The sequence below is a fragment of the Leuresthes tenuis genome, unplaced genomic scaffold (assembly GCF_036924035.1).
Source record: "Leuresthes tenuis unplaced genomic scaffold, fLeuTen1.0.hap1 SCAF_2, whole genome shotgun sequence".
In the NCBI taxonomy this organism is placed as follows: domain Eukaryota; kingdom Metazoa; phylum Chordata; class Actinopteri; order Atheriniformes; family Atherinopsidae; genus Leuresthes; species Leuresthes tenuis.
The window spans coordinates 14,492,648-14,636,218 of record NW_027325356.1 but is presented as its reverse complement, the minus strand read 5'-3'; the positions used below and the strand labels follow the sequence as shown (position 1 = coordinate 14,636,218).

Genomic DNA, 143,571 nt, shown 5'->3' with positions numbered 1-143,571 from the left:
GGTTTCATAAATGCTGAAATGTTAAGTGATGCGCTCACCACATTTCTTTATTATATCATGTGCTTCTTTTTTCAGCTTTAGGAGCTTGTAGAGCAGTCAAATATGGGAAGCCCAATCATGAGGAAGAGGTTTTATGGTTAACGCTATACCCACTTTTTCAGCCTAATAGCTTAAAATATTGTTGATTTGGTTGCAAATGGTCCACAAAAAGAAAAGAATAGTGTGGTGTAGCTTTGCACCATGTCCTGCAAGAGGCAGTCCTCAGACATTCGGGCGCTTGAAATTAGCTATTTCGCAAGGAAGAGCAACAGCCAACCTTTTAATGTTGTGTGGCTTGATTCTATTATTTATATACATATACAAACTTGTCTAAGCTGTCCTAAAATTTGCAACGTCGTGGTTAAATGACCCAATCCTTCATAAGCTCATCAACTGTTAATCAAAATTAAAAGTTGTGAAATAGGACAAGTATTACAGAAAACATTCACAGCTGCTGCAGGCTGGAGGTGACAACCTTCTCAAAGAAATCCTGGATCTGTTCCACGACAGTTGATGGGAGGTTAATTTTTTTGGTCCCTTGTCAGTAAAACTGCAACCATGAATTCACACGACAAAATAAGATGACCCTCAAATAAATGAAAATAATTAGTGAGATCAGTGGTTTGTTTTTGCACTGCTGTGGGAGTCCTGTGTTGTCTGGTTAGGAAACATTACTAAGGTCATCTCACACTTAAAGAAGAACACACAGTACGTGTCTTTGGAAGCTCTTGCTAATTAGAAAATCGTTCCACGTTCTAACGCTAATACAGAACTGATGGAGACAGTGTCTTCCTGTAAAAGCAACACCGTTTCTTCCAAAATCTGCCCCACAATCCTTTGACTTATTTTCTAAATCTTGGTCTCCTGTTTTCATATTTGCTGTTCAAGTCTTAGTCTCCATCATTTTACAGATATGATATCCTCTTTCTTCCTCTCTCCTTATTCGCCATTTCACTCTGATGCACCTTTTGTAAATTCAGTACTCTCACCCTGTGTCAAGTGGAAGGCAGGGACACCCAGGTGTAAATTGCCCAGCTTGCGATGGCTGGAGAAAAGCACAAAGCAATTTCCACACCATTTCTCAGTAGGGTCCATCGCCACTGTTGCCAAGCCCTGCAGGGACCTCAAACGAAAAGTGAAACCACCACTTAACCGGCAGCCAGACAGCATGGAGGAGATTAGGAGGGAAGAGAGCAGCGAGAGGGAAGGAGAAAGACATTATCGCGGCTCACACTTGACTAGCAGTCAGAGCCACCCAGATTACTGCTATTGCCACAGATTTTAAACAGCTGCATCCACACTGTGGCCAACAATAAAGAGTGTAAACCCTGCTGTTTACAGGTGGTTCCATATCTTTGAGCAAATAATATGCATCTGAACATAAGGTTATTGTATCCATCCAGCCTAAATAAGCTGCCTGAGACTGGCTTTGTGTGCTATATACTATATCATTGAGCGTGTACAGCCATACAGTGTATGATTATCTGGTAAAAAAAAATATTGAAAAATGTCTATTTAAGGTCAGGGCAAATATTTTTTTATTAAATTAATTGAAATACATTTAGCTATCCATCACAATCACTCCACTGGATTTTTTGGTAAAATACTCATCAGCCAGCAGAAAGATTTTCTGGATGTAATATGCATAAAAAAAGACTAAAAGAATATCACAGGACTACTTCTAATCCCAGATCATGCCCAATTACACGATATTTTCACCAATGCCATTTGTTTATAGTAACTTAAGGGTGGTAAGATGAGGAACAGACTGTGGTTGCAGCAAATAAAGATCGGTCAAGAATGCTGGTCTTATTTCCATGTACCATGTCAACTCCACATTATGAATATAGGTTTTGCAAAGTCACAACAAGCACAGACTGATTTCAGTGGTCAGGTCACAGAATCTGTCAAAAATAGGCTTTTTTTTTCCTCAGGTAAGACAGAGAGATTTATTCTGTTTATTGTTTACAGTGTGGACCCACAGGCCACATGCTGACCAACAGCATAAAAGAACTGAATTCTCATTCACTTGAATGATGTCTGTCCAACCACAAGGTCAACAAATTTTTTCCACCAAATAATAGTCAGGCCATATATACGAAACTGACATTGATCACTGCTGTTGTCTTTTCTAATTCTGAACCACACAAATCAAATCAATCTAACTTACAAGCAAACAGGATTCAAATCTTACAGCAAACTTCCTCAGGAACCACATGATAGTAGGCCAGTGCTAAAAATGTAGTGTTTCCTACTCAAAAAAACACTTCAAGATGAACCAGACATAAATAGACAGTTTGAGTGGTCTATTTATTGGAAAATAAATTACAGTTACTGACTAACACATCATTTACTCAAACTTCCCACAAAACAAACCAAAGCTTTACATGTAAAGCAGAAAAACATCAAAAATGGTGACAGCTCTTTTTCTTTTCTTGCCTTCAGTTGCAGTGGTTGACATGGAAGGTCTAAGTTGCTGCTCTCTTTCTGCCATAACTGTTCTGTGTGCTAGCTGCTGTCGCTCTCTAACCCCACAGCGGGCTTGTTTGTCTGTAGCAAGCAGTAATGTTCCACAATAATCCACATTAAAAAAAAAAAAACATTTAAAGGGGCAGTTGTTTCCAGCTATATCTACATCCACATGCTTCCTGTCTGTGCTTGTATCCTGATGAACAGTTCTGTCACAACACTGATTATTACTGATGCAAGTATGCAAAAGGCCATCTTTATTGGTGACGCCCAAATTCATCCAAAGTTGCCAGTAAGAGTGCGCAGACAAAAGTCATGTGTACTTGAGAGCTGAATGAGAGACAATAGTGCTCCCAGTAAATACAATAGAATTTTTTAAACAGAACTGCAGGTTGGTTCAGCTGACTAATAACTTCCAGTGGAGATCCAGTTAGTCCATTAGGCTTCTGCACCTACTTAAAAACATCAAGAGAGACTGTTTCTGGCTATAATTCAGTACCATTCAGTATTGAGCTGATCTATCAAGATGTATTACACCCACCACAGACCTACAGAGGGATGGAGAGGTCAGTAAAACGTGAAGGCCTCACCTCAAGCTGATGCCCGACATCCTAATCAGCGTTTCAAAATCACTCAGCCAGATTAAAAAGGCAGGGAATGGAAAGCATGAGTGGGATACAGAGGTAGCCACGATCCTTATAAAAGGAAGCAATCTAGGTGCTCCTACTTCACTGTTGGCATGATTAGATATATCTTGTTCCATTATGCATTTTCTATTTTCTATTTCATTTTCTCCAAGGAGATTTGAAACATTTCTAATAGCTTTTCAAACGACTTGCTGTCTGTATCACTTACTGTAGGGCCACTCATAGTCACAGAGACCGCAGTGCATGAAGAGAAATGCAATGCCTGTTTCCTTCTATTTGTCTTTTATACAGAAGTGTTTCCCTCACTCTCCTTTTTTGTGTATATCACTCTTTTCTCTCCAACTTTTCTCTCCAATTAATTCACATTCTGCCTGAGTAGCTGCCTGTTATATGTAACCAAATATTGTTATTCCAGACTTAAAATGAACAGCACTGAGCAAGTGAGGAAGGATATACTGTACTGCATAAAATAGCAACCTCAGGGACTCACAGTGAGGCGTAGCTCTCTGCACTGCTTTACTTGACATATTATCAAATTGTCTTCTATGCTGAAAACCCCATTGAGCTTTTGCTTTTTCAAATAGGGGTTGAGGGCTGTAAGGTGTTGGTAGTCTAGGAAATAGAGTTCATGAGCAATAGCTCAGGGCAGTGAAAACAAAGGGGACACGTTGTGCAAATGCTGGGTATACTTTTATATTAGGAGTCTGTACACTGACTTGTAAATAACATTTATTAACATCAAGCCACTGCAAAAAAGCAAACTGACCTGTTTGATAGCATCTGTAGTGGTAAAAACATTTGACACATACAATTTTGAATCAAATACAATGATTGTACTTCAATTTTGCAGTGTATCTGAGAGAAAAGAGAAAAGTATCTAACAAGATTTCATTTGCCATTTGCTTCTTCTTATCTACAGTATTTCTCATTGGATAGGTGAGAGCTACAGTACCAGGCAGTACAGGTCATAAGCAATTTGTTTATCAAAACACTGCAAAGTAGAAACTGGTTTATATTGCTGAACAACTGAGCGCAATATTGGAAAGAAACTAGCTGAGACCGGTGGTATCTACAGAGGATCAAGATTAAAGTGCATCTCTCAACCCTCGCAAGGACACAAAAAAAAAACTAAGAAATAAATTATCAATAAATAAAATGTGCCATGAATAAAAAAACTATTATCTAACTATCTGTGGCAGTCTGGCTTCTTGGGTGTTTGTTCTTTGGTGGTGATCATGTTTCTCTTTGACACAGAAGCTGATTTTATTGGCTGATTGCAGCATCCATGATGTGATGTGGAACACCTGGGGCCACTGCTCTGTAAGTTGGCTGCAAGTCTCAGCATCCTGTGTGGCTAGCTCTCTGCATTTCTCCACAGGGCCTGATCTCCCTTGCTTTTGTTTGGTTACATTTTCTTTGGTTTTTCACACGTCATCCACATTTTACCGTGTTCACTCATCAACATTTGCATTACTGACTTTACTGGCAAATATACCCTACAAGTAACTTTGGTTTTATATGATTTTGTTTTGCTGATAATAGTTTTCGTCAGTATTTTGTGTCCTTTTCTGTCTTTTTGTCACAAAATGACAAAAGGGTTCGGATGAAAGCAACAAAGGGTGTGAAATACAGATCCTTTCCCATACTTGTCACCATACGTTGTTACACCTATAGAGCGGTAGTCCAAGGTGTTCCTCATCACATTGTGCATGCTTCAATTAGCCAATCAATATCAGATTCTATGTAAAAGAGAAACTTGATCACTGTCCAAGAACACACAACCGGCAGGGCTGTCACAAGCAGAAGAACAGCATGTGCTTAAGAAATAGGAAAATCTGGCCCTTCAGCCTCATCAGAAATGGTCTCCATCGAAGGTTGGCTGTCATGTGCACTAGATGATTATACATATCCATGGAATGCATAGAAATATTAGAATGGAAGTAATCACACACTAGTAAAAATGCCCAACTGCAACAATATGCTAGACAGAAGGTGACTTAATACATCCAAGTCTCGTCCTGCAGTGATGGATGAGTCCAGGCCTCCCAAAGCAAGTCGAGGCGTTCCACAACATTGACAGAGGGGGACAGAAAAGAGCTTTTTTGTGTGTTTGAAGGGAGAGTGACTGCAGGAGAAGGAGAAGAACGATTTTCGTGCATGCGTGTGAATAAGAGAAAATAGTGTGCGTGCTCATGCATGTGTGTTCAGATATGTGGGTGTATGTTTGTGTGTGTGTGCGGATGGCTGTTGTCCAGTGAAGTAGAGCGCACGCTGACACTGATGGAGAGGTTCTGGGGAGGCAGGGAGATGAGTGGCGAGAGAAGAGTGGTGAGGAGGACAACTTAGTGCGGTCGGTGGTTGATGACTTGAGGAAAAAAGATGGAAGAGAGAGACATCACCAGACAGCAGGGAGAGAGAGCGCATGAGACAGGGGTCGTGACTGGCAGGAGAGGGAGAGAGAGAGATTCCATTATTGGGGAGAAGGAGTCAGTTGTCTTCAGCATTCTTGTGGAACGCTTCAGAGCAGAAGTGCAGTCACAAGCTCACAGCCTGGAAAATGTGATTCCTGATAGAAATAAATCAGATTTCAAAAAAAGAGGATGATCCAATATATCAACAGGCACGGACAACATGTGGAGGCATTGAAGAAGACGCTGTTTGGCCATCATGCCTATCTATCTAATTGACATTCATCTAGTCTATTTTTTTTAGAATAAATAGAGATACTTTTTTAGATTTACACTTTTACTCTGCTCCTTTTTTTCAGCAACAGTGAGTTTTCAAAGACTTTAGATGAGTGATGCGTCAAACAATGCAATCGTGGCATAATGCAAAATAAAGATCTAAAAGAGAAATTATGTTTATGTAGTCAGTGGTTCAAGGAAACACAGCCAAGTCACCACAGTACAATATTTCCATTTCTAGAAACAACAACTGCTTATGATCTCAGCATATTTGAGCCAAAACAGACAGATATTACTCCAACACAGCGAAGAACAGACAAGGTTTTTAAAGGCTGTATTTTACACCAAATTATTCTTTTTTATATAACCTTACCTAAGTCATTCAGTTGCCATTATCCCGACAAACAGAGCAAAAAAGAAAATAGTAAAAAACTGTAATGGAACCACATTATGAAGGTGAAATTAAGTGAAATATATATACTGGAATGTCACTCTGGTCTGCAAGTTCATGCAGGATGCACATGTTTGTGCGTGGCGTTGGACCATTTTCTTACAAACACTGAGAGTTTACGTTGTCGTCATTTCTTGATAAGTGAAACTGCATAAAATAGCTTTAACCATTGAACTAATAAATAAGATCCGTACTGGAAATGGCAGTAGATGACCCTACTAGGGATTTTATGCTTTTAAAACTTTGAAAAAATATTTCCAGGCAAAACATTAATACTGGAAATGATTTATAATCCTAATTAATATTTTATCAATTGTTTGTTTCAATCATCTAATTCCACTGTCTTTAACATTACAAGGTTTTTTTTTCATCCTGAAACAACTACAGGTCAGTTGTTATGCTCAAAAGTGGTTTGAAAAGTGCATTTCTGTGGTTTGTACATTACCATTCACTTTTAGGTTTGTATCATTTGTACTTTACTTCTTATTTTGCATTAAGGAGTTCCTAACATGTGGTCACAGTTGAAATGAAATAAACAATTAATAATTAAAAAACTCAAGAGTGAGAGTGTGAGGTTCAGCATCTTCACTCTCAATGGGACAACAATGGTCTGATGTTGCTGATGTGAGGTTAAGAAAACACAAAGTATTCCCTGCCAGTTAAAAACAATGTTGTCTTTGTAGATTTTCAGTCATCTAGATTATAAATCATGTATAACCTAAAGTCTGGACTGGACTTATTTTTGGGTCCTGAGGACATTTCATGTTTATGCATCATGCATCACTCCCTGACCCCACATAACCCTACATAACATTATAATTAACTATTGGTTTAAAAAGAGGGGTTGAGTCCAAGTCTTATTTTCATTTTGTTTTTTATAAAAAAAAATTTTAAAAATCTACGGGAAAGTTTTCTTGCACAGAAGGTAGTACAAACAGGAGGGTGTTGGGTTTGCCTTTTTTATTGCCTGTCCCTGTTTTTCGCTGGAACCCAGAAAGATTTAAAATTTAAATTGTGGCCTCTCTGGCAAGGTTTGCAAACCAGATTTAATGAAGAGGCTATTTCCATTGTATTGGACCATGTAAGTGTGCCTAATAAACTAGTAACTCAGAATATATCTTAATGCAGATCAGATGTACCAAATCTTGTCCCTGATTCACTTCACTCAAGCCTATTGCTATCAGCACAAAAAACAACTCATGTCTTTATGAAACATCAGTGTAACACAGAATGATGAATAAACAGAATCCCTTAGCTTCTCTCTGTCTCTCATAAACTGAGCAATTAACAGTGCATTACATGTGTTAAGGATTTATTTATGACTAATGAGCAGTTACCAAATCATGATCTATGTAATGTCGGGTCTCAGTGGAAATTTTGCTGAGTTACAGCAACTTGACAGCTGTATTTCATAACAACCCGTCCACACAAGGCTCAATAACGCTGATTTAAGTCCCTGTCTGAACAAGCCAGCACACACACGGCAACGATGTATCACTTTATCACACCTAGTATCCATCTCCCACAACAAAATAAGCTGCAGAATAAGCACAATACGAGTTAAGTGGTGCTAAAGTTAAAGAGATGTTGATTTGTTGCCTGGCTGGCAGTTTGTGTCAAGGGAAGTACTGGGCTAATGAAAGAAAACAACAGGATTGAGAATGTTAGCGTGGAGACAGGGAGAGTCCGAGAGAAAGAGAAAGAGAGTGGTAGGGATGGGAAGTTTGATAAAGAAAAAAAATCTTAAAGTACAACAGAACACAAAGAGAACATAGTAGAGAAAATGTTAAAGAGCAAAAAGATAAGGCAGTCAAGAAGGGAGGAAGCAAGCCGAGAATGCAAATGAGACGGGAGAGTATCACAGAATTGATTGCTGCTATTACAATTATCATTAGCATGTGTTCTTGGCACTGAGTTGTCTCATTATTGTGGATCCTATCATCATGCTAATTGTGGAGGATGCCGTGTTTTTGCATGTAGGGGGCTTTCTTGTTTTGAGCATCATAACTTTGCAAATGGCAGTGTTGGTGTGTTCCTCCACAACTTGGGTCTAAACTGAAATATCTCAATAACTATTGGATGAACTGCTACTACAACCCCAATTAAAAAAGAAATGCTGTCCTGTGTGAAATATGTATATTGAAAACTGAATGCAATTGTTTGCATTATTCCTGTTTGCATTATTCCTGAACCAATATTTTTTTCACAAGAGAAGATACTAAACTTTTCAAATGTTGCAAGTGAGACCTTGAACTGTTTCATAAAAAATATTTGCTCATGTTGAATTTGATGGCCCTCAACACATCTCAGAAAGTTGGGACACAGCAGTAAAAGGCTGGAAAAGTAGGTGGTACTAAAAAAAAAAACAGTTGAGGGAACATAATTAGGTTAACTGACAACAGATTAGTAATGTGACTGGTTATAAACGTGTGACGAAAAGATGTGAAGGAGTTCAGCAGTCTGCCAAAAACTGCATCTATGATTTGTGGAGCAAGTTCCTTATCAGAAAATGGTGAAGAATTTTAATACTCCATCCTTGACGGTACAACCTATCATTAAAAGATTCAGAGAAATCTGATGACATAACCAAGCCCTATAAGCAGTGATTCAATCATGGAAATCACTGAATGGGCTCAGGAACACCTCGAGAAATCGTTGTTCGTGAAAGGAGTTTATTGTCCCATCCACAAATACAGAATGAAGCTCTCTTGTGCAAGGGTGTGCAGTATTGTCCATCATGTTCAGCAACTTGTGCAGTATTCTTCTTTGCACATGTTCCCAGCAAGAAAGTCACAGCCAAATGTAGCACAACTTCTCATGTATGATTTGAAACAAAACTATCCTATGGTGTTCAGGCACTACACACCTAAGTGCATACATGGAAGTGTCCTAGAGGAATTTAGACCATATGCCGACATACGTCTGGTCTGACAGAATAGAGTTGCTGTGATGAGATTAATCTGTCTGTATAAATTGAAACTGAACACATAAGAAAGGATTATTTAAACTAATGAGTCCAATAGTCATTTAAAACCATGTAAAGATAAGTTGTAATTTCTGTTTACTGAGTATACTTTGATACAATCACATGGGATCTGAATTTTTTCAATGAGCCTATTAAACCTAGACAAATATCTTACATTCAGTTACATTAAGTGATTTGACTCCAAATTGCTGGCGCAAAAACATCGATGAAGACAAAAAGTTGAATGTGGTAGTTAAATAATATGCACCATATTTGTCTTTAGTGTAAGTAGGTCACAGCTACTAGACTTAAACTTAATATTGTAATATATTAATGTACTTTATTTTCTTGCTAAGGGTGTTTTTTTAACACCATATTTCTAAAACTCATTTATTCTCTTTTATTCATGCCTGAAAACTGTCAAAGGCATAGGGTTCAGTGAGAAGAGTACCTGGCCTCAAGTTGACATCTAACACACACTGTTAGGCATGCATGGGGTAGGATTTAGTTGCTCTCCTCTGGGGCAGCAGGCAAGAGTTGTTTGGAAACTTACTAATTTAAGCATTCTTGTTAAGGGTTCAGAGAGTAATTTGCCAAATGAAGTTTCCCCAAGGGAGAAGCAGAGCATACCTTAAATGTTGAATTTCCAGTAGAAGATACAGTAAATGTTGAAGCAATTCTCACCAAGGGAGCAGTAAATTTTGCATCTTGATGAGAATTGGTTCATTAGCCCCTGCCTTTGGCTGAAAATTTCTCATGTTTATTAATATTAATTGGACAAATGCAGACCAAAGGAATAACACAAACAAATTTTACATGTGATCATACTCAACTCGAATTACTGAAACTTAGTAGTAAAATATCATACTGTGCTTTTTCACATCTCTCTACGAGTAAGACAGGAGTTTAAAAAAAACTAGAAACTTACTCTGGGGAAAGAGAGATTGATCCAACGATGTCAAGATGTGTTTGCTTTGCAACAAACGTGGCACTGGATATTGTGGTAAAAAATTGTCTATTTCGTCTCGTCTGTCCAAAGGACATTATTCCAGATGCCTTGTTGTTTGTTCAGATTAACTTTGAAAATCCAAGCTATGCTCCCATCATATTTTTTAGAGAAAAGAGGCTTACTCTTTGTAACCCCTCCAAATAGGCCATACTTGTTGAGTGTTTTTTTTTTTTTTTAAATTGTACGGTCATGATCTTGCTAATTTAGGCATATGGAAAATTGACTTTTTTTTTCATAATTTCTCTGAGACTTCACCTTGAGGGGAATTTGCTGGTGCATCCACAGAAGATTGTAAACTATGTTGGCTGTTTCTCACTTTTGAATAATCTTTCTCACTGTAAAATGATAAGACTCCAATTTTTTTTTATTTGAAATATAACTTTCTTAAATCGATTAACAGCAGCAATTGCTTTTCTAAGATCACAGCTGATGTCTGTCCTTGTTGGCATTGAGTTACACACACCTGTACGCTCCAGATCAGAAAACTACCAAAACTTCTGCTTTTACGGAGGTGCTCACACTTGCTTATGATCATTTAATCGAGTGCAACTTTCTGCTACCTACTCTTAATTCCAATTAAATCAGTACGGTTTGGCTTAGTTGTTAAAATAATTATATATTCAATATACACCGTTTTTACAGTAGAGCCTATATGAAGTCCAAGTGACAACGGCAAGAGATCAGATTAATAAGAAATCAAACTACTTCAGTCTTATTTTCACAAAGAAAATAAGCTTCATTCAAGTTTAAGGTCATTTTGAAAGTTTAGTACATATTAGAATTTAAAACCCTTCTTCTTACATACTTTATACAATCCTTAAAACCCTAAAGGACCTGGCTCCATTGCATCTTAAAGAAGTCATACTTCTATATTTTCCCAAGAGAGCACTTTGCTTTCAAACTGCAGTTTTACTTTACTTTGCGTTTGCAAAAATAGGATGAGGAGTAGAGCCTTTAGCTATCATTCTCCTCTCTTGTGGAACCAGCTCCGAGTAGGGGTACTAAGACACCCTCTCTGCCTTTAAGATTAAGCTTTAAAACATTCCAATTAAGTAAAGCTCATAGTTGAGGCCAATTAGAATAACTCCAAGTCATCACTTTAGTTTAGCTTTAAGCATAGGCTGCTGGGGGAACCTCCTATGATACCCTCCGCATTAGGGGACATCTTCATTCTGATGTCTTAACTCTGTAGAGGTATGTCATTAGTGCTATCCTTATTATTTTGTTTTATTTTTTTCTTTCCCATAGCAGGTATAAACTACTGTTTGCATGTGTGTTTACATTCCAAAAAATTTGATGCAATCCGTTGGTTAGCTAGACAACTTTTTATATATGCTATTGTACTGAACTGGACAGAATTGACTTGAATTGGACTGTAATTGTATGTGATTGGATTCAAATTGGCCTTCTTTACCTTCCTTGTAAAGTGCCCAAACACTTGTGCATATTCAAGTTATCTTTTTTCTTCTTTTTTTCCTGTTTCTTATTTAGAAATGCAAAATATCATTTTCATTATAATTTTTTTTTAAAGTTCTAGGCACGTTGTATTGATCAAATTATACAAAGAGTTTACAAAGACCCAAAAATCTTCCAGGTTGGAAAGTCAACAAGATTAGGGAAATGCCAAAGGGGATGAAAAACTTTCACAAGGTCCACCTTCCAGACAGCACATGTCTTTAATGGTGTTTGCATGTTCCCCCCATAGCTGAGAGAGATTCTTTTGGGTATTTCCTCCCAAATTAACTGTGAAGTCTGACGACCCACCCTCACCGCCACCCCCCACCCCCGGTGGTTGGAGAAAATCTCATTGGCAGTGACTGCTATGGTATGTCATTGGTTTTTGATTTTCTATTACTGAACTACACCCCAGTATGGGTTCAGATGTTAGCATGCCTCAAGCTAGAGTACATCAGCGGAGGGACGGTAGAATGAAAGAGAGTCTGAAATTCAAAGAAATATGGGCCGGTGCTGGTGAAGTGACAGATGAGTATGTTTGCATGCACACTGCATTACAACATTTCAATAATTAGAATGTGGGGGGCAGCTGGTAGGTAACCCCCTTCTTCCTCAGTAAGTAAGTAAATATCAAATTAACAGAAACTCAGCAACTCCACCCTAGAAAAGAGTCATATAGTGCACTCAGACCACTGAAGTCATGCTGATGAGAGAACTACAAAGCAACTGATTGTGAATCTATGCGATCTCCAATAAAATGTGAGACATTTATTTATACAGTCAAACACAGTCCTGCAGGACATGCAGACACACCGTGGACATGCACAGGAACACAGATTTCAATGACACACATGTGCTTATTCAGGATGAATAAGCACAAGTCCATACAGAAATGTAAACTACAACTTATAAATGTACACAAATATTCACACTACAGAGATCATACGTCTGGAATGGAAGCGCAAACTCATTGTGGCCAGCAGCTGAGGTTCAAATAATTTAAGGGCTATTACAGGATTTTTTTTAGTTGTATGAGGTATTTTTGAGTAGTCAGAATCAGAAAAATCAACCTATCTGAATACATTTTCAAAACATATGCATATTTCACAAAGTTTGTTCCAATCAGTGTGCAAATTTCAATTAATTCAACTCGCAGTAGTTCTACTTTAGGGTAGACTGGAGCAAAAAAATGGGAATCGGGAGTGGGGTGGGGATGCAATTAATGCACATAACACATAGATGCCTTCGTCTTGTGGATGTACGGACAGCCACAAGATGCAAATGTGATTTAAATGTTAACAGATCGTTGACATTCTGCTGAACATAACATAAAATGATAGTTGCTGAAAAAATAAAAAACACTTTTCAATGGAACAATGGTCAATTTGGATCATTTCTTGAGGTGTAAATGAAGCTTGGATTCAGTGACCTGGCTGTGGCCTTAATTGAGTTTGGCAGCATGTGCATATTGGTGGTGCGAAAAACCCTATATTTGTTGTGAATTTGTTCTTGTTTCTTTGGTAATGAAACTGATACCAGATTTGTGTGGCCTGTGAAGTGACATCCTAACAACAAAATTGTATTTTACAATTTCCATCATGTGTTCATGTTTCTCCACTTGATGTGCTGTAACTCTACTAATCAGTGAATTCACTCAATTCCACTCAATAAAAGGTGACTGTCAGTGCAAAGTGACGGTGGTCATATCGAGTAACAACAGGATACATTTCTAATGTGACAGTTTGGTCAGCCATTTTAACTACGGGAAGGCTTGGCACTGAAGGCTTGGCAGTAAAACACACAATCCAACACTGTAGTAGACAACAGTTAGAACTCTCTCAGATGGATGAGCTAAGCTAAAAGCTACTCCAAAGGTCACTGTGACCAGAGCAATTTTCATTCCATCTAAAATAGGCCTAACCTAAGAAATTTCATAATGGTTCAAATGTAGGCAACATTGTAGATGTTGACACATAAAGTATTATATAACTTAAAAATACTGTTAAAATACTGCTCTGCGACCTCTCTGTGTTGGGGCTTTGAAAAAACTCTATATGTTACAACATGTTCAAGGGCAGTCTCAAAGATATTTGGAAGAATCTGAGGTATGGGCTGTTTGTGCTTATGTTGGTGATGTTGTTGGTCTTTTAGCTCGGCTGTGGAAAAGATAGAGGTCAACACAGAAGATAAAGATCTGCTTTGGGAGAAAGAAGAATAAAGAGTTAAATGAATGAAGGCTATCCTGTGCAGCTGTTGTTTGAGATTTTCACCTGTACTTGTTTGCTTTTTTTTTTGTTTGTCTGGTGCTTTGTCCTCTTTGTTATCTGTTGTGCTCACCCGCTCCTGGCTCGAGCTAACTTTCAGCCTATTAGCATTTGGTCAACATGTAATGTTATCTCCAAGGGCTACGTGCACATCTGTCTGTCATTCAGTCTTTGGGGGCTCATACAGTACCAGGCAGAGACCTCTGTCCAAGGACAAATGGGCACTTATCCTGTCTGTGTTGTCACACTGTGCTGCAATACAGATGTTTTGTACTCCAGAAAATTTGGTGTCAAAGTAAACAGCTGTGTGCAGATGTGATGCAGTGTAAAACCCACAACATAGCTGTCACTCAACTGTATAGCTCTCACTTGCTTTACAAACTGAAACCAAGCATGTGTCTGTATGTGCCTTGTTGCATGAGTCTATGCATAAATTTGCTTGTTGTCTGTACACACCTATGACACGTGCGTGTGCATCTCCTCATATTATCTAAGATCCCTAAAGGAACCTGTCTCTCTGAGATTTGTCTCATTGTGTGTGTGTACTTTGTCAGCATCTGTCCTATTAGGAATAGTTCTACTTTTCCCTCATGTCTATACTTTTCAAATGATGCAGATGCTTCTGAGATACACCCACATTTCAGATCACTGGTCTGATGCAAGCCAGGAGGTAATTGGGGAGCTAAAACCCTCCCTCCATTTCTCATTTTCTTCTCCAATCTAACTGCAATCAAGTAAATCTCAGGTGGCAGTGAACTAGTGGGCGCCTGTGTATATGGCACCTCTTCTAATTAAGTCTTCAGGTTCCCTTACTTTATTGTGCTGTTCAGACTGCATAGAGCCAATAGAAATAATTAAAGTCAAGCCCTCTTCTATAGATGTGTTTTTTTATGCCATGATTTAATTAAATTTATTAATCATAGAAAATACGCAGAAAAATTCTTTGAGAAGAGTGGATCTGTTGTGCAGATTACATATTTGTTTTTAGCTTACAGTCGCAGCGATACTGCATTGTGCTTTTGTAGCTTCAAAACTGATGTAATGGTAATGAATTATGAACAAATTCCAAAAGATAAAACACTATGTGGGCACTTTCTGCAAGCTGAGGACCACATACTTAACAACAAGAGACGGATAACAGACAATTTACTGGTATTTGAAATGCGGTGGTGGTGATGTTGGTAAGGGAAGTCTCAGAGACATTTCACCATCAATTACTTTTACTCCCTTCAAGAAAAAAAAAAAGCACAACAATAAGAACAAATAAGTCAACAGTACCTGCAGAAGAACAGATAAGCCATAACGGTAGACTGTGTTTGAACTGGGCGAATATAGAGAGTTGAGATGCTTGCTGAGTCCCGGGGAGTGTGTCTTTGAAGTGATTTTGCAGCTTTAAATGTATTCTTTGCTCTTGAAACAAACAGAACCACAAAGCTCACACGCAAGCATCAGACCATTATAGAGTTTAGACCTTAGTGTGTCATCTTTTTACGCCACTCTAATTACCAGCCAATTTAAGGGAATAAGAAGAGTGAAACAAGAAAAAAGACAAAGGCAACACAAGTTTGACCCGACCACTTCACTTGTCAATCAAACATCTCGAGCCAACCCCAAGATGAAACAGCTTGCAAGGTCCTGTTAATTATTCCCTACAGCTCTTCTTCTTTTTCGCCTACTGACAGGCTGACAATTGGCCAGATCCGGAGGAGAAAGAAGGACTGTAAAGAAAATTTGGAGTTGGGTTAAGGTTAGGGTATAAGTATAAATATAATTAACATTATACATACTAACTTATTGCTGAATAGGTTTTTTAGAGTAATTCTGGTCAGAACACTGCTGATTTTAGGCAGTACCAACTAAACTACAAAAATGGTAATAGGGTATCAGATGTGGGGGGAGTATTTTTCTGAAGAGTGGTAGCCTAATTTGAGCATTGAGTTTTAATTGTACAACTAGGCAACACAAGCAATTTGGTGAAAGCATGTGTAAATATGTCCTCTTTACACAAAGAAGCTAATTAGTAAATGAGAAGCAGCTGTGCGGGGAATAGCTGATAACAAGGGCAGTCTACAGAGCCAGTTCTCAGTCCCATCACCTTTGTTGATGAATAAGTGCCCTAAAATGGGCACACACAAGAATTTGTCACACTCTGAACCATCTTATAGACTTATCTATCAACCTCTTCCTCCCTGGAGCCTTTTATACTGGGTCATAACGTGACCCATTTGCTTTAAGAATGCATCTACTATCATTTTTATGTGCGTTCTCAAGCAGTTTCTATTACAAAAATTGACTTTTGTTGTGTTTGTTTCTCTTCCAACTGAGAATTTTTAAAGCAAGTTCAGCTTCATAGTCTTACTGAAGGGATACTAAAATACTGATACTAAAATGATCAACGTCGTGTTATTAACATTGGTGTCGCTGACTGTCACAAGCTGCTATTTACTTTCTGCAGTTTGATTAAGCCAAAGAAAAAAAATACCCATTATGGGGAGTTTTTTCAAATTTCACTCAGGCCTGGAGTTAATGGTGGGGAGAGAGTCGGCTAACTTGTCAATCCCTCCTGTCTCCAGAGAATTTTTAAGGCTAACAAGTATAGGTGGTCACTGTTTGGCTCATGATCTCCAACCAAACAGTGAGCATGACAAAATCATTTCACTGGGCGTAGCTTCTGTAACCTTGGCTCTGGGCTAACATCTGGGGCTCCTCAACTTGGGTCATAGATAAATCCATAAATCCTAACCCTATAAGGTTCCAAAGGTACAAATCTTAACATGTATTTGATGCATAGATGAACTGTCTATTTAGCTTTTTTTACGCAAGCTGCCTCAAGTATTTATAATAATAAGGTGTTTGTTAAGGGGAGTCATCCCAAATACACCACATCATGAAGTCATGATTTCTGACCCAGCCAAAGACTCCAGAATACAAAAATGATGAAAGCCACACAATTCTCAATGTACTGTGCCTATATCGTGCTTTTCTGTTCTAGTTTACCACTCAAAGTGCTTTTACACACAGTACATGCACACTCATACAGCACATCTTGGGCCAGAAATAGACTTACTTTTTAACCACACGTTCATGTAAGCAACTTGTTCCATCATGGGCGTAATTGTTCACATACTTGCCTGATAACTACGCCTGTTACCAGGGGATTCCAAAGGGGGGCACACCAGATGGCTGAGGCTGGAAAATACATGCCAAAGGCACCACCCCACTCTGTTTCTCAAACATCTTTCTCCGTGCATCAACATTTCCAAAATGGTACTGATTTCTTGCCAGCTATTTTCGCAAGCATATTTTTGTCATTATGGAGTTGCATAGATACATCGAAACAATATGGGTAATTGCAGACTTTCTCTACAAGCTTATTTTCATTGGTAGTTAAATTTTGCCCCTCTGTTGTCCCGACTGGTCACTTACATACTGCAGCATTAAATTTCAAGGACGTGCTCAAGCGACACTAAAGTCAGCCACAAGAAACACGTGTATCCATGATTAAAAGCAACATATTTCTGGCCTTAGTCTGTTCAATGTTATAGGCTACATAGTCCTTTTTTCTCTATCACACACATTCATATTCATACTAATGGGTGCATCGGAGGCAAGTGGAATCAAACCACTGGCATTTTGATTGACCAGGAAAACTAGAAAGGTGAAATGGAAGATGAAGACATCCTACAATCTGAGACATCACATTTTTGTTCTTTGAGACTGCCTCTGACCCTTCAGGCCAGATCCTGTGTCCATGCAAAATATATAATATAATACAATTGTGGACAATATAGCACTGGAGAGGATAAGTCATTTTTTTAATGTTTGTAAGAGAAATCATAAATCACAAAAGTGTCAGTTAAAGACAAAAATAATCACCAACTATGTAGCAATACCAAGACAGCTGGTTTCATGTACATATGACCCACAAAAAAATTAAATCAAACCCACTGGGATGTAAAAAAAAAAAAACTGAAAGGAAGAAACAGAAGAAGTCAGACAGTGTTTTTTTTAAGCCAGTGGTCTCATGTCATAACGTAACCCAGAGGGACTTCAAGGACGGATGGCAGAGACTCAGAGAAAAGCAGTATCCCACATAGAGCTTACAGACAGACTCTGCAGGAAATACATCATGTAAGGCATCGCATGATGCAAGACACACCAGTCTGAATAACACAGCCTCCTTGTATATATGAACGATATGTAAGAGTGCAAATTTCTGTCTTTGTGGACGTGTTTAGAGCTAATGTGAGTAGATGTTAGATGTAACCATATGTTTTGTAGATGTATGTCAGTGTGTTTAGATTTGTAAATTAAGAACTATTTGAAACCATAGTACGTTACAATATATGTATATATAAACCCTACTTTCCCATGTTAAATGTGTTAAAAGACAACGATCAAGCCAAATCCAGGGTGAGCTGGGCCTATTAATGCACAGGGACCTTGTATCCAACATCTTCAGATTGCGCATTTAGCTTTTTGCCCCATTATGAGCAGCATTAAGCTGAAGGGTGCAGGGCCCATTTCCAAAGAGCCAGCTTGTAATGAGAGATCAGAGGCAAGGTTTATCAGAGGCAATAAAACATGAGAACTGCGTGTCTGTTAATAAGACCCCAAGAGGATTGAAAAGGGGCGTGAAAGGCGTGGGATCCTTGGATCAAAGAAATGTCTGCAAGGAGAGGAAAGGAGAGAAGAGGAAGAAGGAGAGGAAAGAAAATTAGTGGCAAAGAATAGACTAAATGCAGTGGAATTTTATCAGAAGAGAAACAACACTAAGATGATTGTTAAAGATTGTGAAAATGGCTCTTTTTCATTTACCTGTTTTATTCTGATCAGATTTTTTATTTAAGCAACAATAGTCTTGGTTCAGCTTAATCTTTAGGCTGATCATTACTTGACTGCTTGCAAATATCATTCTTACACATTCCATTTATGGTCATTTTCATGCTGCCGGTGTTTGTTCAAGAATACAATTTAAACTGCAATTCAAAGAATTTAAACCAATGATTTATTTTCACTGCATATGTATTTTGTTCCGTTGCCTTTACACTTGTGTGCCATGATGTAAATACAACAAATCGAATATTAGCATCTATTAACAAAATGCATTTATCTTGGTTGTACAAATGCTTTCAAACTGATCATAAACTCTCACTTGTTCATTCTTAAGATAAATTTTACAAAATTTACTAGATTTTGTAAATGAAAAATCATCTTATTGTCACAATACAAACAAAAATTAGTTTTAGAGGATTGGACGTGAAAAATTGAAACACCCCAAATAGACTCGTGGCAGTACGTTAAACTTTAATGACACGTAATCTCTCTTTTGATGTTTTTTGGCTTGAGGACACATGTCACGCCAGTACTCGTTGAACTTAACCGACTACCAATGGCTCCCCAAATCACATTCAGGTCACTAATGGTCTATTAAGTGACTTTGGGGTCTTTTAGATAGCACCCAGCAATCTAAACTCAGTCACACAGGCTAACTACATTTCCTCAAAACAAGGCTGAGGCCTTTATTTATCTTAATGGTGAGGACCTGTTTTACAACAGACTATGCTAACATATTCAGAAATAAATTGGTATTTTCTTTTAACATATTTTTTTTAATAAAGAGAAGAGTGCTAAATGCATTTCTGCCTTTCACAGAGACAACTGGAATCAAGGATCAGAAATATGAATTTTATGTGTCCATTATGTTAGATTTCCTTATAAAAATCATTATTTTACAATATTATGACAAGTCATATATATACTCAACTCATATCAAACCATAGACACGATGAGCTATTTAGCACCTACATATTAAAGTTGTTGCATTTGATACAAAAAGCAGTTTTAACTGTGTTTTTTTTTATGTATTTGTTTTGTACTTTTGGTTTGCATTTTGGATGAGGGTAAAATGTTCACTAGCTGAGATGAACTCAGGGTAACCATCACAGGTGTATACTGCAAGTGAAATTTATACAGTTTAGGGTTTGTTCCAAATATGTTCAGTTTAGGTTTATTATTGATGTTTTGATGTACGGTTAAATTGCTCCTTTACTGCGTATGTGATCATGACCCCTGGCTCACAAGTTACATATTTTCTCAAAGCTATAAATTGAAGTGGTAATACGAAAGTGCTGATTTGAGACTTGTTGGGCCAGGGATGTACTTGCTTTTTAATCATGCATTCACATAAGCAACTTGCTCTGTCATGAGTGCACTTTTTCACATACTTGCCTGTGTACTACGAATGTTATCAGAAGATTCCACTAGGGGGCAATAAATAAATAAAGCTTTCTCTACAAGCTTGTCTTCAAAACTGCCTCCCATTTTTAATGCTGCCAACCCCATGACCCTATATCCATTCAAATTTGACCCTACACTGTCTGGTTGAAGTACAACCAGTCATCCAGACTTGAAAATGTTTTCAGGCTTTGCTTTGTGAATTTTTTCTGGTGTCTGAATGAGGTACATATGAGGATCGAATAAATCAGATTAGCAGATATAAACATCCAATTTCTAACCAGATGTTAATGTTAGTGACCCATGTATGTATCTTTTTAATATTGATTTTTTTTATATATTCAATTTATTATTTACTACTCCAAATCCCATTAGCAGTAGCCATGTTGAATGTTTTGCCACTGAAGAGCTGACAATGCAAGCACTCCAGTCCTGGCTCGATAAAACGGTGTTATAGGTTCATACCCTCTACAGTAAAAGATGTGAAAGTGTACTTTATGCAAGAGCTGATTTGAGGTGGTTCATAATAAAATCATCGATTCTGAACTGTGACAAATGCTAAATGCTGTACAACAAGATGTTTTAAAGAGCGTGGTCATTTCATTGAAATGATCAGATGAAAGTGGTATAAACTGAAATATTTATTCTTCTTCTCTCCTCCCTCCTCCCCACCAAGCCTGTATTGGGACCAGCCCGTAGTTGTCCTGTCCTCCCTAAAGAAAACTCCCAGTGAAGCACATTACTTTAAATATTGAGCTGAGTGTCACAAAAATGAAAAAAGCACAATTCGAATCTATCAGCTTGAATCAAATTATCCTAATTTCTCCAAGCACTCAGTGTTCCAGCTTTTACATGAAAAGCTTGTTTCATATCATTTGGTGTAAGGCAGATTCATCGTTTGGTGCACGTTGTATTTTATACATGTGTAGGCTTTATAGAAATAATTTCACCTTATGAAGTTCTCTTTTACCCATATTACAAAGTAGTATAAAAGTGAAAAATACTTCATGTATTATCAGTTCAAAATTAAACAATGAGAAATTGTGTCTCATTGCTGTCTATTACAGATTGATGGCACATATGAGATGCTGATATTTATTGATATCATGCTGGACACATGGTTGCACATAATGTGACATGGACACATGTTCCAAAACTATTGCAGTGATGCTTTAGTAAGTGGAAGGCTGATTTAAAGTACTTTTTCATCTTTCTGCAGGGAGGTCAGAAACGAAACATGACTGTGGAGCAGTTGTACTTGATGTGACAGGAGCCTTCCCAATTTATTTTGATTGGCTGTGCTTTATGCAAGCCTCACGTAAATTTCCCATGGGCATCTGTGCATTCTCCCTAAGACTGAAAAATTCAAAACACGAGGTGCCCACAAGTAGAAACTAGAAATGAAGTAGACTGTTAAGTTTGAGCCACAATGTGTTTTAAAAGGCTATCACCTTTTTTTAAGATAGTGATAGTATGTACTTTTAATCACCTTTTCCTTGTAATGTTTTAATATTTACTGTACAAACTCTGTCAGGAAGAAATTGCCATGGCAACCTCAAATGTGCTGTTAAAATGGGTTTCTGCTAATGCTTTTAACAGAACAATGTTAGTGCTTGTTCTAAAAATGGAGAACAGTTTATTTTGCAAGAGCTTTGTTTAAAATTCAGGTTGAATATACAAAAAAAAAACTAAAAAAAACAATCTAATCATACTGAGTTGTACCGCAATGTAGATTCACTGAGATTCAATGAGAAAATGGTGTTTCCCCTGACAACCAAAAACATCTTTAAGTCAGATAAATTGCCATATTTTCTGATTTCTCACTAGTTTCTCTGATCAAATACCAGACTGCAGATGTAAATGAGCAACTGATGTTGAAAATGAAAAGAACATATTGCGGGGGGGGGGCTGTCTCTTTTAGGTATAAAGTTTTGACTTTCTTAAAATGAAGCTTGCTGTATGAGAAGAAGTATTTAAAAGCAACGCTACCAGAGACGGCAGGGTGGCCCAATGATTAAAGAAAAGAGTCTGTCATCACCAGTCACCAGAACAGTGAAAAAAAAATCTGGGACTCAGAGGGGTAGAAACATCATTTCTTTAACAAACAAATGGAAATAAGGCAGGCTTCCACCCACAGTGACCATGAATTATACAAGCAATTATGCTTATAAAGAAAAATCCTGCATACCCACAAGGGCTGTCACTTTTTAAAAAAATTCTTCGAATGTATTCGAATATATCCCCAAGCCTCCTCCCCCCCAAACCCCAAACACACGCACGCGCTCTTAAAATGCTCTGAACTCACATAGTCCTTGGCATCAGCTACAATCACTTCATGGGTGTTGTTAAATTCATCCAGTTGGCCGCCAACATTTGCCTTGCTGAAACCCTTTTCCTGAGACAACTCTGATGGGCCAGATATCTCTGATATAAGTCTTACTATCTTGTATGTGATGGAATTTTCACAAGTCTCTGGCAAGGAACCATTGTAGCACACAGTGCCAGATCTTGATTCATCTGTATATTGTGCCTTTCCTTGCTTCGTAGCATGGCAGATTTAGATTTGTTTTTCTAAAGACAACAAATTACCAACAAATTACCTTTTTTGGCTAAAATATCAGTTAAGGGTCTAAAATCCTACCTAAGAAATGACTCTCAGATTGTTTGATGTTGCGATTGTGTGTTTAGGACAGCAGACATAAAATTAGCAATATTAGCTTACTTTATTAAGAGGTTATCAGGGCATGAATTAGTCCAAGTGGTCACTAGAGTGTGCTCCGCTGGATCTCATGGAACACTACTTCTAATGGTTTAAAGTTTCTGTCTCGACAGCCTGTGGTCTGAAGCAGTTACAGATTTTGAATTTGAACAGGGTACTGACATTCAAAGTTACACCAAATTCAAGCATGTTAAAAAGTAGCAGCCCTAATACCGACATAGCTTACTACCTTGGCTGCATACCGATAAGTACTGGTAAGCACATGAAGGATTGTCAGAGTAAGAATTCATGATACTTGCATGAATAAAGAAGTAAGTTTTTCATCTATATTATTATCATCTATTATTATTATTATCTGTATTTTCTATATATTGGGGTTGTTTATTGAGTCCACTATCAATTCCTCTGTATACTAGAGTATTCTAGGGTCAAATAGGACCAGTTGCTAAAGCTTCGCTGTAATTTAGTGATCCCAAAAGTACCAGCAAATCTACAACAGAAAAAGAAAAGAATCATGGCCTTTTTATTATGTGAATAGGTAAACTAGGTGACATGGGTAAAGTGCTTCGTAAGGCTGAAAAGCCTATAGCTCTATAAGTGTGGTATGGACCATCTCAGCATAAGAACTAGGGGCAGCTGTTGCTCAGGAGGAAGAGCAGTCATCTGCTGAATGTAAGGTCAGTGGTTTGAACCTTGGTTTCCCCAGGCCACATGTTGAAGTATCCTTGGGTAAGACACTGAGCCCCATGTTGCCTCAAACACATTCATTGGAGTCTGTAACACCGTATATAGGCTAAGAAGTGCTATATGAGTGTGTGTATGTGCGTGTGTGTGTGTGTGTGCATGAGAGTGTGTGTGTGAGTGTAGCTTGTAGCTCAAAAAGCGCTTTTAGAGGTTGACTAGAAAAGTCTTTTTCACATGACTCAATTTAAACTTTTAGTGCAAGTTCATGTCCCCATGAAGCTGGCAGCTGACTTTGAGTGACTTTAATGAGATTTGTATGGTCGCAAATGATGTCACAACACAGGCTTTGCCTAGCAACAGATGTAACTAGAGCTCTAACATTCACACAGAGAGCAAGAAAAGACCTCAAAATTAAGCACCATCAATGACAGACTTACAAACGTGAAAGCAATTAGGAAACGTATTGGGATTAAAGTTAATGTGCAGGAGAAATATTACATTACATGATAAGAATTTCTACCACATTTCATCCTGTCTTTTCAGCATACAAAAGCACAATAAAATTGAAATCTGCATATATCATTTGGGTTTTGGTGAGTGTGTAGGTAGTCATTTAACTTGAAATAACCTTTCTCAGTATCTTTATTTTACTCTTAAAAGCCACATGTCAGCAGAGAAAAACAAATCTCTTTTGTATGGTAGCTGTTCTACATGGATTTTCTGTCAGCAGGAATTCAAAATTCATAAGCAGGGCTGACTCCCCTGCCCAAGTCAGTCTGGTAATCTTTGTTCTGTTTTCACTTCCCATCCTGTGCGCTCTTAATGAAGCAGGATTGATAGCTCGCCAGCGGAAACACAGTTCACCTCATCACCGACCAGTCAGGGGAGGGACGCCCTCCAATAAATAGTGCAGTAAACACACAATTAAGGGCCCACATATCCCTGTTCCATTATTACATCCTACCAATTAAGCATCAGGGGCAACCTCCTCATTTGTATCGTGTTACGCCTGTAATCAGTAATTTAGTAATGATGTGCTGAGTCTCTGCTGCAGGCTCCATAACCAGTTAGACGGTGAGAGTGGGTGGTGGCGAAGTGTTAGTCTACTTTAGTTGCAGAAAATTTGTAAGGTTTAATGCTTAGGCTGTCGTGTGTTGAGCCTTTTCGTCTGTCTCTTTCAAGGAAAACAAACAGCATTATACGTACAAAACTAAAGCATGATGTGCACTTTTTTTTCTGAATATCTAGATCCTCACTATTGATTACACACACTGAAGCCAGTTACAGAGTTCCAGAGCCAGACACTTACCATTGTACTCATAATGTTTCACGCTACAGGCCTTTTTCATCAAGCATATCATACAGGCTGGAGGGAGAGTCAAAATAAAAGGTGCACTGCAGTGAATGAGCATGCATCATCATGTTTAACTCTGTGAACTTGCATCAAACAAATGAGCATAATTGCTTATAATGTTTTTCATCTATGGATGTGAACATGTCAAGCATCAGCTGATGTCTTGTCTGTGGTCCATGGCTGTAGAAAGTTTATCACCTACTGCCATCTAGTGGACCAGATTGACAACTGCATAGCTGACGCCCAGACAAGTAAGCTTTCATAGATGATTTGTAAATGGGTGGAAGAATCCTCTGGCATTCACTGGATTCTATTAATCAAAGGACCTCTCAAATATAGATATGTTTGCCAGTAAGGTACCTTTGAGTGAACTCTTGTGAGTAACTTTGAGGCGCACAGTATAAAAAATTTAAATATACATAAATTTACTGTGTAAATATTTACCATGCTTCCCTTTCAAAGCCATATCTACTCCTATGATTACAATGATACATTTAAAGTTTTTCACTTAGTTAACATTTCTATAAGGAGATTTTTGTGTTTAACAAGACATATAATTATCATAATTAAGAACTCTTTCTTCCAGACGCTGCAGTAGAATGTTCACTGTGTTTGTGTTGAAAAATACAGACATTAAACTAAACATTGCTATCACACTTTTACATTTTATAAAGCGGCAGTAAATAAACTGACTGAAATTAATCATTTAGAAAATAACTGACAACCCAAGTAAACAATTATCGAAACAGAAGAATGAATAAGAGATATGAGCCATAATATTATAATAAATATGAGCCATAAATAACATGTGCATTATCATATACGTGTATGTGTTTTACTGTAAGTATACCATTAAAGGATGTAATTAGACTTAATTTAGAGCTTGTATTCCTCATATGCATTTGGCCATAGATGCTATCCATCAAAAATCCCTACAATTACTCCACTGTTTGTCCCCTGTCAATGAGAAAAAAATTAAATTTAAAAAAAATTCCCACACACAATCTACACTGGGGAAATCATCTATTCATAAGATTTATCAAAATCTTGGATTTTAATCAGGTCAAATGTATTGTCCTAGCCACACTAAGTCCCACCAGAGACATCAGTGGTTGCACATTTTAGAGTAGAATTGTGGGATAGAAATGTCTTCTGGATGCACAGGTGTGGGTTTCTGCACACCTAACATGCTAATAAATTTAAGCTGAAAATTTTCTGGGGATAAAAATGATGTATGATGTACTTCTGATGCACAGGAGCATGTCAAAAGTGGGACGCTGGATGTGGTTGTCAGTCTCTCTTAGGCAAGGATATTCTGCTATGTCTGTGTTTGTTAGTTAGAAGATTGTTTGTTAGTCGTTACCATACAGATCCAAACTAAATAATCCTTAGATTTTGGAAATGAAAGCAGATGAAAATGACTACATATCTTTCCAAGAGTAGAAAAAAAATCTGGAAAACTGGTGTTAATATTTCAGATTTGCTACAGCTTTATAGATGTTTTGGGCAGTGTTTCCTTGGTTTAGCACTGTCGCATCACAGCAAGATGGTTCCTGGTTTCGGATCCCAGCTCGGGCCTTTCTGTGTGGAGTTTGCACGTTCTTCCTGTGTATGTGTGGGTTCTCTTCGGGTGCTCCGGTTTCCTCTCATCGTTCCCAATAGGTGACTCTAAATTGAACCTAGGAATAAGGAATAAGTTTATAATAATTTGAAAGCACAGCCGTGTGATCTTTCAAAAGTCTCATACTCTCGCCTCTCTTACCTCAGAGTGTGGATGACTCACATATGACTCATATAAAGTATACTGCCAGTTGGTTAAGTTTTTCTTACTGTCACCAGTTCAATAAGATATGCTAATTATTAAAAAATACTTTTCTTTTGCCATCTAAAGAAACACTGGCTGACTTTCACATACAACAATTTGTGTAATGATTTACATATTTTGTGACGGTTTCATGATGTAATCGTATAGATTCTCTGTTAGTTATTCACAACATATATAAATAATGATAAAATATTCAAATAATTTTTTTCTGTTTTTTGTTTAATGTCTTAGTATTGGCTCATAACTTGTATTTACATCGTTAGGATATTTATATGTCTGCTGATGATCCCATCTGTAAGAGTTTGTATTGTTTTAGAGTCAGATAAGAAAGTTTTATTGCAAGCAACTACAACCTGAAGAGGAAGTTTAAAAGTCACCAGACAAGACACAGCATACTATGCTGAAGCTAGTGTGTGGGGCAGAAACTAAGTGCTCTATAAATTAAAGTTTCTATACTATTTGCATTTTCGTTGATGCAAACACCCGATACTGAAAGTAAAAGTTCACACATTTGTGCCACCCACAGATGTTTATCTGTTTAATTGCATTCCTCCCTAAATAAATGACCAACTACAATATGTCTTATTTGATTAAATGTGTTTGTTTTAGGATGCTTTAAGTCATAAACATGAAATGTTCTTAAGAGCTCACAAACCTTTTGTCATGACATAACATTTCAGAGGGAGAAACAACACTATCTTCAGCATTTGAGGCTTAAATTTGAACATTTGTGTTTCCTTAGTTGTCCAAAATCTTTTCTTCTTTAAGTCTTTTCACAATCTTAAGTCTTTTCCATCTTAAATGAAACCATGTTTTCCTTTTTCTTTGTCACTCCAGCTGCGATTCCCAACATGACTGACCAAATAGTTCTGCGAAAGGAATCTGGCACGGCTGATAATAAAAGCAGCCGTCTTCAGGATTTAAGCGCTACAGGGAAACCACCCCATCGGGACACAGTGGAGTAACTTCATTTTTCAAACACTGATAGTGAATTTGGAATGACAAAATAAAGCTGAGGAAAGTTATGTGTGCATGAAAAACGATTCATTTTGAAGTGCGTGGAACTGACATTCTTCAAAGACTCCTTTGAGGTAAGTACTGGAAGTACAGCTGCAGTGGATGTTTCTGCTCCTGCATCTGATAAGAATGCAGCAAACCTTTAGTTTTACCTTTAGTCTAAACAACCTTTAGTTTAATATTTCCTGCTGACCAACAGTACCTCAAAGCTACAGTGAATTGTTTGCTGGTAAGATCGGATAGTTCTCTGATATGTGAAGAACTCGCCAGCCCTCCCACAGGTAAACAAGAAAAATGACGCTGTGTCGCACAACAGCAAAGAGAAGCCACATCTGAGATGCACCCATCTAAAATTATCCACACTCTCTATCTTATTACTTACTATCTTGTCATCAGTCATGGCTGAACTGATTATTTTGCAATGATAGCTGGTCGAAAAAGATAACGGTAGAAAAACTTGTAAATGCTGGAAAATTGGAAAGAGTTTTGTGGAGGGCAACAGACAAAGTGAGGAAAAATATATGATAAGAAGAAAGAAAATACTAAGTGTAAGACATTCAGTCACGACAGAACACAAGCAAATAACATGACGTGATCTTGATGTAGAAATCCTTGCATCAGCTCAGTCCGTACCTAAGCTACCAAACACAAGGGGCAACATGTACACAGTCCAGCCATCCTCTGCCACAGAGGAGAGTTATAATTATTTATTCACTTTTATTTTTCTGTTCCGATCTTAAATTGAATGACTACATGAATTGAATCACATGTTTGTTTCTTCTTGTCACCAGCACCAGTAAAGAGGAGGGTAGTGAGGCTTGTGCTTGGGACTCCACCCACTCCTGAACGTCACGTTTCAGCTGTTCCTCAGCTTGAAAATTGGAGAAAAGGCAAGGATACAGTCCCATCATCCTCATCCACGTAAGAAAGGTATATAAGAACAGGGTGTTCTTTTACCCCTTTTTAAAACATACGTAATAACTGTGACTAGATGTCATAAAATCTCATCTGTGTTTCTCAAGATCACCTGTGATCACCGATGCCGACACTCAAGTCTTGGTTGTAACAGAGGAGGACCTGGAAAAAGGGAAAGAAGATGGTGCAGAGGACACACTCCAAGCATCCTCTGTCACAGAAGAAATGTATACTTTTCTTTTGTTGTCCATTCCATCCTTTCATTGTTCATTCCTTTTTTTTTTTAGTCCCATATCCCATCTACATTTTCTCTTCTTTCCACCTTCTTTCAAGTCCAAGAGGGCCGGGTAATATGACCATAAACTGTGATACTGTGTATTTCCAGATAGAATGGCAGCATACAGATGTATTTTCTTTACTATTACAAAAGTGAGTATTTGTAGTCTGCCTACCTACTTTTAACCAGTGACTGCAAACATCTGGTTCAATACAAGTGACTCTACAATAAAACCGTTTTGATCTCCTTTTTTTAAATGTTTCCTTTTCAGATATTCAGAAGTGCTCACGGAAAGCTGCTGCCCTGCAGGCCAGAGCAGGATAAAGGAGGAAAAGTGAGTGATCGTTCTCACTGGGCTGTTCTCTCAACACTCATAAAATAAATTTATCTACAGCTTGTCCAACATGACACCACATTTAACAAATGTGCTATTTTTACACCAAAAGTAGTATGTTTAAGTAGGTTTTAGGTGCACCCACTAAAAGCAAGCCTGTTAAATCCTTCTTTTATTGCCACAAATAAACATTTGTTATTCTACTTACCTGCTGTCTCTGCTCCTTCCTGGGTCCAGCCTGTCTCACAGCTCACTCTTAACACCATGGGGTAAGAAATATAGATGCACTTTTGCTTGTCAGCACTCTACAACCCATCCTCCAAAAAGGTTGAGAGAATGTGTAAAAGTGCAATGGTTTGCAAATCTCATAAACCAATATTCTAACCCCAATAGAACATAGAAAAACACACCAAACATTTTAAGTGAGTCATCTTCTTGATAAAAACATTAGCGAAGCTTGATTTGGATGTCGGTTACATAACCTAAAAAAAACATTTTTAAAATAGAACAGGTACAACCAAAAGCTTGAAAAGTTAGCGGAACTGAAAAGAAGCAAGAGAGAAATCCATCCTATCATCCATCGATCAATTTTCTATGCCTGCTTAATCCAATGAGACAAACGAGACAACCATGCACTCTCACACTCACTCATAGAGACAATTTAGAGTCACCAATTAACTTAACATGCATGTCTTCATGCTGTGGGAGGAATCCGGAGAGATCCCACGCATGCATGGGCAGAAGCAAGTGAGATGTGTTTCAACTAATTAGGTTTTTTTGGCAATATATCAAAAACATGATTCCATATGAGAAAAGCATCTCAGGCCCTGACTATACAACTTCAGATATCCTTCAATAGACATTTTTCCATGTATGTGAAAATATCTCCATCCGGATAAGAATGCAGAAATTCCCACAAATGCAGAAATAATGTCAGCCTGCCAGGCTATTAGGTGGCAATAATATATTTTATTAACAACACATCAAATTACAAAAGAACATTCTGAGCACGTCTTGTGAGCTAATTCTCCTTAGCAAAAAACTTCAGAACCAAAACAGTGGTTTGTGCAATGGTGACAACAAAAGACAAATACTATACATTTGTGTGTACAGACAATGAAACACAATTGTTCCTAAACGTACACTACGAGACGATGAAAGCCCAGGAAAACATTGGAAAAGCCTTTATATAGACATCATTGCTATTTTAGTTTCCAGGTTGTGTTTATTACACAAACCAGCGGTGGGGTGGGCATGCGCAAAATAGACTGAGAAGCCTAAAGTTAGCTGTTAGCCATTTACATTTAGTTACACTGAGATAAACTGAGTAATAAACTGACTAAAAGCACCATTTGCATGGAGACAACAGGTGCAAATGTGGAAGAAAAAGTTTGTTAGGTAAAGTGCCTGTGTTTGGTGTAGATAGGGCTTTGAAGAGGCAGAGTCTCAAAAATAAAGACGGGTGACAATTCAGAAATCTGAAAAAAATTTGTTTATAGATCTAGATTGTGGAACAACTTGAGAGTAATGTCCCTCAATATACATTTCCAAATACTTTAAATGGTCCGTCATCTGAAGTACATTCTATCATTAAAAGATTTAGAGGATTTGGAGACATCTCAGTTTCTAATGCAGAGCTGCCTCTGGGACATGGGACATCCTCTGACCCGGAGGCAGCTCTGCATTAAAAACAGCATTAAAAAACCACTACCTGGGCTAAGATACAAGACAATGCTAAACCTTGTGTGTTACCTATTACAACAGTATGCTTTGTTGTAGAAGAGTCAAGAAAATACAACAAAGAAGGTCCGGGGCTGTTGAGGAGCTAGGACTTGTTAGGCAAGAATAGAACAACATTTTTTTCCCCAAAGGTCTAGCAGCTGCTTTCTTAAGTTCCCAGACGTTTACAGATTGTTAAAATGAAAAAAAAAATAAAAGAAGAGGGGACACTACACAGTGGTAGACACGACCATTTTTTAAACTGTTAAAACTTAAATACTTCCACATTTATTATCCAGTTATTCCTCTAAATGTCCTTTTACATATTCTTTTTTTTCTCTGGCACTACTATTTTTCCCAACAAACGTTGTTGTCAAATGAAGCTCGTCTTCGACATAGACGTGCCAGCCTACTGAGATAGCTTAAACTGTTATTGTCAATTTTGATTTGAGATTTGGCACAGAATGGACAAGAAAATAGGTTGTCAAAAAAACAATTTGTTTCACAGCGTGTTGAACTAAAACGCTCTAAACTAAATCACAGAGTGAGACTGCCGTCCACATTCACTCCCAGCACACATTTGTCCCAGTTCACAAGCAAAAGAATGAGCTGCTGTCTTTTACCTTTTCTCATACCCTCATTCCCTTAGTTATGTGAAGTTAAATCAAACCTTGATTAAAAGGTCAAGACTTACATAGAAAGTTTCTCCTTACATTTCAGACAAAGTGGCACAAACTTATCTCACATACGGGGTTTGCTTTTCATTATTCCTATTGTTTTATCATCTTTACAGTTACCTACATTTTTGCACTGCATTCAGCACCTGAGCATCACAGTGCATTGTGCCATTGCTTTTTTTCTCCAAGGACCCTTTTTAAAGAAGGAGAAGGACTGGAAAGAGAGAGATTAGAGAGGAGACTCCAACGCCCTGAACCCTGATACAGTGTCGTGTGAAAGAGAAATAAATGAGTTACGATTTATGCTTATCACTTTTTATAGCAATGCTTGCCTGAAAATACCCCTCAAGGTCAATCACGGCTGTTAATAGACGTACACTACAATGTTGTAATGTCTTTTATGGCTTTATTGTTTGATTAGGGGTCAAGAAACAAGTTCTGATAAGAGTAGGGCATAAACTGCCTTGTACGCCAAATTGACACCAAAGTTAGCTTCGCCCTGAAAAGGCCCCTTGTCTGCCTCTGCATGTTGGAGCATCTGGGGAAAAATATAAGAACATAGACACTTCAAAAACCATGTCCAACTGCCAGCCAGACATCCAATCTTTCCTGCACAAGAGAACACAACTTTACAGGGCAGAGATCAGTTGCTTTTCATACTGGAAGACTGTGACTAAACTTGATTAGTGTAGCAGAGTTTGTACAAAGTCCAATTATTGTTAGTTGATATCCGACATCAACTAACAAGCCCATCAAAGTAATCTCTCTCACTGACGGTTCCAAACCAGATTCAACATGCTCAGTTGGCTAGAAAATTAACAAATTATTTACTAAATCAACTGCAATGGGGGACAAACAGAGCCAGTGGTTCATTAAACACTGAGAAGAAGAGACAGATATTCACTGGTGTTCCCATCGGTTGAAGAGGTGTTTTTTCAGCAATGCCAAGACTAGTTTGTTAGTGGCAAAAAAAAAAAAAAAGTCCAACAGTTGCGTGTCAAATGGGATTACCTGGTCAGCCATTTAAGCACACATTATAAATTGTTACATCAATTATTATTTTTCTTAACAAATCTATGATTAACTTGAGTCCAACAAAGGGAAACAGTTTAGGAAATAGGAAAAAACTAAACAAACTAAAGCAGACGCCATAATTCCTTAACCTACTTATTATCCCAGGAAGCCGGTCAAGGAAATGGCTTTGGAAATAATATAAGGGGTCATTTGTGACTATTGTGTGAACCCATAATCTTGTTTCTGTGTCTGTGTTATAGGTTGTATTGACTGCTGTGGCCGCGAGACGCCGCCATCGCGCTCCTTTCCCCTCCTCACGCCTATTTACCGTTGGCAGCGAGGTCACGTGATACACATGTCAGGGGACAGCATGGCGGACATGCATGTGGAGCCTCAAAACAAATCGCACAGATTGTTCAGCTAACCCCACCGTGAAAAACCATCGTAACCGCGCGTGACGCCGCGCCGGTGGTGCCCGAACAGACAGAAGAATGGACGAAGAAAACAAACTTCAGTTTCCGTCTCTGCCCGTAACCAAGGAGGAGCTTCTGGTGAGAGCAGCACTGTCTACCGACATGTCCACTATGACCAGCTAATCTGAGCTAACCTCCTCTGCCGCCGTATTGTCCGGCAGCGAAAACACGCACTCAGCGGGGGCACTTGGTGTGAAATGGTGTGGGCATAACACACTTATAATGACATGCGAGACGTTTGTACGTCTGTAGATGAGCCACAACTCGTGTTTCTCTTTACTGAGCCGGACCGAGAAGCCTCCTAGCATTAGCCACGTATGCACACAAAGTACACTTGTATTCGCTTCTCCTCAGACACAACAGTCTCTAACCCCGTTGAAATTCTCTTATTCCAGGATTGGGCTTATCCAATGAGACGAGAAATGCAGGTATGTAAGACGAGTCTGTAGTTGGAAGCATAATTGTTTGAACTCACGCCCATAGTTTTGCCTCACTGCATGTCAAAGCTTAAGTTGACTAAACGGTGCTTTTCAGTTGTTTATTGAAGCCCGCAAATGTTGAATTAGTATTAACAGACAGAATTTTACTCTACATGGGAGATCATCATGTAATCGAGTGTTTTAAGGCCTCATATTTTGTGAATAGGTACCTTTGTAGATCTCCATCAAGCCAAACAGATGACATTGAACTGGAAAGCCTCTGTGGGTGATGATGAAATGCCGATTGGTCTGTTGATGTTTTGCTGCTGTATCTTTCTCTTCAGGAAATTTTACCAGGGCTGTTTTTAGGTCCCTACTCTGCTGCAATGAAAAGCAAGGTAATTCTGCCAGGAGTCATCCACTGGTGCTTGACCATAGAGACACAGCTAAAAGAAACGCTTAGGGCTCATTTGTCTTCTTTCGCTTTATCCAGCTGCCAATTCTTGAGAGACACGGCATAACGCATGTTGTGTGTGTCCGCCAAGACATCGAAGCCAATTTCATCAAACCCAACTTTCCTCATACATTTAGGTAAGGATGTGCAGCTCATGTGATCTGTTTTTTTTTTTTTGTGTGTGTGTTTGAAAAGCTGTAAGTCTTATCTTTGGCAGTTCTATCTTGCAGATATCTTGTGTTAGACATTGCTGACAATCCAGTGGAAAATATAATCCGCTTTTTTCCTATGGTATGTTCCAAAATCAAGCTTTTTTTCTTAGATTTTTCTGTGTTGACATTGTGTTGGTGTCGTCATTAAACTCGATGCGCTACATTTCATCTCCTTACAGACTAAAGAATTTATCGATAGCTGCTTAGCAACAGAAGGTAAGGATGCATGCCGTTTCCATTTATCCACCTTATCAATATTGTCGATGCTACTAATGCTGAGGACCTAAACGCCTTTTTTTGTCTCGCTCCTTTAGGAAAGGTACTGGTTCATGGAAATGCAGGGATATCGAGAAGGTGAGTCCTGTTTGTGGTTTCTGATGTTGCAGCATTTCAGATTATTACTTCCTCTCGAGCCACAAAACTTAAAAGCTAGGATGCAGGATGCTTTAGAAATTCTGTGTTAATGAGACCCTTAGTCTGTTTATTTTTATCATTAAGGGCTTCTTCCTAAATGGAGCGTAAAGGTACTGTTTGAGAGCTTAATCCTAAGAGTGGCTACTTAGAGACAATAATGTGAGAGACCTCCCAAAGAGCAGAAGAGTGAGGTTGAACTCTGTTGGTATGGGTGCATTCATGGATGAACTTACTTTTTTCTTTCTTTAAGCTATTTATGTTTTTATTGCTTATATATAAATGTGTAATATGTATTTAACAAACTGCATGAATGAGTCAGGAGTCTGGAAAGAGTAATGGGGCTTGATTTTTGTATCGTTGGCAGAGTTTTGGAAGCCTTTTACTCTGGATTTATTGGATTATTTTGACCATTGATGATGATGATGTGCTTATTGGATTAAGCATTTGCATGAAAAGATGATTTGTCTTCAAGATCTGATTGGCGGAGACTGAGAATTCCACCTGACTGCCTCTAGTTTCTCATGCCTTTACCAGTAACTTCTTTTCATGCTTTGTAAATTTCTCAAACGCCCATTTCTGTGCCAGTTAAATGATGAAGCTTCTGGTCCGCTCACGTGACCACGATGGCGTAAAACAAACTGCAAACAGAATCCGACAGCTGAGCTGTTCGATAAAAGGGCCACGTTGCGTCGATGCACTCCTCGGTCACCTGGTTTGTCTGCTGTGTCTAATTCTTTTGTGCTTTCAGCGCTGCCTTAGTGATTGCATATCTTATGGAAACATTTGGGATGAAATACAGGTGAATAATTCATGTTCTCTTTTTCATTTGAAATGATTAATGCATGACGCGTCCATTCTTTGACGCGTTTTTCATTTCCTTTCACCACTGTGGGACTGCCGTGCTGCAGCAGACGGCACGGGTCTACTTTTTTGGGCAATACAAAGCAAATGTTGTGTTTTGCTGTGGTTCGTCAGTAGTTTCAGAGGCTGTGTTTGCAACTGTGTGCAGGGATGCATTCAGCCATGTCCAGGAGAGGAGGTTTTGCATCAACCCCAACGTCGGCTTCGTTCATCAACTACAGGTACGATGTGGCTTTAGAAAAGAAGTGCTTAGGGTTACTAAACGCTTGAACTGTGACAATCCAATCAGCGAGTGATCCAGTACTGCTGAAGCAACACTGTGTGGCTGCATTCTACACGTTCTCAACGTCCTTGACTTTAAAGTCTGACGCCTGGAAATGCTCTGGAGCATTATAAGGCGGCAACCGCCAGCAGCATGTATGCTCATCTGGCAAAAAGGTTTTTCAGAAATTGGCTATTGCATTTACACGAGATCTCACTCTGTCATACGTTGCAGTTTTTAATCACAGGGCTGGCTGTTTCAGACTGTGGGAAGATTTAAAAAAAAAAAAAAAGTCCTGGCGTGATTTTTGCCTTCGTTTGTGTTCCCTCGTGTAGCCCCCGGCGGAAAATGTCTGGAAAAGAAACGGCTTTAGAAAACCACAGTCCCTGTAAACGGCGAGTCTTTTGAGTCGCGTCAAGCTTGGTTACAGAGACGATTTACTCGTTTAGTGCAGAGCGAGTCATGTACTGCTGTGGACTATCATTGTAGGGTGACTAAGTAAAACCAAAAGCTCGGCCCCTTGCGAACTGGTGAGCCAAATGATCAGACGGTGATGTCATGCTGTGGTCGATCTAATGTAATGAGCTTTGTCTGGGCGGGGATGTACTTTGTTTCCCCAGGAATATGAAGCAATTTATCTTGCCAAATTGACGATTAAGATGATGTCACCGATGCAGTTGGGCAGGTCGTTCTCTCTGCAGGCTGGAATGCCAGGTTTGTACAACGATGCATTCATACCTGTCCCTCATGTCTTTGTAGAGTTGGACCAGTGCAGGTGGAATATTTTTGTGCAAGGCTGCTTCTCAGTAGGAGTGAGAGGAAAATCCGACACAATGTGGAACATTCAGAACAGAGTTGTCTGGCATCACGCCACTTTGGCACTGAACTTGTCCCTTTTCAGTCACACATTTGTAATTTCATTATTTCCAGTGATATTCAGACGCTTTTTAAGCTTGCGTAACCTCCCTTTGACCCCGGATGACTTAACCGAGCGCAGACTTCGAAGTGTTTAGTGCTCTGAGGGTGCCTTCAGTTTTTTGATAATCATATTCAAGAGTTTGAAATGCTGTTTCCAGAAATTTCACAGCAATGAGAACTCCTTTTCTTTCTTGAGATGGTAGATTTCAGTTTGAACCTGTTTTCTGAGTATTCTTTTTGTTTGTTTTTAAAAACCTCCACATTTCGTTTGCAGGGAGCCGCAAGCGCAGCTTGGAGGAAGATGAAGACTTTGGAGCAATGCAGGTCACAGCAGCACAGAATGGATGAGCTTTGCTGATTAATCTGCGTGGCAAAGTGCACTCTCTTTTTACATTTTTAATGGGATTAAAAATGTAAATATCTGAACTTTTTCTAACGGGGGAGGACACGAGCGGGAGGGGGCGACCACTCATGTCTGAGACATGAAGTACTGATGGACTTAGGGCAAATTTGATAACTTTTTTTTTTTTTTTTGTTTGTTTGTTTTGTTTTTCCTTGCGCTGTATGCACTGATGGGACATTTTTTGCCGTTTTATAGTATTTAAAGCATTTTGCTATTGCAGCGGGACAGTATTGCAATAATGCACTTTCAATACTTGAATTAGTGTAGATGACCAGAAAGGGGGACGGACGTTGGCAAAAGGGAACGTAGCCAGAACGTCGCCCAGGTGAAGACATCAAGAAGATTGATAGCCTTTATTTTGGGAGTAATGGGATCATGAACTAACATCAGGCTTAATGTGGGGCAGTCAGAAATGGGGAAAAAAATAACAACTCTGCTTAATAAAGATAAGTCCTGAGTACCATTCAGCTGTCTTAATCATTTATGTTGTGTTGCATTTCTAAATTGTAGTCATTTTCATTTTTATTTTTTTTATTTTGTTCCATCCTGAAATGGACCTACACAAAATTGTACAAATTGATGAAGCAAAATCTTTTAATTGTAGAAAATATGTTATGAAAAGTGGTGTCCTTTCTTTGCCATGAAGCGGCTTAACGCTTTCACCTGATCGCTACCTGGTGGTGGCTGCAACATGCTGGGGGGATGCGATCATCAGGCAGACTGCTGCCTTATGGTCTTGTGAAAGCTACTGTAAATAGTAGATATTTTACAAATGTTTTTGTGTTTAACAATCAACAGGTGGCGTTCACATTGGTTCGCTGTAATCGTATGTCGATGAAACATATGAGTGAATTAGATTTGAAAACTAGCAGACTTTGGAACTGGTAGATTTAGTTGGTTCTTCTATAACCTTCAGCATTGCAGAAGTCACACGTTGCTTCCTTTAGGGCAAGTTGGTCTCATGAAAAAATGTTCCATTCATCAGGATGTTAAGTCTACCCTGAGGCCGAGTACAAATAAACCTCTTATCTCAAGCTACTTCTTAGTCAAAACACCAGATTTCAGGCACATTTTCAGTCGAACAACGAGAAAAGCTGTAGATCATGTGTTTTATTAGATTAACTTTTGAAAATAAGTTACATTAAATATGATTCCTCGCTCTCCCCGAAAAGCTTGATTACAAAAACAAAACTAGAAAGGCTTAAATAAGAAATGAATTTACAAAAATCTCCTGTTACAAAATGTTTGGATTTTCTAATTCCAGCAGTTGACCAAATACAAAACTTTATAAGCCTTAGCTAAATGTAACTGCTACCTTTCAAAAAATGATTTATCCAGCAACATAACCGAGAAATACAAAGAGAGCACTTTGTACTGAGCAGACAGATTAGAGAAGTCCCAGATAAAAGCGCAACTTGTCGAATGAGTTTTTAAAAACAAAAGAAGAAGAAAAAAAACAGCGTTACTCTCTTTGTTGACAGAAACCCACAGGCTAAGTCTGAATTCTTCCAGCGCTTTTGGTTTGTATTGATTTTAAAAAGCAGGCGCCTGCCCTTGATTATTATCTATCGTGTATTTGGTAATTTAACTAGATTTCACACCCTTTTCATTTCATTACAGTAGAGTTGTCACATATTCAGTTTTTTTCTGTGTTTGCAGACAGCAGTTTGCAAAGTAACAAAATAAGACTTTACAGTAACAGACGTGTCGGTCTTAAGATGGATGACGACGGGAAGATGATGGCAGGCGTCCACCCTGGTGAGGTAGCCACAGTTACCAAAGGGGTGGATTCTTACGTCCAACTGAGCGTCACTGCACCAACATGTTTACTCAAATGTCCCGAAATCAGGAGGATTCAGGGAGGATTCGACTGTGTCACAGCAGCAAACATCTTTGAGGAGCTCCCCTGGATGCTTACTATGCTCGTTGTTAAGTGCTGATGTTAGCAGATGTAGAAATGGTCCGTGCCCCACAAAACTGGGGTTAAAAGCTGCCCTCAGTCGAAGAATCTGAGCTGCATGTAGGTGTCGTCTGAGGAGCCGTAGCCAAACTTTTGGTAGAAAGCCACATTTTTCGATGCACATTCCAGGGTGATTTTATAGCAATTCAGTTTTTTGCTGAGAAGAGTGAGGGTTGAGACTAACCTGTTGGGAGATGGAAAGGGGGAGGAGAGGGGAGGGGAGAGTTTAATCAAGGAACAAGCAGAGATCACAACAATTCTTCTTAAATAAGTCTCAAAGGAGTGATTTTCATGTCTCCTGGGACTTGCTGGACGATTAGTAGATAAAACAATGTCAGGCTGACACAGGTCTACTCACAGTTTCCCCAGCTGCTTCCCTCTGCACTCATCACTGACAACTACCTCCTCCACCCGGCCCCTCTACAAACAAAATGAAACAGCAGGTCCATTTTAAACTTAAGTCAACACTTCTGTCCACAATGCAAACTACATGCCTAAAGCAAACAACGTATATATGTAACTTTAATTTACTGCTGCAAACTGGGTTAATAATCATCAACCTTCTAATAATCATTACCTTAATGAGTGAGTTATTAACGGGATTGGTTTTTATGGTGAAATGTAAAGAGCTGATAGCTGCATCTACTGTTAAAGAACAAACCTCGAATTGAGTGTCATATACCTTAGCACAGGAGTGAATGAATTTGTGTTCGGTGATCAGTGTGGCCGTGGCAACAATCTGTCCTAGATTTGTATCCTCCACAACAACAACATAGTAGTCTCCTGTTGTCTTCATGTGCTCAAACTTCTCTGGGGGAAACGGAAAACACGACACGTTTTGAAAAGGTCCGATCGTATGACGGATCCTGTGCTGCCTTAGTGTGGTCTGTGGTGTCGTAATTTCCCAGCATGACCGAACCCGGCCTGCAGGGTCGACTTCGGTACACGGGACTCTTAGTCGTAGGTTGCTCTCTCCTCTGTGACTTCACTTCATGTTATTTCAGAGATTTGTTCCTCTGAATAGTTAGTCTGAGTTCGCCTTGGCCTGATAGAATGTTTCCCTATCATTATCATGTCAGATTGCATTCCTATTCAATTTTTTCTTTTTACACCTCAAAGTCTGGCTACGACAGTTTGTGCAGCTGTGGCAAGATGCACAGATGTAAAAACTTTGGCACATATTGAGATTAAACACAGCACATGGCAGATACTATGAAGAAAAGGAAAAGGAAAATCTACTATTTTCTTATTTAAAGGGAGCATTAAGCGTGGCTTACTTGCAAACTGCTCTGCTGTGACATCCCCTGCCTGAGTGAGTTCGGCCAAAACTTTGAAGAATCCTGAAATTCAAGAAACAACAGAAAAGCAGGTGAAAATGAAAATATTTTATTTTGCATTCATGTTTAGTTGTCGTAAGTTACAAATTTGATCTTTTTTTTTAATTTTTAAATTTTTTTTTAAACAAAACAACTAACATCTATTATGTCAAGAAAATTTTTTTTTTTTTGTAAATACAGGCGTGGAATATGGCATCCAGTCTCACCTCTATTATAATCTGCCATGCACAGCGGCCTGAGCACCAGGCCTTCTCCTGGTCTGGATGGTGAGATGGGGGGAGAGAAAGAGACAATGTTGCTACTCCAGTCTAACTCCTGGAGAAGAGAAGGCTCAAAAAGCGGAGTCTCGTCCAGCAGCATTCCACAATCTCTTACTGGGAAACACGCACATACCCCACCCAGACAGACAGGCCAGTCCCCAGACACACAGAAAGTAAAGTAAATGTGAAAAAAAAGGTGAACAATTATTCTCAGACAAAAAAAAAACTCGGACACACGGAGTAAATGTGTTAATAAGGTCAGCCTGGATAGGAAGTTTTGTTTGCTCAGAGTCACAAAGAACTTTGACCTGACAAATAAAAGTACACTTGGTAAAAGGTTTTAGAGGCAATGATAGTCGGCAAACCAGCTCAGAGACACTGTATATGGGCACTCCCACACACAGAAACTATAGCACACATCCTCCTCTCACCATACAGTATGACGTGCCAGCTTTCTGCTCTCATTCATGACTTTTTTTTTCCTTCCAGGACACCCTGAGTCAATTGAGGATGTGTTATAAGAGGGGCCCATCCCGCACAACCATACTTGTAGAGCAAGGCCAGCATGTAGGACGCTGCCGGTGGCTTTGACGAGTCCTAAATGTTAGTTTCCATGCCAACAAAACACAATTTTACACTTTTGTCCAATCACTTCCCGATCAATTCAATTCAATTCAATTCAATTTTATTTATATAGCGCCAGATTACAACAATTGTCATCTCAAGGCGCTTAAGTAATATAGTCCAATTCAAGCCAATTGGAATTAGATCAGCGAGCCAAAATAGGATACAAATGCCAAAAATGAACATAGCTAGTCTAGTATAGTCTGGTGTTAGAGCTCCAACCTGTGTATTAAACGATAATACATTGCGAGTACCTGGGTGCCCTAACTGGGCGGTTAACAATTTAGTTATTACTTACCAGCAAAAACCCCGCACAGCAAAAGACGCTCCAGCTGAATTCCCAGACAGGAATAACGACAGCTGATAACCGGACAGCTCTGATAGTTTTGAATGGGGTCGAGCTACATCATTACGCAGAACACCGTGGGTGTTTTCAGTTGTTGCTTCCGCCTGACAGGAGCCCTTTTGTATGACGTGGCAGTAGAGCTGCTCAGGTTACTGGCGCAGCCCAATGACGTCATGAATTCGTCCTCGGTCTCAATCGAATGTTAACGGAAGTAATTTAATATGAATCGACAACGACATATCAGTGCAGTCATGCTGCCTTATTTTTCCATTATGAAAGGTTTTTAAGCTGCTGGCACCTGAACATCTTTTATCCTTTTTACCGTCACTATTCTTTTGGTTAACTTGTGACTTGTCTAAAAAAAAAAGTAGTCTCTACATATGCTAAACTGAGGCAAATTTGGTTTGCTAAGCGTAGTCAAAGAGGTGTGTTGCTCTCAAGAGGATGAGTAGTGGGGGGAATAAAATACTCTCAAGCAAAACAAAACACATAGTGGTTAGTTAAAAAGCTGTAGAAGCTCTGTTTATTGAGTTTTTTCATATTAACATATTTTACAAAATCTAGATTTACAGAAATTATCCTTGACTGGACCATCCTTGATTTAGGCACAAAATACAGGAAAGCTCAGTCAATAAAAAGTTTTGATGAAATAAGTAATGGTTGTGAAAGGTAACCCAAGAATAGCAAAATATGTTGTGGGTTGTTTTTAAAGTTGCTAAGCAAATTAGTAAACTGAAAGTGAAGAAAAAAAAAAGCTGTCCAGTTAAAAAAAATGTTTTTGTCAAATTTAAAACCTAAATCCTATATTATTTAACACCACCCCCGCATACAGAATTTGAGCTATAAAACGAACACACAAACAAGATCACAACTTTGCGGGCTGATCTTTGGGATTAAATGAAGGAAGGAAACAAAAAATGTACTTTTCAACAATTCATGCATCGCTCACCCAACCCTTTGCCCGTTGCTCTGTAATGACAGAAATCCAGAGCTTTAAAACACCCTCCCACCCTATCACCCACTGATATGTCTCAATCAGTTAAGAGATTCAGTAAAATAGGACAATCCCCTAAAAAATGTCCAGTGATGTACGTTACCTAGATAAGATCTTTGAGCAGAGGATTATGTTCCCCGCTGCTGTTACGTTTTTTTTCAGTTAGCACTTCCCAGTGTGAACAGACCAAGGCTGCCCAAACTAAACACCCTAAACATTTCCTCATACAGATTCTCAGTCATTCTGGGTATAGAAAATAAAGAAGCACTAAGTCAAAGCCGACTGGATTTGCCATAAGGTCTGATAAGGTTTTGATACATATGCAAGAGGTTTCACCATTTCCAGTGGAAGCGCTGGAGCTTCACCCATAACTGTGATGAGGACCCCGAAGTGGCAAGACACCCTAAAAACACAATTATTCTACATACCTTATTAGGATGACTGAGACCCCCTCCTTCAACAGAAGTACTTGAGTACTGTACTTGAGCAAAATGCAATCCATCCTCTTTTTTTTTTCTTTTTTTTTTGGGGGGGGGGGGTGTTACATAGGAACTTCCCGCTCTTGTTAAATAACAAAATGCAAACTGTTTTTGGTAGATGGTATTACACACTAAATACAGAACAGCCCATGCGGGTCAAAAACACTTTGTTTGCAGCATTATTTTTGATAGAAACATTCATAGTTGACCAATACTAAAGTGACATTCTCTCACACCGAGGTAAGAAATGAAAACATGTTGCTACTTAATTCACAGTTGAAACTCATGACACAAACATCAGATGAGTTTCTTCACCTGGATTACGGAAGCCGTATGCCATGAGCAAAACAAGTGACAAAACATCTAATAGAAAAGGAAACAAAGACTTGTGTAGAAGCTTAATCTATCCTCAGAAAAATTGGTTTTCTTCTAATAGCCTTGCAATATTTTCTTGTAATGCTTCTGCAAAGCATGCTCGTTTTTGACAGCAAGTCCAAATCATGACAGATGCCGTCTACTGAAGCTGGTAGTTGCAACGTGTGACACACGAACAAAGCACAATGCAGCCGTGCCCGTCTGGAGTTGTAAACGTTAATTTTAATTAAGCTCCTAATACTCAGAGTGGAATCGGTCTCACCTTTTTTTAGACAGCCCAAAATAGTCCACAGGCCATGTTTGCAATGCTTTTTTAATTTGAGTTTTGAGTAGGTGACGACCATTAACAACACCAAATGGGGAAAGGTTGAAGTAGCTCGGTCACTGCCTCTTGGGATGAGGGCATGGCACACTCTCCTGCTAAAGCCAATCAGCAGATCAGGGCGCAGGATCTTGTTGGTTTTGTATGCGTCTTTCTGCAGCTGCCGCCATGGTTCTACGTCTCAGCACAGTCAAGTCCAATTCAGGGACAGAGTCCTCCTCCAGTGTGGGCAAATCCTCCTCCTGGTCCTCTGGACTCTTGGTCAGAAATCTCCTGCAGGCAGGCAGAGAGCAGAGAAAGGATTATAACTACAGGAACAGAAAAGTCAAGACGTAGAGGCGAGCAGATAAACAGGCCCTGACATTAGCAAACACATACAGTACGGAAAAGACACAAATATGTCAAATATGCATGTTTGACCTTATTTGAACTCGTTTCAGAAGCCAAATGTATTTACATGATTTGTATAACCGAGTTTGTGGTGAGACAAATAATTTGATTTAAACTTTCTTTGAATTTTTTTGCTCTTTGAAAATAGCATTTATCTCCACACCACTCCCTATTAAGTTGAAAACTCAATTTTGTGGATTTCCAACCTGCGCGCTTGCTGGAGCAGCTCTTCTTTCCTCTGCTTCAGCATCTTCTGCCTCTCCTCGGCTGACTTGGAGAAGCGACCGCCTCTGACCTCCATGTTGTCCGACTCCACAGGATTCTGATCAGCTGTTCCACTGGGACCTGCGTCATCTGTTGCAGGGCTCACCTGTATAGCGGCACGCTCTATAGCCTAAACAAGGAACATAAGCGTGTTTGTCCCACCATAAAAAAGTGAGCACTTAGAGAGATGTTGGAGAAATAAGCCAATAAAATAAGCTTTGTGGAGACTTGACCCCTAACCTGTGTAGGAAAGGGCACCTGGATGCGTCCCTCCAGAATGTTATCTGTGGTGACTTCCACAGAGCGGGTCAGCTGCAGGTCCTGCATTACCAGGTAGGAGGGTACCTGAGGAAACATCTCCTGAATCTGATGGGCCTATTGACAAGTGGGCACATCAAAAGAGGAATAAGGACAGGAATTAGAAAAACAGAATTGGAATACAAGCATAAAATAGTCAGTAAAAGTTAATCTTGTGTCCCAGGTAATGATAAGCTTTCAAGCCTTAGTGTACAGATATATCTGTTAGACAGAAGTCAAAATTATTGTCTAAAAAGCCAACACGAATAGAAATATATTAAGCCACAGGGTTACAGTGATGCTGAAGGGTTACAACGATCAAAAACAGGTAGCTTGTCAGTAGCGCCTCCAAATCTTTCCAAGTAGATAAGGCAAACATTTTTATTTGATCATTCAAATTTGACCAAGAAAAATCTGTATGAGGAGCACAAAGCAGGACCTGAATGCCACCCTGAACAGTTTCAAAGAACTGTCAGCAATTATCAGTGTAACTACTTTTGCTGCTTTGTGGTTGAATCTCTCTGATTCTTGACTGTTTGAATGTATAATTACTTTAATGAGAAATTAGCTTCATAATTAAATGTACAAGTCTTTTTTTTTTTTTTTAAACATACGACACACGGAAGTTCTTCAGTTAAGAAAATGTATTGGAATAAGAAATAACTGATGTAAAAGCGACGAGGTCTAAAATCCACAATACAGTGTTGCTATGGCATTTAACGACTTAAGTTGTTTATATGGTTAAAAAATATATATATATTACTTTTCTGGTGACTCTGCTCTGAGCAGCAGTTAGCTCGGCTCACATGTCATATTAACAAGAATGAGACAAATGGACAAAAACAAGAATTCCCTCAGAGCATGAATGTGGACGCACCATGGCCGTAAGCTGGGAGTTGTTTGCTTGAGCGATGCCCAAAATGTTGGTCGTATGCATGACTTCCACAGAGAAACTGGGCAGCCAGCTGGCAATGCGAGATCCTGAAAGAAGAACACATGGGTTTACCACACAATCCATCAACGTTGAGTCACTCCGCACCTCAAAGACAGGCTTACCGTCAAAGTGAAAGAAGTGGTTGTGTTGGTTGATGTGTGGCCGTGCGTCTGGAACAGCTCCAACTGGACCGATGTTGTCTTCCAAACCGCCGCCCTGCTGCTGGCTTCGCACCTGACTCCCTTCACCCGTAATGTTGAGGGATGTCCGACATGTGGGACACGATGTGTCCTGTTCGAGCCATGAGCGCAAACAGGAGCTGGAAAGTCACACGTTCAGATGAAAGTCAGATGTGGTTGCTCCGTATATACAGTGAATCATCAGAATACATCCAGCCAACAAACTCAGTGGCAGCAGATAACTATTAAAAAATATACAACTGTATCAGAAAAGCTGAAAACTAAAGTTTATTAGTCAGGAGGAGGATTATGTAGATTATGGAGTCACAGGTCAATGGTAAAATAATTCCTGTATGGACACTATAATAGATAGAAGCAACTGTTTCTTTACTTGTGAAAGAGATGACCACAGGGTAGTTTGCGTGCGGTCAGCATCGCGTCCCAGCAGATGGCACAGTCATCGTCATTGGCTGCCAGCTCCTCTGCAGTAGCAACGGAAAACCTAGACAAAATTCACAGTGTACACAAATATTAATAGAACAAGTGGTTAGAAAGGAGACAAAGTCTACATTAGAACAAAAAAAGTAACTTTATTCAAACAACCGAAGCACAAAAGACGTTGTCACCTGGCCTCCATGTTGTTGATAACGCGCAGGTAGTTCTTGTGCCGGCGGACGCGCCGCTGGACCTCGTGGAAAAGATATCGCAGCTGCATGAAGATAACCAAGCTTGCCATGGACAGCCAGATGTTGCCAAAAAGCTAACGGGAGAAATGTGGACGGAGAGTAAAAGGTTACTGGAGGAGACAGCGACACGAAGGCAGACTGAAGGTTCAGAACCCTCCATTCTCACTATATCTTACCAGCATATGGATATGGTGCATGAGATCAAGGAAGAGCATTGCCAACTCCATTATGAAGTCTGTGTAGTACACATATGTGCCCTTACTCTCCCAAGTTCCTGGATGGTTCAAATCCCACAGATGGATGGAGTACCTAATGAGATGGAGACACACCTCCTTTATGAAATACAAGTTAACAGTATGGTGGCTGGAAATAAGCATTTGAGACAAATTCCCGCATGGAACAACTGTGTAATACATACGCAGCGCGGCAAGATTACAATTAGTTGAATGACATAGTAATGAGTAACTAAACAGTTACTCTGTCTGACCACCTTGGCCTGTTAAGAGTAGTTGTATAGGACTGAAAACCCTCTGTGGTACAGGGAGGCCTCCCACAGTCAAGAATGTGATATAGAATGTGAATATGAAACCAGGGTGAAAACAAACAGTGCTGCTAAGATTAGCCTTATTGTAAATCTACACAGGCTGCACCATCAATACCACTGCAGTGTGTGTATAGGTGTGACAGCTTCAAACAGACTTACCGCATGATGACATGCCCAGTTCGTACAGTCACCAGCAAACACTGACAAAGACAAAAAGAAAAAGTCAAAATTATGCCTTTTTCCCCCCATTCCCTCTTCACACTGCTAAACATACGGTTACAGTTATGGCTGTTAAAACCTCAAACTGAAAGAAAGAATACAGGATCCACTACATTTGCTTGGTCACAGTCCCTTTTCCATCAGCTCAGTAGAGTACGACTATAACATGGTGATGTTAACGTGTGGATTGGATTTCTTTTTGCGTCCTCGCAGCAGGCCTCCGTTGTTTGCTATGCAGTTGTGACTGATGGGTCTCACCTCTGCTGCCATAAAGGAGAGGGTGTGCATTCCATGCGAAGCTCCTAACAGGCCGCAGACCACAGCCAGGCCACAGCAGTCCAGGAGCAGGGAGACCAGCAGACAAAGCACTCTCACATGGCTGTTCATAGGAGTTGAGGGGGAGAAAGAGAGCTGGAGGGGGAAAAAATGCAGGTGCTTAATATAAAGAACCTCTTTTGTTATGTCCTTAGAGATATTAGTGTCATCTTGTACTCCTCTGTGGATGCACAGACGCACAGATGTAGCCATTTTTATTTTGCTACTTTAAAGCCCAGTGGGAGAATTATACCCATATATGCAAAGTAAACTGGTGTCTCTCCAGGGCTCGTTTTGTATGCATCATACAATTTGGGTCGGTGCTCTCTTAGCCGTAATATTGTAGGGAAGATGGTGTCTGCACACCATAAGCCTTCAAACAACTGTAAGATAAGCCTTTCAGAGAAAAGGTGTTACAAACCCAGTCCAACAATGAACTCAATGAGTTTCTGAGCTCCAGACAAACTCTGTCCACCAGGAGATCATCACTGACTATCTACATAGACATGGCATCTAAATAAACACAGCAATGCAACTGTTAGGAAAATTAATATGATTACTCAGGAATATGGTCTGAAATTCAAAAGCATAGTAGAACGTTTGCTCATGTTGCAACAAGGGAACATCTACATACAAAGGCTGTGATGCCAATATTCAAAGATACTAAGTTCTAAACAAGATTTTATAGGGTAAACAGAAGGAGGCTTGCATTTTGTCTATTTATTTGTTAGGCAAATAAATAAAAGGGATGAAACAGGGTTGCGTCTCCACAAAACAGACAACATAAAAGACACATTATTTGTTCCCGTTTCTTTAGTTGCATCTTTAAAAAAAAAAAAAAAAAGCAAAAGATAACAGTTTGTCTTTTTCATGAACATTGATTCCTAAAAAGCTATTTGTTGAAAATCTGGCATAAATCAGTGTGGTGTGCAGTACAAAAAATTTGAGGCAACTGGACAAATGGAGCACATAGGAAGATGTGGCAGGCCAAGAAAAACGGTCTACAGCATGTAAACAACATCTGAAAGAGATGTCCTGGGTCCTCATTTGATCCATCTACTGAAGCCTCATCACAAATGGTTTCCACGGAAGAGTGACTGTCAAGAAGCCATTTTTTAAGAAGGGACACTGGAAGAAAAGGCTGAGCTATGCCAAATGACACAAGATCTGGACTGAAAAGCTGAGGCAACAGGTCTTGTGGAGGGATGAATCCTCCCCAGAGCCCAGACCTCAACATTATTGAAGCAGTGTGGGATCATCTTGACAGACAATGGAACAAAAGCCAAAGACGAGCTTTGGAATGTCCTTCAAGAAGCCTGGAGAACTGTTCCAGAAGACTAATTAAAGAAACAAAAAGAAAGTTGGTCTAAGAGGGTTCACACTGTGTTGGAGGATAAAGGCGATCATACCAAATATTCACAAGCTCGTTAGAATTGTACAAAGTCTGTTTCTGCCTATATATTGCATTTCCATTTATGCCTGTGCATGTTTCAGTAAAATGAAGCATCCATTTCCCTTTTCCTGGCAATATTTACCAACATACAAGGAGGCTCAGTACTTTTACAGAGTATTTTAGGTCACACAGTTCTTCCCCTGACATTTTCCTGTTGGCAGGAAAAAAGGAATTAAGTAAAGCCCACAAAAAAAATCTAATGTAATTTACTTGCACTCATTTCAACTAACTGACGGCCTGCTGCATTTTTTCTGTTATTTACGTTCATGCCAGTTTCTCTCTTTGGTGCGTGAATGTTTTTTCATAATGCCACTCCCCATGAACAGGAGTGCAGAAAAGAGAGGGCCCGATTCCATCATCGAGCCTGAAACACTGTAAAACATTGTGCTGTGCGAATCAATAAACACCTCTCATACTACCACTTAACTTCTGCACTGTAAACCGGCAAAAAAAGAAAGAAATAAGGACATCAGACTGTGCTTTTAGCATTATCAATTGACAAAAATTTCAACAGCTGTATTTCAAGACATTTCACAGGTGTCAGCAGTTGTGTGTCACAAGGGTTTCCCACCACACTGACAACATCTTTAGCCGTTTAACCTGAATGTGTGAACTTTCCCCCGAAGCTACCGAAAAAGAAAAAAAAAAGAAAACAGGAAGGAAAACAGCTGGGTGAACACAACAGCCTGAAAAGAGGCCGAATAAAAGCAGGTCTACAGACAAAGTTGAGAGGCAGAGACCAGAACAGTGAGCGATGCATACCAACCCAGGCATGTGCAGCACAAGATATTCTCAGAAGGAGACCTTGTTGCAGCGCTGCAGGTGGAAATGATCCCCTGCTATGTGAAGCAAGTCAGCATTACATCATAGCTGTAACATGTCTGACAGAGGACGTATTTACTTTACTTTTATTCAAATGCCACTGCTCGCAAGAGAGCAGTTAAATTTGATATTTTGTTTTCCCCAACATGAGGAGCACAACCTGATACTGGGGTACGTCCGTGTAACGACTGAAACAGTATCAGAAGTCAAACATGGCAGTTTAAGGAACTATTAATAGATCTGAAGCTGAAATTAGAACAGTTACACTCAAGACAAGACTTAAGGGGTACTTTTGGAACACCTTTTTGAAAGTTTGTTAAACAAAACAAAGTTGGTTGTTCACTTGTATCAAATAGATGGCTTTTTAGTCACTAACATGTCTTCATGAGCAACATGGCAGTTTTGTGGGTTTATACCAGGTTTCAATCAGACGTATTTAAGCCTACATATAACAAAGCCAGGGTTGCTTTTACAGCTAGTACATGCTAAAATATTCAAATAATCTTACTTTAACGCACTGCCGCACACAAAACATAAAACATATGGATAGTTCTGGTTCTTCATACAAACTGATCGCTTTGCCAGTATAAACAGCCAATGCAAACCGTACAACATCTCAAAAGGATCAATAAAGCATAAGTTGGAGTAAATATACACTTTGTTGAATAAGCTCTTAATCCTGATAAGCTAAACGGCTTACTCCCATGATCCTAAAAGGATCTCAAAGTTCCACCACATTCACGAGGTGCATCTATGATAAAAACATCATACACAGTCTCAGACGTACATGAAGCAACATGTACATCTTTCTATACCACACAAGTGTCCAAAGAACTTGGTACTGTGGCTCTATAGCAACTAATCTACAGATATCCAAAGATAAAATATCCAGTTTAGAGGCATTTAGAGGAGTTTTAACTTCCGACACCACAAAAATGGGTAAAATGACCTAATCATGAATTAAAGAAAATATTTAGCAGGTTATACACAACCAAATGGCTTTATTCCATACCAGAGGAAGTGAAAAAGGATGGTACAATTAATCATACTTACATATTCGAAACGATCTTTGCAGAGCTGAACCATGAGATGGAGAAAGACCAGGGCGGAGAACCACAAACACCACATGACCACCTCCTCCACTGTTTGCACATTCAAAACTCCAAAGATGAAAATAAACTTGTAAAAGATGAAGTTCCAGAATTTATCCTTGAGGTGCTGCAATAATAGATTAAAAAATAGAGTAGCTGGTCAGTCAAACTGCTTGGTTCTTTGCTTAGGGAAAAAAAGTGAACTCCAGTCATTAAAAAAATAAATCCCTTACCTGCTTCTCACTGACTCTAAGTGGACCAAACACCACATACTGAATCATTTTAGCAATTAACATCAAAGAACAGCAGAATGTATTGACCAATACCTGCAAGGGTACAGAGGATAAAGTGACAGTTAGTTTTTGAAGAATAACATATCCTTGCCGCTCTATGAAAAGTCCTAAAGTATATGTCACTCACCCATACAAAGAGACTGTCAGTAACAAGATACCATAGGACAGTTGTTGCCAATTCTGAGTTACTGATAGCATTGTTTAGATGTTCAAGATCGACTTCAGATGGAGTAGGCGTATCCTCCGTGTCCAAGGCCCCAAACCCCGGGTCAGTAACAGTAGTATAGGCACTGAAGATGCTGCCAGCCAGCAAAGCCACACTCAGTGCTGTGTAGGTCTGCAGGCTGGGCCATGGAAACCTCTCCAAAAACAGCAGAGGCATTGCCGTTGTACGGTCCACTCCTCAACTTGTGAAAATGGTGTCAGTCGACAGCCTGTGAAGGCAAAAGTGAGTTAGCTAACGTTAGCCAAACTCTAATAAAGTTAAGCATAAGCATTACACAAACACAGCAGTGTTAACATGAAGTCATAGCTACTTCGCGGAGGCGTGTTGTCCGATTATAGAAACCTGTGATATTGTCGGGTGGAATACGTGCATGAAATCATCAAGAAAATGTTCAAACGAACGGATTAGCTAGCGTTTGCTATCATGCATGGGCTAACTCCGCCTAGGCAGATCAGACGAAATACTCGCGTGAAAAAGTGAATTTTAATAAAAGCGTCACTTCACAAAAAACGCTGAAAAAAGTGCCCCGAGTGACCACACAAGTCAACAATGCCGTTGGCCAAAACCCTCGTAGAGCCACTGTTGATTACTGGGTTCTGTGGCTGTAACGTTAGTTATTTACCTGGCTAATGTTACCTAACACTAGCTTACTTGTTAGATAGCATTAGCTACGTAGCTAGGTGCTCTTAGCAAACACCAAATACTAAGCCTATATTGAGCCGTCACTTACAGTTTGTGAAAGATTCAGCTAAACACAATATCCAGAGTGGTATGTTCTGTGTTAAGCCGTGTTTTAACGCTTCTGCAGAAAGGACAAAGCACTCGACAACATCGTCATGTTTATTTCACCGAGCAGACAGCTGGCTGAAACTGAACGGAGGCTTTCTTCTTTGCGCACCGAAACGACGTCATCATGGCTTCTTAAAGTTGTAGTAATGGAAACTACCTCTGCCAGCTCATTTTTAATATTTATTGATTTTTAGGAAAATACGTTCGTTTACTTTCGGATACCTTTATCATATTCAGTTTATTTTCTGAGAGACAAAGGCGTCTGAGCTGGCGTGTACTTTGGCGAGAATGACGCTTATCATTTATTTATTAGAAATATTAAGAAATAAGAATGAGCATTTATTTAACCCTAATGATTTAAACTGCTTCTCAAGAACTGTCAGAATAAACTGAGGAACTTATTTTATTGGTGTCGTGTCTTTGTCAATGCACACAAAATACTTGAAAACATAAAGTAGGATAAGTTTAGTAATATCAATAATAAACTGATAAATTAAAGCGAATACATCTGGGAAAACACCATCTGCTCTAACGGAAAAGAAAGGGAAGTGCAACAGTGTGGACATATTATATGTGGTTAGAGCATCTGAGATACTAAGAAGGATTTTCTCCAATCAAACGCTCTTCAAACCGAACAAAGCTCTTTGACGGAAACTGGTTCATCCTAAGGGTAAAAATCCCTGACACAAGCGTGTTGTATATGCAAGAATATCTCATGATGGCTAAAACGGTGGTGTGAGTTAGTAATATACATTTAATCTCAACAATTCCCCAGGTGTCAATGACCCAGTGAGAGATAAAATACCAGGAACTCCCCAGCAGTTACAACTAGAAGAGAGATTAAACAATTGCAAAAACCTAGAACTCTTGTTGCCTTCTCTTCAAGCAGTTAGTACTACTGCAGGTACTAACAGTGTAGCAGTGTACTTTCATTGTGGGATCTTAGTGCTTTTAGCTAAGCAGAGGATCTGAATGCTACCTAAACCAGCATATTTGCCCGAGCTGGTGTGTATTTTAAAGGTATTGTCCTGATGGTTCTTGTCTTGTCTGCCTAGATGAGGTTTAAGCTAAGGATGCATTTAAACCTGCAATGTCTGGATCAAATCATGTAATCACTCAAATACTATGTCTCCAGAAACATCATTGAGCTACAACTGTGGTTTAGTTTGAACTGATTGCATCCTGTAAGCACCACCTAAACTCCCAGTAGAAGACACTGTTTCAGAACCTGTTTCAGTTCAAATGTAATTCAGAATTAAGCATAAACATTGTTCAGGTCAGTAACAACAGGCATCTTAAAAGAAAATTTGAAATTTAAAAAAGGAGTAAAAACAAAACTGAGTGTTGCAGCATGTGCCGTGACTCCTGATCTTATGCACAGCTGATCAGTGTTCTGACAGAGTGACAAATCACCAGCGTGGACCTGGGTGATAATAAATGAAACTAGGAGGAACTCTAATTCCTGAAGTCCACACATTTTAAGGTGGGGTACAAATTGTTCATTCAAAGAACAAAAAATGAAACTGAAAGCAGAGTCAACTCCTACAGCTCTGCCTATAAGTGAAAAGGCAAATGATGGTAATATTTAACTATTCAGATGGACGACAACCATTCAACACATGAAGTTGAAGAGTCCAAAGATAAGGCCGGTGGGAGTGTTGTCACAAATGCAAATGTAAATTTGAGCTTACCTCTGCTCAGCTGAGACATTCCAGTAGGTAGTGTCACCAGTACAATTAATGTTTTCCAATATGTTTGATCACATCTATATTAGACGGCAGAGGGTAGAAAAAATGTAATAAATGTTCCTTGTATAACAGATTTTCACCTGGTGGAAAAATCTCAACAGCCTCCTGAATATCTGGATACAGTCCAGGCATCAAGAAAAGAAAAGCAACATAGAACCTATATTAACCAAATAATCTTCAGGACTTTTAGTTGGTGAAGGTGGCAGTGATTTATATACATCTGAATGTTTCCCATTACAAACTAATTTCTATGGAATGAGGAAAGTTGAGGCTTAGATGGCTTAGATTCACTATTTGAAACCACATACAGCACACGGATAATTATATTCTCCCTGACTTTTCCGTTATAACTGATGAAATTGCTAATCAAGTAATAGCCAGACACAAAACTGTTTTAAACACTAACATTTTACTTAAAATGTACAACAGTGGAAGTAAAACAGGCAGTCAGCAGAATGGTCAGAACCTTAAAGATGGTTGTGGCGAGAAAGGGAACTTTGCACTAACTCCCATCTGTGTTGGTCAAACACAATTATAGTTTCTGTTCAGTTTATCCAACAAAGGGAAGTGCATTCAGTGCTGTGACACGCTCACATCATGAACACTTCATCTGAGCTGTCTCCTACAGAGTCTCCAAAAGAGTTTGACGGTGGGACAGCAGCTGCCTGTGTGATCCTGGGTCTGTCCTTCCTGGTTGGTGCACCGGGGAACCTGCTTGTGATCTGGACTATCCTGAGACACATCAAGCAGCGCTCCCACACTGTGGTGCTCATCCTGCACCTTGCTGCCGCAGACATGCTGGTCCTCTTCACCCTGCCTCTGTGGATCTACTCCCTGATGCACACCTGGATGTTTGGCGAGGCACTCTGCAAGGCTCTGGTGTACGTTATCAATGTCTGCATGTTCAGCAGCATCTTATTCATCACCGTCATGAGCATGGAGCGCTTTCTAGCCATCTGTCATCCATTTGTGATGCTGCGCTGGAAGATCCAGAGCACTATGAACAGATGTCTTGTAGGTTTGTGGTTCCTCGCTTTGCTTCTGGGATTGCCTGCCATTCTGACCCAGACTTTGGATGAAAGTAATGGAGCTGAGCAGTGTTTTTTCAAGGAATTCAGCTCTGCTACCCAAGCAATCGTCTTTTTATGCTTGGAGACCTTGTTGGGCTTTGTACTTCCTTTGATAACTCTTGGTATATGTAACTGTCTTATAGCTGCACAGCTCAGGAAAATGAGCTTCAGCTCAAAACAGAGATCCACGGTTCTTGTTCACTCTGTGGTAATTGCTTTCATACTGTGCTGGTTGCCTTACCACATTATCAACATCATCGATCTAGTTTGTGTCCTATTGACAGACACATATCATGAATGTGTACCAGAAAGTCTTGTCTTTAGCTCCGGTGCCCTTGTTTTCATTAGTAGCTCAGTGAATCCTGTGTTATATGCCTTCTTTGCCAAGAACTTCAGAGGGAGTCTCGAGGAGTCTCGTCTGGTCAAGCTGTTTCAAGAAATGGTCACTTACACAAATAAATGCAGGGAGCTGGCAATGCAACACCAGACTGGCCAGAGGGCAGCAAACACACGGACTGATCTGATGTCTAATAGTTTGTGCTAAAAGGAAAAAGTAAGGTGAACTCCTGACTCTGAACCCCTGAAAACGAAAGCGTCTAATGATTTACATTTCAGTATGAATACTAAAATGTGATTTAATAGAGTTGACAATCATAATAACTTGAATTTATATAGTGACTTTCAAGGAACCCAAGGTCGCTTTACCTGTGTTGATCTGTGGCAGTTCATTTTGCAACTACATGCATTGTTGAAACAACAAAGGAATATGGATGGATGGATGGATGGATGGATGATTAAAAACAATGTTTGATATCTCACCTAAAATATCTTTGGAATCATTGGAACATGACCTGGGGGGTTTTATGTTTCAGTTTTTTAAGTTAACACAACACTTCTTGACGGTTTCTTCAAAACAGCACTGTAATATGTCTGCAAAGCAAATTCTGAGAATATTGTGTTGGGATTGCTGAAATAGCCCGTTTCTTGTTTTTTTGCAAACTGCTGCAAAAATTACGCTGAAAGTGTGCAAGTGACTCAGAAAAAAAAAGAGAAGCTGCTGATTACCAAATCTTGCCAAAGCTGATTACCACAGCTTATCAGCTGTGAGTTGTGACTGGCAGATGAGGTTGCCGTAGCAATGTGAAATGCAGTGTTCTATCCGACTTCCTCGACAGGCCGTCCAATTTTGTCTCAAAGCCCTGCTATTAAAGGAAAAACCAAACCTTTTGTTAGGATAGTTCTGCCACCGAGAGCACTGGACGGCTTCCCTGTTCACATTTGTGTGACATTTGCATCTCTGGTACAAAAAATGTGAACATAAAGATGATTTGCTGTCATCAATCAGTCATCATTCAACCTTTGAAATGTTGAAATTGAAAGCTTCAACCCCTTCCGGTTAAATAAATTCAATGGGTTCTTCAAGGATTGCTCCTTGACACTCTACTGTTATAGTTAACACAAGAATTGCCTACAAAAGTGTCTCCTCTTTGAGGATTTTTTAAAAAAAAGGAAAACAATGGTCAGTTTACCAACTCGAAGATCTCTTATAGATAGCAGGACTGGAGCCTTTGTGAGTGAAATAAAACTTGAAAAATGATCAGCATTTTTTTTTAATCAACACTACATAAATCCAGTCTGAGGCGTGGCCATTTCATTGCCTCTGCTAACATTATTAGAGCTGTTCTACACTTAGTGCCTGAAGCTGTTTTTTCGAAGGCTTAAAGGCTTTTTCTTTACACCTTCAATTTATCTGAGGCAATTATAGGAGCTCTCTTTCTTCTTTTTTTTTCACTTCTGTATCAAAAAAAAAAAAAAACCCTGTGAGGAAACCCTGTTTCTGTGCAGTCTATACATAAAGGGGAAGTTCAGATTGACTTGTAAACCAGTTTTTCTTTTTATCCCAGACACCACAGTCAGCACATACACTTGCAGCATGAACCACTCACATGAGCTGTCTCATTTAGAGGAAATGGCCCCTGAAGAGTTTGATGGAGGAACAGTGGTGGCTTGTGTGATCCTGGGTCTGTCCTTCCTAGTTGGAGCTCCGGGTAACCTGCTTGTGATCTGGACTATTCTGAAACATGTGAAGCAGCGCTCCCACACTGTGGTGGTCATCCTGCACCTTGCTGTGGCAGATCTGCTGGTCCTCATCACCCTGCCTCTGTGGATCTACTCTCTTGCCCACTCCTGGGTCTTTGGAGAGGCCTTTTGTAAAGGTATCGTGTTCATGATCAATGCCTGTATGTACAGCAGTGTTTTCCTTATCACCCTCATGAGCGTGGAGCGTTTTGTGGCTGTGCGTTATCCCTTTGCTTCGGTTGACTGGAAGAGGAAAAAAGCTCTGAATAAAGTACTGCTGGCTCTGTGGACTGCAGCGTTCATTTTCAGCATACCTGTCATCCCAACTCAGATTGTTGACAAGGAATCAGGCGAGGAGCACTGTCTGTACCGCTCCTACTCCTCTGTGACCCAGGAGCTGGTGTGTGTGCTGCTGGAGACAGTGGTGGGCTACATACTACCCTTCTCCATCCTAGTCGTCTGCTATGGCTGCCTGTGCAGCCGCATCACTCAGATGACCTTCAGGTCGAAACGCAAGTCCACTGTCTTGATCGCCAGCGTAGTGATTGCATTTGCCATTTGCTGGACACCTCATCACATAGGAAACATCCTCTCGCTCATCATCTTGGCCATTGAGGACTCCTTCAAAGATGCAGCAGAGAGTCTGGAAAGTGTCCGCAGCACCATGGCTTTCGTGGCAGGAGCCATGGGCTTCATCAGCAGCACGATTAACCCCATTCTCTACATGTTCGCGGCTCACTCCTTCAGGAGCTCACTGCGTGACATCGGCATTCAGAAGCTCTTCCGCCACATCTCCAGCACCTCCCCAGGTGAGGGCAACAGGGAGGTGTCTTTTGTGTCCAAGAGACACAGCAACCAGACCAACAGCTCACAGTGTGTGGCACTCGAAAGACCAACAGAGAGTATTGATTAAAATGTGTGAAAATAACCCATTCTGTACATACGTGGAATTACCTCATTTTATACAGCAATATACAAGGTGAACAATATATCCATGTTATCTCTGCAGTGCTTGTCCAGCTTTGTAAGTTTCCAGTTTTGTGTGTTTTTCAATTGTTAATATATATTTATAAAATGTTATATATTTGGTATCTTATGTCCATTGTGTAGGGACGCCATTAACCATTAAAAAACAAAACTGTAAATTATTCTATATGAATATGTCACTCTAATTAATGTCTCAATTAAAGCAGTTTTTGCCAACAAAGACTAATTGTACTGATCATGTTATTGAGTCTGTGTAACTTCATACTTTTGGTGGGGACGCAGACACTAGTTTTTCATGTTTTCATTTTGTGGTTTCAACTGCTACTTCTTATTTCTTATGCTCTTGCTACAGAAAAGTATTTCCCTCCCTGCCATGCCTGTCTTTATGATGTTAACTCATCAAGAGTTTTTGTAGTCTTGATGTCTCTTTCTCTACTGGAGACCCGCAACACGCCTGGTAAAAATCTGACTGAGTGACGGTGACCTTCTGTATTACAAAACAATTGGATCAATTCACCTCTCATGGTGTGCTTTAAGTCAAAAGTTACCATTCACATAAAAATAATTTCGTCACTCGTGATAGATTAGCTAACAGCTATCCTGTTATCCCGCTACGGACAACAGTCATGCTTTCAACTTCCTCTCATTGAAAAGATTGCTAAATGAAAAACTGCATGTTCCCTTTGTAGGGGTACAAAAAAGGGGAATCGTGTTCTGGTGTTTGTCACAGTTATAAAAGGGAGAGAGAGAGTTCAGCATCCACTTTTTTTTTTTTGCCCACTCATATTTACAAAAGTACAAACATGTTTAAAAATCACTATTTTTTTTTCAATCCCATTTTATTTATTCTTTTGTCATGAATACACAGACCTGACCGTCTATCACAAGAACATTGTTCTTACAAACTGAGAGACCAGTAGATGGCAGTGGCAACTTTCTGAGATACGACGGGAGATACGGTGGTTGCAATGAAGGAGTTTTGGCATTTTGTTTCGGTGAGGTTTCATAATATTAACACAACTTTACCCTGACATTTGATGTATTTTTTCATCATACTTTTCTTAAAACTGAACACGATGAAATTATGTATATCAGTTCTGCCTCATTACAACTTACCCACATTTTTAACCTGTCTGCTGCGGCTTCAGTTATTGTTTTCTACACTCTTTTCCTCAGAATTATATTTCATTGACATACGCATATTAAGTCTTGATACATTACACTATAATAAACAGATTATTGTTTAAACAATGCAGACGTAATGAAAGTAAAAAATTATGTTTCCTCAAAAACATGATGCAAATATGCCAAATATACACAGTTAGTCATTATATGCCGAATCATACGTGTACATTCACATTGCGCTGGTTTTAAGCTTTCTAAATATCTGGAGGTACTCTTTAGAGGTGATTTTCAGGTAGAGTATCATTTGTATGATATGTTAAATACTATGAGATAGCCCGTTATGAATATTATTTTAGGTAAGGACTGAATACATCCCTTGGTAAAGTCCCTCATCACGTTAATGAGTCAGAACTATTTAAACTGTGACAGTGGAAAAAAACAGCACACGTAGGGTGTGAAAGAGAAGAGCGCACGTATGACAGCAAAGCTGAAACTAAGACATGCTTGGCATTTTCTCACAGAATAAGGAAGCAGCATGTACGGCAACTTAGTAAATGTTTTTCATAATAACTAAGTCCGACTAATATATATGGAAGGGTTTTGCTGGATGATCAAATTAAATTTTTCACACAAAACGACTGCATTTAACATGCTGTAATATATTCTTTATTCTCTATAAATCGATCACTTTGACCTTTAAAAGCCTACTTCAGAGTAATACAGTTGTGTAACCTTATTTTGTTTAAATGTAACCAATACTAACCCAGCTAAACATACGCCACAGGGTGAGACCTGCCAAGGCCTGCCATCGCACACCATGTGACGATAAAAGTCACAAACTAAACATACTGCTCAGCATTGTTGCCAAGCACATCCGTGTTGCAGCCAGGTACAGCAAGGTAAATGTTCTTTGCTGTTTTCATGGTAAGATGTAGTTACACGTAAGGGCTTTTACCTCTGGATTTACCCCATATGTCCCTCAAATAACCAGACCGGTCTGACTGGAAAAAGCAATTCCACATACAAGGAGGTAGATGAGAGGAGTTACTCTTGAGTTTGGGGGATTTAAATGAGTGAATGGTAAAGAACAGATGAAAAGCCCTGAATACACTGGAGTCTGCTGGCCCATAGTGAACAGAGAAGGGAGTGTCAGCAGCAACAAAACATGGCATTCTGGGAACTTGGCCAAAGAATCGTGAAAACTTAACTGAGCCAGTAGGACCAGTGAGGTTACTGAGTTATGCAGTTAGCAGATTATTGCTCTTTTGAAGCAATGAATACAAATGTTTTTAAATGCTGCCTTCAGAGATGCATAAAATAATCTTTATTCAAAGTTGTTTTAAGCGGATGAATGAGGATCATTAGTTGAAAAGCTGTAAGAAACTTGTTGCTTTTTTTCATCAGGTACAGTCTGGGTTCCACTGCTCTTCATCCGCAGTTGTTGTCTGGTTTGCTTTTTTTTTTTCCTCCCATGCTTCAGTCCTTCCTGCATTCCTCTCCACGTTTTCCAAAAGTCTACTTCACAGTGAAGAAACCGATACAAATTTTAGCAAGTGGACATGTCTGGAGGCAAATTTTCCTTGTGTTGGAAGTACATAAATCATCCAAAGTTCACAGCATGTATGGTGTTAAAAATTGAGTTTTATGTGAACCTTTGACTTTGCCAATTTTCCAGATGCTCATCATTAGTTGGAGTTTTACAAAATGCACAAGCAAAAACATTAGTTCAAGGAAGGTGCGCCAACTGGAAAGGGTGTCAACTGTCAACAATTAACTTTCTAAGTTCATTACTTAAGTTCAGCCTTTTTTTCATAATTTGTGTTGATACATTTTGTTTGAATATGTAAATTTACTTATGGTTATAGCATTTCATTATTAGAAAAGGATCAATTTAGCACTGGTATCCCATAGTTGAAATGATATGGGGACTGTAACATAATAAATGAGCCTTACAGTTAGACAAGGAAGAGGGAAAAGAGCAGGAGATAAACAGGTTTTTGTGGATATAGTGTATTGCCAGACACACTGTCTAACCTCTATTCAGATAGTTTTATTCTGGCTCTCGATGTGTGTTATTTTGTTTAATGCAAATCTGCTACACATAAACTCTACCAATATTCAAAAGCCTTCTTTATGGTGTATTTTCAGTATGCTCTTCATTTACCTGCACTTTGCCTCTCCATATGATAATGCCTCATGGAGGCTCTGTTTTGCTGGAGTACTTCCTGTTCAACAGGCACAAACGACCCAATGATATTCCACCATTTATCATGGCGTCCCGCCCTCACCTTTGCAAACCAGCCAATAGGTGACGACTCTGAGATTCTCTCCACTCAAAAGCCGAGCCATACAGGTAACTCGCGAAAAAAAAAATAGAAGGAGAAGAGAAAAAAATATCCGTGGCTTGTTATGGAGTTCGTGTGAAGGAAACACAGATTTCCACCCTTCTTTACCAGTTAAACCAGTATCTCTGGATAGAACACACTCAAGTACTGCAACAGGTAGAGTCTGACCGCAAACTCTTCCGTGGCTCCTCTGAAAAATAATCTCCCTCTTTTTTTTCTCTCTGCGTTTACCTCAATTGAGTTTCCAGCCCTTTTGTTCGCTCTCCTTATCACTTGGAAAAGGTGAACCCTCGTGTTATTTTTATTTGAATCTTTGCTTTAATTGTAGTTTTTACCCTTGTGGTCCCTGATGGCTTCGCACAGTGATACTCTGGTGGTGTTCTTTGGGGCAACAGCTGGTGCAAATGGGGGTAAACTGGGTTCGGATGAGAGGGAAATAATTCTCTTGGTGTGGCAAATTGTGGATCTACGTGAGAAAAAGGTACGGACCTGTCTGACCCCTTCGTTGTACGGTTTCTTGTGTACCCAGAGTGTTTGTGGCTTAGTGTCTCCCTGTAGTAGAACAGTATGTTTGACATTTAAATCAACATGGTGTGCTTTCTTTAACCGCCTGCAGCCTGCTGTGCTCCCATGCTAGCTAACGCTACATTCTCACCTTTTAACAGGTGACCAAAATTTAACGAACAGGTGAGAGGTGGCTCCTCGCCTCCATGGAGAAAACACACCTATTTGGTTTAACATGTAATCCTCTCGATACAAACAACGCTTTATTGACAATTAAGCGCTCCTTGCAACTACATTGTCACTTGTGTGACCCTTTTAAACCGTTAATTTCCTGTATGTGTGTGTGGGGGGGACTGTTGGCATACATTGGTCCTCGCTGTATTCTGCGCCATGAAACGCTAAATCCTTTCACAGGTCGGGAAGCTCCACGAATGTTTTGTCAAGCCAGACACTTTGGAGCTGACAGAGCAGTGCAAAGAGGAGACCGGGCTGACTGTTGAGGACATCGTCAAAGCTGAGCCCCTGGATAAAGTTCTGCAACAGGTGAGTCTCTGTTCTTTCAGAGGAAATGGGTTGTGATCAAATGAAGCCACTGGAGTTGAGGTGCTCAATCTCTCCAGTTTTATTAATTATGCCAAAACCACAGCAGCCGCTCATGCAACCTCCTGACATTATGAGAAACTCAGGAGGGTGACTTCTCACCGACATGGCCCAGAGCGAGATGTGACGGGACAAGCCTGACTGGTATTAAGCTAATGTAAAGAGTGTCAGATTTCCTGCGTGGCCTTTTGGGGGCCCTCCACCTGGCTGAGATGTGTCATTGGCTCTGACAGTTAAACTCTTCTGACAGTTTGTAGAGGCTCAGGAGTTGGGATGGGTAGAGCCTGGGGTGTCTGGAGATAAGGAGGAGTCACAGGTCTGGTCTTGCCCTGCTCTGATGCACACTGCAGACATCTGGAAGGTGGAATGTTATCCTGGAGCCGCACCTCAGTTTTAGGCTGTCCGACAGACAGGAGGGGGACAGGGATTTTGCTAGACATAAAGCTGCCCCCCCCCACCCCCTCCCCCCCAATTCAAATGACACTTTCTGTTTTTGAAAGGTTGTTTGTCTGCAGTGTGCTTGATGAGCTTCCCCTGCCCCCCCCCCCCCCCCCCCCCCCTCACCCCCAGTATCGGTCCTGCTGCTGAAACCGAAACCACTGATGGTGCGGGTTGGAAATGTGGAGCTCTTTATCTTTTCTAAAACATTTAGTTCCATGTATGTCGTGAGCATTTCTGGCATGTTTGAAAGCACAGAAGGTCAAGTCTTGTATGTATTTTTTTTTTCTTTCTTTCTCAATAAATTAAAAAAAAAAGAAAAAGGGGTGACTTGCCTGGAATGGATTGTACTAATGGACAAACTAGGGTCTGCTGAGCATGATCTCCACCACCCTGACCTCATACCCCAGTGCTGATTTGCGTTTTATGTGACATGTCGTGCGCAGACATGTGCGATGCGAGTGACGCCGCCGACCAAAATATGAGCCTCATATTCGGGGTTAAATGGGCTTGCTTTGACTTAGCGGATTTGGAAAAAGAAGATTAACCATCACACTTTACAGTAATCTACTACTAAATATTAAAACTAAATGCTTGTCCTGGGGCATATGCTGTCAGAGACTTGGCTTATTCTTTAGCATCTTTTAGAAAGGCTGACCATGAACTTGCATTCTTGGTCCTCCTCCCCACCTTTAGGTGTGTCTTGACAAAAGTGCTCATGTCGCCAAACATGTTTTTCAGCCTCCGTTTCAAGAGTGTTTGTTTGCATTGGGTGTACCCTTGCAGCTCCACAGATAGTGTTTGGAACCTGTCATTATCATGCCGTGTCCGTGTGTTTGGCATCGATGTTAGTGTTGTTGTGGTCTTAGTGCATGTGCTAACAGGCCTGTTTGGGTAGTTGGGTTGTCTTTTTTCAGCTTCTACCAGGGCTTTATAGCAGTAATATTGCAGAGGTTATTATGATTAATGCAGTGTGTAGAAAGACTTGAATTTCCTGGGAGTTTGGTCAGAGTTTTGAAGGCGTTTCAGATCGGGTACATACCGATCGGGTAAGGTTTCAGCCACTCTAGGTTAGATTGTGTGCTGAACCTTCAAATATTAACCCAAGCAATCAGTTTGTTCTTCTCATGCCTTTTGTGTGACTCTTAGAAGTATACTGTCCCCTCACCATTGGTCATTCTAAGATTCTTTTATCCTTGTGAAGAAAAGGTTGAATTGTTTCCAAAATGTTGGAAGAGCTGTATGGCATTGCAGTGTAGAAGCATTTTAACCACTTTTTTTTTTGTTGCTCATTTCAACCCATTCATTGATACTAGGCCACAAACTGCTGTCTCTTATAGGCGGGCTTGTTATATTGACGTGTTGTTACAGGCACCAAGGACGTCTGTAGGGGTAAAAGATTTATTAAGGTAGACACGTTTGGCTAGATTAGCTGGGCTGTGGAACACTTAACTTCCATACAGGTTGCCAGAAATAAAAAAACCACATTGTGGTGATAGTGAGTGCTAAATGTTTTTCTTTTCCACTTCCAGAGTTTTCCCTACCAGTGAAAGCCATTAGCAAGCCTAAGCTGACTAAACGGAGAGACATTACACTAATTCTTAAATATTACTTTTGAACAGAGAATCTTCTGTATTATTTGTAGCCTTAATGTTGCCATGCAATCAAGGGTTTCCCAACCATTTCTTGTGAGGTCAGGAAATTGACAATGCAACCCCTCCATATGCAGCAGGGTGGTTTTTTTTTTTTTAGAAATCCTTGGAAAACCATGTCCTGGACAACATGATTCTACATGTTGAGGACATCATGAAGCCAAAAAAACTTCACTTCACTGTCTTTTTAACTCTGTTTAGATCAGTAACTTGATTTTCCTAAATGGGGCTGACTGATGCTACGTGTTTTGCGTAGTGTTTCTGCACTGCACACAAACTCATTGGCGGTTTAAAAAAAAAAAGGTATGTAACACACACCAACACCACCAATTCTTTTCCCTAACCATCTGCAACTACGCAAGCTGGTGTGCCATAGTGCACAATGGTGTTGTAGCTAGCACCGTGGCCTCAGTCAGTTTCAGGGCTCCAGAGCCATCCCAACAGCACAGAACCAACTGTCTTTGTTTGTTGGTTCAGTTTCTTTGAGTCACTGGTTCTAACACTGCTGCCCCACTGGCTGACAGAAGATGTGCACGCTGCAGACTGCTGTAAGCGCCTGGCATGGTTACACGCACAGTTGAGTCGAGCTGCAGTTAGCGTTAACTTGGCCATGTAAGTGGACCACCATCCTTGTCCCAGCAAACCTGCGTGGGAGCAGAACCGAGTCGTCTGTACGTGATGCTGTGGACTGTGGGAATTGCACAAACATTAGGCTGCTTTTGAGTCTGGTTTTGAGAAGCTCGTTTGGTTTTCTGTCGGTCTAACGTGTTGACATGCACTTTTGAAAGGCATTCAGTTGATTAAATAAGTTTTTGTTGTTAGTTTCTTGGTTCCAGTTAATGCAAATTATTAAAACGATGGGTAAGATTTCAGTTTTTCCTTGTTGAGCCAGGCAGAAATGCCAAACTTAAACCAACTTCTAAAATTCCGAAAGATTATTGAATAGATTGTCGTGCGAATGCACGTTGAAATCGGAGTACTTAAGTGTTTTATGACCGCGGCTGTGACGCAATAACACGTTCCCATGCTGCAGCTGCTCGGTGGAGCAGGCTGATGGTTTAGCTGCAGTCAGACTGTGGGCAGCTGGAGAAGCTTGGCTTTGGTTTGACACATCGGCAGCGTGTTGCAGCCTGTGACGAGCTGCGTGTTATCATGGACTCTGCTGTGGACACGGTTGTGAAACGTGTTTATGTGCTCACCTCAGATTTTAGTTGGGGGTTTTTTCCAGCTTTTGCAGATTACAGCCTGAAATGTCAACTGCTTTATGTGGTTTTCATTGCTGGATTTTCCTCTCGCAGGCCAAGGCAGCCATATTGTGTCGTAGGTGTCTCTAAAGTTTTGGATCACCAAACTGTTGGAACTGCTGTTGTTTCACGGAAGCACAAACTTGACAACTGTGTTTTATATTCAGTTACACAAGAATTCACACTATTGGGAAGAATTAGGCTGGGATATGAAAATAAAGAATATACCCACTTAATTCACTTGTTGTTTTTTTACACAGCATATTGCATGATATGTAATGTGTTTCATTAATTACCATAAAATGCAATAAACACCTTCATAGAAAGCGGATTACATTTATCTGGGATTGATTATATTGTTAATTATATAATGCTCACCAAATGTTTCCTTTGCAATTTTGCCACACTGTGTCAGAAACAGCAGTGTGGTGCAAGTGTGTGTTTAAACAGTTGCCGGGAGGGACTGCCCGGACACTCCCTTATGCTCTTATCGGAGTTTGTTTCAGCCACCACCACCTTACCTCACCTCTGCATACAAATGGTCCGGCCACACAGGAGAGCAAACTCTGATAGGGCCGCGTTCAAAGGCCACTTCCTCCCCCACTTCTCTGGAAATGCCCTTCAGATTGAGAGCAAGACGGAGAACATTGCAACAAATGTGTGAGACTCCTGAAACTGCTCTGGGGAAAGAGTTTTTTTTTTTTTTAAATTTATTTATTTTAGGGGGATTATTTTTTTGTTTACTTTAGTTATTTAGTTTAGTTTCGCCCAGTCTATGAAGTTGGTTATCAGTGTGCCATTTGTCTTCTGCTCAGCTTGTTTGCTCAATTTATTTGTGGCTTTTGTGGCTGAGGAGAAAACGAGAGGGTGTGTCTTCACCTCTTCTTTGACATTTGCTTTTCTCTCAGGGCTTTAGTAATAGTCTAAGGTGGAGCTATGAGCAAACATTAGTCCTGTTATCAATGTAAATAAGAAAATTGGGCTGTGTGGCTTAGCTTTGACTGTGCCGCTGGATTAATCTGTAAAACTTTGAAGTGCCATTGCTCAGGATTTTCGTGTCTACCGTTTGGATGATAAAGGCGTCGGGTATTAGATGAATGCATGGCTGACCTCTCATGACCTCTACAATGACACAACACCAACACTGACTGGGGGAATGCAAAAGTCCTGGACTGGAGTTGACAAATTGTGCCTTATATTATTTGGATATGTTATGCTACATTAAGCATTGCTGTAGCGGTTTCCAAATGGAAAGGAGCTGTAGGATCTGCTGGTCTGTTTGAGGCTTGCTGTAAATGCATAAGAATTCTCATCTTTCGTAAGGCTCCCCATTATTCTTATCCTGACCGACCCACCTGCATCTGTCCCCGACGCATCTGTTCTCTTGTCAGTAGGTTTTGGCGCTGCTGAAGAGCCAAGCATGTCTCTCAGACTGTCATGAAGCACGCGCCTTAAAGTCTGAGGGGTTGTGGAACACAGCCGGTGGCCCTGTGAACCAGTCGGTCTCTGAGTGCAAGGTGGCCCCATTTCCAGGTGGCCTAACTGTTCTTACAGAGGCGACTTTTAGTCTTCTGGGAAGGGCTTTTTGTCGTGGTTACCGGCAAAAGCAGACGGATTTACGTCTTGGTGTGCAGAAAACGCAGAGAGGCATTTGACTCGGTGTGACCCGTGTTAGCGGGTCCCCACGTCCCTTCCACCTACCACATGTGGAGGAAAAGAGCGACCGAAATGAAATGGTGCGATATCCAGTGGAGGACTGATAGATTGAGACTACAGAAAGTTAACTGGTCGAAATGAAACTGTTTTAAGCTGTAGTTTCACTGGTGATCATGAGATCGACAGCCATCACTGATTTATTTGTATATTTTTATGTTTGACCCTCTGTGGTTGTTGTCTGCCAGATGTTGACCGTTGGTAACTCTTTTTTTTTTTTCTTTTTTTTTTTTTTTTGCTCCAATATTCTCTCTTTGTAGCTTTGACTCTTCGGCATGGTCCAGTTTGCCAGCAACTCCTTTACTTGAAAAATGTTTCTGTTGTTTGGCTGTCTTTTGAAGGCGATTTAATACAAAGACGATGATGAAATGGTCATGAGCTTTAGTTCATATTTGGAGAGAAGACCTGTAGCAGTTCACCAGTAGCGGGTTTGCGAAGCACAACAGGGGCCCGTTGGAGTGGTAGTTACAGGTAAATATGAATATGTGGCAGGTCCTGGTATTTCAGCTCGACTGCTGTCGCCATCAGTCTCATGAAGCGGAGGCAGGCTGGTTGGACCTGTATGGGTAGTTTTTTGTTATGTTTGTTCTAATGTGTGTGTGGCTGCTGGTTGTGCAAAGAGAAGCTGTGATCCTGATGATTAGTGGTGTGATCATTCCTTCCCTTTGTCTCCTCCCTCTCTCTCACAAAGCAAACACTAAAACCTGTTAGACATGCCTTGTACCTAATTGGGTGGGGGAAATAAAAAAAAAAGTCAAAACGCAGAGCAACACTGACTGATCCTCCCTCTGATCAGTCAATTCAGTCGTATAATACCTGTTTACTACGTTAAACATTATTTTTGCCTATAACAAAAGTCCTAAATCACCCCGTTTCTTGTCTGCTTCCTGTGTTCGTCTCCACAGTTCCAGCAGTCTGTGACGTCGGAAGTAAAATGCCTCGGCGGGAACTCTTACTCACTTTTGGTGAACAGTCCACTTGTCATTCGACAAGCCCTCCACCCCGAAGCCTCCAAAAAGGTGATTATTTCCCTGAACCGATGACACAGCACCTGGACAGGCACATGTCCATCGAGACATGTATCCGGGGTCCCAAGCACACTAACGTCTGTCATGTTTTTATTTTTTCCTCCCTGTCCAGAATCTTGTTCTACCGGAGTGTTTCTTTTCATTTGTGGACATAAAGAAAGAGTTTCAGAAATGCTGCCCCAATGCTGGCCCTGAGCAGAAGCTCACGCTCTCCTCCATGTTGGAATGTATCCTTTGCGTGGGTGTCCATTTGGAAATGTCAACGTCCATTTTTTTTAATTTAATTTTATTTTTTGATGTGCAGCGCCAAAACGAGCCTAAATGGCACTTGATTATCACAGAAGAACATAGCGACACCAGGTAGAAAGTCAATACGACAGCTAAAAATGAGCAGCAGCCTTAACCGTGTGCACAGATGTTGGTCTCCCAGCTGTGTCGGAGCAGCTGATGGGGGTGAGGGAGGTGAGGAGCATTGTGCAGCTGACCCTCTCCATCCTGGCTGAACCCTACAGTAAGTAACTACCAGATTTCGCACGCTACATGCTTAGCAGCTCCTGTGGAGTGTTCTGTGCACAGAAAGCAGAGAGACATGTGGCCCACAGACGTGACAAAGCGCTGCGAACTACAGCTTTAATTTCTCTTATGTTGCACAGTCTTGATACTGAGTCAGGTTTTTTTTTATTTTTTATTTTTTTATTTTTTTTATCCAAAAGCATGTATTCCCAAGCAGCAAAAAACGCTTACTCATCACTTGACAAGTGAATGCAGAGAAGTAATACGACTATAGATATATTAAATCAGGCTTTTTTTTAATTTTTGTTATTTAAAGCGTTTCATCTTCACTGTGGCTGTCCCCTCTGGGCTTTACCCTCTTAATGATAGCCAAGTATGTATTTGGGTGTGATATGCACTGCAAACTCCTTCATCCTATAAGACAGAGCGTTGTTTTTGGCATCAAGGACTCAAAAACACATTTAATGGTTTTTTTGTTTGTGTCTTTTTTAAGATCACAACTTCTCCTGTTTTGAAACGGTGAACTACAAGTTTGACTCCGGCACATGGTACGTAAAAACCCGGAGTGCACGTGTACCTCAGCTTTGTTAGTCAACAGCGTTGGTTACAGAGCTGACAAACCCTCCTCGCATCTGAGAATCTGAGCGTTGATTACAGCAACACGAAAGCCACAAGTGTGTTATTAAAGCTGTCCAGGTTTGCCATCAAGTGCTTAGCTGGATATTCAGTAGCAGGGCACCAGATCCTGCTGCTCTCACAAAGCCAAAAGCCTGTCACCTTGACAACCCTGACATTTAACCACAGGGCTGTGAGTGGTGTCTTTCTTCAGTCTGTGGACAATTTGTTCAAACTTAACAAGAGTGAGAGGAAATCTAGGTCCCAGTCACCTGCAGGAATGCTCACAATCACTGCTCATTATTGTTCCTTTCATCACTAATGTTCCAATATCCTGTATTCCAATATGTTTTGTTTTTTGTTGTTGATGTTTTTGCAGCGGTAAGGCTGAGCCGGTGGACAGTGAAACGGTGATCAGAGCGCGGGGCCTTCCGTGGCAGTCTTCAGACCAGGATATCGCTCGCTTTTTCAAAGGCCTTAATATTGCCAAGTACGTTGGACGTCAACACGCTCCATAAATCTGTTTCAAGTCCGCTGAACAAAATCTAAATGGAAAGTTTCGAAAGCGGGACGTATTGCATGTTAGTCAAGCTGCCGAGCATTCGCTCCATTTCGCCGTTGCTCACTTAATCTGTATTGGAGAAGGAAACTGTACAATATATCCAGATGTAAAAGGAAAAGAGAGATGTAGCATTTACAGATGCTGGTAGGCTTATTGTGTCTTAGGAGTCAGACAGTGGCTGAAGTAGAGGCTTTGAAACAAATGTCAGTGTTCTGTGAACAGTCTCTTTGTATGAAGGTATCTGTGCTCTTGTGTCTCAGGGGTGGTGTGGCGCTGTGTCTTAACGCTCAGGGAAGGAGGAACGGGGAGGCCCTGGTTCGTTTTGTCAACTCGGAACATAGAGACCTGGCCCTGGAGCGCCACAAACACCACATGGGCAGCCGCTACATTGAGGTCGGTTTCGGCACTGAGCCATCATGCTGTTTTGAGTGCTTATCTGTGATTTTACCACCTTAATTCTGCAGTGTGTTTCCTCTGTTTGACTTGTTAACTAAATCCAGTTTCTTCTCGTCTACTTTTAGGTCTACAAAGCCACAGGAGAGGAATTCCTCAAGATTGCTGGAGGTCAGATTTCAGATTTAAAGTTTTTTTTTTTTTTTTTTTCCTCTCCTTAACCATGTTTGCATGAACAGTCATGGTGAAAGACTTTCTGTTCCATTGCTTTCCATCTGAAAAAGTGCTGCTTTATAGTGCAGAGTGGCTCTTTCTCCTGTTACCTGTCTCTTTGCCTCATCTCAGTGACTACCTGGCAGCTTACCTCAGGCTAATGAAAGACACTTTGTGGGGTTTGTTCCTCAATGCCCCCCATTCTTCCTCACCTTTTCATGCTCAGGCCAACCCCTCAGAGGCCAGTTTAAGAGAAATTTCACCCTCTCCTCACAGCAGCTCACCTGTTCAGTTCAAGCTCCACTCCCATGAGGCAGTGAGGGCTGCCGCTCGGTGAAAGGACCGACTCGGTGCTAACACAAAGGGGGTGTGAAGAGACAAAGGCAGGACCCGGGGCCTCTGGATCATTGAGCAGCAGTAACAGGGGACAGAGATAGAGTAGCGGGAAAAGAAACACAGTCACTCACAGCAGATAACCTACAGTGGCTGTTAGTCAGACCCTGGACTTTAAACTGATGAGTGATAATCGATCGACAGCACTCTGGACTAAGCAAATAAATCAGAAAAGACGGAGATTAATTTATCAATGGAAACAAAAGCAGTAAACATGGAAAAATACGTAAGCTTTGGTGTGTTTTAGAAAGAGAGCCTAGCAGTCTAATCAAATTTCAACTGACTATTGTTGGTAAGTTTGTGTTCATATTTATCATAGTAATTTCACTAAAGAAACACTAAACCTGTTGGGTTACTCGGTTTAAACCGAGGTTTTATTCTGAAAAGCAGGCCATGATACTTACTTTATACAGTCTATGGTTGAAGGAAGTATGTATATAAGAGGAGCATGATATAAATGGGAGAAATGAGCTTGAAACCAAATGCCGACGACTTTGGTAATGGGGTCAGTGAATAAAGCTGTGAGGGAAAATCTGACATGGTTCAGCTAGCTGTCCAGCAGCCAGTGGGACAATTACTGTGATGAACTGGCCACTTCCCCTGAAATAAAAACTTCAGCATCAGCTGCTTCAGTAGCACTGAAAAGTGACATTTCATTACAGGAGTTGTTACTTGTTTCTGAAGTTCCATCTTTACTTAAACATCTAATTTAAAAAGATTAAATAAAATTCAAAGCTTTTTCCATTTTCCAAATCTGCCGTAGCACACCCGTCAATCTAAAATGTAGTGACTAAACCGAAGATAATTACAGAACACGGGACGCTTATGAACTAAACTGACTAAGACGTTCAAGCAAGTTGCATTAACCTAAAAATATTTGCTCCTGTTTGAGAATAAAAGGTCTGCAATGCTAATGTGGAATATACATACTCCCCTCTGACTTTAGGGACATCTAATGAGGTGGCCCAGTTCCTGTCTAAAGAGAACCAGGTGATTATCCGAATGCGGGGGTTGCCGTTCACTGCCACGCCCCAGGAAGTGCTGTCCTTCCTTGGCCCGGAGAGCCCGGTTACAGATGGTGCCGAGGGTCTGCTCTTCGTCAAGTACCCCGACGGACGGCCCACAGGCGACGCCTTCGTGCTCTTCTCTTGCGAAGAATATGCCCAGAATGCTCTGAAGAGGCACAAGCAGATCCTGGGGAAGCGGTACATCGAGCTGTTTCGAAGCACCGCTGCTGAGGTGCAACAGGTGAATTAATTTAGCCGGGTTTGTCTGAAAACCACTCGAGCTGCGAGTGAAAACGGGAGCATTCGGTGATACTGTTAAAGATCGGTATGATATTGTAAATATTAGAAAAAAAAACGACTATTAAGATGATGAAATAGTTTTATTTAAAACGTATGTCTTGGACGTGCAGTCAGGACTTCATGTTCTGTCACGGGAGAATTGATCATTAAAGGAAGTTGTGTTTGCCAGGTCTTGAATCGCTACATGTCCACCCCACTGATCTCCACACTGCCCCCTTCACCGATCGTACCCGTCCCAGTGCTCTCCACTCCACCCTTCCTCCCATCAGCCAGCAGCTCCCGAGACTGCGTGCGCCTCCGCGGTCTGCCGTACACGGCGGGCATCGAGGATATCCTGGAGTTTATGGGCGAGCACACCATTGACATCAAACCTCACGGAGTCCACATGGTTCTTAACCAACAGGTCAGACTGTGTTTCTGAAGGCTTTTTGCACCCCTGCTTTTCTTTCTCCTCTTTTACTCCAGAGGGATTTACTCATTTGCCTGATGCTGATGGTGTCTTCCGTATCTTCCTCTGCTCATGCAGGGCCGGCCCTCTGGCGACGCTTTCATCCAAATGAAGTCACCCGACAAGGCGTTTATGGTGGCCCAGAAGTGTCATAAAAAGACGATGAAGGACCGGTATGTGGAGGTGTTCCAGTGCTCCACTGAAGAGATGAGCATTGTGCTGATGGGAGGAACCCTGAACCGCAGCGGCCTCTCGCCTCCACCCTGTAAGCTTCCCTGTAAGTTAACGCCACCCGGTGAGGTTCATTAACTCAGATTCTGCTGTACATCCATACATTTGATTTATCAAGTTCATCACTTTGGTCCAGATTGAAACACTGGATAGATGTCCCATACAAAATTACAGATGAGTATAAAACTGTGACAAAGGTTACTTGTATATCCCCCAGCTGCACTTATTACCAAAGGTTTTGCAGACAAACATCTGTTTGTTGACCATGTCGCCTCACTATAGTCTGCTGGTAGAAACGTACACAATATTTAGCCATGTCACGGTGCACAGTCCCTTGGTTGCCTCTGAAACACTGATGCAAGTTTAGATGTGCTGGAAGCAGCTCTAAACGGTGTACTTTGCTCCATTATGGCTCATATCTGTCTGCTGCAGGAGATTAGATTGTGTCAGAGAGAGCACTTATTTCTTTTCCTTTCTCTCCTCTGCGTGCGTTTCTTTTCAATGTGTATTGATTAACAGTCCTTTTGTATTTTCCATTCACCGTCACAGAACTGTCTGAAATAGGAGATTTTTTATATATATATATATATATATATATATACATATACTCCAAGCTTATTTGAACTATTCTGACTCTGAAGTAATGTCTTTTTGAACATAACTTCACCCTGATTGACCTGGAAACACTTGAGCGTCCACAAGGTCAGCCTTGCTGTCTCCATGCAGTGCGTTTGGCACCGAAAGAGACCACAATTGCCCACAGCCTCCAGCAGATAGTGGCTGTTTGTGTGTAAATACATCCTTACCATCATGTGTGTGTTTACATTGCAAGTATGACAGCTTGAAGGACACTTTGTGCACATTTTTTTTGTCTTCATGGCCTTGGTAGCATGCAAACAGCATTTACAAAGCTCAAAGGTTTTTTTTTTTTTCTTTGAGACAAACGTAGTCAAATTATAAATGTACCTAATTTTATAGATCACAAATTTATTGGGACCAACAGTTCTTAAATGTCTTAACTTGCAAAGAACTCTCAACTCCCCTTTGTTATCATGACTGACTGCAGCTGGAAGGCTCAGAGGATCAGGCCACATCAACTCATTTTCTAAAACAACTGCAGATTCAAAGATTGGTTTCATCAAATTCACACGAATGTAGCCTATTGGTAGTTGTAGCCACTTTGTCAAAGTCTGGAAGAAGAAGAACCAAAGTGTCTCAGCAGAGAGGAAATTGGGAGAAACCCTGGAACCACCCAGTTAGAAGTTATTTGAACACCACTGTTGTTCAGCGGAGAATCTCCTGCTTTAAGGCCGACACGTTCAGATTCAGCTGGAGCTCGCAGCTGACCAAATGGACAAAAGAAAAGTCTTCCTCAGGAAAGCTTAAAGGTCAGATGAGACTAACTTTTTTTTTTTTTTTTTTTTTTTGGTTCTTTATTATCAGAGGCAAGTTAGGGTTAAAGGTGACTCATTCGGCCCCAAGAACCCTGCGGCGTGTTGCTTAGTCGGTGGAAGTAAAACAAACGTGCGAGGTGTCCTCTTCGGCTGTCTCACCAACGGTCTTAAACGCCCAAAATGTTCAGTTTATTTAACATTTTCGTCTGGGCGTTTTGCTAATTTTTCTCATAGATTTTGAGATGTTTGAGTCACCATAAGTTTCTCTACAGTTCAAGGTAAATGGACATCTTGATGACTTGATGATGATGACTAAGGCGTACATACTTATCCGTCTCTCTTTCTGTAGGTCTGTCACCTCCCACAGCCTATTCTGCCTTCCCCTCTTCACCTGCCATTCTCTCAGAGGCTGCCCTCTATCAGCCCCCCCTGCTGGCGGCTCCCAGACCTCCTCAGACCACCGTTCACAGCCCCGCTCACACTCTGGCCTACTACCCCCCTCAGCCACATGTCTATATGAACATGAACTATGCTGCTTACTATCCCAGGTCAGTGCAGCAAACTGCTAATCAAACAACACTTCATGCATTTCTCAAACATCTTACCTCTGTTCTTCTGCTCATTTTTAATTCCTTTTACTCTCCAATTTGCTCTCCAGCCCCCCGGTTTCTCCCTCCACAGTTGGCTACTTCGCAGCCCCACCAGGATCGATGGCAGCTGCAGTAGGGGCTCAGCCCCACCACGCCGCAGTTGCCGCCTCCTCAGTGCTGCCTCAGCCGGCCGCCCTGGTCAGGATGCAGGGCCTGCCCTACAACACGGGGGTTAAAGACATCCTCAGCTTCTTCCAGGGATACCAGGTCAGTGCACACAGCACTGGAACGAAGGCAGAGATGGAAAAGTGTGTTTGAGTTTGGAGGGACGTGTCGAGCAGGGATTCGTTCATAGCAATCGCCTGGCAGTGATGGAGAGTTTAGAAGCTGACCAGGATAACGCACAGAAACATTTCGCACTTGATTGCAAATTTTGACCCTGTACTGCTCAATTAAGGAACACATGCACACTTGTGCTCTCCCCCTCCTCTTCGTATTTATCGCTGCCAGCCCGAATTAGGTGGGGTCCCCTGAAGCAGGTATGAACCCTGACGGGTGCTGCTTCAGACAGTCGGTCTGAGGTGGGGGGGGTTGTGTTGTTGTTGTTGTTCGGGTGGATCTTGGGTCTGCTTTCGGTCTTCATGGTTTGGGCTGGTACAACACTTCTTCTTTAAAGAGTGTGTTTATTCACACCAAATAAGAACTCATTTTGAGTTGCAGTCTGGAGATCGTGAGAACAGAGAAACGTAAGTCCAGGTGTGTAAAGTGTGTGTGTGAATGAGAGCCGACTCCTTTTCTGACTGTTGGCTGAACTGCTGCAATTGTATCCATAATGGAGAGAGACGGAGTGTTTTCTGGCAGCAGTAGCGTCTTTCACACAGACTCTGGGTGAGAAGACGGTCCTTCGTCACGTGTTCCCGTGCCTTAATACTGTGTGTCGCTCAAATGTTGCCAGTTTGGAGAGTTTTTGGTGTGTGTGTCTACATTTTTTGGTGTGTTGTCATCCATCTTTAATACCTTTTGCATGTCTGAGAGGCCATTCATCTGCGTGTGTGTGTGTGATTTACTGTATTGCAATAAACCGGTGTGGAGGCCTCCCAGCCTGACTGTGTGTCCATCATTATGCTATCTGTAGTACGCCCCTGACGACTACAGCGGCATGGTTCAGATGAGCGAACAGGCCAGGAGTCTGATTCAGCCCAAAGAATGGCTCTGTCTTTAGGGACTCGCCGCAAGGTAAGAAGAGCCCCCGGAGCAGAGAGGCAGAGTGGAGACGGGGGAAACTTTTTCTCGACTTGATTAACATCTGTATGTCTAGCACGAATGAAGAGCCGAATGACAAATGTGGCCTAAAAGCTTTTAAAGCGATCTGGAAGGACTGAGGTGCTGCTTTTGCTGCTCTACAACTTTTTCTTAAGTGATTTTGCGCTCATCACATCAGCTCTGGACACAGCATGTTGGCCAGCTGCTGGTGAATCTACACTGCTGACTGGTGCTTGTGTGAATATGCAGATCGTATCACAGCGATGGTATGAAATGATGTAGTTTTTAAATCATTTAAAAGTATTGAGGAGAAAAGCCACTGTGCCCTGTTCATTTTAGTAACTAAATAAGTATGACTACGTGGGATAATCCTTTCTTATTTTTAGCTGGGAATTATCAAGGCAACCTTTTTTTCTCCTCATGGTTCTGGCCCCAGCTCATACATTTTCCTATAATTAGAGCAACCCTAACCTCTAATAGCTACATGACGACTAAAAATTGAAATGACGTTGATATATTGTAGTGATTGAGACTGGTTGATAATGTTCTCCAGAGGAAACGATAAATATCTCATACAGGACCTAAAGTTTGAATTTTATTTGACCTACAGCTTGAACCCGAGAAAGTTCTTTTACCAAGATGATGGCCGTCGCCTGATTACACGTCGACATTCGACCTCTGCGCAAGGCATTTTTTTTTTACAGTGTCTGTTTCAACAGAGAAGGGTCAGGAGCGCTGATAATGAGGGAACTGCTGTATAAATAAGGCTTGCTTCAGAGATGCAACACAAATCTGCCTCAGTCCTTCGTAAATGTTTGCTGACAGCATCCTCTCACCTTCACTGTCTGCCTGTCTGATGATCAGTTTGTCATTGCTGATGTGATCTGTAAATCATTTGGAATTGGCACGTCTTACAAAGGCGTTTCCGCATCAAACTTGATTTCGGTGGACGATGTAAATGCATGTAAGCTACTAGAATATTAGTGTGGGTCAACACAACCTGCCTCGTGGGTTTCAGGTCTTTGAGTACAGCATGCACTCTGTTTATAGCTCTTCGCTCTGCCCTTTAATTCTTCTGCTTTCCAACTGGACTGGTGTGACGAGATGATATCGGTGCATGATTCTTCCTTAGCTCTTCGGGTTCCCCCTGCAGTTTTCATGTTGCTCTTATGACAAAAAAGCGTGACTTCTTGTGTTTGTTTGCTTGCCTCCCCACCCACCCCCCCCATCTTTCTACAGCTCCAGCCAGACGCCGTTCTCATCTTGTATAACTTCAGTGGCCAATGCAGCGGCGAGGCCTTGATCACCTTCCCTAGTGACGAAATGGCCAGGCGTGCTGTAGCTGAGCGCTCAAACCACCCATTCTACGGCCAGCAGGTCCAACTGGTCTTCTGTAACTGACCACTGGCCCTCAATTTCTCTCCACCTTAGACCGGGGTAGCACCCTGCAGAAGAGCCATCCGCGTTCTCTCCCTCGCCAACAGCTCCAAGCTTCACTACATTCCAGTTCTTTGCAGAACATCTACTGAAGCCGCTTCCTTCTGTGTGATCTGCTTTTCCGTTCTCTCACACACACACACACACACACACACCTGACACTGTTAGCCATGACACTCCAGAGGCTGCTGTTGGAGTTCGGGCATCCACAGATGAAGCAGCTCGATGTTTGGTAAATGACTTTGTGGATAACCCTGTATTGCATTTTTGTATCTTTGCACCTACTGCTGAAGCTGGTTTGCAGAGAAGAGATGGTGCGGAGCCTGGAACAGACCATGTTGTGGCTCTGTACAGCCAAACATGCAGATATATTTAAATGTGTGTGTGCTTGTCCCTATAAAACTGTACAAACATGTGTCCTGAAATGCTTGAGGCTGTACAAACATCTTCTACACATAATTCTATTCTGTATATTTCACACATTTAACTCTTAAACCACTGTACGATTTAGACTTTTCTGTGTTTATGAACTTTTGTGTTTAGTGCTATGCAAATACAGCTGTGTGTGTGTGTGTGTGTGTATATAAATGTATGTGTGAGGTTAATTCAGTGGCCTTCAGCAGTGTAGGGATGTGATTGAAAATAAAAAGCCATAAAGATTAATTTAGACTACTGAAACAAAGTACATCTGTATGTTTAAAGGGACACGAGTTGAGCTGAAGTGGCTTCGAGCTTCAGGGACAACCAGTTTATGCTGCACTGCACCACAGCTGTCCAAGGGTACCAACTAATCTGTGACTTCAGTTTTTGTAAAAAAAGCATTTATGTTGAGACCTCCAGCATGTCATCGTATTCAGGCATTTTCTAAGCACTACAGATTTCTTTTTGCTCCAAGCGAACAGATGAGGAACTGTGCATCTTTAACAGTGTAGCATGGCGACTTAATATTTTTATTGATGCCATTTCTTTATAAAAGCTGAGATTTTGTTATGTAATGTAAAAATGACAACGGCTTCCTTCCCTCCTCTCCTGATATCTTCCTTAAAGATCGACCGCAGCTACGGTTTCTCCTCAGTTTTTGTTTCCAGACCGTAGGACAGTCGGACTGCTGCACGCTTTAATTCCTCCTCGCCACCAGACTTTCCTGCGAGAGGCCTGATGACATCCGTCTTAGTTTTTCATCTCAAAGTGCCTACATTACCCAGAGTGCAATACTGGCCCAAATGAGGCGAGGTCAGCCTCTGGCGGCAGAGGAGATGTTTGCTTCTTTTGTTGCGAGTTTGAAACTTGCGTGAATTTCGATCAGTGTATCTGTTGTAAACAATAATAAAAAAAAAAAGAAAAGAAATGAGTGTTGACAATTATTCATGTTGATTAAAATCAATGTCTTCTATCAACACACGGGAAACTTCTAGTACCGGTTTGATTTATTTCAGGTCTTATTGAGTTACTCGGCTTTTAAGTGGTGCACCTTTCCAAACTTTAAAGACTCAAACAAACGTCTCTTCCATGAAATCACGATTGCTAGCATCATTACTATGTAACTGAATCGTGTCTCCATAGAGCCAGTCGAATAGTTCTGCCCAGCGACACTGGAGCAAGAAGACATCCTGCAGGAAAAGTACTTATGCCGGGCGACTTCATGTCTTTCAACTGTCCATAACTTCAGCATGAACAAGAAGTACTTCCAGGTTTCTCTGCTTGCTGATCAGAATCTTCATCTGGATGTTCATTTTGAGGTGATGATCCTTCAACATTTGGACCCTACGGGTGTGAAAGGAGGAGAACAACAGGACTGGTACAGATGACACCAAGCCAGGACTGAGTTTTCTGTTTTATTGACATACACTACATTAGAGCCTACAGTATGATGCAAGGTATTATTCCCTTTGAATAATTTCAAAAAGCACTGCAGTCTTAAAAATTACAAAAAAAATTTTTTACATACAAAATATATACAATACAAGGCTTGGTAAACATCAGCTAAACCTGTATTTCCCTTTTAATTTACAACACATCATGTATGTGTATATACATATATATATATATATGTATGTATATACACACACACATAATGTGTATATATAAGAAACACCCATACATATCCTCGTGTCCTTAGCCTCTTTTAGGAATGACATCCATTTCAAAGTATCAAAAATAGAGTAGTACAGTCTCTGTAGCTTTGCTTTCATTTAAAATGGGAACATATTGTTCGGTCTTTGGTTGTGACAGCAGAGGACGGCAGCCAGAGTTTACTGTCGATGCTGGTTTTGTTTCTTTTCTTTTTGTTTGTTTGTTGTTGTTTTGTTTTTTTTTTCTTTAATGCAAAAAAAAAAAAAAACCCATCCGCCTGTTCTCTCCCGTACATCCTTTAACGTCCACCCGGCGCCTCTTTAAAACAAAACAAAACACGACAATCGTTATCGACTTCTGTCTTCGTTGGGGAGGAAAAGAAAGAAGAAAAAACAGAAACACACACAAACTTGGTTTTCAAACGAGAGTTAAGGCATCCTAACATTCACATAGTGACATGATATTGTCACTGTTCCATAAGCAACTTTACGAGTAGTTCGTAATTTGCTCACATCTGCTGCCGTTACAGTTGCATAGCCGAAATACGTCTGTGTGCTTCTGTTGTAGAAAATAGGACTCTTGGATTTCCTGAATTCTGAACAGGGTATTTGGTACAAACATCTACCATCCACCGTCTCTCTCACACACATTCATACACACAACTGAGCCTACTAAGATGCTTGCACTGTGTCCTCCATCCAGTGCTAACAGAACTGATCAAGCATCTACAGTCTACAGTCTACTTCTATAGGCATCAAGGTCATTTTTTTGTCTTTTTTTTTTTTTTAATTTTAAAGGCATTAAGCAGAGATTTAATGCATAGCAGAATCATTTTCACCTGGAAACTGACTTCAAACCATAAGCAACACTCCTCAGCTCTAACATGCAGGAGCCTCTTTGTCAATTTTAAGGCAAAAAAAAAAGAAAAGAAAAGAAAAGAAAAGATGAAGGATCACATCGTTACGAGTCGAAGCCGTTCAGGAAACGATCAAGAAGTCTCTGATTGTGGACAGCAAACGTTGATTGTTGCAAGCAGGGGAGACGGGGATGACCCCATTTCATCCAGATGTTGCTCATTACAGACAAGGAAAACAACACATAAATACAATATATAGACATCTTTACATATAAAATACTTTCACAATGTTTGTCAGATTATTTTTCCACCGAATGTCATCCAGGCAGTCGTACCACAAAGAGCACGGCGGCTGTCGGGAAACAGAAGGCATGCGAAGGGGCCCCCCCGAGAGATTTGATGAGCTGAAATTTGAGCGGCAGAGAGCTGCGTCTCTGTGGACCAATGAAAACACTTCTCTGTAACACAGAATTTACGGGCATGATCATAAACTGCCAACTCCACCCCCTCATCGGGGTTCATGAAATCAGAATCACGTGAGTTTGCAGGTCTGTCTTCTCGTTTCTCTCTTTTCTATTTATTTATATATTTATTTTTTTATATAAATGTACCATCGTCAAACTTCAAGCCTGCTGTGCAAAACGAAAACGAAAAAAAAAAAAAAAAGCTTTAGCTACCAATCAAAGCTGCTAAACGTTAATAAGGCATTTGTTCAACTTGAAGAAGACAAAGAAACCCAGGAGAAGGGATGGAAAGGAGTAACGGAAGAGGCAGAAAGAAAGAACAAGAGGCGGGGCTTAATGTACAGGTATCTACACAGCTGCAAGGTTAGTAAAAGTTGTGGAATGTTGCATTTTGCAGATCCATGAGCAGCGCCACAGCAGCGGGCCCCTGCACTCCACACCTGAATGCTTTTAAATGTCTTAGGTCAAATCAAAACAAAGAGAGGATATCCTTTTCATCACGAGTCTTACTCGTTTACCCCGACAGCGAAGCTTACGGAGGTTCGGTCCGATCTCTCGGCAGGGTTGCTCTGAATTTGGTAATCCAATTGTATGACTGATCACTTTTTTACTAAAGCTCACCCAATCAAAAGCAAGACTGCTTTGCAGCACTGCGGCAGCTTTGACACGCTGCTGTTCCTCAACAATGTTGCCTGAGAGCTGTGCGCTACATCTTCATTAATGAAAGTCGATGCTGGTGAGAGCGCGGCGGCGGCGCCGCCCGTCGTGTTGTCTCCCCTAAAGATTGGTTTGAAAAGTGAGCGTTCCAGGCCCACAGATGCCTGAGCCGACTGGTCAGGAAGACAGCGGTGCACTGAAGGGTCAGACAGTCGAACGCAGACCTGAGAACTTACAGACAGCTGTGAACAGCGAGGAGCTCGGCTCCGACTCCGAGGTGGCTACACTCTCCCGCTCCTGCTTGATCTGCGTCATGTCTGGAATTCCTTCATCTACATCTCTAAATGAGAGACAGAGTATTGTTTTAAATTAAAATCAGAGAAACGTCCTTTTGTCAGGCGGAGGGTCCTCTCAGCCCCCGTGTTTTCAGTCTGGTCTCTTCAGCCTTCTTCTTCCACCAGGACCAGAACCCGGAGCAGGTTCCGGCTCCACGTTGGAGCTGTGGAGTTTGCTACCTGAGCCGAAAGGCTGCGTCAGGGCTTGAGTGAAGGCTGAGCTACGACTGGTTGTGAGCCAATGGAGGACCGTGAGAGCTGGGAGACTGGGACATGTCTCTGCCGATGATCTCGTTTACTGTGGAAACAAACAAACAAAAAAAACTCTTTAACCGAGCTAACTAAAGAATAATTAGACATTTTGTGCATGCAGAGGGTTTTGTGGTTCACAGTACAACTAGTGCTGGTGTTCAGCAGCTATTTCCTACACACTCTGTTTGATACGAGATGCATTTCAAACAGTGAGCGTGTCGAAATATCAGTTTAATGTCTGCAACCTGCTTTGATTTGCCTTACGATAGCCTCAGTGTCAGTAATACGGCAGAATATCTTTCAGCCGTTTGAAACTTGGCAACGGCACAACAGTTATGGGCAAACACACTAAATACTCCACAACTGCGGTCAAACTACAGAGAAGTCTCCAATGGTGACATGAGAAAACTGCTTTAAAGAGACAGAGATAGTGGCAGCAGAGTTTAAACAATATTAATAAAGATATTTCTTTATGGAACACCGATCTGTGCTTGCGTTCTGTCCAATGTTTCCTTTTTATTGCCGGTTATCCATTCGTTTTAAAGCCTTTTATCATCTTGAGCCTGAAATAAAGCATGCTCATGTTTATCCTCTTACGTGCTCTAAACTGGAATAAACCTCTGGCAATGTGCAGTCGTTTCCAGCAGAGGGAGGCGTGGTTCCACAGAGCTCCTCGCAGGACTGAAAAGTCAAAACTCACACTGCCAAAAGCTCAAGCTGGTAAGAAACTAAAAGAGACTGGCAAACTCAAAGGTTGCAGAGTCATTGCTCTGATATGAGATATAATCAGTCCTGACATAACAAATGAGAGAAACTATTCCATTCACAGTTCTCACCTTTGACTCCAAGAAACATTAGCAATCAGCGCTCGGACTACTTTAAACGCGCCCGTGCAGCTGGCCCAGCAGCCCGGCTGTCCACGACTTCATTAGAGCTTTAATTGCGGTTCAGTACGTTTCCTCAGGCCCCTTCTTGGGGTTTGTAAGCAGGGCGAAAGGGCCATGTAACGCCAAAGCTTTGTCAAAAACATGCAGTTGATCCCAGAGAGGCACTCGGGCGCAGCAAGGTTAATTACTCCACCAGCTCAGACGGAGCCCGATTTTAAATAAGTAACCGATAAGTCTTTCTTCGCGCTGCTGCCCATTTTCCAGCCAGCATGCGCGATTGTTTTACATCTGCTGCATCCGTTCGACACTCACAGTGGAACCACAAGAAACGCAGCAGGGAGCTTGTAAAAACAACATAAAAAAAAAAAAACCTGCAGCCGTGATGTAAATCTCCATCAAATACTTTGACGCGGTGAGGAAGGCATGAAGACAGGGTGACAAAAAGGCCTTCATTCGTTTGAAATGTATGGAAAAACGCGTCTCTCTTCCACTGCAACGGCATGCGAGCAATCAGTTTTTTGGTGCCCGGCCTGCTTCATGTGGTTCTCCCAGTTTTAAACGCGACGATGAAAGGTCAGACACACGCAGCGCAGAAACCAGGCAGGGCGGACTGGTTTTGGGAGGGCGCAGCAGAAACCTCTGGCCCAGTTTGGCACTGGGAGATTTACTGGCAGACCTGTCTGCACACGACAGTCAAAGTGCAGCTCTACTTCTCTCAGTCCCACTTGTGCAACTGTGCTATAATATCAGACATTCCCCAGGATATCATACACAAATGTTTTACTGTAACTCAGTTTGAGAAAGAACAAAAAGGGTGGCGGGGGGGGGGGGGGGGGGGGGGGGGGGGGGGTGACTCAGGCAATGATGAGCAAGTGAACCCAGCCAAGTGTTTCAAGAGAAAAACATGTCATATTTAAATTAGGACCCAGCACGGTTAAGTGCTGCGGAATACAAGAAACACTGCACTTAGTGCAAGAAAGCTCTTATCTTCATGAATTCATCAAAGTATAATGATCCTCAACTTGTGTTAATCAAACTAAAATGAATCCAAAGACTGGTTTGCTTGTTTTGTTTTTTAACATCCTTTAAATGAAACAAAGCTTTTCTTTTACAGACTTTGTTCAGGAACCTGCAGATGTAATTTACTGCACCGGTGTGCCTTATTTGTGTTTTCTGCCGCTTGCTTTTGTGTCTGGCCACCATCACTCACATCATCCTGTTAGCGTGGGAGGCTCTTCCTTTCCCATGTCAACCCTGTTCACACACACACACTGTCACACTCACAGAACCACCACGCGCTTAAAAGACAACCGTGTGACTGTGACAGCAAACATTTACCTCTGAATATGCAGCCTAACACTGAACGAGTCGGCCAGTTTATCGATCTGTCACACAATTCCATGGGTGAAATAAAACCGTGATGGAGGGCGGCAGATCTCCTTTAAAGGCTGTGACCTTTTCAGAGACCAAGTGTTGCAGCTGGGCTCAAAAATAAACAGTATCTTACAGCTGTTAAAAGAGCAGCCGAGCAGCTGCATCTTCTTCTTTTGTCCAGGTTTTATGCCAATGTAGCAAAATGTGAGTTCTCCTCTGAAACTAATCCCCAGCGAACGATTGCTTCATATTGAAAATTGAAATTAGTGCTTACAGGCCTCTCAGAAGCCTCCTGCACAGCTCAAATGTGGTGAACTGTATAAGCCTGGTTGGGTTCACGGGAGTCATTCTGCTCTAATACCACAGGAATATGAGCGACACTGTGAAGTGTGACAGACCGACATTAAGTGGGCGTCTGCAAAAACATATCACTTTCCGCTGTACTGATTAGATTGTTGCACAGGCAAACATTAACCTACGGACTGATAAATAACCCAGAGGAGGCAAACAGAAGTGCAATTAGCATGAAATGAGCCGAAAACCTGCGACTCAATCAAGCGCGACTTTTAGAGTAATTCCTCTCAATTTGATTCACTCGGTTTTTCTCATAAAAGGAGGTGACAGGAGAGGTTTCCCCAGCACGATTTGTGAGAAATGTTTTCACTTAGCTTCACTCCCGAGATGACAGCTGTGCGAAATGTAAATTTGGAAGATCTGATTTGGGGCTCGATAGAAACGACGCAAATTTCCATTTTCATCAGAACTAGGAACACAGGATGGAAAGAAGGCGGCCGTTTATCTCCTTTCTTTGTCTTTTTCCCTCGCGGCGGATCGTCGTCAGACAAACTTCTTCGAAGCACGACAAAAGTGGCAAAATGTCCGGACTAAAAGCTCGAGCTGAACCCTAATTTTCTTTTTCTCTCTGCTGTCAAAAGCACCGAAACGGAAAATAAGCAATTACAACAATCTTTTTTCTTTTTCTTTTCATAAATAGAAAACAAGAGAATTCAATTTTGCCAGAGTGAACACAGATATTCACTACTTCAATTTTAGCTGGAGCTCCACACATCAATCGCCCAGAAGTGAAAGAGAGGTTTGAGTCGAGCACAGCTTCTGACAAGTTTCAGATGCTGATAGCATTTTCTCAGGTTTACTGGTATTGTTCATGACTGTGCAACAGAAAACCAGTGATTCAGCGCTGCCTGTCGTAGTAACTGTGGCTCCGAATGTCTCAGCCGGAGGGAGATCCTCTGTAGATGACTTGCAGGGGGGGCTCCCTAGCCAAAATATACATCTGCAGTCAGCCGACTAATACAAATACTACTACTACAGATTAACTCCTGCACCGAGGTGCTTCTCATCTTCTCTGCGTTTAACACTTCAAATGACTGAGATTGAAAACAGAGTATTTATCTATTTGTCCACCTAAAATCTATGTGGCGAGATTGCAATATAATGCAATAAGAGAATAAAACCAAATGCCAAACAGACCTCACACCGTTTAGCTACAAAATAAATGTGTAGATGAATCTGTATGTGGTGCATGAAGCGGTGTCATGGGGCTTCTTTAATTTCCCTAAACCCAGTTTCACATCTAGAAGGAGACCACGGCGACTGAGTAATTTCTCCTCTCCATTTCTAAAGTGCATGTCAAAGGGGGCACATTCAAAAGATTAACCGTAACGAGAAACAGAAGTGAAATAGGCAGATGGACATTCACCACGATAAACATGTCTACTGCAGGAATGGAAAATGGGTAATTATCATAACCCTCAATGACACATTGAAAAAAGTTCCCTGAATGAGGCTTTAAGAAGAGAAAAAAAAAAGAAAAAGCACCACTCTGGCAGAGCAGCTTAAGCAAATAATTTGAAGACTGACTGATTCTTCTGCCCAGCGAGTGAAGACACCGTGCCACAATGGAAAACTTCAGTGCAAAGGGAGCAGAGAGAAGCAAGACTCGTTTTGTCTGCAAGAAGGAATATCAAAGCGCACAGTTTCCACTCGCAGGGCTCTGTAATGACATGCACACGTCTTCATAAAGCTGCGGGTGAGACAGCAAACGTGAAGTAAAAAGCCACAGAGCCATCGCACACATTGGAAATAGATGGTCAGTTCATGGAAGTTGGCCTTCTCAGTAAAGCCTTCTCCTCTGCCCCTTTTAATCTCTGCGATCCCTTTCTGCTTTACTTCAATTTCACATTTGGAGTCGGCGAGTGAGTGGGTGAGGGTGCAGAGCGCAGCCCAAAGGCTCGTTACGAAGTCGGTTTCTCAAAGTCACTCATCTCTGTGAATCATCTGTGGACGTTCCATTTGATGTGACGGTAAGCGATTCACAGGAATCGCAGCCTTTGATCTGGGACACAGCGGTGGCTCCTCTTTGCAGGTGACCAGAGGATCCGACTTTTGAGAGGGAAACCGCAAGAGCTGAAACGCCCGTTTGAGGAGCTCAGCGAAGCCCACGATGCAACATCTGACAATACGCACTGGAGAGCTCGAAGAGGTTAAGCTTCTGGCTGACAAAAAAAAAAAGCTCACTACGATGAATCACCTGAATTACAACAAATACACACACACAGCACTGCACATACCTGTCAGCAGCTCCACATTTACAAGGGGGAGTGAAATCCACATCACCACTCCGTCAAGTTCTCGCTTGTGCGCCATTAAAAATCACCTCGACTACCATTCGCACACCGGTACAGTGTACAGTGTGTGTTACCAACAAAAATGAAGAAATCACCCTCATCCACACAGAAAGGCTTCCCGGCTCCCCTTCTTTCCAACTTTAATTCAGCATCTGGCACCGACTCCACACGAGGCCGAGACCTCTGCGTCTTTAAGGCCCGTCATTGTGTGGAAAGATGACACACAAAGTCCGTTTCCACTCGTTTAAGGGGAAAAGACCAGCAAATGTTTGCCATTGTTTTTAAAGCTCAGCAGCAGCATTCGAAGGAAACTTACTTTCCTCTCACCGTTTGTTCTTTTTCCAATCGACTGAATGAGGAGCTTTCGTGGCGCGGCGGCTCTGCTTGCTTACGGGCTGCAGGAGGCCACAAACACACATTACCATATCATCTCACTTATCACTGATAACCACAGCTAAAAGAACAACAAAAGTGTCACCTTTTTTTTATCTGTGCGAATTTTCTACAGAAATTAACAATCATGAAAAAGTAGGCTTTCCGTGAAAGGCGTAGGAAGCTTTTTCAGGCCTTTCCAAAGGAGGAGGAGAGTCAGGGTACTTTACAAAGGCCGGCAGAGGCAAAAAATGTCCAAATCTAATTTTATGTTCTGTTTAATTTGGAATACAACCAGAGGATTGGTAGATTTCTCACCACCTGTCAAAGGTACGTCCAACATTTACTGGCATTTCTTTCTCGGGTCTGGACCGCCTTACGAGTGGGAAAAGTCTTTCTGGATTGCTAAATGCTGGCCACTCACTTGCTTTAGTTATTGCTCTCATATATCAAGTATCAGACTGTGGGCGAAGATCAGCGCCGTCGAATGCGAAGACTGCACATTTAGCCCCAACTTTGCTGTTCTTTCAAAAAGGTTGCTTAACATTTCAAATCAGATAGTGTAGAGTGCGTGTTCACGAGTTTCTTGAGCAACAAAGATGCAGTGTAAAAAAAGTCAAATGTCAGCAGCAGGTAGGAACTGTTCTGCATGTGGTGCAAGACTGTTTTAGCAACAGCTGCCGGGAGCTTCTCTTTCTCTGCTCAGTCCCTCGTAAAGACAGACAATGAGAACAAGTGAACGACACGTTCGGGGCACAAACAGCACCGTGTGTATATCAGCACATTTACAGGATCGTTTGAAGAGTTCATTATTCAGCCCACTCCAGCACACGTGTGTACAGGTGCAAAACACAGATTCTTCTTCTACTTTCCTAAACTCTACCTGTTAGTCAGTTTAAAATAAATGCATACATATATTATGATTCTGGTTAAAGTACTGCTCACTACAGTGATGAAAGAGTTTCTTCTTTCTTTTTTCTGTCCCCTACTGTTGTTCCATCGGCTGCTTTTCATTCCTCTGCAAACAAGTTTTTCTAATTCCCATTAGGTCTGATTTCTTAATGCCGGCCCCGCTTCACTTAGTCTCATCACAATAAAAACACACCGTTTCACTATTTCAGCTACCGACTACATTTCAGATTGAAGGTCTTGGCTGAGTGACCCTGCAGCGGGGTTGGAGCCTGAACTTGTCTGTCCATCTGTCTGTCAGTCTGTCTTCTCACCTCCTGTGTCTTCTGCACTGCACTGCACTGCACACACACACACACACACACACACACTCACAAAACTCTACAACATCAAATAGATTCACACAAACACAATACGCCATTTCTCTCTCTCTTACACACACACACAGACACACATCTCAAGCATGCTCTGGTGTGCGTCACAAGGGCCATCTGCTTGCTAACCAGAGCAGTTTCTACACACACATTTGGTATTCCTGCTCCTACCGCCGGCACAAATCTGTAAAACTACCAGCGTAGTTCATTTTGTGCAACTCCTGGTGAAAAATGTTCATGGGCGTATTTTCCAAACCGCTTTGAAAATGTCAGTAAGAGGTGTGTTCTGTTGGTAAAAGGGTGGGATGACAGAAAACCGGTGGAGAACGTGAGCTGAAGATCATACGTGACTCTAATGGACGACAAGCTGGTGGCAGTTTCCCTGAACAAGATACCAGAAAGTGGGTTTCCACAATCACGATGGTCTAATAAACTCCAAAGACTGCTGAAAAATCCTTTCTCCTAAAACATAACCTTTCATTCTACATGAATTTAGACACTCTAATCGTGTCTGCAGTTTGCATTGGTGTCCATTCTGATCCGTCTGCCTGCCAAACTGGGGTGACTGTGATCTACTTAAGAGAGTGTGCCGCGACCTCCTAAAACTCAAGAGTTGCGTGAAGCTTCCTGTTGCTACGTTAAAACATGGCCTACAGAGCTGGGCTGGCACAGAAAGCTATTTTTAACCACCAGCTCAAGGGGGAGATCTTACATTCCCAGCTGAATGGTGTCGCAAACTTTTTCTCACACTACTTTGGAGTACGCGCAGCCACTTTCACAGCGGCTCCGTCTCTCACAGTAGATCTGAACTACGCTTTTATGTGAGAAATTTCTGGTTAAACACATCTCATGTGTGCATACGAATGAGGCTGTGAAAAGGGAGACAATAAGCACGCGTTAGTAAATGTTCTGCACTGATGAACACTGGTGGATGTTGGTCCTACACGCATGATTTATTGACAGCTTGTCCTGTGTTAATTAGGCTGACCCCTGCTAACACACAACATCTCCTCTTCCTGACACAGCCTCAGCAGGCTACTTATTAACCCTAAAGCTTCCAAACCCTCATTTGAATATGCCAATGAGGTTAAGAAAACCAGGTACTGCTCTGAATGTTAGATAAGGAGGTAGATGATTTAAAGCTGGCTGGATAAACATCTTTTAGGTAACAAAAATTCATGAATAAGAAAACAAAAGGTGCTAAATGCATGCATGCGAGGGCTTTATGGTCAATTGTTAGGTCAACAAGTTCTGCCGAGCATCCTAATTAGAGTGGTTAACGTGAGGGCACACATGATCAGGTAAACACAAGCACACACAGCATGTAATTACTGCAGCACATCAGCTCCAGTCCAAGCGAGAAGCACAAAATGATGCAATCCTCAGCTGCTCTCCAGTTCCAAGGAGCCAAAAAAAAAAAAAAAAGTGTAATTAAGCTTCAACCTGCTGCCAGAAATACAGAAGCTTGGCAATTCTCAATTAGGCCCTTTTAATGCGATACAACACTTATCAGCGCTATTGTGTCTATGACACCCAACACCAGTCACAGGACAGCTCAGTAATAAACCTGTGAACAGAAGCGTGCCCTGCACCGACAGATGAAACGCTATCACCATTATCTGACATCAAGGTTTCAGCCCCCCTGAAAACACAACAACTGGTGCTCGGTGTTGGTTTACATCGGATACAAATTTATCTTGTGCGTCACATTTTGTTGAGTAAATCTAATCCCGCAGCGGTCCCTTGTTTCGGACAGAAAATAAGACAGATCACAGATGGCTGTACTCTAAATAACTCATGTCAAAAGACTGGGTGAGGAAGGAAAAAGTGATAATGAGAGCAGAAGAGTGAACTGACAGAGAACTTGAGTGTGAGACATGTGGTACAATGTCATTTCATAAAGAGCAAAACAAACCGACAGGAAAACAAAGCAAAACAGGTGGGTATCTGTTCTGTGTGACCCTCAAATCTAAATAAGTTTGGCTTGTCATAAAATACTAATCTTTGTATTTATTTTATGTATTTACAATCAAAGTGGAGAAAGAATATACCGTAAATTCTGGACTATAACCGCAGCTTATAATACGGTGCGGCTAATATATGTTTTTTTCTTTTTTTTTTTTTCATGCCGCTAAAAACATTTTGCTTCGTAACATTAGACCAATAAAATGAACTAATAGTTCATAGTGGTCCAATGAAATTGGACGATAAATCAAACGCACTTTAACTACTAAATTATTGTAAATCCGTCATTTGTACTCACCCTCAACATGGAAAACAAACGAAGAAGGAAAGCGACAACGAAGAAACTGAAGTGAGTATCGAAGTTCTGAGGCTGATAACTGATGGTTTTAGTCAGGAGGAAGAAGAAGAAGGCGATCAGTGACTTTTCCTGGTAGGCTACTGTCTTTTATTTATTTATTTTTTTAAACCAGGCGTGTTACAGGCACTGTTCGGAAAAAAAAAGCATTTACGCCGTATTTGTGCGTTACCGATAGGTATTTAAGTTAAAAGCATCGGTGTTCGGGAAAAAAAGCATTTGCAGTATTTGTTTATCTTACCATTCGCATTTAATTAACAGTTTAAAAATCCTCATTTTCTGTGTAAATATCTCACATTACAATGTGGACATATGCAGCTTATCATCCGGTGCGGCCTATACAAGTACAAAATGGATTTTCTTTTTAAAATTAGAGGGTGCGGCTTATATTCAGGTGTGCTCTATAGTCCGGAATTTACGGTAATCCTAGAACAGTCTTTGCGCTTATCTCATCTATTAGAGCTATTCTATGAATTAAGGGGAGCAAATTGACATTGTTCCCAAACGGTTTAATAGATTTATTGAGGTAAATATGACACCAAATAGCTCACCATCATCCAGCGTAATGTCCTGCAGCCCGATGGAGCGGAAGGTGGGCTCCCTGTCCTCAGGCTCCTGTTTAATGTTCAGGCTCTCCCCATCTTTGGGGAAGGGACCCTGAGGACTTATGGGATGAGCCAGCGGTCCCACTGCTCCCGGGGACAGGCTGGTCATGACGGGGCTCGTGGCCTGAGGAGAGGGCTGTCCTGAATGCTGCTGCTGCAAGGCCCCCAGAGGGCTGCCAGCTGAGGTGGGGGAAGATGAGGTGGGGGACTGGTAGGGCAGCGAGTGGAGTTGAGGAGAAGAAGGCCCAGAGTGGGGAGAAGGGATCATATGTGGTGGAGGGGCAGTGCATGGTGTGGGACAGGAAGCTGACCTTTGACTTACTGGGTGGTAGCCCATAGCTCTCTGCAGCTGTGAGGAGTGCTGCCCACTGAGAGAGTGCGCACCTGGAGAGGCCATCTGGCTTGGATTCGGAGGGCAGTGATAGCCTCCGAGGGTGTGGAGGTGAGGGGATGAGGGGGTGAGCAAGGGTTGTTGACTCTGGGGGGATCCAACAATGGGGTTGGTGGTAGAAGGGGATGGAGCCGATGGTGAGGAGCAAGGGGAGGACGGGTATACCATTCCCATGCTCATTGGGTGCGATGCTGCACTCGGGCTCTGCTGAAAGGGCATCCTCTCATAGCTCTGAGGAGAAAGGCTGGGCTGGCCGTTGAAGGACAGGCTGTGACTCTGGTTGTGGCTGTGTTGCAAAGGCTGGTAGGAGGGCCGGGGAGGAGCAGGGGCAGAGCTCTGGTGGAACGTCATGTGGCAGTCTGGAGGGGGGTGGTGCAAACTGCGACCCTGGAGGTGAGGCAGGTGCTGGAAAGACGGGGAGCCCAGGGAGGGGCAGGGGCCCGACAGAGGTAGCAGGCCAGGACCGGAGCCGGTGGCAAGGCTGTGAGGGGAGCTGGACAGAAGGCTGTCCGATGGGTGGCCCTGTTCAGGAGAAGGCAGCTGAGAGCGCACCAGACTGGCAGCATGTGCCAGGGGCATAGAAATGGGGGGTACTGCAGGAAGGTCCAGCTCGTCTCTGTGCTCCTGTTTTACCATAACTGCGGGGATAGAGATGTAGAGAGAGGAAGGAAGAGAAATGAAACAACAGAGGATGGGATGACAGACAAAAAACACAGTTCTACAATTACACTAATTAATCAAATGCCAACGTTTCCATAGCACGGTACAACTCCACTCCACTCCTCTCTCCATCGCTTTCCACAACAGAAAGTTTCGCCTTAATGTGGATGGGATCAGCTGCTTATCATTGCAGCCCAGTGAGAAGCGGCGGTGACAGAGAGGTAGGACACCATGTGAGTGTGTGACCTGCTTTCAGTACAAAAGTGTTTGACATCTTTCAGAGTGCACATTAGAGCTCGCACTACACAGTTAAACTCTGGTCAGCAGAGGGGGGAAAAAAAAAAAAAAAGCCCTAATTTCCTACTATGCGTTTATGATGGAAATGCGATACGAGCGCAGAGACATCTCTGTCTTATGTTTTGCAGTCAAGCCAAGAGATTTGCAAATGGATTTAGAAATGACTTCTCTCCTCAGAGAATAATGCAGTGTGTCTATGTCCAGGGCTTCAGGGCTGCTGCTGCTGCTGAGATGCCCAAAGATGAGGACTGCAGCGTTTTCACATCACTGTTTAGTGTCGAGTTGAAGTAATAAGTGAATGTTAACAGGTGTGAGTTACAGCCTAAATGGAAAAGCATAAAAATAATCACAGAGATGAGCCGAGCTATTTTTGTTTCAGGTACAAAAGGCAAGAATCTGTATTTAAAAATACTTTGTGTTTTTCCAGATTCTTAATCCTACTGTTTTCATCAGTCTATCACATGTGCCAGAGAAATAGGTCTTCTTTTAGGTTAAAAAGCCTCCCGAAAAACAAGAGTGGCATTTTCATAGTAAATGGGGCCATTTCCTTTTAGTGTGACAGCTTAGAGCACTGCTATGCCAACCGGTAACCTATTTCCCAATCTGGTGCCTTGTGACAGTGAGTTTTATTTTTATCCAACTCTGAATCAGAGGGAGAGCATATGTTGTCAGTCTGGGTGCCATCATGTGAAATGTGTGGGAAGGGGAGCTGAATCCCCCCCCCCCCCTCCCCTCACCCAAGCCCAGATCACACCAAAAGAACAAACACGTTCACTGACAGTGACCTGCACTCACCCTGTCTTGGCTCTGGGACCGAGAGGCAAAAGGCACAAAAAGGCTAAATGGGCTTTTATTGTGACTGAAAATGGAGCCATGGGACATCAGGGTAAGAGAGGGGTGATGTTCTTTGTGTACAAACATGGCTGTTCGTGACTAAAGTCAATGCGGTGGATAATACAAAAACAGAAGAGCGGAAACAAAAAGCCATTTTGATGACAAGTTTTCATTATAAACATAACTTTTCCTCTCAGAATTCATGCTTAAATTAGGACAGGGCCTCAGCAGCGGCGCTCGTGATGAAACATGAAACGCCACTGATTGGGCTGACTTTCTTTTTTTCTTTTTTTGCCACAATAAAGCAGGCGGTGTCCGTGGTGACTATAGTGGTGTCAGCGACCCAGCTCGACTGAAAGAGCAGCGTTATTCTACCCTGCTCTGATTGGTTGCACTGATCTGTCAGTGGGGAAAACAGGAACTGCCTGTGCCGAGTGGGCGTGCTTGCAAACTGAAAGGCTGGGTGGGTGGATGGGCAAGGCTGCTTATACGCGTACACACACACACACACACACACACACACACACACACACACACACAACATACACGCTGTTGCGGTGAAACGCAGGGTTTGGATGTGTTGCACAAAATGCTCAGATGTGATTATATTCCTCCGCCTGTGCTTTCAGTTTGACTGGCTTTAAGAGGAAAAAACCAAAAACAATGACAATATCAAATAACAAGACAGTAAAAATTGACTTAAAACGTTATGGAAACTCATTAAAAAAAAAAAAAGAAAAAGGCCAAGCCGAGTTTCCCTGATGACAAAATGATTACAACAGACCTATGTTCACTGTCTGGGTGTCGTAGAATTTTCCTGGATGTCAAACATTTGTATTATTAGTCCACATGGGGAAAAAAAGAAGGTTGGATTGAGAGTATGAGAAGGCTTTACAAAATAAACAGCAGGCAGGTGTTAATGCAGTTATTAGTGAAATGGTTTCTCTTTAAACCACAGCTATGCTTTCTTTGGGAGGAAGAGAGACCGTGAAATGAGGCGAACAAAGTTCCTGTGGAGAATTGTGCAATCTGATGAGCACATTTTCTCTGCTCCAAGTCAAACTTTAAAACGAACGCATCACAGTCACAGGAAATCACCACATGAAATTCTAATTCTTATACACACACACACATACAGAAAATTCTAAAATATATCGACAAAAATCTCTCTACTCACCTGAAAGGTACGTGAAGCGTTGTGATTGGCTCCTTTTTCGTTTGCCATTGCAGACATAAAAATGCACCTGCACAGCTGAGCTCACGGTCTTACTGTGGTAAGGAGGGACCTCCACCACGATGCAAGACTACAAAATAAATTCAAACTATTCACATACACATCTTGCCATGAAACATGCCATCGTGTACACATCGAGGCGGAAATATTAGTTGTAAACTGTAGCATAATTATAGCACGACGAATAACTCGGTACTTACACCTTGAGTTTTCTCACGGATTATCTTGGCCTCAACTTCCCACTGAGGTCGTCCGTCTGGAGAGAATTGAGAGAAAAGGCCGCAAAAAAAAGCAGAGGGCAAAGTCAATAATCCATGTATTTTTAATCCTGGCATCATTATGGATAAATCTTTCACCGAAAATACATTAAAATGATCCAGTTTTATTCAAGAGTCTTCTGACAATTCTGTTCCTTTAGGCCAAAACTGAAGTGCGTTAGACTTATTCACGAAAAAATGACCTCGTCACAAAGCAGAAGTGTCATGTTATCTCAAGATAAAAGAACAGCTAAAGCTGCTGCAGCTTTAAAATATACTAGCAAAGTAAAACAAGAGAATCCAGTAAAGAATCCAGAAAGAAACGGTAATAAATCCAGCCAACAGATGATCCCTTTGGAGCGCTACAATTTAATTCTAGACACTTTGTAAATATGGCGTAATATTTTTTTTCCCCCATCTGGAAAGGCCCCTTTTCACTCTTTTCTGTTTTCTTAAAACTGATGTCAGAGTGCAGCACCTGCTAAAAACAGACGGGGCTTAAGAACCATCTGAGCCATTAACAAGAAGGAAAAAAAAAAAAAAACCCAACACAACTTCAATCAAAATATGAAGTTTTTCTTAAAAAAAACGCTTCAGAAGTCCCATGGAGAAAATCTTAGTTATTAAACAGTAATGAAATGTCCAAACACCCCACTGTTTGTCTTGCCTGGTTAACATTAAGTTGAGCATTCATTTTTAAAAATGCCTTTCAAAAACGGCCAGCTTTCTGTTCCAGTTTTCCTACGAGGGAATTGATTATTTGTCCAGACATCTAAAGAGCAGCTGCTTGAAGGAAAGCAGTCGGCGTGAAGACACAGACACAAGACACGGTGTGGTTGGAAGAACTCGCAGTCAGTGCTGCATTTTGACAACTAAACTCTTGAGAGGCCTTGAAGTCGAAGAAAATAAACCTGCAGCTGCCTTTTTTTTTCGCGCCACTCACATGGTGCAAGTACACTGTGCACCTGCAGAGCCCCTTCCACAAAACCCAAAGGATTCCCCCAGATACCACCGTCAGGCATCTGCAACATGTCTGCAGAGAGGCCTGGCCTACATGTAGATTCAACCGCGTTCAACTGTGAGTCCTGTTGCATTTAAACTGTTACACTTTCCACCAAAATCCCCTCTGCTGTAGCTTTAAACAAGTGTTCTGGTCTCACCAGAATATTTATCATAGTTGTAGTAATCCACAGGCACATTAGGCAGTTATAACTGAAAGGATACCCTCTCTTTTGTGACGGAAGAGCTTAAGCTGTTCATGGCAGTTTTTTTCTTTTGTTTCTTCCAGTAAGCAATGACCTTGACAGCTGACAGCGGTGCGTTATTGCCGTGCAACTTGTTGACATTCAACAGGCAGGAGCAAGGGCCCCACATGCTCCGTCAGACAACAAGCACAGACAGGCACCTCATACCACACTACATACAGTAACTCACAATGTGGAGCCACCCTGTGCTCGCCAGAAAGGGGAGAAAAGAATGTGCACCCTATTGTGCTGGGAAATTAAACAAAAATAAAGAAAAGTGAGGGATTTACTTCTTTGTCAAAGGGGCACAACTGGGTAGCTTTTACAACGACAAGACCAGAGTGACCCTGCTGTATTAGTCACTGTTCAAGGTACTCAGCATCACGGTGTTATAAGTCGACCCCTTTGTATAAGCTCTCATGCTTGTAAAACCAAAGGACTTATACCAACTATGGACTTATTCCAATTTCAGTGTTAAATCAAGTAGAGTGCCTCTGTAATTATGTGTGTGTGTGTGTGCTGAATGTAAGTGAACCCACCCCTGAGGCTCAAAGACGATTGTTGGACCCGTTTTTATCTAAACACTGCCCGTTTCCTCATGCCTTATTGTCTGTCAAAGCCTCAATATTACAAACAGCAGAGAACTAAATGAATGAATGAATAAATAAATAATAAACAGATACATTTTCTCTTTGGCTCTCTTCCCTCAAAGATGTTCTGGCACCGCTCCAATTACAGGAGGAAAGAAAAAACACACCAGAACACAGACTTTACAACATATCTGGAAAATAATTCCCTTGAGCGAAGCCATTCCTCTGGGTGGGTCATAAGAACTGGTCGTTCAAACTCGCCAGTATACATAGCGTCATTGTGCTGTGTGAAGTCCAAATGATTTAAAGAATTACAAGGAAAGGTTATTCTAAGGGATCAAAATACTGAAGCTGTACCAAACCTTTTCCATTTCATTAATTGCAGTGATTCATTTTTTTGTTTTTGTGCATGTATTCCAGAGCCATCACATAAGGTTTGCAGTAAGCCAGCAGTAAGCCGGTTTTCTGTTGTCATCTTTCAATTACGGGAAATAGTGGAACAATATCTGTCATTGCCTGTATGTCTCTCTCACATTCTTTTCTTCCATTTCTACACTCACCCCAATCAGTGTCTTTCTTCACTAAAGCAGGAGGATTAGTTATGATGAGGGGGGGGGGATCATTTTGTGGGATTCCAATCGACATCTTGCTCCCCCTTTACTTCCATACTGTGTCCGTCTCTTTCCACAGTCTAATGCCTTTGTGCACTATGGGGCCCGACTTTTCTCCTAACCCCAGCTACGCCTCTCAAAGGTTTCCATTTGCTACTTTTCTCTGCCATGCTTCACCTGCTACGCCTAAAAGGACTTCCAACACATTCCTCTTGGCATATCTTTTCTTTCCCCTGGTAAATTTTCGAGTAATGCGCTTGCTTACAAAGACAAATCCCACTCGACTTTCTGCCATGTGTGAACTTGACTCTGTTGCTCCACATCACAGAGCTACCTTGGGCTGGTAGCGACTGGTTCGACAAATGTCCTACTTTTAAAATTTCCATCCCGCTTATTACAAGTGCTTCATCATAGAGGGGCGTACAACGGAGAAGAGAGAAAGGATCAGGCAGAGAATAACTGTGACTTAAACGAAACAGGTTAAATACCACAGGCAGCTTAAGTAAATCTTCAGCCTACAGTTGTAGATCTTAAAAGATTTCTGTAATTTTCAAAGTCAACAAACGCCCCCCCAACAAACTTTCTACACCTGTGGAACAAGCAACCCGCCAATATAAGATGGAGACCAAAACAATTCCATCTTATTTACGACTGTACTTTAATTCAATTCCAACTTTTCCCTACATTTCTTTTCTTCTCTTTTTTTTGGTGATATACTCCAACGGTGGGCAGATTTTGACATAAAAACAAAAAAACGAAAACATCCATCGATTTTCTTCATCCTGTCCAGGGTTTTGGAAGGCTGGGTCCCATCCCAGTTGACAAAGAAACAGACAGCCATGAACACCATCTGAGAATAACTATTCACCTAACACGCATGTCGTTAAGACTGCGGGAGGAAATAGGAGCACCCGCAGAAAACACATGCAGGCGCAGTGAGAACATCTAAACACAGAAAAAGTCCTGGCAGCATTAGTGAGGACGCCAAGCACTGCACTGCATCCCACAAGAACGTACTAATCTGGTCAATATTTGAAAAAAAATAAAAAAATAAATGCCTGGTTGAGAGCTGATGTGTTTTTTGGAGGCAAAGAAGCTGATGAGAAATTCACTGATACGCTGGAACATTTCTATGACTAGAAGTCAGGAGCTGCCACTCTTCACTTTTAGTTGTAAGACTGGAACAAATGTGTTACACACAGGACACTTAGACCATTAATGAAAAGTGTCCTCAAGGGGTCTGGCTGGCAGAGGAGGCGTAAACAAAGAAAGACTGTCCAAGGCTAAGCTGTTGCACAGACAAAATTATTACCAGGGCCTTTCTCCAGGAAGATGACCTTGGACTCTGGGAAGAAGTTGGAGCCAGTGATGACCATCTCATCTCCCCCGCTGACCAGACAGCTGGTCAGACTGGATTTCTCCACCTGCGGCAGCTCTTGAGCTGAACGCTGGGCTGGGAGAGACAAAGACAAAGAAAAAGATGGACAAGAGAGTGTAAAATCATGTGTTGCAACGCAACAGGCCATCAGAATTGACTTCCGTTTCAACTCCTCTCTAAACAAACAGCGTGTAAAATCTTTATTTATCATATATCATGTGTGTGTGTTTGTATGTATATATATGAGCACCAGGCCAGACGCTCTTATAAAAAAAAATGACTTTCAATGAGAGAAAACATAAGACAGAAGCATGTGTGAAAAGGTATTTGCACGTCTTTCAGCATTATCTTGTATCTCCTACATAAAAATGTTAATAAATGCTTTCGTGTTTGTGAGGCTCAGGCAAAAAAAACAAGAAACTCACAACACTCCACAGGAATGGAGGCGGCCTGCAGCGACAGCACCTTCCCATTGGCTTGGGGGATGTGCACCCGGAAAACCACACGGACCCGTGTGTTTTTTCTTCCTATATCCGTCTCTCCCTTCCGCAGCTCGATGTCTGAGTTCCGTAGCTTAAGTATGCCAGCGCAGTCAATACTGCAAGGCAAAGGGAAAATAGTTGGCCCTCTGCGGCACCATCAGGATGGTAGGCATTTCAGACATATTTAGGCAGTTAATGCCCAGGGGTGATAAAACAACCCACAAGCCCAGCAAGAGATTGGCAATGAGAACCAGCGCTCCGAGTGTGGAATCAGAAACAAAAAAATGCCCGTGAATATGATTTATTACAGCTATAAACGAGAAAAACCCAACCAAATTCCTTCTGAAGAATTCCAGTGTAAATGAAACCAGATCTTATACAAATATAACTGTTTGGATGTTTCAGGTCATGAAACTATCAATAAAATTAGTTTCCTACGCTCTATAGGAAACCCTCATATTTTCCCTCTGTATTTAATCTTCCTATTGGTTTAAATTAAGGAAATCTATAAAAATCCCCTTTGGAAGCTATTACAGCTCATGTGTAATCATAAACGTGGTAACTTTTTCTTGGCTAGCACCTGCTGCACGGTGGTAAGCTCATAATGCCTTCGTGAATAATGCAACCCTGAAAGTGCTTGTGACATCTACCTGGCTGACATGTTGTTTTCAGGAAGGAGAGGAATTTCGAGAACTTTGGTGCTGGAGACCAAAATCTCTTGGCTAGCTGTTGCTACAGTTTTCCCGGTGATCCGGTGCACCTGGTAGAAGGCGTGCGACCTCAAGTAACGGTCATCTGCTGTTCCGATGAACATCTGCAGGTTGACGGGCTTCTCGTTGTAGCCATTGAGCTAAGACAAGACAGACGGACAGAGAAAAAAAAACACAACAGGAACAGATGTGAGTCCTTGGGTTGCAGATGAGAGGTGTGAACAAAAGAACATTTAGATTCAAAAGGCTACAGTTTTCTCAGGGACTCTAAATGGCAGGTTTAGGGTGTTGTGACATCCATCTGCAATTCATTTGGCACTTTGGACTACCGGCTTGTTACTGACAATAGTGGAATCCAAAAAGGCAAAGTTTAAAATGCACAAGACACTATACTTATTCTCCGAGAACACATGCACTTTAAATGTTTTGGTTCTTTTTTTGTGTGTTGGTCAGAAAAATTCAAATGTTTTATGAGTGCCAAAATGGTTGGCAATGAGCAAGCTGCTGCTGCTGCCCTCTCCAGCTGTCTCTCAGCCCTGGCACCCTGGTCTCCAATCAGAGTCTTTAATGAGGGAAAAGCGTTGCATATTGGAAGTAGACAAGGGGAAGATGGAGAGGAGAGCAGGACCTTTCCTTAACAGAGGAACAGAACAAACACACAGACCGCACAATCCCACCACTGTTGTAATGTTGTATTTGGCAGACCCAATGACGGCAGGATGGCATCAGCCCTCGCACGCGTGCTCCCAACACACTGCTCTCAAGCAACCACACCTCCAGCTCAGATGGAGGGGAGCCCGCTGAGGCTAACAGAGAAGAAACAAGGCCTTTCATTGCCGTCTCCCCCCCCCGCCCCCGGAACTTCCAAGCCTCAACGCCACCACAGCTGGCCACTACTGACGCCTTCCTGCTCGCAGGTATGCGTCATCCACCTCTGTGTCAGTGTCTGGTACGAAATGTTTGGTGCGTGAAAAGCCCAACAGGACCGGTGTGGCTTGGTGTTTGTCATAAGCTATTTTAAAACACAAACATCTCCATTTAGTAGCAGCTTATGCTCATATTTTACAACTTCCCTCCTTATACTTTCACTTGTTGCTCCCAAGACAGTCCCCTGTGGTGAAGGACATTAAGCTATGGGGGTGCCTAAGTTGAACCAAGACATGGAAAAGCTGAAATATGTTGTGTTTACAGCGAGCTATGTTAGAGGACGAGCCTCTCGAGGCAGATACTAGCCAGGCTCTTAATAGTGATTCACTGTTCTGAGCTTAATAAAACCCTTGTATTTACTAAGATAGAAATATAACTCAATAAGGACCCACTGGTCCTACACAGGCACCAGATTTAAAAAAATACAGGAGAAAGATATATTTCTGGGAGGTGAAAACAATTAAACTTTTCATTAGTACTTGAAAACAATGAAGTGTCTTAACTTTTGTATACTTTTGTTATTAACCAGCACAGCCATAGCTCTCATCGTCTAAATCCTAATATGAACCTCACCGTTTCACTTTCAGTGTCTCAGACTAATGAAGCAGAGAAACTGAAGCCACACATAAGTTGACATAAGGAACAGCAAATCGGAGCTGGCTAAGCAAACACATCATCGCACACTCACAAATCTAAGAAAAGCCACGGCGATTGTGAAAGTGTCCGGCCCAGACAGGTCACATGACGTTCACGCTACCAAGTGAGTGCAGAAAGGAGGCTTCTCAAGCTGGTTCAATTCAGAAAGCCAAATAAAAAAAATTAAAAATTCTAAAGAAGAAGAAATACACAATCCCTGGCACAAACAGAAAGAAGCAAACCTTTAGCTTATAGGGTGGTTATTAGGTTAACACCAGTGAGGGTAAGATTGTGATTTGATCTTTAGAAAAAGAAAAAAAACTTTTAAAGTTTTGCTTAGCCAAGTAAAAAGTGTTATTCTATTGGATCTTCATAAAGGAAATCTCCTGTTAGTCGGTAGATTTCGGTGTGCAAAAGGTTTGATTAGGGGTAAGTTAATGAGGCTTAACAAAGGCTTTTTAAAGCTAAAACTCCCGACCCCGAGGTGTGTCAACGCTCCCTCACCTCGTCGTAAAACTGTGTCTTAGAACAACCGGCTGATAGATTAATTAGAGCGGACGGCTAAAGAAGTCAGTAATTCAGACAACAGGCAGACGACAGGATCAAATCCCAGTCGCACTTCCTCTTAAACGAAAACACGCAGACGCTCAGGATGGACGAGCGTTTGCAAAGTCAAACTTCTGAACTTGAACCGACATATTCCTCATTGCATGTGATCATTCCAAACTTTGCCATAACACGTGTCAAACTGGGACCACCACACACGAGGGCGAACCACAATATGTGAAACATTAAATGTTTTTGGAAGGAAGTTGCACTAAACTGAAACAAAAAAGAAAAAGGAGAGCATGAGGTCCCTATAATGAGCCATAATAGGATCATCTTTTAAAACCACATTAGATCTTAAGAGCCACATGAAAGTATAAATCTTAGCCCGTAACAACCTAACAGGTAATTAGGAGCCTGGCCTGAATGAATTCACGGCTATAAATGACACAATTTCTCTGGATTCAAAGAAACAAGGAGTCACAAGAAGCAACAGCCCAGCGGCTTGTTTTCCCTTGTTTTATGATCATTTCTGCACTCTGCGGGAATGAGCACACACAGTGTTGCACATGTGTCTGTATGACTGCATGTCTGTACTACTCATTTTGTGAGCATGTGTGTGCATGTGTGTCTATAAATCAGACCGTGTTTATTCCCGGCACCATGTGTGTTCCAGACAGGATGAAAAGAGTTAACAGTGTCTGGAGGAATGTATCTGTGAGAGAGGACAGACAGACGGAAGAAAAATGAAAAAGCTTAAAGCACCAAAAACAAAACAATCCCGATTTCATTTCAAATGTGGTACTGAATACCTCTGTTTAGTTCTCAAATCTCATCAGCCTTAATTGCTGAGGCAATACATGTTTATTTAGAAGATTTATTCTCAGTTTGTCAGTTCAAACTCTCACCAGAAAGGAAGGACTCAAACTAAAACATGATGCACAGCTGGACTAATTCAGTCACAATGCCGCAGCCATTTAACTATGAGAAAGGGGTGCACCGATCTTTAAAAATCTTTTTTTTAAATAACTGACACTGTCAGATGTTAGAAGGTCAGTCTGACAGCATACACCCCCATGTCCCAATCTTATTTTATTGAAAAACATTGAACAATACCCATGAAAAACAATACAAACTTGTTTTAACTGCACGAGGTAGGCAGTCAGCACTTTCTCACGGCAGAGAAAAAGGGACTGTGGCTGATTTTCAGACCTTTGTGGAGGCAGATAAAGAGCCAGAAAAAAAGTACATCGATTAAAAAAAAGAAAAAAGATCGGTGGATAAGATCGGTTTCACATGCAAGTACTGGCCGATCACACAAAATTAAGGAAATCGGGGCCGATCGATCGGTGCACCCCTAGTGATAGGCCTTTCTTTTCTATCCCTAACGGGGAGCACCACTGCTTAAAATAAAAAAATATCAAGAGCTTCCCAAATAGCAGACTAACTACACATCAGGGGACCTATTTGCACCTTGAGTAGAGAAAACGGGTGAAGCAGCACCTGCAAACAAGCACACAGGGATTGTACAGTGGTCCTGGCACTGGAAGCTTCTCTATGTGAACGCACATGACCACACACCCTTGAATTGTTCCACATTCCTTAGTCACCCCTCCGCCACCTCCTAGATCTAAGGTTGAGTGTGAAATACCTCGGGAGGGTGGTTGATGTGCTTTCAGCTCCACCTTTCTGCCTGTTCAAAAAGAGCTGAGCCCGAATGGTCAGTCAGCAAGTAAGCCAATCCTGATAGAAATCAGTTCTTAGATTAAACCACAGTGAAATCAGTTCTTATATTAAACCACAGTGACATTAAAACCGGTCACCTGACGCGAGGTCCACGTTCGCCGAGGCACGTAACCAAGTTCTGACTTCCAGCGTCTGACTGTGGATCGAGTTTTGGATAAACCCTTTCCCTTAAAATAAAACTGCTGGATACGGTTACATACTGAGCGTCCACTAAATAAAGTCCCCACTTATTTTTGGCCTTCATCTGTTCCACTGAGCCCGTAATAAGGCGTGCATGCCGAGGGGGGGGGGGGACATCTTCCAACATTTCATCCATACATAAACAGGCACACAGGATGCATACCAAACATCTCGACTTTCGTTTGGAACACAGAAAATAAATAAAACACAACACTCTTTTAATAATAATAATGGGACATTAAGATGTGCAAAGCTGAGAGGTAGAACATCACCTGCTCACTGCAGCCTCCGTTTACATGTGGTGCTTCATCAACAACCTGCTATTCTTCATCTCTGTTTCTCTTTTTCACATTTTATCCTCTTTGTTTAACCTTTTCTCCTCGCGCTCCCCAGTCCCAACAGCTCTTCCTCATTCCTCCTCCTCCTGTTTTCCTTTTGTCACTCTCCCCTCTCTGTCCCCGTCCTTCCCTCTCACCTACCTCAGCTCCAGCCCTCTGCCGTAACTCGACACTTTCTCACAGCGAGCGCCTGACTCTGCTAAGTTGTTTCCCCGTGTTGCTCCACTGTTGCCATGGTGAGACTCCCTGTGTGTATGCCTGTGCGAGTGTGTTTGTGTGTATGAGCGAGCAGCTACGTAGACCCACATTGGTGTAAACTACAAAAGCTTGCGTCGGGGAGTGAGTGCGAGTGTCAGAATGTGTGGATTTAAGCACACGGACTCTGGTGTAAACTGTGGTCCTTGGAAAGGTTTGTGACGTGTGAGAGACGAGGAGAGAGCGTCTGTGTCTCTGTGTATGTGTGCAACAGATGTAAAAACAGGAGAGATGGTGGTCAAGGTCACGCGAGGTTATCTGGCAGTGGGTTCCCCTGGTGTGGCTCTGTGGCACCACGGGATCTATGGACAGACACACACAGAACAGCTCACACAGGCTTGCTGTTTGCCCAGCACACTAGGGAGGGCAGTGAGAGCCAGGGGGCTGGTTGACTGTTTGTTTAAACAAGGTCAATACATGCACATGCTCATGTGTGCGCGCACACTCTCTCACACTCTCACACACACACACACACAGAAGCATTTACTGTATACAGTGTGAGGGCTGTATATGGCCTTGCTAGACTGGTCCAGACTCAATTCCTTTTATTCCCATTCTGTCCTCCTCCACTTTTGCTCACTCTTCCACACTCCTCCCTCTCCCTCTCTCTCCCTCCCGCTCTCCTTTGCCCCTTCTCAGCAACCGTTTTCTCCGAGTGTGCTAAGCCTGATTACAGCAAATGAGAGTCAAGCCTCCAATGTGTTTACATCAAATACAGCCCTGGGGCAAGGCACCACCAGCTCCAGCCAGTTCACACAGTGCGAACCGCGTGGCTCTGCACTGTTATCTGTGTGTCTGGAGTGGAGACCTGTCGAGGTACGGCAGAAGCTTTGGGATGGCAGAAAGGTAGAGGAAGAGGGAACGATGCAGACAAACAGAAGCAGAAAGACAGGGCTAGAGTAAGAGAAAGGATTAGAGACGCTGAAAATGTGAGAGCGAATGACTGAAATGGACAGTAATGGGGTCATGGCCGCACATTCGAGCTCTGGGATCAAAATCATTTAATGCATCCAAGCTGGTGGAAATATAAGGCTGTCTTGGAGAGCCGCTATCGTATTATCTTTCAAATCCTTTCCACCGAACACCATAGCTTCATTTAGATTTATTAACTGCGGCAACAGGTTTCACGATGCACATAGCATTTTCTTTTTGTTAGTTTTCCATTCTTGTATTGCAGCACAGCACAGCTATTCACTGCGTTGGTGTGCAGTCGTTCTGCTCCTGCGCCGGGTAATTTGTCTGTTATTGTGAAAGTGTCCTTATTGTGTCTGACAACCTTTTCCTGTTGTGTCTGCTGGTCTCTAACTGTAGCCAAACTGGTAGTATCATAAGGGCTTCTTATAATTGTTCGGGTGCAGCAGCACTCAAATAAGCTGGTTAAATACGCCCAAGGATACCTCAGCCTTCAGCCAGAGAGGCTTTGGACTTATAGGTCTCCTAGCAACAAGTGTACCGATTAAGGTCTGCTGCCAGCCCCAGAGGAATGGCTAAAACAGCCAGCCACAGATTTACTTATCTTGCAGTGTAAAATTGTATTCAAAAGTTCAGGCGGTCTGCAGTTGGAATCATATGTCAACCATATCTGCAGTTTTTCATATTACAGAACATATCGAATAAAAAACATACAGGCAGGCAGAAAGGGGACTGACTAAGACCCCTCACTCCCAATAGACTCCAGTGCTGTACTTTAATGAGCAAGTGAAAATAAGAAATTGCTACGGTCAGTGCACAAAGTACAGTGAAACTGTGGCCAAAAGCATGTCTACCATTTAATACGCACCATGCAATGCAAAATGATACAATTTGGTACACAGGCGGTACAAGCTCACAACATCAACTTGTTAAGAGTATAATATCAAACGGAAACTAAACCCATATATTTTGGAATCGGGTCAGACAAAAGGATCTCCCTTAGTGGTTCACTGGTCTCTTCTTTTCTGCGTCTGCACCTCTGAACTGCCACTACATCCTGCGTGTGCGGGCCCGGCGATTAGAACCGACAGAACTGCGCCATGTCTGAGCCACTCGTTTCTACGCAAAGTCATCTACGTCCTCCATACTCAAGCTGCAGGGTGACGGACCCTGACGGAAAGTAGGACACAGTGAAATGCATGGAAAATTAATATGTTCGATAGATTAAAAGAAAGAAAAAAAATATGTGAAGGACAACATATTGACAGAGAAAGATTTCGGTTAATGCCTACTAAACAGTCATTTCATTGTTTACCGTTTAGCTCTTTCTAAAAAAGCATTACGCAGAGGAAGTAAAGCAAGTGACTTTCGGCTTCTATCTTTTTCGGATTCTGCGTGCATTTCACTAATTGTAAAGAGGACGTTGGTCCCTGAAACTACGAGAATGAACCTGGCTTCAATGATGTTCAAGTGTTCTTTAACGGACAATAAAATCAACATCATATTTATTCTTTTTGTGTGTGTGTTTTCTGAAATACTGAAAATATTGTTTCGTTCAATGTTACAAATGTAAAGGGCCAGAGGAGCCAAGGCTCCACACACATAAACAGAGGGTGCGCAGTGATCTGCCATTCTGATCCAGAAATGAAAGCAGGGAAATGTTTTTAGATCTCTAAAGCCTGTTAATTACACTCGCTCTGCAGCTCAGATATGCTCTTGTTTTTCTGCTGACTAAGCAGCTCAGTGGTGCACTGATTTGTGCATCGCCATGGTCTAAAAAAAAAAAAAAAGAAAGAAAAGGAAGTCATCACCATGTCCAGATGGCAGCTATGTCGTCATTGGGTGACATCACACCATCAGAGTCAGGACTCAAGGACAGTAAGAGGCCTCATAGAGCACAGGGCATGTGCGCTCTATCAAAAGAACTACAGTTTCACACCGTTTTCAACAATACTAAAGCTTTTTAAGCTTTTAAATGTGGAGGAGGCAATAGGATAGAAAAGAAGAAGAAAAACAGAATCCAGGTCATAGCAGCGAAAGCATATTTTTGGAAAGTAACACATTTTCTTTGTAAACAATTGGTATTTAAAATGCCCAAACCACCAATTGTAATTCTGAGGCAGAGAGGCTGCAATCACACATGCTGGCACCTGTGACACTCTGCCTCCAGGGAGCACCTTACCTAACACCCACGGTACACCTGGGAAATGGGATATACACAAGCTTGTTAGCGGTTTCAAGAGGTCCAATCCCTCACATCAAAAGCATACTGGGTCAAAACAGTTCCTAAATAACGTCAAGATTTCCTCAAATAACGATGAGCGTTTCCTGCTGCTTTTATTTCAGCACACATCCAGCCACACATCCAGCATTTAGCTGCGTGATCTCCCCTCAAACGATAATACAGAGCGCAATGTGTGCATGAGGTTTTTGAGCCCGATTTGTTTTCTGTCAAAACAATACCTCGGGTAAAGAAATGACCTTTCAAATTAGGTACTCCACTTCCTTGTATAGTGCAACAAAATAAAGAGGCTAAGGGCACTTAAAACAGAGAATGGATGTTTAGCAAACAAAAAATTGTTAGACCTGCTGGACAAGTGCTGCTGCCAACTGTCTGGAAACGGGAGTCAATGGAGTGTTTGTTGTCTTCCCCTCCCCTACTCCTGTCTACATCAACAAAGCCCATCTATACATGCACATTTAGCCCATCCTCATATGCCTAGCATCATCATTAAGAGAGCGGAGTCGTTACAAAGTTCAAATCAATTGTTTACAGTAGGATATCAACAGTGTTGCGGTATTAAAAACATTAACACTGAAAAAAGTGTAGGGATTGTGAACTTTCCCCTATTCAGGAATATGAGCAATTCATAAATGATGGATGGTGAATGTCGCCTGATGTCGATGTGGTATACACAAAAAGGCCTCGCTCTGACTTGGCACTCATTCACCCACACACACTTTCGCTTTGTGCACAGACCCCTGCAAACCACGGCTGATGAGAAACAAATGTTGCATGTGCCCCTCTCTCGCACTCTTTTATCTACTGTGTCTGACAGCGCCGTTTCTGAATTTATTGATGAGCATGCTCCGAGTGCAATGTATTATGGTGGTGGTGGCATATTGCTTGAATGCAAGCAGTGGTGGCTGATGAAAAAGTGAAGTCGGATCGTTTTACACATCATTGCAAGCTTTTACTCCAACCATGGAGAAGCAAAGCCATCCGTCAGTCGTGCTGATCTGACTAAATAAATCTGACTTCTGTTGCATCTTTGAGTCTGCCACTGCCTGCTTGAGCTCAACTGCTACACTGTTGTCACTGGAGTTGATTTTTCGATCCTAAACATAGTCAAGATTTAGTCCAACAAAAACTAAGAACAAAAGTGACATAACACCACAAACAATAGAGAACACACAGTTCTCCACGCAGTTTGTGTTGTAGCCAAAACAAACAAACAAAAAACTTTATTCCCATCACTCTAAAGCATAACAAACTTCACTGACTTCCATAGATAAAAGCTGAAGTTACAGTCGACCAAATTCTATTTCGGTTAGCTTTGAAATGGCTTCATCTGACCCAAGATGAACCTCTTTTGTTGCTAGCTCCAGCAAGTAAAGTGCTATAACCAAACAATTCCCTCTGGGGACAAGAAATGAGGGCAAGCGCGGCCAACACTTGGTTGAAAAAAATTTGACAGCTAAATTATGCATTGTCACATATGGTGGGATTGAATCTTGGTCTAACTGAGGTACAAATGGTTAATGATTGGCCTGAAGGGAGCCTGCATGACTGAATGTATAAGGACATAGGCTGTTTCTAGAGCAACAAATTGCAGAAGTCTGGATGTCCTTGTTGTCTTAGGAAATTTTGTGTCCACAGCTGTTCGAGTGCTGCATTTTATCTAAATTGCTTGATCTTGCATAATGTGCATAATCTGGTGTGCTTGAGTCCACCTTAGAACTTATCGTCTTCCCATCTGTGGTCCCAAGCAATTGCAACACATCTTGCCCACTCAGTCAAAACAAAATGACAACACAAAAATAAACCATTTAGGTCCAACACAACAGGTCTACACCAAAACGTGAGATTAAGTCAGGTGGTTGTTCTGTAGGTTAGACACAAGTGTGTAAAATCACGGGTCAGTGGGCTGTAGGTGTCCATGCTATTGACTGAAAAGTTGGTCAGCTGTCCAGTTAGTCTGAACTCAGCCGGCGCTTGGTTCTGCAACAATGGTTACAGTTGAGCACTCTGCCTTTTCAGAGTCACAAAGAAAGCTCGTCACTGGAATCTTAAAATATTAAAGAGACTGAAATCTGCTATCACTTGTTCTCTTTCTCCCTCTGACTCTTTCACCTACCATGTCACGCATGCTATCAAATGACAGACCAACTGACTGGGCTATAGTGACAGTTGCCTGCCTGCCTGCCTGCCTGCCTGCCTTCTCAGCCAGTTCAACCAATAGCTTGACTGACAGACTGCTATAAGAGAGGATCCATGTGACGATGTCTGATTGACAAGGCAGCACATCGACTTGCTTGAAGCTGATGTTACTTTGAGTAGATTATATGTGGATGCTGTAAAAGCAGATGAAAGAACACCTTCAAAAAGATCGTACAGGAGATATCAGGTTATCATTGTCAGATAACTGCAGAAACAATACACTCTATTTCAGTCACATGCAGAGGGAAATCCCGGCAAGCCACCATAGCTTACATCAACCAGAACGACAGCCTTAATCAGTGAAAACACAGTTTAAATCTCATTTTCTTATTTTAGTCAAGGCACTGACCAGTAGAAAAGTAGAAATGCGTTACACGTGGCTCCACTTATAGGCGCGATTATCTCTTTTAGTATCTAATGTGGCCTGGTGGACTGTTTGAATGAGGCCTCTTATTCTTATTAAGTCTGCATGTTTAAGCATTTTTTTTTTAAATCTACGAAAGACCCACTTGAGAGCATCATTTACTTATTATATGCTGGGTTAACGCCAATCATTAGCACTCCCCAGAACTCAACACAAACTCTCTGAAATCCTAAGTAAAGTTTTAAGATTTATTCAGTTCAAATGGAAAACTGTGGGGTGTTATAACCTTGCTCATGGCTGAGCGGCAGTAAGCAGACTCAAGCTTTGGGAGGACACCCAAATACGTTACCTTGACAAGCGGATGGCCACCAGATGCTGCTTTGACTGCTCCTCGGCTGCCCTCGGTCTCATAGTGTGCACGGTGGTGGGCTTTGGGTTGCACTTCTATCTTCAGCTCATACTGGCCAAACTGGCTTGGCAGCGGCCAATCTAGAGGAGGCAGCGACGAAGTCCTGGGGAGGGAATACCAAAAGCATGAACATACACATAGACAACAATAGAATTCTGGTTATAAACTCAAAGACGAAGACAGACTGGATCCTTTTCAATGTTACCTAAAAAAAAACCATCTAAATGAAAATCTAATTGGCTTTATATGTTCAAGATTTAGAATGATTCTGTATAGGCATGTTCATCCTGTAGCATCAGTGTGGGGTCAAGCAGAGCCACTTTATTTGAACTCATAGCTGAAGTCTGCAACCTCTCTTGAGGCTAACATAATAAAAAGATGAAAATTTGGTATTCCCCTTTCGAGGGCAGACATGGCACAATAGGTGCAAAATGAGAGTTTTAAATGCAGTGTTCTCTGTCCCATCAAACAGTGAATCACTGGAATGCCCACATGCTTTAGTCCTGTTCTCAAACATAAAACGTGTAATAGGTCATGTTAAGACACTGAGGGTGAATCATCTGCTGAAGGGGACTTTTCATTCTGAGTCTGTGCCGTTTTACCGTATAGGTCAGAGGAATGGTCGTAGGATGAGAATGTGAGCTAGACAGCGCATAAATGAATATGTGTGGATTTGGGTGTATACTGTGCAAGTGACTATTTTGTGCACGCCGCATCGCAAGGGAAAGCATTGTGTGTTTTTCCTCAGTGTTCTTTTCTCTTTTTTTTGGGGTTATCTGAGTAGGCCACAATCATATTTGAACAGCTGCACTCAAAAATAAAACACTCCATGGCTGTCCACACTGAGAAACTAGTGCATTGGCTCAGTTTATCGTCAAACCATTTTGCATCAAGCGTTAGTTTCAACACAGCCTTTTTTTCAGCCGATTGCTGTATTGTTTGTGGTTGACTAGGTTTTATGTTTCCATAAAACTTAGTCAACCAACAATAAACTAAAGATGATGATTTCGGAGCGACGTTTTGGGTAGAAAAAAAAAATGGAATTATTTCACTGTAAATGTAAATCAGTGAACTATCTCAGATCAGACCGCCAACATAAAATAAACTTAATTAAATTCTTAATCAGCTTAAATTCTACTATATATATATCTCATTATTTTCCTAACATCTCTCTCACTGTAATTATATTTAGAAGTTGCTGCTCCGCCACAGTTTCATTTATGTTAGATTATCGGGTTAACATAGCTAAATTACCTAATTTTCCTTTTTTGCTTATTCATACAACATGTAAAAAAAAATTATTTCCTTTCAACTTGTAATATGTGTGCTTCTACAGATTTGTTTTACTAAAATAGAGATACTGAATGCATAAAGAAAGCATAATAACAAGAAGAAAATGGTAGAACAATTCCCCTGCAATTTTGAACAGCATTTTTCCTTGAAATTCCTTCTCCCTCATCTAAACAAAGCCCTGTGGTAATGAATTGAACTGAGCTTCATACTCCGGATAACCTGACCAATGTAGTGATTAACTTGCGAGAAAAGGACGCACCTGACAGGATATGCAAATCATATGCAAACACAGGAGCATGTTGCAAGTTGTTGCCTTTTAATTATGCTGCCACATTTGGCTTTGCTTGTTCTTATTAGAGTTGTCTTCCTCTGCCTTATCATATGGCTTTGATCTGCCAATTAGAAATGATGAAACATGTAATCATTAGTAATCTGTAATAATCTGACCAATGGTCAAAAATGGTCAGATTGCCAATCTCAATGCCAGAATCAATAAAGAATAGATTGTTGACAGCAGGTGACACGGTCAAAAACAAGCTCTAATGTTCCAAACAGTATTAAAAGCATCCTAACCCTTATGTTTTCCTCTGCAGCCATGACATAACCACGAAGGAAGTGCTGCTACGGTAACAAGAGCAGAGGACAGAAATATGAGCTTGTGACGGAGAAGGGCAGGAGGGGTAGACTATGTCCTGACATAGCATAACCTTTCTCAAATATCTAAGTAACAGTGTAGGTGCAGCCTGTCCAATTACATTCCCACAGCTTTGCCTCCTTTATAGTCTCTAGGGTCCCACTTGCATCCTGTCAGTCCGATAAATTCTGGAATCTTGTTTCTACGCAAGCTGCGCGATTGCTCGTCCCATGAAATAACAAATGAGGACGAGTGCTCTACAGTTGGGTGCTGCCAATCCAATATATATGATTATTTGATCATCAGCATGGCGACTACCTCTAAAGGAAAAGGTTTTGCCATTTTGCAGGGCAACAATCCCAAGTGCATGAGCAAGTCTTCGACATAAGTGGGGTTGTGTGACGTACTTACGGGGGGGTTGTGACAAGTAGTTTGTAGAAGAAGGGAAGAATTCTCCGGGGAGAGCCAAGCAAACAAGAGCAGGGACAAAAGAAGAGCTGATTTTTGCCATCTAAAACAACTCGTCCAGATGTGGTCTTGTGTCCCCAGAAAAAGGCCTGCCGTCTCCTTCGCTTTTGTAATCACTCATTTTTACTGTCTCATAGTTGTTGTGGGATTAGACCAGCAGAAATGTGAGTCACCGCTGACCCGCAGCAGGATATGCTGCTAGGCTGCTGAGCAACACAGATGTTGTTTGGCTGAGAAAATATCGACAAAGTAAACAAAGGTCTGATGCAGTTGTGACCTCAACAATGGAGCGCTCGCTGGGCAGCTATGAAACTTTTAAGGTTTGACTTTTTTGGTCCATGGCGAAAAAAAATCTCTCAGTGGCTGTTAGCTTGCGTTTTCCCCCCTGAGAATTCCTCCATGCTTCTCCACACAGATGCCGCTCTGATCACTGTCTACTGCAGGTAAGGTGCTAATTACTCATAAGTATAATCACACAACCCTGCTTCAAAAAAACCCAAACTGTCCCTGTAAGAAAGCTGTGATAGACAAATGCAAACAAACCTTAATGAGCTGAACAAACTTGTGTTCCTCCAAAACGACATGACAGACTAAGACAGAAATCCATCACTTGAACGTATTGCTGCTAAAGGTGGTTCTACAAGCTACTTTTTGATATGAAAATAACAGCAATAAGAAGAAAATAAATCGTTTCAATACTCATTAAGGATCACCTGAAAATGCATTCTTCATCCAAAATGTTATACTATTCTTGCATTTTTCTCTCTGTTACTGTAATTTCTTAGCCGTCATATTTCATTTTAAGCACTGCTTACATAATGGAGGTTGAACAGTCACCATAAAATAAAGATTTTAGTGCACTATTAATATGTCATTGAGTACAGAGGAAAGATCTTTTTCATAGACATGTTTCATCCCACCCACTCAACCCAATCCCACCCACTCAACCTAGTGCATCTGCTCAAAACACAACTAACTCACAAGCATGCACAAGCAAACTCTGCATCCACTCATCTGATTTTAGCCCATCTGATTTTCCCCTCCATAAGTCCTATCTGAATCTGAGAGGGTTACTTTACTTAAAACGGCTTTTACACCAACATGAGCATCTATTTGCATAAGCAAGTCATGGATATTAAGAAGTACTTTCAGGATGAAAATAAACGGCAGAAACGTTCGTCTGTGTTATGGCATCCATCTTTACAGTAATGTACACGATGCATCCTGTTACAGTTTTAGCTCTTTGAGAAAACACACTTAACAAGGGTTAAGATGCAAGGATCAAATTTGAGTCATAATAGAGCTGACCTGGTTTTTGTCTGCTCAGTTTTAGGTCTATGTGAGCAAGCATTTGTGTTATGTCTGTGCATGGGTCTCTGTGTGTGTGGTAGCCCCCTTGCCATATGTGCCCTGTGCTGATTTACAGCGCTAGGGGCCAGTGCACACAAACAAGGCCACGTCTTCATCTGCCGCACACATTTGTGAACAGACAGTCGACTCCTGCACCTCCTCATTTGTGTGTCCGTGTGTTTTCCTCTACATGCTAAACCTGTATTGCTCTATGGTGTATTAAACTCAAATTCCCACTGCTGATACAAAGTTAAAGTTCCCCCACAACTGAACACTTAGTAGAGTCCCAAACACAGGCCTGTTATTCATCTAACAAAGTATATGATACTGATTAACTGAGAGAAATTTTCTTTCACTTTGCTTCTACATCAAAAAGGGTTTTCAATCTTTATGACGCCTAACAACACTTATAAAGACACCACGTCAGTCTATCATTTGGCCTTGATCAACAGAAGCTTGTGATCGCACAGAGAGTTCACAACAATGCAGATAAAGACTTACGGCCACACCCACTTTTTGTTTTTAGCTTTCAGCTTTTTACATTTACAAAGTCATCTATCACAGTTTTGTTCTTCCAACACTTCAGCGTTTGGCCCAGCCTTTCTGAAATATAAGCAGGAAACAGGGTATAACAAATGGGCTTGCGAAAAAACGGGTCTCTCGAGCCAATGAGAAATGAGCCGTACCTGCCATATGAAATAACAAATGCGTTGACATTTCTCACTTTCTCTACCACTGAATCATCTGTAGGAATCGTCTGCTTTGCCTAAACTAGATCACCGCTTCTGTGGAAGCAAAGTAAAAATAATTTTTCCAAAAAGTTGGGAAAGCCTGTTAAATAGAATGTTTTCCAAAATCAATCCAGCTCTATATTTAATTGAAAGTAGCTATATTGAATGTTGAAACTGAACAACTAAATTGTATTTTTTTTCCCCTCAATACACGTATGCACATTTTGAAACTGGCAAGGAACAAAATGTGGGACCCGGACAATAAAAGACGCTAAGTGATGCTAAGAAAATATAATTAAAAAGAGCATTCAATAGAAGCCGACTGTGTCAGAATAGGGAACCTTTTTTTTTTTTTCTTTCATCCTTGGTGTATAATTTCAAAGAAGTTGAGGGAACTCAGTCCCACACCATCTGACTGAATGATGTTTTTAATGTCCACATTTAGACACACATTTTTAGCCATGCGCTACTGTAGAGTGGACTGTCCATATGACCCATATCATCTGCAATCACTGCATTCATTAACATTGTTAAGAATCTCTACTCAGGTTTAAATCTACAGGTTTCTTCAAGTCAAATTCAAGTCTTTTTAAGACCTTTTTAAGACCATTTATATAAAAACTTAACACCTATTTCACAGACCTACCAGCAAAGAATTTTTTTTTTTTTTTTTTTTTTTTAATTTGTTCATTTATTTCTCAAACAAACGTTAAAATGTGGACAAAAAAAAAAGTTTCAGCAGGCCACACAAAAGTTCAACTAACACAGTTCAGTTCAGTTTTTTTTTTTTAACATTGGTTACATCAGCTAGCTACTTATTCCATGCTGGGAATGTGGGGAGTAGAGAGAGTCCTGAACAATTGAATCCACACCAACGATGACCCAAAAGCTGCGCGCAAATCAACTCTAGTTGCGGTCGTAGCTGGGGGGGCTGTAGCGCTAGCAGCTAGCTGGTTTACGTTAGTTGCTTCAGGCACATTAACAGCTAGCTGGCTAACGTTAGTGGGTTGAAATACTCCGGGGATGGAAGGAGTTTGATACTTCCCTTTATTTGACTTGATGTGCTTGGACGACTTGGCATGAGACTCTAAAACCTTCATGTCCATGGTACCAAGCTGAATGTTGTTGTTTTTTTGCATACAGTGCAAAAACCCTGGAATACATTGTTGTCCACTGGTTTTAACCAGTGAGTAAATGCTTGCATTTCTCGCCAAGCTTGTTGCTTGTGTTCCGTGTCTGTGTGGTGGCACGTGCTGTCGCAAAGTGACGTGTTCACACCGGAGCAGTTGCGTTCTCAGTTATTGGATCCACCACTCTTTATTTAGGCTACGTTATTTAATCAAAATAATAGTGGTTGACAAACGAAACTTTTGAGAATGCGATACGGAGAAGTTAAATATTGCACAAGTTTTAAGACGATATATAAAAATTCAAGACATTTTCAAGTCTTTTTAAGGTATTATTTCCAAATTCCAAAACAGTCTGTGTGTATCTGCCTTTGTAAATTTGCACCAGGTCCACTCTGGTTGACCTCTCCTCAGTGTAATCCCCCACAATCCTGAACGTATCCATCACATATGCAGCCATCAAGCACACCTTTTTTTTTTGTTTGTTTAAAGTAACATGTTCAGAGCTGTGACTCTGGAGTAGTGTGTGTTTTCCCTGCCGTGAAGCTGTGTGTGTTGCTGGAAAATGAGAGGAAAAAGACAAGGAAGAGGTTGTTGGAGCTCACAAGTCAACAAGTGGTCATATAATCATGAACAAAAGCTTAAAAACAAGTTTCTGTAGTCCAAACCAGACTTGATCTGCCAAAAGAGAGCCCACTCTGCGAAGTGGTGTCTCCTGATTTACAAACTGTATCCACATATCAACCAAAAGTGGCTGCTACTTCAAGCTGCAGTGACTTTTGCCAAGGAACAGTTTCTTTTTCTCGTTCATTTCGTAGCCCACCATCACTGCAAGAATGCTAAATCAGCATTTTGACTGTTTCCTGGACACTAAATAAGACAAAAGAGGAGTTTTACTTCAGCCATTTGAAGACATGAGGAGATCATTTTCATGGGGAAAAAAAACCCAAAGCATCTAATTTTGCTGAAGAGAGTTTTGTTTATAGGGGTTTCACAAATGGGCAAAAATGACTTACATAGGCGGAAAAGCAGTTTTAAATCCACCACCCACGACTGTATGAAGATGCAATAGTGATCTTACAATGGTTACCCAGCACATCTCAATGCTGAATGGTAGATTCAGGATTTGAGACAACATGCTGTCATCCAAATAATATCTTTTTCAGTGAAGGCCTCGCCTAACCCCATTCTGCATGCATGGCAACAGCATCACAACACAGGATCACAGGGGACTACTGCAGACTCACTCCGAAGAAAAAGTAGCTGCAGTTTGAGTTAAATCACAAATTATCCCGAGGTGATATTAGATTTTTTATTATTCTTGAAACAAAACTAGAACGTCACCAAAGCTGCTTTTGCATAAGCACGGGATTCCTCTATTGTTCTAGAAATCTTCCTGGGTGGTAGCCTATGTGAATAAAAATGCCACTACAAAGCTCATGTGAAGATCTTCTATTCAGTGCCGGAGTGAAATCTCCAGAAAATCAGCAGGTTAAAATAATGCACGAACATGGCAGCAAATTCATCTGAGCATCTACTGCCAGTGTGCTGGAAAAGTCACTGCTGTATCATCCTTTCTGCTGACCAGTATTTTGTTCACTGCTCGCTATTGTAGATCCGTTCAAACGTACATGTTGTACTGAGATCAACACAACAAGAAGCCTCAATATATTGATCTCCTCAGTTGCCTGTATTAAACTTTTTTCAAATTCTTAATATAGATTGTGAATGATGTGTAAATATTCATTCTGTTCTCATACATTCAACACAGCTTATCAATGTTTTTTGAAACATAGGTATATAATCCTAAACTTTTTCTTTTCGTTTACCTAAAAAAAACAAATATATATATATAAAATCAACAAATTTACCTGAATATAGGTGTGTGACCATGCTTAGGTTTATTCCATGAGAAGTGGGAGGGCACTGAGAGAAACTGTTCCACAGGACCATCCTTCTTCAGGCTGTGCAGCGTCTCGTCTGAGGGAGAGTCCAGATTAGGAGACATATTTCCTTGGTCATCTAGCCCCAGCTCCCCTTTCCCACTCTGCATAGATGTTCTGTCCTGTGAGGTCTTCCTCGTCTTTGATGGGATGTCAGTCTCAGATGGGCAGCACTGAAAGGGTGACATGCCAACAGAGGGACTCCCAACCCAAGTGTCCTCTGTCACACTGCCCCTCGGTGAAGGTCCTGGTGTGGGTGTCGGTGAGTGATGAGGAGACAGTGAGCTGGGATAACAAATATCGGCGCTAGAGTGGCGCCTTTTCCCACAGGGTGACGTGGGGCGAGAAGACGGCCTGGAAGGTGGCCGTGGGCTAAGCCAATTTTCATCTGTGACACTGGTGCGTGGTGAATGGCAAGGTGACTGCCGAGGAGACAGGGTGATCGAGTGAGAGTGGTGCACAAAGGGAGGGTGCTGCTGCTGCCAGGGAGACTGATCCTCCAGAACTCCACCACCGGTCTGAGGGGAGGCACAACCTGGAGAAGTCAGAGGGGAGCCCAGAGTAAACCTTGCAGCTGCTTCATTCAGCTCTGTGTCAACATCATCATAGACGTGTGAAAATGATTCACAAGAGGAGGCATCAGAAAACCAACTCCTGGAGGAGAGGCTGCTGCATGGGCTTGGGCTGAGCGAAGATTCCCGGTACGAGTGGTCCAGTGGCAAATACAAGTGATCTCTGGACAAGGGCCTGTCGCCATGGTAATCCCCATCAGGACCATTTGCCCTTAGCTCTCCCTCACTGGCATCCATCTCCTGCTGGCAACTCGGAGAGATGGAGGTGATCTGGATACTGGGGCACTCAAAGGCCTTTGGTGCCTCCACAGGAGCAGAGGGCAGCAGGGGAGAGGTACCATATTTGGACTCTTCTGCCTCGTAGCTTAGAGGCTGAGATCCTGGTTTGTGTGATGGGAGACGTGGTGAAGTGTTGATGACGTGGGAGTGGGAGTGCATGCCATGACGAGGCAGCCCAATAGACTGGTGGTTAGTGACCATAGACTGGGGCTGTCCCACATTTAAGATATAAAACGATGTGTTTTCATCAGGCTCAAGATCTAAGAGAGAAAAAGGGAGAGAAGATTACCATACAGCATATTTGGGGAGTTTATGTGACTGTTATTTTCTCTTTCATGCTTGGTTTGATTTTACTTAAGTGAATGAAGGTGAAAACAAATACTCTTGTGAAAAAAAAAACAAAAAAACAGATTAACTGTAATCAATATACTGAAAACCAGTTAAAACAAAGATTGAAATAGAGTAACCACTGCAGCTATAAAAATGACATAGCTGTTCACGCCTTGGGGAGCATTACTGCCATCCAAGCCTCATTTATCAGGGATCAGGCATTATACTGGACCTATTAGTGGAATTAGACATGCTGAGAGATTCTGTGTTCATGCCGATCAGGCAAAATCACCAGAGTCTAAAGCCATGTTGATCTCATCATCCCTTGTATGATCTCCATACCAGTGAACAATCAAAGAAACAACTTGAGGAGGAAACCATAAAACAAGCAAAACCTCATAACTAAACTGTTACATATATCATCTAACATTAGAGACGGCATGAGCTCATCAGCTGAGCACACTGACAAAAGAGAGTATGAAAATAATATAAAGAGGCTTTAATTGCCAGGATTAAAAGCACAAAAGGCACTGCAGACACATCTAAGCCTTTTCATGGGCTGGATTGAATTGAATTTCATAGATAGGCCATGGATTTCTGTATATTTGTCTCTAAAGACTTCGTACACTTCTCCCTCTTGGGCTTTTATACGCCGTTATATTTAAAAAGGGATAAGAGGAGAGGATCCAATTGGTCCACCTGCTGATAATACATTCCTCCTGCTTGGAATATATTCATCTTGCTCCAGTCATGTTGTCACACAACACCAAACTAAATCAGCACACCACCTGAACGTCTTGGTTGCCAAAATTTCCTAAATTCATTTGCTTGATTGTTCCCAGAGTTTGTGCTTGAGCCCAGTTTTCAGGGTATCAGAGGCCTGAGTGTTGCTGGGTAGCAGGCAGTCATACAGGCATTGTTCCAAGAGGGATAACCGATGAACAGCACTACTCAGGAAACAAATTCACACAACGGAGCATGCTGTCGGCTGTCATCACAGCTAGCGCCAGCAGGCTATTTATACCAAAGGTCATCCGGCACAGGCAGCATATATACACATAAACACACCCACACACAAACAAACAGACAAGAGTTCATTGTGTGCATTGGCACCATTCGGTTGGAGATTATATACTTCTACTGGGTGATCGCCGCTGCTCCCACTGCTCTCAATGAATTACCTGGGAAATGTGTATGGCATCCGCGGAGATGACGTCACATTACAAAAGTAGGAAGTGAGGATTTCCAAATATTTGAGAACGTGCCAAAACAAAACAAAACAAAACAAAACAAAAAGCGTCTAAACAGCGTGCACGTGGGAATTATCATGAGACGAGTTAGACGAGAGTTTCACCTCTTGTGAAAAGAAAAAAAAAAAAAAACACAGCAAAAAGCTAAACAATGCAAGCATTGAATAACATCAGCCTTTCAGTCGGCTTTTTAGTTACGATGATGGCCGTTATGAAACCGGAAAATGACCAGGTCAACAATATATGTTAATTAGTGCACATCAATCATCTGTCTGAGCTAGAGCCACAATGTAGCCTGGTACAGGGCATGGTTGTGAAATCACATTCCATACATGTAACTACAGGACTAAACGTCCCCTTTCGTAAGCTTTAAAAGTAGACCAGTGGCATGACATAAATTATAGCAAGTCAGGAACTAAGTAAAAAGCGAAAGGATTTAGGGGAAAGGACATGTGTTGCCTGACATTTCTATCCAACAGCAGTTTCTTTTTTTATTTTTTTTATTTATAGCTGCTCACTTTCTCACTGCCTCTGTCTGTTTGTCACAAGACCCAGCGATGGATTGTCTGACAGCAGCACCTGACTGACTGACGGGGAGCAAGAAAGGGACAACAGAAGGAAGAGGAAAAAAAGGAAGCTGTAACAGAGTGTAAATCCTAGCCTGAGTTTAGAATTAGCAGGATGAAAACATAAAGAACGAGACAAAGAATTAGACAGCACATCTGTAAATGTTCGATGTGACAGAAAAGCAAAGCAAAGTGTGTTTTCCTATTGGCTGAATTACGCACTACAGATGTCTAAAAAAAAAGATACAAATCTTGATTATCCTTTTCTAAGATTCAGGTTTGAATCAGAGATTTCTGAAAATTGACTTTTGAAGAAGTTTTGTTCATTGGACAAAGCTGAATTCGCGCACACTTCTTCCATTCTGCATCAAGTATCGATGCTGTTCAGGCAAAAGCAAGGTAAGTCAGTCATTACCAAAGTTTGCGCTCAGAGATGGTTTCACGGTTACTGTGAATCAACAGGAAATCCACGTAAGACACTAAGCAAGAATTATGCAAATCTATTTCGTGGTGGCTCCACTAAGTAAAGAAAAGCCTGGACAACAACCAGGTGTTTCAGGCAGTTAAGGAGCAGGGTCTTCTTTCACTCCCTTTCAGGGGCGACCTTGGTGTTTTACTTGCGTCTCACCATCTCTGGGCCTGCATTTGCATCATTTTGTGGTGGAACTTTAGACAACGGAAAACACTGACTGAAGTTTTTCATCCAGATGAAACAATGCTTGGTGCCAATCATAAAAACCAGAATGGAGCTTCTCTAAATAGATACACCTCTAACAAATAATGCAAAATGTTCACAGTCAGCAACATAAGCTCATACAGATATCCAAGACTAGCAATATGCCTGAGACCTGCCGGGGCTTATTTGTTAAGCCTGAGCAGATGCATGCTTCGTTAGAGTGTGTGTTAATCAACTAGCCATGACCGGTTTTAATTGCTGTACAAAAAAAACCAAAGCAATCGCTGTGTCAGGTAAGCTGTCAAACGTTTCCTAAAGCAGTCCAGCAGTCCCTAAAAACGTAAACTGAGCATTTAAGACCTCTTGTGCATTGACGGTTAATCTGACATCTGCTTTAAACTGTGTGAGAAACTGTGAGAATAAGAGGGAAACTCAGTTATTAATTAGCTCTTAACAGGCCTTTTGATGGCAATGGGAGCAGAAACTTTTCTCTGTACTGTCCATTTGGTAGGCTCCTCGGATAATAGATGATAAATCTCTATTGGTTTGTCATTTTACACCCAAAAAAGACATGGTGAAGAGATTAAACAAAAAGGGAGTAAACGGATGAAGGTGAGATGAGGCCGGATGTGTTTTCTGGCCCACAGCCCTCTCCTTGCTCAGGGTTTAAGATTAGCTTGCTACCTAAAACCCCACAGTGTAAGGAAAGGGATGGGTGATGGGAAACCCCCTTATCGGAGCCAAGCAAAGTCACCTTAGGAGAGGAGGTCAGGGAGAAGAGATGAATGTAGTAGCACTGTTGTTTTATCAATGGCCTTGGTGGCAAAGCCCCTGCACTGTTCCTGAAAGCCCTGTGCGTCACACACTCCTCAAGTGTCTATACATCAGACAGCCAATCTGGTTAAATAAAGATCTCTAAGAGGCTTTGCTGTACCTAAGCTAATAATAGCTCCGCCTCACTCCGAGATGTTTCAGCGAAGCAAGGATTGGAGGATGTTTGTGACACACCACCGAGACCATTGTGTTCTCACGGTAACCACCTGATCCACTTGTGACGGAGGTATTCGCTGGAGCTCCTTGACACAAAGCTGAGAGGGCCTCTGCCTGACCGTCACACTGCCAGGAGATTCTCACTTGGGGGAATAATCTGTACAGACTTTCCTCTCTCCTTCTACTTTTACTCCACACAAAGTGTGTCAGGATCCTGTGACCAGCAATGACACACAGGCCCACATTCCCCAAAAAGCCTAGTTTACTTCGGAAGGAGGGAAGGAATTGTCTTGTTTTGTTTTTTTTTGTGTGCATATCTGCGGATAAAAAAAGTTGCTGGTGTCTGATATCTGTGCGCCTGTGGTTGGGCCTGCGTTTATATCATCATTTTTCTATGGGTATTTGCGTGTGCCAATGTGCATGTGCACATGCCCCAAACATATATTGCTGTCTTAGGTTACCAACGAGCTCTAACATCGTGTGATGCTGGGGCGGGAGAGTAATCTAAGCCAGGGTTCCCTTTGTGGTGGGCAGGCAGGTTGATTAGAAAAGGCTCTGCTTACATCCCCTGTACAGAAGGCTTTGTGTTTAGTTCAGTCTCCTCTTTCAGCGCTCTTCAAGAGCTGCTGATCAACAGGACCAGAGCAAACAACGTGCACTATGAGCGCCATGGGATCGATACCATACCCTACCTAAATCTTATTAATCCATCTCATTTTTAATTAACAAATATTTTCCAATTCTGTGTTTTGATGTTCAGTGCTACTGAAATATTCATATTTGATATGAATGTTTTACCGACATTGAAATAGGCGACTCAAAGAAAGCAATTATTGTTAGAGAATTATGATAAAATAAGTCATAGATTACAGGCAAAATATTTTTGATGTAACAACCAGTGATGTGCTGAATCAGCAACCAAGACCAAACACATACAGACGTCATGTTGCGAGGCGATTCCCTCTTCAGGGAACCCACATATCTCAAGAATAGTCGTATCCCCGTTAACAACCTGGAAGGTGACACTTGAGGAATCAAGTGAGCATCCCGTGGTGGCTTAGAGAACACACACTTTCATTAATGCATTAAATCATTTAGAATGAATTGCTGACAACCTCTTTGAATCAGCTTTGTTTTTTACTTAACATTTCAACAACTGAGGTCAAAAAACATTCACAATGATTACCAGCAGAGTTCACAAAAGTGCATTTAATTCCATCACCCTCGGTTTTTCCAGGAACTTTGCGTCTGCCCTGCATTTCTAAACACAGAACCTGTGACGCACTTGCACACAAGTATTGTGAGACTTGGTCTACACCTGTGAATCTAATCTGTGCTGGATGGGCTTGAGCCAAACCTACTGGTGATCCCTTTATGTGTAGGTGGCTGAATCTGCGCACACACACACACACACACACACACACACACACACACACACACACACAAAAGGAAAAAAAAAAAAAATCAATGAGTGAGCAAAAGGGAAATCTAATTTTAAGGGATAATAACAAAGGCTAGATCTCTCCAGTCAAGCATGATTAGCTAGAAAACATATATATGAGAATACTCAGATATGGGTCCCCCGTTAATCTGGCAAAAGCAGTGCCTTGTCATGGTCTTATCTTGCAATGTTTAGCTAGAATTATATCAAAAAGCCTTCCTGTGCCATCACAGAAGACACAGTGCCCAACAGAGGCTTAACAATGGCTGTCTAAGCCAATGCTAACATATGCCGGCAGCTAAATTAAGCTCCTAATTAACAATCTCATGCCGAGATAACATTATGGGATAAACAGAGAGTGCCAAGTAACCACCTGAACTAAATACCCACCAACACACTAAGGCCCTAACTGTGTCTCGGGTACATCAATTTGGTACACTAAAAAGCTCTCAGTAAAAGGATATTACCTCCTATTTGAATCTTTTATGGAGAAAAAAAAGGCTTCAGTCTTCTGTCAGTGGCTACACCAAGATGTGTTCAGGTGCATCAGCATTTGGGCATATAAAATCCCTTCAATTATTTACATAAAAATAGAGAAAAACTAGAGAAGGTCTCAGAAAACTTCCAGAATACAATGTAATGCATGCCTGGTTTCAAAACTGAACAGAAGATTGTCTAGCAATAAACAAATTACATACATAACGGAGCATATAGGACGAGGTGACATTCCCTCTTAACCTGACTGCTCCAAATAACATTTTTTTGGAAATGGAAAGGAAAAGCTACAGCACATTTGGAGAGTGGTCTCTTAGGCGAGCACAGGCGGCCTGGTGGCCTGTAATAACCCTGGGCAGATAACATCAGAGGCTACTGCTAACAGGGGTGACATTTAAACAATCTGTCAGAGCTGACTGTGCATGTGCCTGAAAAAGTCAATCAGGGAAAGGGAGAATGAGAGAGAGAGAGAAAGAGGACACAGAAACAAAGCTTTGTGTATTTTCTGAGTGAGACAAAGAATGTAAGTGAGGAGAAATACAGACTGGAGACACAGAAAGGTTTGCATTTGTCAACTACAGCAAGCTACAAAGAGAGGGTAGTGAGACTATAGTATCTACATGACCTACTGATTAATGAACGCACACACCAGTTTCCTCAAATCATACAGATAGTTAAACTGGGTATGCTGCACTCATGGATTAGCCAAACATTTTCCTCATGGCAAGTCCACATGAAGCTGCTGGCCTTGAACACCCTTCATACAGATTAACTACATATCCGTATTAGAAAAACTACTTCCCATGCAATCAGTTTCTTTCGCAGCAGTTGAAAAGTGGATGAGGACAAGAAGGAAGCGTCTAAAACAGCTACAAGTGAAGGGCCCATCAGCCTTCGAAGCCTTTATTGTGCTTATGAGCAGGTCGGAAAAAAAGAGAAAAACAAGCAGGAAATAATCAAGGAGCAAACAGGAAGACTGCAATTTCCCCTTTAAAGAAAACAAAACTGGAAGTGGTGGGTATATATATATATATATATTTTTTTTTTTTTTTCTTACAGTGACTTTCTAAAGTAAAGCACTTTTTATGAAAAGAAAAATAAATTAATAAATAAATCAAATTTTAAAAAAAACAAACAAAAAAAAATGCTCCAGCTGTTTCAAGTTGGGTGGGTTCCACTGGTGTTCAGCAATCTTTACGGCACACCACAGATTCTCAATTGGATCGAGGTCAGAGCTTTGACGAGACCATTCCGACACATTTAAAAGCTTCCACTTAAACCACTCGTGCGCTGCTTCAGCTGAAAGCTGAACCTCTACTGTGTCAGACTGAAACAGTATTTCCTCTAGAAATTATTTTCCCCTGTATTTAGCAACTTCAATCATTCCCTCAACTCTGACCAGTTTCTCCTGTCCCTGCTAATGAAAAAGGTCCCTGCAGCAGGATGCTGCTGCCACCACCGTGCTTCACAGTGAGGATGGTGTTCTTGGGGAGGCGACAGGTACTGGGTCTGCGCCAGACAGGGTGTTTTTCTTGGTGGCCAGAAAGTTCATCGCTGATCTCATCTGACCAGAGTACCTTCACCCATAGGTTTGGGGAGTCTCTCACGTGCCTTTTGGGGAACTCTAAATGTGCCGTCTTACTTTCTTTTTCTCTAAGCAATCTGTATCTGTCCTACGTTCCAGTTCCATCAGAGTTACCTTAAATCTCTTTGTTGTCTCTCTGAATAATGCCTTCCCTGCCTGGTCTCCGAGCTTTGGTGGATGGCCGAGAGGATTCATGTGGTTCCGTATTCTTTCCTTGGTGCCTCATGGGGTTTCCAAAGTTTCTGATAATTATCTTTTTTTTATTTTATTTTTTTAATAAACTACTCCTGATTAGTACTTCTCAACAACTTTGTCCCTGACCGGTTGGAGAGCTCTGTGGTCTTCATAGTACAACTTGCTTGATAGTGCCTCTTAATTAGCATTGTTGGGGTCTCTGGGGTCTTTTAGAACATATACTGAGATCCTGTAATACTCATCTTACACACAGGTGGACCTTATCTAACCACTTATGTGCTCTCTGAGGGGAATCTGTAGTAGCAGATCTTATTCAGGTGCTTCAAACCAAAGGGATGAATACAAATGTAGTACATGTATTTATTTTAACTAAATATTTCTTGTTTGTTTTGTTTTTTTGTTTAATTTCACTTCACTGATTTGGACAATCATGTGTAGATCCATCACATAAAATTGAATTACAGGTTGTTATGCAAACTGAGGGTGAACACTTACAGAGATATTTTCATTCACTCAACATTCATTTTTAAGGCTCAAAAACATTATACTTGTGTAGAGGAACCATTTCAACTGGATTCGAGCTTTATTTTCTTTTTTAGCCCGTGTGTAACGAAATACACTGCAGCTTATGAACCAGTCAACACAACCAGTGTCAAAATATTTCAAAACACCAATGTGTGTGAAATATTACCGACTGCGCTTTGTTGGGTCATAACTTTCTCATGGAAAATATTGAAAATTTCTAAAAACAAATGTTCAAATCACAGTTGAGGCATGAATCATAAGAATTAATATTAAAAGAAAGCAATAATGTCTTACGATAAAACTTTACTCGCTACTACAAAAGGTGCCATACATTTGTATATGGATCAGCCATGTCATTATACTACTAAAATCTAGATCAACAACTGGTGTGTAATGCCCTTTAAGCCCAGCTGTAAGCCACATGATCTACATTCCAGTTTTGTCCTATGTTAGGATCTATTCACCCACATGGGGCCTTATTGGAATGTGTCCATCAGAATATTGAACATTTACGTGGAGCATTCCAATTTTAGGAGCCATTCCCGAAATCTATATTCTTATAAGGATCTAAGCTACTTTCTTATTCGCCTCAACTTAAACAATTGTTCTTGATCATCCCCTTTAGAATATACGCACCCGGTCATAACACGGGCAACAGTAGAGGATACAGGGAAAAAAAACTAAAAAAAGTAGAGGCGTCAATGCCAAACAATAGCGGAACTAAAATATGGCTATGAAGACAGCTCGGACAGCCTAAAATAAAGTGGGCTTCAAACTGGACTAATCCCCTCGTGGTGAGTCGTACCTCTACGTGAAAAGGAACCAGTGACAGAATACTGAACTAGATAGAGGAGTTTAACAGATTTCTCCTTGGCGTAATGCAGCCTTTGACATGTTGATACAGTGCAGCCAGCGGTAGCTTCAGTTACACTAAATTTAAACTAGACAGATGCCACACATAGTTACTCATGCCTCGCCCCGGGAAACAAACGTCTCATTCATCACTCTGGGAGCTGGGACCCCCTCTTTTCAGCAGGGTTAGAGGGCATCCACATGGTGATCCAACTTCACATGTAGACCATATGCATCACTGTCTGACCTTTGACCTCCCAAAGTTTACATTTGAACAGAGATACCTGTAGGTCTGTAAACTCTTGGGAGCATTTCATTTTCAACTATAACCTTAAAAAAAAATCAGATAAAATTAGCTTAAATAGGTCTTCCATGCTATATTTTTGCCTAAGAATGCCCAAAAAGCTGTTGTTTTTCCTCATATTGCAATATGTCTGAGCTTTACAAGCATAAAATTCAAATGTCAAGGCTGCCCACACATTACTGTAATAGAAATAAAAAGGTGTGCACTATCGGTATAATCTAATGCTGAGCATAATTAAAATTTTTGTGAAACTTCCGTTTAAAGTAGACAAGTGAAGACACGTTTTTTTTTTTTAAGAGAAAAATATATTTTCTGTTCTTCAGGGGCCAGTTTCATCTCATTTCTAACCGATTCCTGACAACCACGAATAACGTCAGCCATCCATCAGGCTAAATGGTCTAGACAAACACAAGCGCACACACACCTGGCCGGAGTACAGAAGTGCCGACACACTCACCTGGTGATGTGGCACACAGCATTCTTCCACTCCTCTCCTTGTTACGACTGCAAAGAGCTCAAGCAGTAAAAAGTTGAAGGCTGCAGAACGTGCTGGGAGGACAGGGATTCTCTTGCTCTGAGTACGAAGTAGTCACTAGAACCTGCCGCCTGCCCTCTGCCACTCTCTTTGGGAGCTCAAAATAGTCCACCATGAGAGCGATGTAATTTCAGTCTTTCAGTCTTTCCCACGACAAGGACTGAGAGGATCGTGCTCTTGGCTCACAGAAGTGGAGCAATGACAACAACATAGACAAGGGCAAAAAAGCTCTCTCTACAAGTTGTTCTCAGTTTGGTCGTTACATTATGATGAAAATGCGCCAAGACGTGAACATATCTCAGCGTGACAAAGTCCACTAACATTGATAGCAGAAAAGTCCCAGCTCATCAACAGATCAACATCAAACCCGACTAGTCGCTAAGTGGTTGTGGTGACTGCTGGCATCTGGATATTTCATTAGCCTAGATTGGCCTCTCTGATGTCATCCGCGGTCTCCTTCATATCCTGAGACAGCTGTGAGAGGAAAGAAGCCTGGGTTCTGCTTTGCTATGTGGCACTGACAAACCACAAAAGAAAAAAGAAAAAGCCTTCAACACGAGATGACGAAATCAAAACGCACAGGAAAAAAAGTCCCCGTGAGGAATAGAAGGAAAAAAGAAAGGTGAACAGTTGAACAAAACGGCCGTCCGTGTTCCCCTCATCAGCAGAGAGACATTGGTGTGGCCCCTCTTCTTTCACTCCACTTTACCATCTGAACCCCACATGGTATGTCCAGGCAGAAAGCCAGATGCCTCAGCATTGGATCTACAATTCTGTCACCCATACAGGGCGCTGCTTCCCTACTGACTCACATCACCTGCAACACCCAACCAGGCCACTGCAAAGCTTGGACTTGCCTGATCCAGCGTACGTATGCATTGTGAAAAACCTATTGCTTTTATAAGTTCGTATTATTTGGATGTACGGGACTTTCACCTCACGTCTTAAGCTGAATTACAGTCCCATAGCAATGTGGCCCATACCGGGGCCGTCAGGCCACACCTCATCTATGGAAACTTGTCTGATTCAGATTTTTGGGGGCTTTTTAAGAGTTCCTTTCAGATTTTCTTCATCAGTGACTGGAGCCCCAGCTACGGTCAGTGGGGCTGGATGAAGGAAGACTCCACTACACTCCGACAGCAGAACAATCTTGGTGGTCGTCTCATAGCGAGTAGACTCTGCTTAAGTTTCTCTGTGCTTCACACAAACAGCCCACTAAGCCTGGCATGTACGTTTCTTTGTAAACCAAAGAGAGATCATGTTCCATATAGGTTGTTGTTGGCATTGAACGGTAGCTCAGCTGTGACCATGAATACAAAGGCAACAAGGTGCAACTCAGCCTGGATCAGGTAAAAAACAAAATGTCTCTTCCTCCTAGAGGGGCAAATGATACATAAGGGCTGCGCTACTTGATTTAAAACGTTTGTGAAGGTGACAACCCTCTAGCCTGCTTATCTAGCTTTGTGGTTCTTCAAAGATTTTTGTTACAATGCACATAATCTGTAAAACAAGTATTTTGAATGCACAAAGCACAGGAACAGACATGTAAACGACAACTCATCAGAAAATGTAAAATATGGCGAGGAAGAAAAAAAAAAACTCAGAAAATTAGTTTAAATGAATATGCAAACAACAAAAGTTTAGTTAATGGAGAAGCTATAAATATAAAGGGCTCAATTCAAAACAAACTATTAGTGAGCTCAAATAAATAGCTTAAGTATGCAATGCCATGAAGATGGTGAATAAACAGAAAGACTAACATGCTGAAGAACCACGAGGAGATGAACACCAAGACAAGAACGGCAGACAAATGACATGACTGTGTATAGTTCAGAGAGATGTTCAAGATGGAGGAAGGTGACAAAAACCAATGCAAGTTAACAATAGGAAGGATTAGATCTCTATCACCCCATTCTGAATAACTCCCTCTTATTTAAAGCAGTTTGGGGGTGGGTTTACTACTTGCTGCCAGAGTAAACATAAGCCTTTATGTTTAATGCATCCATTAGCTGTTGGTAGAGAAAAGACAGAGGCTGGAAAGTGAAATTAACAAATGGGTTTGAGGTCATGTGTGAAAGATCAATTCTAAATAATTATTTGTTCTGTAGAAGAGCAAAGAAAGCAGATCTAGACCTGAACGCTGATTATAACGTATACGGATCTAAAAATGGTCTTAATCAACTGTTTACATTACAAATGCTTTACAATTAACTCAGAATGCATAAAACCTCCTTCATTCTTGAGATCTACTTCAAGAATTAAGACAAAGACAAATAAAGGTGATACAAATTAATAGTTTTAATGATATTACTTTTTTAAAATCAAATGCTTGATACAGCTTTTACTTGGTGTGTCAAATCGATGTAAAATTTCATTTTAGTGCTACCACAATCTTCTTCCTTCGAAAAAAATAAAATAAAATTTAAAGAAAATCAAATAAACTTTATTAGCAACTGGCTTACATGCTGTCCAAAGAATAATGCAGCAAGTCAACGGACAAAATGTTGTTTTTTTTTTTTTAAATCTGTAAATTGTGGGTGAAGTAAAATCCCAGATTAAATACCATATAAAACAAGAAGACACTGTATACACAAGCAGAGATTGTTTTCAGTCCTTCATTGAAAGAGACCTTCAATGAGCCGAGGCAAGCAAAGAAAAGAAAAGGCACTTTCACATATCAGGCTGCTGACTATCGAGTCTTTTTCTAAATCGAGTTTCATTCTCACAGTGAGATCTTTTATCATTTAGAATCTGTGCTGTGCGAAGTTCTGAAAAGTGTTGGGTACAAAAGAGTGGGTGGAAGAGGGTGTAGAGAAAAAAATTTTTTTAAAAAAAGGAGTAGTTGGTTTCTTTCGGGTTATAGCTGTGACGTAATGTGATGTAAAGCTCTGGCCAAGACCTGTTGAAGAGGTGTTTCCATTCATTTCTCTTCATATCATACACATATTATATACAGACCAATTTATTTGTCAAAAATCCGCTTTTTTGCTTTGCGCAATAGCTAAAGTTGCTGTTCGGCTTTGACTTTTAAATCTTCCTCTTTCTGTCTGAGGGTCTAAATGACTTTATCACACTTTTTCCTTGAGCTGCTTCAGAGAGACTCGCTCTCTTTTTTGGCTGCACATATCAGGGAAAAACCCTTACAGTAGGCTTGCCCAGTGTCTGCAGAAAAGAACAGTGGAATACTTCACCTCAAAGAACTGTTTCCTGCGCAACAAAACAGAGCGGGAGACAAAAAAATGTCAAGACATCTATACGAGCAGACAGAGAAGAACAGACAGATGAGGAGGTGTTGCGCACTGTATTGTACCATTACACATTGTTCTCTTTCTTCTTCTTCTTTTTTTTTAAACCACATTCATCTACGCAAATAGGAAGACAGCAACTTAACCAAAGGCTGAGGCCGAGATTAAAGTGTAGAGACCAGCTTGATTAAAAAGAAATAAGATGAGGAGGAAACAGTGAACAAGGCCGTGCGCCTTGGATACAGAGCTTTGAGCTCAGCTGCTGAAAGACAAATAGACATTTCAACAGTGTTCCTTAAACTTTCACTTTGAAAGTCATTACCGCTGCCTTTAACAAGACTCGAGTGAAGAATCCAAACACTTGACTGAAGGACTATTAACAATCACAACCCCGTTTAAACAACACGTGACGGTAAGACAGTCAGGGAAGTAGAAACCTCAGATATTTAGTTTCCCTGGGTTACCTCAAAAACAAGCCCCAACTTGAGCCTTGCCCTCAGAGAGGGGAAACCAACTCAGGAGCGTTCAACTCCTTGTTGCTGTGGCCGAGTGATGCTGTAATACACTATAGTAATTAAATCAGACAGGTACCCCTCCACCCACCCCTCCACTTTTTGGCCTAGTCATACAGTCAGGGCCAGATTAAAACCACTTGCACAGTGGTCCTTTTATTCCAAATGCAGTTTTTTCCCCTCATTTCACCTCCAAATCAAACTCCTTTTTAAAAAAACAAAAACAAAAAAAAAAACAAGGGAAAATTGATTGAAGATCTCGCATGCCAAACCACCGATGGAGTCATTACTTTGTCAGTTTCATGAAAAGGACACAGCTGTTTCCACTGATTTAGGCGCAGAGTTGTAACAAACGGCAGGACTGAATTTAGCATGGATGCACAAACTCCTGCGGGTTTTAATCCAGATTTTCGACTTCCACTGCGGCACTCGGCCCTACGGGAACGTAAGGTGTTTGCCACTCTTTCGCAAACGCATGACCACATTTTCACTGAATAAAAAGCTCAGAGCTCAAACGGCGGCAGCCTGGGTCGAGGACACATTTTTTTTTAGCGATATCACGGGATCCATTTTCAGCGGCCGCTTCAGTAGCTCATTATTACCATTTCCCTGCAATACTTTCTGTGTCCATCCATCACAGAAGTCTTTTTCTGCACGTAACATGCCTTTTGTAGCCATTCCCCCCCCCCTCTAAAGAAAATGAGCAGTTCAGCAGTCTCTTCAGCTCAGCATTGGCAATCATGCACTTCTCTCATTGCTATTTTTCCAGAGCAGACAAATCCTTGAAGTCTGTTCAGTCGCTTCACTCGGCGAGACGATATATATAAAAAAATAAATAAAAAATAAAAAAGGTGAAACCAGCTTCCCTCAAAATAGATGACTGTTATTCACGTGTTTGCATTTGGCTAAGCATTATTCTGAAAGGAAAAAAAAAAAAAAACTTCTTACATAACAAATATAATCAATTTAGCCTGTACTATTCTGATAATCCTGACACATGTGACCTAGTGTTCAGAAAATTTTGCATAATGCCAGATTCAATCCAAAAACGGCCCTGATTGCATGATTATCTACAATATACTTTGATTGTCTGAGTTGAGTAAGAAATCAAAATCAGCCAGTTACTTAACTCCCAACACATCATTAGCTGGAAAAGTTTGTAATGTGTGATTAATTCCAGGCTCATTGCCTGTTACTTAGTCTGAATTATGTGTTGTCTTTTATAGTAGATCTATCTAGTGGTTTATGTTGCCAGTTTACCAAGAGTTTCCACTTGATCCAAAATCTATCTCAGCAAAGAACTGCGACTCAATTCGCCTATTCTGGAGATGATCATTTACTTCTTCCCTGATGCTATTGTATGCTATACAAGCACCATCTTTTCTGTGTGTAACTGATCAATAAACTCCTTCAAGGGATGTTAACCTCCAAGATAGACAAATGAAGAAAGAATTATGTTATCTAGGAGCTTTTTCTCTTAGGCACTCTTCCCTTTGAAAGACAGTTGAGCATCTCTTTAGATTCAAAACCAAAGCAGGCCATCATTAAGTATGGTAGACGCTGCCAGTTCAGGATGAGACTGATCTGCCTTCAGTGCACCTCACTATCCTGTTTGCTAGGAATTAATTCGGGGTTAAAGGTCGATCGTCACAGAGCTTAACTGAGCAGAGATTTGTGCTCTGGACACCAATCCCCCGTAGCTACTCCTCCGATTCTGAAATGCTATCTTGTTATTCAAATCACGCACTTATACGGCGCTTTGCTGAGCAAAGGTGAGTCACGGCCGCCTAATTGAGCAAGGGCAGGTTCTTAGAGGCACTGTAGCGCAATCTTTGAGAGAGAAGGGGGCGAGAAAATGGTTGTGCCGCAAAAATACATGGAGTTTCAATGAGTAACGCCTTTTCAAAGCCTTGTCCGAGCCATTTCATGTGTCATTTACCACCATAAAGACATGAATAGCTTAGAAAGCACAGCCAATACATGTGAATTCCGCATAAGGAGGTAACCTATAACCCCTGACCTCAAATCACCAGATTAAAGATCCACGTTTTGATTCCTTATTGCCAAAGCAACACATAATTTATGGCATATTATTTATACTTTTATTTAACATGCCCTGGATATGAATAATCATGTGAAAAAAAAATCTTTTTAATCACGTGAGCCAAGTTTTTACACACATAGATAGATTATTCCAGTTCAAGAAACAAACAGTTGGTGGGAAGTCATCGAGCATATCTCGCGCTTTCAACTGAACTCAGTGACTAACTTCGCCTAAGTTGTGAGCTTTGAGTGTCGGAAGCAACCAGTGATGACACTGCCTTACTTTCATCAACTTCAATTTGCCTGCATTACCCATAGCTTCTTTTTCAAAGCATCTTCCTCCCAGAGGCTTCATACAGAGTTTCATCGTGCCAAATAGGAAAACATAAACAGCCTTCATGGCAAGAGGTGATAAACGGTCCAAATAATGTTCCTCCTGTAATGTGTCATGGTGCAATGCTGTGGGCCACGTCTCCTCCATGCAAGCTCCATCCTATTAATAAATCGACCTGCACGTTTGGTGCTAGGCTTTGCTATGGTGACACTCAATTTAATTCCATTAAAGCCAACATAATTTTTTTTTCGTCTACTTAGAATGAGAACCTTTCATTTCTTCTCCTTTGTAAACCACAGATGTTTTACTGAGGTATGGTTAATTCATTTGAGGACCTAAAGGATGCGAGCTGGCAAAGCTAAAGCAGTCCATCTGCAAGTATGTGTGCAGAAACGCCGTGAAGCACAATTTATTGTCTTTAGAGCATGTTCTGCTCTGGCATGCTTTTGCATGTACAAATATCAGCAGCAGGCATCAAGCACACCAGAGAATTATTAATATCTTTGGCAAAAGAACATGTTTACACCAGCAACCCAAACACAACCGTTCTTTTAAATCTCTAAGGGAGCATCTCTTTCTTCAGTTGTAACACTGTGTGGATATGACACATTTTGATAACATTAGCTTTGCAAAAGTGTGCTTCAGTTCCTCTAAGCAATATTTCAACACGTGATGTGGACCAAAATGTACCTTTCTGGACGACTGTCCCAGAGTTTAATAGATGTTTGGTTAAGGTAACAATGCAAAAACAGAGTTGAACAAAAATGCAATAAGAGCCAAAAACACACACACGGGTTGCTCTTCTGGCCCTTTTCTGTGATTTATTTGGGGAGGAAACCTCTTTCAATTTGCACGTGGCGCATAATCATGTCAATAAATATTGAATTGAATTGAGTTTGAATCAACTGGCAAAAAACCTAGACTTTAATGACATATATAAGTGCATTAGAAAAACTGCTGCTCTCATTCAGAAATATATCATGTAATCGCATATGTCTTCAGATATCCTGCACGTCTAAATTTTATTAAATTAAAAACGGCTTAATTATTTGGGAGACTGGTGCACATGCTTTACATACTGAGGGAGGGGTTATACATGTGCTCTACCATCCTAAATAAATTCATAGACAGTTAACAGGGTGTCTAGTGTAAAAACTACTGGATGCAGAGAGTTTTTAACTTTTGCCACTGAACGGCAAAAAATAGCAAATACGCTAGTCTGCTAACTTAGCATATCAAGCTAATGACAGCTGGTGGTGTGCGGGCAGTAGCTCGGCGATATTTAAAGAAAACACGTAAAGTCTGAATATTTCATTATGACAGAAATGAATGAATATGTGAGACGCGTGTCAACTGGTTTTGGTCTTCTTTTCTGCAACAGGAGACAGTAGTCGAAAGTTGCCGGGCAAAGTTAAGGCAACAGTAGCCTAGCAGATGAGTAACTCGCGTTACACCATATTGCGCCCAAATTTTACTACACGTACACATTGTAACTTGGCTCTGGACAAAAGGAAACACACTGACCTGCGGGGCCTAACGGGTGCTGCTGCCCGTCCTCTCCGAAGATCAGTCTGAAGTCCAGCTCCTCATTCCCGGGGCAGTTTGCAGTAGTCATCGGGTTTGACAGCTCGGGTTTTTAACCCCGCGACTCGACCGTCAACCGCTGGAGCAATTTGCACCGCTCTAAAATGTCACAACATTTACCGACTGCCACAGCGCCCAAACTTAAACTTTTGTGAATTTAATTCGCGAGCTTTCGGTCACACACGAACCAGCGTTTCACTCTCGTTTGTCAAATCCCAAATACAGGTCGCGGGCTCCTCTTCCTCCGGCAGTTAACGAGCGAAATTGTGGCTCTAACTTCAGCGAAAGTCGCCTGCCCCCTAAGCCTCTCCTTGTCTCTAGTTCCCTCTGTCTCCCGATCTTACGTCAACAACAAACAAACCCTTTCCTGTACTTAATATTCGCTGTAAAGCCACCGAGTTGCCCTTGTAATTGTCCCGTTCCCTCAACCTCCTCCTGTCTGTTTCTGTCTCTCTCCCCGGAGCTCCTATCCCAACTTTTACTAACCCCGCGTGACAAGGCAGTTCCAGCGGTGACGTCAGCCGACAAAACACAACACAGGGCATGCACACGCAGCTCCTCAGTCATGGAGCTAATACAGTTATTAAAGTATTGTCAAGTTACCAGGCTGAAACATATTGTTTTCCGAAGGGGGAGGGGGGGGGGGGTGTTTTTCTACAGGTAAAATATTTGGTGGCATAAAACTAAAATGTAACACGGTTAATACATGAATATGTGTTATTTGAATATGAATATAACTAATAAATATATTTTTTTGATAGTCTTATTGTTGTGTTATTGCCATGTTTTTTAACAAGCCACGTTCCATAAACATTTGAAGCAGCATGTCACACTCCATATGACCTTGCTCTAACTAGGTCTCACATCCACTTTGCTCTATTTAATTGGTCCTACCATTCTCTAACCGCCGCCCACCTAAAAGAATACATCCGATTGCACCTGGCCCTCAATCCTACCTCTTTGTGTGATTCTAATCCAAGCAAGGATTGGTGAGTATAATAACACGCTGCACTTTTTACCTTTAGATCCCCTGAGCCTGTCCATACAGAGAGACCTTCCATTTCTAAACTGCCCCATCAAGACTTGTTAATGGCCTAAACTACACACGTGGATTAGCAAACATCCTGATCAGAGCCCCCCCCTCCAAAATCACTCAGATTAGATAGTGTCAGATTAGAATTGCTTCCCATTCTGATGTTATCATTTTTTTTTAGAAAGTGTTTCCAAATGACATGGTTTCAACTAGTTTCATTTGTCACTTTTATCCCTCTGTGGATTGGTTAAGACAAGTGTTTCTAACACAGTGTGAGTTGTCACCCTCTGATTCATTGCCTGCTCAAATGCTGATTTTTTGCACTCAGCAGCACCGAGTGAGTTTTTCATGACTGAACTCGTTCGGTTAATCAATTTCTAGCCAATACTGCAATGTCAGTTTGGTTTTGTATGCATGTCCTATATTTAAAGCGACATGCTTTTTATGAAAAAAAAAATGAGAGTAAGTGTGCGGCTAGATCAAAGCAACAATAAGAATACTGTCTTTCTGTATATTGGCTATTCCACTCCCTTTAACCTCTGTGCCTCCTGCAACCTATTAATCTCCTCCGGTTAATCTTTATTGGGTAAACAACTCAGAGGGTGATGTATCCAAAAGCTGTAATGGCTTGCTTGCTTTGATTGTTGTCTTAGGTGACAGCATCTTTATTACTAACTAGTTATTTCCTGCCTCCACCAAAGTCCAAACTATCAATAAGTGCATACAACCCCTTCTGACACCTACTTAAAAATCGCCCAGCGAGGATACAGTTTAAGATATCATTTAGTTGCCTCCACAATTTCACACACTTGTCTACAGAGACTGGAGGCTGATCAAGATCAAGCCTTTATCAAGCAAGTTTTCAATGTTTCACCAGAGGCTTTTGCAACACAGATAAGCAACAGATAAGCAAAGTTCTAAAACATTTATTATGCGCAGTACCGCTTGATGTTCATTCCACCCATCATAGATCTGTAAAATGTCAAGCTTTTGTGACCAACTTGCTTCCACATGAACGATACAAACGTTTGATTTTTCGGTAGATTCAAAGTGAACTTTCTGTGTGTCCAACTTAACAAAAAAAACAAAAAAAAAAACCTAAGGAATAAAACCACCAATGATCGTTTGATACTCTTCAGAGTTTTGTCTGCAGGGACACATTTTCAGTCCATCCTCCTGAGCATAAAGCAGTCGACACCCTCCTATTTTTCTGACACATGTACCTGCGCTTAGATGCATGTGGGCGTACAGACAAGCACTCAGCTCAAAAAAATGCAGCCGAAAGCATCAATATCACATTTCCTGTGGTCTTAATTTCCAAGCAAAAGCACAAAGTTTTTTTTTTTTTTTTGTTTTAAGTTCTGTGCCAACTTGTGAAGCAGTTCTCTCCCAACAGCCATTTGCTCGTCTTTGTTCCATGTGTGCTTGTCAGGTTACAAGCAAATTCCCTCCTTCTTCTGAATGTACGTGTTCAGAGGTTTCCCTACAGAAGTTTTTATGAATAATTTTCGTGTCATTGCAGAGAACAGAGGAGGGGGGGGGGAGAAAAAGTAACGTTCTTAAGATGTTCTCTTTTAACCAAATGATACAGAAGGGAATAGAAACTATAGGGTTATTCTTTCATCAAAGTGATGCACGCTTACCTCAGTACAAGGATTTAGAATATCAACAAGAAGCTATCATTAAGACCGCTTCAAACTGCTGTCCTGGGTTAATATTGTGAATTTAAGTCAGACACATAATTTTCAGTCTTGATTCATATCATATTGTCCATTTAGTTCATTGTATGAATCTCGATCCTGATGTGATTACGATTTACAAATAAAAGAGGATATAAAACAGAAATTCAAAAGAATATATATATTTATATACACTAAATACATATATATATATAGTTTTTTCAAATGTTATAGTCTCTTTTTCTTAATAGAGAAAATGAAAGGCTAACATTAAGTTGCTGCCTGAAGAGCAAATTGACTCAGAAACACAGTAACTAGAGTACTGTTTCTTAAAACTAAGACAGTAATTGCAAAGAAATTTGCCTTTGGTGAATCAAAACAGCTTCACATTTTTTGTCGCACCAATTTTCTCAAGCAGCGAGCGAAAGTGATCACATGTTCGGGGTCAGTCGCATGAAGCGAATGAACTTTCTCCTGTGCAGAAGTCTCCAGACCCACCCTGGTTTAATTCAGATTACCTGCGTCTCTTATCATCGCAGATGACCTTTGAAGGGAGAAGATAAAGAAAACAAATTGTGTGGGAGGCTGTAGATGTGGTTTGTGATGCTGGGTTCTTGTAAGGTAAGTTATGGAGAAAAAAAAACAAAAAAAAACACACAATCTGCCCCCACACTGGTCCTGGTTCAGAGGTGTCATTCTTTCAAGGATTGACGCTTGCACAAAGTGCAGAAATGCAACGCAGCACCATGACAACATATGCAGTGTTCACTATATGGTCACTGGACATCAAACTGCATGCAACTGAGTATCAGAACAACAGCTTGATAGGAAATTAAAGGCTCACAGAGGCGATTCATGGTGCATTTGACTTAAAGTTTAATAGAAATGACAGAAAAGTAGTTGAAAACAAATGTTGAAAACAATTTCCACAGTAAATGATAGAAAAGACCGTATATGTTTTCTTCTGTATTGTTCAATGTGAAATAACCTTATAAGTGGAAAATGACTGTATGCTCTTTCTGGCATTGCTTTGATTTCAGGCGGCTCGAAATCTTCCTCAATGCTTTCTGCTGCCCTCTTCTGTTGAGTCTGTGAAACTGAAAACTGATTCAATTGATGAGTGAATTGGACACGTCAGCCTTTCAGCAGACATCGATAAGAGCAAATAAAATCTTTCATGTAGTTGGAACAGAAGTATTGTTTTGTAATAAACATAGTAATGATATTACTAATCATGATAAACAGTCCATGTGATAGAAAATTGTTTATGACCTGGCAAATACAACACCCCCCCAAAAAGAACGGTTAAATGAAAACAGGAAAAATGGTCATAAAATGTTTGAACTGAGGAAATGTATTGCTTTTTTTTTTTTAAAGGAACATGCAGATGTTTGATTTGATGTCAGCAATATGTCTTAAACAAGTGGTCAAACAAGGTTGAGGGGAAACAACAGGCTTGAAAGGTTGAGCACTGCTAGAGAAGCACTTTAGGAAACGTGAGAAAACGAACTACGTAATTGGAAACAGGCTGGTAACAAGACTGGATATGAACAGAGCTTTGAGCTTTCAAAAGTTATGGATATGGGAAGAGGTTGGATGATCTATCAACGAGATTGCCACTTTAAGAACGGTATCTCTTGATGCATATATTCAAAAACGTTTGTAAAATGATTCATCTGTCGTAAAGAATATTACTGTAAGAGTCAAGAGAATCCAGAAATGGACCTCTGTGAGACGGGGGAAAAAAAGCAGAAAGGCAATGTCGAATGGCCATGATGTGTTCGGGAGGCTCTGTGTTTAAAAAAAACAAAAAAACTGAATTCTGTCGTGGAAATCGTGACTGAACCCAGTTTATTTCTGCATCTACTTACACAGCTTAAAATGTTTCCATGCGTGGAAAAAAAGGAAAGGAAAAGCAAATATCAGCAAGATCCAGAAACACCTCCATCGTCTTTGGGCCTGAGATAATAATTCTATATTTAGCAGAAACACAAATAGGACTTTTTTAAAGTTATTTTGGGTCAGTTTTGTTAGTGTTTGATGTGTACAAGCCTTCTAAATTACTTGCCTGCAGTAATCACGACATTCTATTTTCTATTTACGTTTTACGCTGCATCGTGCAGGGTTTGCAGATTTCTACAGTCACGTGAAAAGAAAGTACATTCTTCCTATTTTAAGTATTTGTGTTTTCAGGACATTTTAAAAATCCTCTAGTCTTTACGGAGTCTAAAAATGTAGGGAACACAACCTAAGGTCAATAACAACACATGACATATTGTTGACGAGAGTAAGTAACTGTCAGGTGCTGCTAATCAAATGCACCTGACTGATCATCAGCAAGTGTAAGCACCTCTAAGTTTTGTCAGTTTTCTGTTCTGGAGCATGTGGGTGTGTGTTGACACAATGCCAAAGAGGAAAGACACCAGCAACGATCTTAGAGTAGAAACTGCTGCTGCCCATCAATCTGGGAAGGGGTATAATTCTACTGTGAGAAAGACCATTCTTCCCAGGAGAGGATGTCCCAGCAAGTTCACCCCTAGGTCAGACTGTACAATGCTCAGAGAAACCCCCGAAAACCCAAGAGGTACATCTCAGACTCTAGAGGCCTCAGTTAGCATGTTGATTGTGAAAGTTCGTGACAGCACAATTAGAGAACGACTGAACAAGTATGACTTGTTCGGAAGCGCTGCCAGGAGAAAGCCTCTTCTCAAAGAGGAACATGGCAGCACAGCTTAAATCTGGAAAGTTGATTCTTGTGATGGCCAACCACACACAGTAATATCCACACCTCACCATCAGTGTATTTCCACTTTAATTTACTTTTCAGTCACTATTCCAAACATTTAGACACACTACTTAACACATTATTTCTTTACCAAATTAAAGTTAAAGTTTATTTTCTCACCTTGTAGTGGTGCTATGGAGTGCACACATGCCAACATTGCAAGGTCAAATTCTGTTTCCATTGTATTCTGTACTCTTTTCTTTCTTTCGAGTTATCTGGGATTGAGCTGCTCCCTCCTGGTGCAGCAAAGGGCTGAGGACTCTAATATACTGCAGCCAGCCTTATTGGTCAGATCCATTTGCTGCTTGGTCATAGGGGTGTTTGGGGTTTATTTTGTGTTTCTTCTGTTTGTTCAGAATGTAGCAGCCATTTTGTTTCCCCTTTC

General features: G+C 41.3%; 7 protein-coding genes across 12 annotated transcripts; 4 read left to right on the top strand and 3 right to left on the bottom strand.

Annotated features, from left to right (window-relative positions):
- Positions 1–33,090: 33,090 nt before the first annotated feature.
- On the top strand, positions 33,091–37,636 carry styx (serine/threonine/tyrosine interacting protein). The gene is made up of 11 exons (XM_072380308.1): positions 33,091–33,306; positions 33,624–33,656; positions 33,992–34,045; positions 34,141–34,238; positions 34,332–34,392; positions 34,493–34,529; positions 34,628–34,667; positions 35,476–35,526; positions 35,737–35,809; positions 36,471–36,564; positions 37,043–37,636. Exons 1-11 carry the CDS (start codon positions 33,247–33,249, stop codon positions 37,114–37,116), a joined length of 675 nt encoding a protein of 224 aa, XP_072236409.1. The 5' UTR covers positions 33,091–33,246; the 3' UTR covers positions 37,117–37,636.
- Positions 37,637–38,642: 1,006 nt separating this feature from the next.
- gnpnat1 (glucosamine-phosphate N-acetyltransferase 1) lies at positions 38,643–41,824 on the bottom strand. 2 transcript variants are annotated; one of them, XM_072380307.1, is made up of 6 exons: positions 41,651–41,824; positions 40,675–40,838; positions 40,409–40,471; positions 39,814–39,941; positions 39,490–39,551; positions 38,643–39,315 (listed from the first exon to the last, which is right to left on the bottom strand). In XM_072380307.1, the coding sequence occupies exons 2-6, from the start codon at positions 40,826–40,828 to the stop codon at positions 39,168–39,170; spliced, it is 555 nt and encodes a 184-aa protein (XP_072236408.1). In that variant the 5' UTR covers positions 40,829–40,838; positions 41,651–41,824; the 3' UTR covers positions 38,643–39,167. The 2 variants fall into 2 exon arrangements, with proteins under 2 accessions (XP_072236408.1, XP_072236407.1); XM_072380306.1 differs by having other exon boundaries at positions 40,675–40,842; positions 41,651–41,823.
- Positions 41,825–42,194: 370 nt separating this feature from the next.
- On the bottom strand, positions 42,195–52,479 carry LOC140301708 (E3 ubiquitin-protein ligase AMFR-like). 3 transcript variants are annotated; one of them, XM_072380305.1, is made up of 14 exons: positions 52,312–52,479; positions 51,483–51,789; positions 51,296–51,388; positions 51,025–51,189; positions 47,640–47,792; positions 47,322–47,362; positions 46,795–46,927; positions 46,559–46,692; positions 46,324–46,434; positions 45,876–46,072; positions 45,697–45,800; positions 44,763–44,897; positions 44,465–44,652; positions 42,195–44,141 (listed from the first exon to the last, which is right to left on the bottom strand). In XM_072380305.1, the coding sequence occupies exons 2-14, from the start codon at positions 51,735–51,737 to the stop codon at positions 43,985–43,987; spliced, it is 1,866 nt and encodes a 621-aa protein (XP_072236406.1). In that variant the 5' UTR covers positions 51,738–51,789; positions 52,312–52,479; the 3' UTR covers positions 42,195–43,984. The 3 variants fall into 3 exon arrangements, with proteins under 3 accessions (XP_072236406.1, XP_072236404.1, XP_072236405.1); XM_072380303.1 differs by having other exon boundaries at positions 45,697–46,072; XM_072380304.1 differs by having other exon boundaries at positions 45,697–46,072; positions 52,431–52,454.
- Positions 52,480–54,690: 2,211 nt separating this feature from the next.
- LOC140302397 (leukotriene B4 receptor 1-like) lies at positions 54,691–56,231 on the top strand. The gene has a single exon (XM_072381225.1). The coding sequence runs from the start codon at positions 54,716–54,718 to the stop codon at positions 55,730–55,732; it is 1,017 nt and encodes a 338-aa protein (XP_072237326.1). The 5' UTR covers positions 54,691–54,715; the 3' UTR covers positions 55,733–56,231.
- Positions 56,232–57,017: 786 nt separating this feature from the next.
- On the top strand, positions 57,018–58,452 carry LOC140302396 (leukotriene B4 receptor 1). The gene has a single exon (XM_072381224.1). It carries the CDS (start codon positions 57,122–57,124, stop codon positions 58,178–58,180), a length of 1,059 nt encoding a protein of 352 aa, XP_072237325.1. The 5' UTR covers positions 57,018–57,121; the 3' UTR covers positions 58,181–58,452.
- Positions 58,453–61,756: 3,304 nt separating this feature from the next.
- Positions 61,757–79,606, top strand: esrp2 (epithelial splicing regulatory protein 2). 3 transcript variants are annotated; one of them, XM_072380302.1, is made up of 16 exons: positions 61,758–62,205; positions 62,643–62,771; positions 68,781–68,894; positions 69,016–69,130; positions 69,319–69,414; positions 69,910–69,964; positions 70,411–70,521; positions 70,854–70,986; positions 71,115–71,157; positions 72,539–72,840; positions 73,069–73,302; positions 73,426–73,624; positions 75,322–75,520; positions 75,631–75,829; positions 76,698–76,798; positions 78,065–79,606. In XM_072380302.1, exons 1-15 carry the CDS (start codon positions 62,074–62,076, stop codon positions 76,782–76,784), a joined length of 2,148 nt encoding a protein of 715 aa, XP_072236403.1. In that variant the 5' UTR covers positions 61,758–62,073; the 3' UTR covers positions 76,785–76,798; positions 78,065–79,606. The 3 variants fall into 3 exon arrangements, with proteins under 3 accessions (XP_072236402.1, XP_072236403.1, XP_072236401.1); XM_072380300.1 differs by lacking the exon at positions 76,698–76,798 and having other exon boundaries at positions 61,772–61,880; positions 62,053–62,205; XM_072380301.1 differs by lacking the exon at positions 76,698–76,798 and having other exon boundaries at positions 61,757–62,205; positions 69,910–69,968; positions 70,418–70,521.
- A 478-nt stretch (positions 79,607–80,084) lies between these two features.
- Positions 80,085–138,193, bottom strand: nfatc3a (nuclear factor of activated T cells 3a). The gene is made up of 10 exons (XM_072380299.1): positions 137,630–138,193; positions 119,305–120,487; positions 111,771–111,933; positions 101,017–101,216; positions 100,310–100,482; positions 99,819–99,959; positions 96,005–96,060; positions 95,748–95,874; positions 92,335–93,417; positions 80,085–82,945 (listed from the first exon to the last, which is right to left on the bottom strand). The coding sequence occupies exons 1-10, from the start codon at positions 137,718–137,720 to the stop codon at positions 82,869–82,871; spliced, it is 3,294 nt and encodes a 1,097-aa protein (XP_072236400.1). The 5' UTR covers positions 137,721–138,193; the 3' UTR covers positions 80,085–82,868.
- Positions 138,194–143,571: the final 5,378 nt, after the last annotated feature.

Bases quoted from the DNA above. Each gene is read 5' to 3' on its own strand.
- styx (XM_072380308.1), top strand. From the start codon at position 33,247: ATGGACGAAGAAAACAAACTTCAGTTTCCGTCTCTGCCCGTAACCAAG. The intron at 34,239-34,331 runs GTAAGGATGTGC...TCTATCTTGCAG, and splicing joins AACTTTCCTCATACATTTAG to ATATCTTGTGTTAGACATTG. The intron at 34,393-34,492 runs GTATGTTCCAAA...ATCTCCTTACAG, and splicing joins TAATCCGCTTTTTTCCTATG to ACTAAAGAATTTATCGATAG.
- gnpnat1 (XM_072380307.1), bottom strand. From the start codon at position 40,828: ATGCTGCTGGACGAGACTCCGCTTTTTGAGCCTTCTCTTCTCCAGGAG. The intron at 40,472-40,674 runs GTGAGACTGGAT...CTTGAATTTCAG, and splicing joins CATGGCAGATTATAATAGAG to GATTCTTCAAAGTTTTGGCC. The intron at 39,552-39,813 runs GTATATGACACT...TTTTGTTTGTAG, and splicing joins TCATTCACTCCTGTGCTAAG to AGGGGCCGGGTGGAGGAGGT.
- LOC140301708 (XM_072380303.1), bottom strand. From the start codon at position 51,737: ATGCCTCTGCTGTTTTTGGAGAGGTTTCCATGGCCCAGCCTGCAGACC. The intron at 46,073-46,323 runs GTAAAGAAACAG...GTGACTTTCCAG, and splicing joins TGTGGTCATCTCTTTCACAA to CTCCTGTTTGCGCTCATGGC. The intron at 44,898-45,696 runs GTGCGTCCACAT...ACTTGTCAATAG, and splicing joins ACTCCCAGCTTACGGCCATG to GCCCATCAGATTCAGGAGAT.
- LOC140302397 (XM_072381225.1), top strand. From the start codon at position 54,716: ATGAACACTTCATCTGAGCTGTCTCCTACAGAGTCTCCAAAAGAGTTT.
- LOC140302396 (XM_072381224.1), top strand. From the start codon at position 57,122: ATGAACCACTCACATGAGCTGTCTCATTTAGAGGAAATGGCCCCTGAA.
- esrp2 (XM_072380300.1), top strand. From the start codon at position 62,074: ATGGCTTCGCACAGTGATACTCTGGTGGTGTTCTTTGGGGCAACAGCT. The intron at 69,415-69,909 runs GTAAGTAACTAC...GTCTTTTTTAAG, and splicing joins CATCCTGGCTGAACCCTACA to ATCACAACTTCTCCTGTTTT. The intron at 75,521-75,630 runs GTCAGTGCAGCA...TTTGCTCTCCAG, and splicing joins TATGCTGCTTACTATCCCAG to CCCCCCGGTTTCTCCCTCCA.
- nfatc3a (XM_072380299.1), bottom strand. From the start codon at position 137,720: ATGACTACTGCAAACTGCCCCGGGAATGAGGAGCTGGACTTCAGACTG. The intron at 111,934-119,304 runs GTAAATTTGTTG...TTCCCTCCCCAG, and splicing joins GGTCACACACCTATATTCAG to GACTTCGTCGCTGCCTCCTC. The intron at 96,061-99,818 runs GTAATAATTTTG...AATTCTCTCCAG, and splicing joins CTTCCTGGAGAAAGGCCCTG to ACGGACGACCTCAGTGGGAA.